This window comes from Nerophis lumbriciformis, linkage group LG14, assembly GCF_033978685.3.
Source record: "Nerophis lumbriciformis linkage group LG14, RoL_Nlum_v2.1, whole genome shotgun sequence".
Taxonomy (NCBI): Eukaryota; Metazoa; Chordata; class Actinopteri; order Syngnathiformes; family Syngnathidae; genus Nerophis; species Nerophis lumbriciformis.
In genome coordinates, this window is record NC_084561.2 from 14,248,824 (window position 1) to 14,388,823 (window position 140,000).

Here is a 140,000-nt window from a genome sequence, read left to right on the forward strand (position 1 = left end):
GAGACGGGTCAGCAGCGTAGAGATGTTCCCAGCCGATGCACAGGCGAGCGGTCCACCCCGGGTCCCGACTCTGGACAGCCAGCACTTCATCCATGGCCACCGGACCTGTGCCCCCCCCCCCTCAAGGAAAAGGGGAGCAGAGGAGAAAAGAAAAGAAACGGCAGATCAACTGGTCTAACAGGGGGGCTATTTAAAGGCTAGAGTATACAAATGAGTTTTAAGATGGGACTTAAATGCTTCTACTGAGGTAGCATCTCTAATTGTTACCGGGAGGGCATTCCATAGTACTGGAGCCCGAATAGAAAACGCTCTATAGCCCGCAGACTTTTTTTGGGCTCTGGGAATCACTAATAAGCCGGAGTTCTTTGAACGCAGATTTCTTGCCGGGACATATGGTACAATGCAATCGACAAGATAGGACGGAGCTAGACCGTGTAGTATTTTATACGTAAGTAGTAAAACCTTAAAGTCACTTCTTAAGTGCACAGGAAGCCAGTGCAGGTGAGCCAGTATAGGCGTAATATGATCAAACTTTCTTGTTCTTGTCAAAAGTCTAGCAGCCGCATTTTGTACCAACTGTAATTTTTTAATGCTAGACATAGGGAGACCCGAAAATAATACGTTACAGTAGTCGAGACGAGACGTAACGAACGCATGAATAATGATCTCAGCGTCGCTAGTGGATAAAATAGAACGAATTTTAGCGATATTACGGAGATGAAAGAAGGCCGTTTTAGTAACACTCTTAATGTGTGATTCAAACGAGAGAGTTGGGTCGAAGATAATACCCAGATTCTTTACTGATTCGCCTTGTGTAATTGTTTGGTTGTCAAATGTTAAGGTGGTATTATTAAATAAATGTCGGTGTTTAGCAGGACCGATAATCAGCATTTCCGTTTTCTTGGCGTTGAGTTGCAAGAAGTTAGCGGACATCCATTGTTTAATTTCATTAAGACACGCCTCCAGCTGACTACAATCCGGCGTGTTGGTCAGCTTTAGGGGCATGTAGAGTTGGGTGTCATCAGCATAGCAATGAAAGCTAACACCGTATTTGCGTATGATGTCGCCTAGCGGCAGCATGTAAATACTAAAGAGTGCAGGGCCAAGAACCGAACCCTGAGGAACTCCGCACGTTACCTTAACATAGTCCGAGGTCACATTATTATGGGAGACGCATTGCATCCTGTCAGTAAGATAAGAGTTAAACCACGACAAAGCTAAGTCTGACATACCAATACGTGTTTTGATACGCTCTAATAAAATATTATGATCGACGGTATCGAAAGCAGCGCTAAGATCAAGAAGCAGCAACATAGATGACGCATCAGAATCCATCGTTAGCAGTAGATCATTAGTCATTTTTGCGAGGGCTGTCTCCGTAGAGTGATTTGCCCTGAAACCGGATTGAAAAGGTTCACAGAGATGATAACATGTAATATTTATTACATTTTGGTAATTTTAAGCATTACCGTAAAGTTGCACTAATTTCACAGAGCGCATAGCAAATCAGACTTAGATTTAGACAAGCTTTATTGATACACAAGGGAAATTATTCCACACAGTAGCTCAGTTACAAAGGATGGAAAGTGTAAGGTTCGAAAGGATAATGCAAGTGTAAAGTAGACTAAAAATGTACCGTAGTACCAACATAAAATATAACATATATGCAATATTTACATATTATATATACAGTATATAATATATACTGATATGTTATATTATTATATTCGTGGGGGGAGGTGTGGCCAGCGCTGCATGCAGGAGCAAAGGTCACCGTCTCTGTCCATGGTGCTGAGGACAGAGCACCATCAGACGGGGGCGTGGCAGTGCTGACGGCGAGACACAGCTGGCAGGTGGTTAGATTTCACAGCTGGTACGTGTTAATCTAATCATCTGTTGTCTTTAACAGTAAGCGGCCGGGAGCAGGAGGGGAGAGAGGATACGGACGTGGCTGAAAAGTCGTGTCCTGCTGGAGAGAGAACTTTGATTAAAACAATTGATTATTAAAACCTTGTTAAAACCTGCACGCTTGGCTCCGGTGAAGTGTCTGTCAGTGGGACCGCTCGGAAGCGACTTCCACCCAAACAAGTTAACTTCACCACACGTAGTGTGTGTGTGTGACAATCATTGGTACTTTAACTTAAAAGAGCAACACTGGATCCTAATATGACATGAAGAGAATATGATGAATTTATTTATATATTTATGGAAAGTCAATTACAAATAAAATTAACTTTTATTACTTAATGATCATGAATTATGTTAGACCAGCAAAGAAGGCCTTGCTGGCCCTGACGGCACACCACTGGACTTTACCAAACGGGTTCCACAAATTGGGCAGAATTTAACCCTCGGAAAATAAAAAAATAAACAATGCTCATGTTGGAGAATTTATACTGAGTGGAGGGACCATAGGGTCAAACCCAATGCCTGTTCGATGAATTGATTGATTAATAAATGGCTGCATCCATAATACAGTATGTATTCAAAATGACAACAATTTCGACACATATGGTGCCATACCTTAAAAATGCCGTACATACTGGGCGAAATATACACACAAAAGTCACGGCACACTAGAGCTAACTGATATCAGATGTGCTTAGAGTGTCGACTAAAGGAGCGAGACACAGTCGGGAGTAAATCAAAGCACTTTATTCATACATATCCAGCGTCCCAAGGACAAACGTTTAACTGCAAGAAGATGCATGGTTGTATTTTTCTTCTTTTGGGTTTTGAAGAAAAGCCTCCCTTTTGTAACTTCTCGCTTAGCTTTATCACCCACAAGCATACACGCACATCACCATCTGTTCTGCTAGTCACTATAAACAGCGCGTATAAAGAATATTCTCTGTACATCTAAAGGCTGTAAAATATATAGGCTGATGCGGTTCCTAAAAACGCTGCAAGTGCAATATAAATCATACGGATCATGATGAGTGTATGTGGGGTAATAAAACACAGCTTTATTGTTAAGTTGCCTTTGGATTGATCCTTAAACATGGACGAGTCTGAAATGATGGAAAAACGTTTAAATGTCGATTATTTAAAGGGGAACATTATCACCAGACCTATGTAAGCGTCAATATATACCTTGATGTTGCAGAAAAAAGACTATATTTTTTTAACCGATTTCCGAACTCTAAATGGGTGAATTTTGGCGAATTAAACGCCTTTCTAATATTCGCTCTCGGAGCGATGACGTCACAACGTGGCGTCACATCGGGAAGTAATCCGCCATTTTCTCAAACACCGAGTCAAATCAGCTCTGTTATTTTCCATTTTTTCGACTGTTTTCCGTACCTTGGAGACATCATGCCTCGTCGGTGTGTTGTCGGAGGGTGTAACAACACGAACAGGGACGGATTCAAGTTGCACCAGCGGCCCAAAGATGTGAAAGTGGCAAGAAATTGGACGTTTGTTCCGCACACTTTACCGACGAAAGCTATGCTACGACAGAGATGACAAGAATGTGTGGATATCCTGCGACACTCAAAGCAGATGCATTTCCAACGATAACGTCAAAGAAATCTGCCGCCAGACCCCCATTGAATCTGCCGGAGTGTGTGAGCAATTCAGGGACAAAGGACCTCGGTAGCACGGCAAGCAATGGCGGCAGTTTGTTCCCGCAGACGAGCGAGCTAAACCCCCTATCGACCCTAGCTTCCCTGGCCTGCTGACATCAACTCCAAAACTGGACAGATCAGCTTTCAGGAAAAGAGCGCGGATGAGGGTATGTCTACAGAATATATTAATTGATGAAAATTGGGCTGTCTGCACTCTCAAAATGCATGTTGTTGCCAAATGTATTTCATATGCTGTAAACCTAGTTCATAGTTGTTAGTTTCCTTTAATGCCAAACAAACACATACCAATCGTTGGTTAGAAGGCGATCGCCGAATTCGTCCTCGCTTTCTCCCGTGTTGCTGGCTGTCGTGTCGTTTTCGTCGGTTTCGCTTGCATACGGTTCAAACCGATATGGCTCAATAGCTTCAGTTTCTTCTTCAATTTCGTTTTCGCTACCTGCCTCCACACTACAACCATCCGTTTCAATACATTCGTAATCTGTTGAATCGCTTAAGCCGCTGAAATCCGAGTCTGAATCCGAGCTAATGTCGCTATAGCTTGCTGTTCTTTCCGCCATGTTTCTTTGTGTTGGCTTCACTATGTGACGTCACAGGAAAATGGACGGGTGTTTATAACGATGGTTAAAATCAGGCACTTTGAAGCTTTTTTAGGGATATTGTGTGATGGGTAAAAATTTTAAAAAAACTTCGAAAAATAAAATAAGCCACTGGGAACTGATTTTTAATGGTTTTAACCATTCTGAAATTGTGATAATGTTCCCCTTTAAGTATTTTGTATAGAGTTATACGGACATTTTTTAAATGGTGGAATGTGACATAGTGAAACAACACAAGAATAAGTGCTTTGTACACTTCAACACAAGTCTAACTGGAACCATGTTAACCACTTGAGAAGAGGACATTAGCAAGCAGACTAATAGGTCGAGTGAGGGAATAACACCATCACAGAGCGATAACCATAGATATAAGTACAAAAAACCCCAAACCAGTGAAGTTGGCACGGTGTGTAAATCGTAAATAAAAACAGAATACCAATGATTTGCAAATCCTTTTCAACCTATATTCAATTGAAAAGACTGCAAAGACAAGATACTTAACGTTCGAGCTGGAAAACTTTTACAATTTTTGCAAATATTAGCTCATTTGGAATTTGATGCCTGCAACATGTTTCAAAAAAGCTGGCAAAAGTGGCAAAAATTACTGAGAATTTGGAACATCCCACAGGTGAAGAGGCTAATTGGGAACAGGTGGGTGCCATGATTGGGTATGAAAACAGCTTCCATGAAATGCTCAGTCATTCACAAACAAGGATGGGGCGAGGGTCACCACTTTGTCAACAAATGCGTGAGCAAATCGTCCAACAGTTTAAGAACAACATTTCTCATCGAGCTATTGCAAGGAATTTAGGGATTTCACCATCTACGGTCCGTATTATCATCAAAAGGTTCAGAGAATCTGGAGAAATCACTGCACGTAAGTTATGATATTACGGACCTTCGATCCCTCAGGCGGTACTGCATTAAAAAGTGACATCAGTGTGGGTTTTCAGGACCACCAAGGAAGGACATTGCTTTGAGCATGGTTGACTTTACTTTATTTTTTCAAATAAAACCTCAGTGTCAAGTCGCGTCACTTTCCAGCTCCTTCCTTTTCCACTGCTCGTTCTCCCGGTCCCTTTTCAGCCGGTCGCGTCTTCTGCCTCTGTGTTTCACTCTCGGTCACTTCCGCTCTGCATGCACTGCTGGCTCTCCAACTCTTTCCCCGTCTCTCTCGGCTGTCGCGCTTTTATACACAGAGAGGGGATTATTTAATTGTGCCCAGCCTGGCGATTCCCGCACCAGGTTCGCGGCGTCGGACCCGGAGCGGCCCGCCTCGCTGCTCACTCACCGTCCACCATCTTGGACCGGGCTCCGGTGTGCCCTGCTTCGCTGTCGGACTGCCGGCCATGCCTCCTCGCTGCCATGTCAGAGTCGGTCCCGGCGGGGCACGCCTCGCTGTCGGTCTGCCGGCCCCGCCTCCCCACAGCCCGTTTTTCTCCTTCTTCTACATGTACAGACGCTTGTGGAAGTCACACATGAATACCTTAAGAGAAAGCGATTGCAGCTATTTGGGATACAACACTTCTCAGACGGCAAGAGAACTTTCCAATGTCCGGCCGGGTCAACTGTGATTCTACTTAGTGAAAAACTTTGTCCATTTGTCAAAGGAGAGATATGAGAATGCGGGCTCCCGTGGATGTGATAAAAAAAGGTAGCGTGTGCTTTGTATTACCTGGCCGACGAGGAAAGACTACGGAAAACAGCGAATGCATTTGGACTGGCAAAGCAGACTGTATCAGTTATTGTCGCAGACTCAACGTCTAGGTCAGTGGTTCTTAACCTGGGTTCGATCGAACCATAGGGGTTCGGTGAGTCGGCCTCAGGGGTTTGACGGAGGTAAAGACACATCCGACTTATCATGTAAATAAAAACTTCTCCCTATCAGCGTATTATGGATGACCCCAAACAATGTTCCCTCTAATTTTCCATCTGATTTGCAGGTTGTTTGATTGATCGATTGAAACTTTTACTAGCAGATTGCAAAGGAAGAGAATACATTATATGAAACAGTACAGTTTACGCAGTACAGTACATATTCCGTACAATTGACCACTAAATGGTAACACCCGAATAAGTTTTTCAACTTGTTTGAGTCGGGGTCCACGTTAATCAATTCATGGTAATGTGTGTAAGGCGTGTAATTTGTTGTGAGTTCATGCACTGTGTTGGTTTTGTTCTTTGAACAAGGTGATGTTCATGCACAGTTCATTTTGTGCACCAGTAAAAAAACATATAACTTTTTCTTGAATTGAAAAAAACATTTTATTTTTCACTAAAGAAGGGTTCGGTGAATGCGCATATGAAACTGGTGGGGTTCGGTACCTCCAACAAGGTTAAGAACCACTGGTCTAGGTCCAGAGTATATGAAGTCACCAAAAACGAATGGACAATGAAGGTGAAGGCAAAAAAGTGAGGAGTGTCCTGACCAGATATCTAGATCCCTAGTTTGATTGATGTAAAATGTTCTTTATCACATTGTTTACGTGTCTAGTAAAGATTTGATTAATTTATGATGTCTCAGGTGTGATTCACTACAATAGGGCCCCACAGCACACTGGATTCCAGTTAATTGAAATACCACAACACTGGATATTGTTCAGAACTTGCACACAAAGCAACACTGGAGGTGACTATGACGTGCGCATTTTCCGCGCATGCGTACTAGGTCGCGTTGCGCCGGCGGACGGAGGGGGTCGGGGGTCTTAAACGGTGGCATTGTTGTGTGTGGACACGGATAAGGTTAGGTGTGATTTACCCTGGATAACCTTATCCGGCTTAGTGTAAACGGGGCCTTAAAGGCCTACTGAAACCCACTACTACCGACCACGCAGTCTGATAGTTTATATATCAATGATGAAATCTTAACATTGCAACACATGCCAATACGGGTTAGTTTACTAAAGTGCAATTTTAAATTTTGCGCAAAATATTCTGCTGAAAACGTCTCGGTATGATGACGCCTGCGCGTGACGTCACGGATTGTAGAGGACATTTTGGGACAGCATGGTGGCCAGCTATTAAGTCGTCTGTTTTCATCGCAAAATTCCACAGTATTTTGGACATCTGTGTTGGTGAATCTTTTGCAATTTGTTCAATGAACAATGGAGACAGCAAAGAAGAAAGCTGTAGGTGGGAAGCGGTGTATTGCGGCCGAACTGCAGCAACACAAACACAGCCGGTGTTTCATTGTTTACATTCCCGGAAGATGACAGTCAAGCTTTACCATTGGCCTGTGGAGAACTGGGTCAACAGAGACTCTTACCAGGAGGACTTTGAGTTGGATACGCAGACACGGTACCGTGAGTACGCATGCAGCTGCGGCTTCCAAACATTTGATCGCTTGCCCGTACGTGCGTGCCGCTATGTGCATGTCACGTACGTAACTTTGGGGACTTTAGGGAAATATATGTGCTGTATGAACTTTGGGGAGGTGAACGGTACTTTGGGCTGTGGGATTGAGTGTGTTGTGCAGGTGTATTGGCGGGTTATATGGACGGGAGGGGGGAGGTGTTTGTTATGCGGGATTAATTTGTGGCATATTAAATATAAGCCTGGTTGTGTTGTGGCTAATAGAGTATATATATGTCTTGTGTTTATTTACTGTTTTAGTCATTCCCAGCTGAATATCAGGTCCCACCCGCCTCTCACAGCATCTTCCCTATCTGAATCGCTCCCACTGCCCTCTAGTCCTTCACTCTCACTTTCCTCATCCACGAATCTTTCATCCTCACTCAAATTAATGGGGAAATCGTCGCTTTCTCGGTCCGAATCGCTCTCACTGCTGGTGGCCATGATTGTAAACAATGTGCAGATGTGAGGAGCTCCACAACCTGTGACGTCACGCTACTCGTCTGCTACTTCCGGTACAGGCGAGGCTTTTTTTATCAGCGACCAAAAGTTGCGAACTTTATCGTCGATGTTCTCTACTAAATCCTTTCAGCAAAAATATGGCAATATCGCGAAATTATCAAGTATGACACATAGAATGGACCTGCTATCCCCGTTTAAATAAGAAAATCGCATTTCAGTATGCCTTTAATGTCCTTTGCCTGCTGGGTTATAGTTTGTAATTTACGGTAATCCCCCTCTTCCTCTCACGCGCGACCCACCCAGGAATGGGGTCATTTAAACAAACCCCTTCCCTACTGAATGAGTCGTTGACTGCCTTGGCAGCTGTTGTTTGCATGCACCTTTGCCTGGATGGGCTGGAAGAGAAATAGCACTACCAGCCAGCAGCTATTTATGGTATGATTCGAGCCCCTAACGGGCCAACCCGTGACAAACGGACAAAGCAACGTGCCTTTACAAGTTACTGTATCATGCTCACACAGGCCTCCAGTGGTATTCCCAGTTAATGCGGCGTTGGCCTCTTTTACCCAGATCCCAGTTCGACCGCACTTTTGATTGAGCACATGTGACGAACCGCAAAGCCTCGTCTTAAACGGCTGAATGGAGCGATGCCGTAATGAGGCGGACGAGTTGAGAGTCGTTCGCCTGAAATGCGATTCCTCTGAACAGGGGTCGGCCGGCGTCGCCTCGTTTCACACGTTAGGAGGAAAAACCAGCATTTACATCCTGAAGGCGCTCTCTGCTAAGTCACGACAGTAAAATGCTGAACACGGAAGAAAGGGGAAAAAAAAGGCAGGACGATTCGACGAGAGGGGAAATTGGTGTCTTTTAAATGCAAAGAGTTGGAAATGGAAGTGTGAGCATTTCCCCTTCCCTCCTATGAAAGTGCACACCAAGTCAATCATTCCCAAGAATAGGTTGGACTGTTTTTTTTTGCTAGAGGAAATGAATGAATGAATGAATGAATTTATTTATTCCGGCAGACATATATAGCAACACTTCATCACTCTTTGTAATTTGACAGACATGCAGCGGCACCGAAAAGGGATACTTATCCATGTCCCGCCCCTAATTTACAATCAACTTACCGTATTTTTCGGAGTATAAGTCGCACTGGAGTATAAGTCGCACCTGCCGAAAATGCATTATAAAGAAGGAAAGAAACATATATAAGTCGCATTTTTTGGGGAAATTTATTTGATAAAAGCCAACACCAAGAATAGACATTTGAAAGGCAATTTAAAATAAATAAAGAATAGTGAACAACAGGCTGAATAAGTGTACGTTATATGAGGCATAAATAACCAACTGAGAACGTGCCTGGTATGTTAACGTAACATATTATGGTAAGAGTCATTCAAATAACTATAACATATAGAACATGCTATACGTTTACCAAACAATCTGTCACTCCTAATTGCTAAATCCCATGAAATCTTATACGTCTAGTCTCTTACGTGAATGAGCTAAATAATATTATTTGATATTTTACGGTAATGTGTTAATAATTTCACACATAAGTCACTCCTGAGTATAAGTCGCACCCCCGACAAAAATACGGTATATGTTGGTTATATAGTCCAAGTTTCAACAGCAGATTTGATGGATACATGACAATTTCAGAACATGTATAACATATGATAATGGATGATAATGACAAGTCAGTATGCATACACCAATATGGATATATAATAGCATTGAGCGACCATGAGATTAATTCTATCTTGCCTGGGTATCTTTTGTCTTTTGAAGCCTTGTCTGGTGTGTAATGTCCCTTATTCCACTGTGAGTTCTTTTGCACCTGTGTCTCACAGTTGAGATAGTCCATTTAAAGTTAAAAGTTAAAGTCCCAATGATTGTCACACACACACTAGGTGTGGTGAAATTTGTCCTCTACATTTGACCCATTATTACTGTTTTTCTGTGTGTAGTGTTTTAGTTTTTCTAGTTCTAGTTTGTCTTGCACTCCTATTTTGGTGGCTTTTTCTCTTTTTTTTGGTATTTTCCTGTAGCAGTTTCATGTCTTCCTTTGAGCGATATTTCCCGCATCTACTTTGTTTTAGCAATCAAGAATATTTCAGTTGTTTTTAATCCTTCTTTGTGAGGACATTATTGATTGTCATGTCATGTTCGGACGGATGTACATTGTGGACGTCGTCTTTGCTCCACAGTAAGTCTTTGCTGTCGTCCAGCATTCTGTTTTTGTTTACTTTGCAGCCAGTTCAGTTTTTGTTTCATCCTGCATAGCCATCCCTAACCTTGAATGCCTTTTCTTAGGGGCACTCACCTTTTGTTTATTTTTGATGTAAGCATTAGACACCTTTTTACCTTCACTCTGCCTCCCGCTGTTTCCAACATCTACAAAGCAATTAGCTACCTGCTGCCACCTACTGATATGGAAGAGTATTACACGGTTACTCTGCCGAGCTCTAGACAGCACCGACACTCAACAACAACACATCATTTGCAGACTATAATTAGTGGTTTGCAAAAAATATTTTTAACCAAAATAGGTGAAATTAGATCATCTCCCACGGCACACCAGACTGTATCTCACGGCACACTAGTGTGCCACGGCGCAGTGGTTGAAAAACACTGGTTTAATGCATCACAACAAAATTAGGCATAATAATGTGTTAATTCCACGACTGTATATATCAGTATCGGTTGATATCGGAATCGGTAATTAAGAGTTGGACAATATCGGAATATCGGATATCGGCAAAAAAGCCATTATCGGACATCTCTAGTCCAAACAACTAGTCATGTTTTTGATAGTTTCCCAACACATTTTTTTACCGCAAGGTTGAACACTCTAAGCCGAGAAGACAGTTTAATTTCTCCACTCACATTGTCCCACAGTTTGAGCCTTGAATGTGGAATTTCAGGACACCCCTGAGTTCATGTAGACCATCCCTGAGTGGAAACAGACTCTGTACCTCTACCTAAATGCAAAGAGAAACGGTTCTGACTTGTCTCCGGCCGACCAAAATGCTCCAACCATTTTTTTCCCTCTCACTCATTTTACGCCTTCTGCATGCTATAGTTAGACGTTTACCACATCAGAGGCCCCATTCAAGCTGCTATCACTCGTACTTGTGAGTGGGGAAGGTGGGGGCAGGACTGCATTAAAGTAACCATTTGAAACAATAAAAAAAGAGGGTGGAGAGGGGCTGGGATGCTACAGCGCTCCTGTGTGGTCTCTCTCTCTCTCCGGTTCCTCCCTCTCTCACATTCTCTCCAAGCCTATGAACAGGCAAGGGCCCTTCTTTTCTTACTACACACCCAGCGGGGATTTAAAAAGGCAGGTTTCTCTCTCTCTCCCTCCGCTTCTAGCCTTTTTTTTTTTTTTTTTTTTTTTTTTTTTTTTTTGGGTGTTCTTTGGCGTTTGCCTCCGAAAAAACAATTCGTGCCAGCTTCTCCGGTCTCCGGGTCAGATCACACCAGGGATGCAGACGCCACAACGGAGGCCCTGCAACCTCCCACTCATCCTTCTGGGAACCATGCTGCTGGCTGCAGATTGGGCTGCTGTGGAGAGCCAAGGTGAGGAGTCAGCGAGACGGTCGCCGGCCCTGTGGTTGAGATATTTGTAGCGCCGCGTGTGTGGATGCAGGTAAACTCGACCTGTGTGTGTGTGTGTTGTGTGTGTGTGAGGACAGACTGTGCCTCGCAACAGGGTGCACAAGCTCAGGTGTGTAGGTGGAGGGGTAGTGTGCAGTCCTGCAGAGAGACTAAAGTACTATGGAGCATATTTTAGCTTACGGACATATCTTGAAGTTATTTTAATGTGGTGATGTCATGCAAACAAAAAAAAATGGTGTCATATTCAGCTACTATGTTCTACAAACCCCGTTTCCATATGAGTTGGGAAATTGTGTTAGATGTAAATATAAACGGAATACAATGATTTGCAAATCATTTTCAACCCATATTCAGTTGAATATGCTAGAAAGACAACATATTTGATGTTCAAACTGATAAACATTTTTTGCAAATAATCATTGACTTTAGAATTTGATGCCAGCAACACGTGACAAAGAAGTCGGGAAAGGTGGCAATAAATACTGATAAAGTTGAGGAATGCTCATCAAACACTTATTTGGAACATCCCATTGGTGAACAGGCAAATTGGGTATAAAAGTAGATTCCATGAAATGCTCAGTCATTCACAAACAAGGATGGGGCGAGGGTCACCACTTTGTCAACAAATGCGTGAGCAAATTGTTGAACAGTTTAAGAAAAACCTTTCTCAAGCAGCTATTGCAAGGAATTTAGGGATTTCACCATCTACGGTCTGTAATATCATCAAAAGGTTCAGAGAATATGGATAAATCACTGCACGTAAGCAGCTAAGCCCGTGACCTTCGATCCCTCAGGCTGTACTGCATCAACAAACGACATCAGTGTGTAAAGGATATCACCACATGGGCTCAGGAACACTTCAGAAACCCACTGTCAGTAACTACAGTTGGTCGCCACATCTGCAAGTGCAAGTTAAAACTCTCCTATGCAAGGCGAAAACCGTTTATCAACAACACCCAGAAACGCCGTCGGCTTCGCTGGGCCTGAGCTCATCTAAGATGGACTGATACAAAGTGGAAAAGTGTTCTGTGGTCTGACGAGTTCACATTTCAAATTGTTTTTGGAAACTGTGGACGTCGTGTCCTCCAGACCAAAGAGGAAAAGAAGCATCCGGATTGTTATAGGCGCAAAGTTGAAAAGCCAGCATCTGTGATGGTATGGAGGTGTATTAGTGCCCAAGACATGGGTAACTTACACATCTGTGAAGGCGCCATTAATGCTGAAAGGTACATACAGGTTTTGGAGCAACATATGTTGCCATCCAAGCAACGTTACCATCAAGCAAGAATGGGAAAGAATTCCACCAGAGAAGCTTAAAAAATGTGTCTCCTCAGTTCCCAATCGTTTACTGAGTGTTGTTAAAAGGAAAGGCCATGTAACACAGTGGTGAACATGCCCTCTCCCAACTACTTTGGCACGTGTTGCAGCCATAAAATTCTAAGTTAATTATTATTTGCAAAAAAAAAAATAAAGTTTATGAGTTTGAACATCAAATATCTTGTCTTTGTAGTGCCTTCAATTGAATATGGGTTGAAAAGGATTTGCAAATCATTGTATTCCGTTTATATTTACATCTAACACAATTTCCCAACTCATATGGAAACGGGGTTTGTACACAAATGCGCTCATCACCCTTGGTTCTTTTCTGCAGTCCAGTACGAGCATGAAAGAGAACCATCCTACTGGGATACGCGGGCAAAGGCGACACTGGATGCTGCGCTGAAACTCCGCCCCCGGGAGCACCGGGCCAAGAACATCATCCTGTTCCTCGGAGATGGTACGGTCAATCTTACTTTGAGGAATCCATTATGTTAAAAGAGCAGATGTGCAGTCTAGAAAATATAAAGCGCGGCGGAGAAAGCCGAGGACAAGGCAGGACGACGTGCACGCGTGGGTAGGGTTGATAAGTTCTCCTTCATGTGGAGTGCAGGGATGAGAGAGCTGTGAGCGTGTCGTCCCTCGTTTGTTGCAACTCCAGTGGGTCGGCGCTAGTAGTTGCCGGTGAGGAATGCATGATAAGACCTGATAAGTCCGAAAGAGAAAGAGATGATACAAGGGTATCTTCTCAAAGACCCTACCTGGTGGTTCTTTGACTGCACTGCAAGCTTGTTCTGGGTCGTCTTCAGTCATATGCAGGATTCTCACAGGATTGAGGCAAGAATATTTGCTATAAATGGTTCCAGGCCTTTTTGCACATTTTCACAAAATAGGATTATTAACACTCTAGACATGAATTAACAACCATATAGTCACCTTTACATTTGTTTTACCCGATATAGCAACCTTGAGTGGATTTGACAGGAGAGTAAAGTACCATATTTTTCGGACTATAGAGCATATATATATATATATATATATATATATATATATATATATATATATGTGTATATAGCGGGGGTGTATATTGTAGCATCCCGGAAGAGTTAGTGCTGCAAGGGGTTCTGGGTATTTGTTCTGTTGTGTTTATGTTGTGTTACGGTGCGGATGTTCTCCCGAAATGTGTTTGTCATTCTTGTTTGGTGTGGGTTCACAGTGTGGCGCATATTTGTAACAGTGTTAAAGTTGTTTATACGACCTGTATATGTGACCTGTATGGCTGTTGACCAAGTATGTCTTGCATTCACTTGTGTGTGTGAAAAGCCATAGATATTATGTGATTGGGCCGGCACGCAAAGGCAGTGCCTTTAAGGTTTATTGGCGCTCTGTACTTCTCCCTACGTCCGTGTACACAGCGGCGTTTTAAAAAGTCATGAATTTTACTTTTTGAAACCGATACCGATCATTTCCGATATTACATTTTTAGGCATTTATCGGCCGATAATATCGGCAGTCCGATATTATCAAACATCTCTAAAGATTATCCACCGTGTTGTTAGCGTTGTTCATCCTTAACCCAGAAAACGGAAGTCCCGCTTTGTGATTATTTCTATGGATCGCCACAACAAGATAATAGAGACAAAGAGTGCAAATACTGCGCTGTAATATGAATAAGACATACATAAGACAACATTAATTAGACTGCAAAACAATACAAAATTGATAAGTCACATGAACTAATATTTTACGTGACAACTTTCTGACATGAAAAAAAAAAAATGTAAAAAAAAAAAAAAGGTTTACTTTTAAAATTAAAAAAATACAAATTTAAAGCTTAATAAACAAGTTTTGTTCTCCTCCAACAACACCATGTGGGGTTCAGTGGCCAACAAAGATAAACACAAGTGATACCTCACTCATCTAATACACAGGCTTTGTACCTCACTGCATACTTACCAACCCTCCCGATTTTACCGGGAGACTCCCGAATTTCAGTGCCCCTCCCGAAAATCTCCCGGGGCAACCATTCTCCCGAATTTCTCCCGATTTCCACTTAAAGGCACTGCCTTTAGCGTCCTCTACAACCTGTCGTCACGTCCGCTTTTCCCCCATACAAACAGCGTGCCGGCCCAGTTACATAATATATGAGGCTTTTACACACACATAAGTGAATGCAAGGCATACTTGATCAACAGCTATACAGGTCACTATACAGGTCACACTGAGGGTGGCCGTATAAACAACTTTAACACTCTTACAAATATGCGCCACACTGTGAACCCACACCAAACAATAATGACAAACACATTTCGGGAGAACATCCGCACCGTAACACAACATAAACACAACAGAACAAATACCCAGAATCCCTTGCAGCACTAACTCTTCCGGGACGCTACAATATACACTCCCCGCTATCACCAAACCCCGCCTCCCCAACCCTGCCTACCTCAACCCCCCCATCTCCCGAATTCGGAGGTCTCAAGGTTGGCAAGTATGCCTCACTGACAGTGTGCTGTCACTTTACAGCCCCGCATTCAATGACTTGGTGTTGGTATCGTGCTGGATTGAGATGACAAAACATTTTACTTGGGAACACTGACCAGAGTTAGAAATTAAAATAACGGATGCGTGACCATCCCAGGATTAAGATGACTTAACTCAAAATACATGGTTTCTAAATATGAATGGGAACTGACGACAAGACATCGTAAACAAGCCCTATTTACGGCAATGTTCTCGGCACACGTTTCACAGACCGCACAGCCGGTGAGGAAAGGGGCGGGGCAGTGACATGATGCTGTGTTTCGCTTTCAAAATTAAAGCATGTCAAATCAAATTATGTATTGTTCTCCTCTACAGTATTATTATATATATATTTTATATTACACCCGGTTCAGACGACTATAAGTCGTTCTGCTTCAGTATGGTTGCTCAGCAATGTGGAGATGTTATTGATGAGGCAGGAGTCGAACATGAAATGCATAAATAGTTTTAACCTGAAAGTACCTGTAAACAAAGGACTCGTCGCCATGACGCTGGAAGAAAGTTAATCCGGCGGAAACGGAAATCGCGCTTATTGAGTATTTGTATCGATTGCCAGTACATATGAATCGAAAATAGGACAATATGAGACATGATTATGACTTAACTTAGGCCGGAAATATGGACAACTTGCTTTAAGAATCTATTTTACATTTAAAATCTCCGATAAAGTGAAGCCGGGCAATTTGGAGCATGAGTTACCCCCCCTAGGTTTTTATGTAATGTTTGGAATTAGTTAAAATGCTTAAAACGTTATTCCGGGAAACGTCCGAAATGGGATAAGGAACAACTGATTAGACTTTGGACCTGATCCAGATCATGTCTACTATGTTACATTACTCTTTTTGCTTGTATCTTATGTCCGCAAGTAAACTCTGTGCTTTACCTAAAAGGGGTTGGAATGTGGGAGTATAGCATACTCCCTTTTTACCTTATCAGTATTAGAACAATGAGGCTGTATTCCTTTCTGGGCAGGGTGGGGGCTGTTTTCGTATTTAATAAGTTGTCACTTCCCGTTTGATTTTCAGACCACTTCGAGATGCTGGTATTAGCGCATTTGTAAGGACTGGTCTCCTTAAGCTTTACTAAAACTTGATAATATTCCTATTCTGTCTTGATGGTCCTTCTTACTCAACATATATGTCATCTGAAAGAACTCGGGATTGACCAGTGACTTTAATCCCCTGAGAGGAAGACTGGTCAGACGCAACAATATATATATATATATATATATATATATATACATATACATATATATAAATAAAACGGGGACCCCTGCTGTAGATAGCTCAAAAAAGATCCAGTCCAGGTCACCGCCTGGATTCAGCAAATCTTTAGGTTTGGGATGTAGGGGCCTGGGGGCAGGGGTGGGGGTTACTGGGGTTATACTGATACCAATAATTTGAGTTCAAATGTCATTATTATTGAAAAATGTTGGGAATTTGCTTCTAGGGATTTAAAAAAAAATTTTACAAACATTTTTTAGAACTTAATGCAGCAACTTTAGAAAAACTACCACGCTGCAGTCGTATAAAGTCTGAAGAAAAGCTAGTTATTTGCTGGATGTACCGACGAGAAACTGTAACAAAAGTATCAATCCCATCAAGCCAGTATCGATCCAATACCAAAACCCACCTTGGTATCGATGCTATTGATATTTACACCCAACCCCTGCCTGGCGGAGGTCTGTACTCTCTGAGTGCTTTTCTAGTTTATTTTGAATTGTTTACAATATCAACCGACAGCTTATAGACAAATAAGAAGGTTAAAGTTACAGTCTACTAAACATTAAAGGCCTACTGAAATGCGATTTTCTTATTTAAACGGGGATAGCAGGTCCATTCTATGTGTCATACTTGATCATTTCGCGATATTGCCATATTTTTGCTGAAAGGAATTAGTAGAGAACATCGACGATAAAGTTCGCAACTTTTGGTTGCTGATAAAAAAGCCTTGCCTGTACCGGAAGTAGCAGACGAGTAGCATGACGTCACAGGTTGTGGAGCTCCTCACATCTGCACATTGTTTACAATCATGGCCACCAGCAGCGAGAGCGATTCGGACCGAGAAAGCGACGATTTCCCCATTAATTTGAGCGAGGATGAAAGATTTGTGGATGAGGAAAGTGAGAGTGAAGGACTAGAGGGCAGTGGGAGCGATTCAGATATGGAAGATGCTGTGAGAGGCGGGTGGGACCTGATATTCAGCTGGGAATGACTAAAACAGTAAATAAACACAAGACATATATATACTCTATTAGCCACAACACAACCAGGCTTATATTTAATATGCCACAAATTAATCCCGCATAACAAACACCTCCCCCCTCCCGTCCATATAACCCGCCAATACAACTCAAACACATGCACAACACACTCAATCCCACAGCCCAAAGTACCGTTCACCTCCCCAAAGTTCATACAGCACATATATTTCCCCAAAGTCCCCAAAATTACGTACGTGACATGCACATAGCGGCACGCACGTACGGGCAAGCGATCAAATGTTTGGAAGCCGCAGCTGCATGCGTACTCACGGTACCGCGTCTGCGCATCCAACTCAAAGTCCTCCTGGTAAGAGTCTCTGTTGTCCCAGTTCTCCACAGTCCAATGGTAAAGCTTGACTGTCATCTTCCGGGAATGTAAACAATGAAACACCGGCTGTGTTATCCGGCACAACACCTGCCGCAATACACCGCTTCCAACCTACAGCTTTCTTCTTTGCTGTCTCCATTATTCATTGAACAAATTGCAAAAGATTCACCAACACAGATGTCCAGAATACTGTGGAATTTTGCGACGAAAACAGACGACTTAATAGCTGGCCACCATGCTGTCCCAAAATGTTCTCTACAATCCGTGACGTCACGCGCAGGCGTCATCATACCGAGACGTTTTCAGCAGGATATTTTGCGCAAAATTTAAAATTGCACTTTAGTAAGCTAACCCGGCCGTATTAGCATGTGTTGAAATGTTAAGATTTCATCATTGATATATAAACTATCAGACTTCGTGGTCGGTAGTAGTGGGTTTCAGTAGGTCTTTAATATGCAGCCAGAGGTCGAAATGCACAATGACAATGTTATGTTTTAAAGTTAAAGTCCCAACCATAGTCACACACACACACACTAGGAGTGGTGAAATTATTCCTCTGCATTTGACCCCTCCCCATGTTCATCCCCTGGGAGGTGAGGGGAGCAGTGAGCAGCAGCGGTGGCCCCGCTCGGGAATAATTTTCGTGATTTAACCCCCAATTCCAACCCTTGATGCTGAGTGCCAAGCAAGGAGGCAATGGGTCCCATTTTTATAGTGTTTTTGGTATGACTCGGCCGGGGTTTGAACTCCCGACCTCCCGATCTCAGGGCGGACACTTTAACCACAAGGCCATCCAATCAGAATCCAGCTAGCTTTTTGCCAGCGCTGTATGAATCCTGCCGGAGGCCTTCTGACCCGACATTAGCGGCGGCTGTGCAGTTTAACAGACGGAGGACATTCAGTTAACGGACAGTTGCGATAGCCGACCAGATCACAAGTTGTTGACAGTAACCTCATGTTGAACGTGACTGTGATTGGTTACTCACTTGTCACTCCCAGGTATTCAATCACAAGTTGTGATTTACGAAAGCAGAAAGTGGCACCGGAGCCATACCCGGCCAGCGGAGAAATCAGCGGTCCTTACTTTTCTAACCAACAAAGTAGCAGAGCAAAACGTTGATGAGGTGGCAGATATAACGGTTTGCCTGCCACTTCCTCTCAAATCAATCAACGACAAGCGGTATTGTGAGTTCAAATATATTTTTTCACATTGACAGTACCACGTCCGATGCGGGTTTATATTTCTTTATCTTTGCAGTCGGTGGTTAAGATGTGACGTGGCAATACAGGGGATGGTTGTCATATCAGGGGCCGTATTTATCAAGCATCTTAGAATTACTCCTATGACAGGGGTCGGCAACCTTTACCAGTCAAAGAGCCATTTTGACCAGTTTCACAAATTAAAGTAAACAATGGGAGCCACAAAAATCTTTTGAAATTTAACATGAAATAACACTGTATACGAAGTTGTTTATTTGCTTTGTGCTATGTATTAACCAAGGGTCTCAAACACGCGGCCCGCACCTTAACATGAAAATGTAATGGTAGTGCGGCCCGCGGGTTTTATATGAAGGACGCTTGACAGCGTCATACTTGCCAAGCCGTAGTCTGTCCTGTTCTCCGGCGTACTACTACTTTCAGGGCAACTATTCTCCCAAACGTGCCGTGATGGTACAGCATTTAGCACTCACTACAACCAATGTGCCGACCCAGCCAAATGATGTATGGGGCTTCTGCTTCAACATGAAAGTGACAGCAAAGCATACTTGGTCAACAACCAAACAGGTTACACTGACGGTGGCTGTATAAAAAAACTTTAACACTCTTACTAATAATGCGCCACACTGTGAACCCACACCAAACAGGAATGACAAACACATTTCGGGAGAACATCTGCACCGTAACACAACATAAACACAACAAAACAAATACCCAGAATCCCATGCAGCCCTAACTCTTCCAGGCTACATTATACACCCACACCCCCTACCAAACCCCGCCCACCTCAACCGACGCACAGAGAGGGGGGGTTGATGTGTGAGGGAGCAGGGTTGGGGTGGGGGCGGGGTTTGGTGGTAGCAGGGGTGTATAATGGAGCCCGGAAGAGTCAGGGCTGCATGGGATTCTGGGTATTTGTTCTGTTGTGTTTATGTTGTGTTAAGGTGCAGATGTTCTCCCGAAATGTGTTTGTCATTCTTGTTTGGTTTTGGTTCAAAGTGTGGCGCATTATTAGTAAGAGTGTTAAAGTTGTTTTATATGGCCACCGTCAGTGTAACCTGTGTGGTTGTTGACCAAGTATGCCTTGCTGTCACTTGTGTGTGCTAGCAGAAAAAGTATACAATAAAAGGCTGGGCTGGCACGCTGATAATGCAGATTGTTGAGGGTACTAAATGCTGTACCGTGACGGCATGCCTTTATTGTCATTGCAAGGGCGAAAATCGGAGAATATTAATTACGGTAGACGAGAGGCACTGAAATCCAGAAGTCTTCCGGAAAAATCAGGGGGCCGGCAAATATGCAGCTGAGCCGCATCAGAGTGATCAAAGAGCCGCATGCGGCTCCGGAGCCGTGGGTTGCCGACCCCTGTCCTAAGAAGTCTGCTAAGAGTTGACTTATGAGTAAAGAAATTATTCGCTGAAAGCTGCACTTAAAAGTTAGTTATCAAGCGTCTTACTCACACTTTCAGCGAAGTGTAGGACTGAATCTTAAGTGTCGCACTCAGAGCTGAATTACGACATCACTATGTGCCGTAAACGGAATTTTAGGTGACGTAATTTCTGTGTCCATAGAAATGATCAATCACGGAAGGGAATCCCTTGTCTAAGAGTAAAGAAATATCTTAGAAATATTTAAGTGGACAATGGGAGTGTATATTTTGACAATAAACTACAAAATAATACAAAACAAACAAACAATATTGGCAATGAATCAAAAATAAATGTTTCCTTTTCTTTCCAATTCATTTTCCCAGTGGCGAGATATCGAAGCGTTGTGGTGACCTTTAGTTCTGCTGTGAAAGCTCTGCTGCGTGATGTTGCTGATGAGATGACGCCCCTTATTTAAATCTGTGACAAAAATAATACCTGCTCTGTCTAAGCCAGCATGCGGCTCTTTAGCGCCGCCCTAGTGGCTCTCTGGAGCTTTTTAAAAAAATGTATGAAAAATGGAAAAAGATGAGGGGAAAAAAATCTATTTTTGTTTTAATATGGTTCTGTAGGAGGACAAACATGACACAAACCTCCCTAATTGTTACAAAGCACACTGTTTATATTAAACATGCATCACTGATTCGAGTATTTGGCAAACGCCGTTTTGTCCTACTAATTTTGGCGGTCCTTGAATTTACCGTAGTTTGTTTACATGTATTACTTTCTTCGACTTTCTAGGACGTGTATTATGCCACTTATTTTTCTGTCTCATTTTGTCCACCAAACTTTTAAGGTTGTGCATGAAAGGTGAGTTTTGTTGATGTTATTGACTTGTGTGGAGTGCCAATCAGACATATTTGGTCACTGCATGACTGCAAGCTAATCGATGCTAACAGGCTATTTAGGCTAGCTCTATGTACATATTGCATCGTTATGCCTCATTTGTAGCTATATTTGAGGTCATTTAGTTTCCTTTAAGTCCTCTTAATTCCATGACACACTATCTGTATGTAATATGGCTTTTAATTTTTTGCGGCTCCAGACAGATTTGTTTTTGTATTTTTGGTCCAATATGGCTCTTTCAACATTTTGGGTTGCCGACCCCTGGTCTAAACGATACCGTTTGATCAGCTGCTCGTCCTCAAACAAAGCCAGGACATCCTTCCGCTCCCTGAATGTTCGCGCAGGTCTCTCTCGCCTCAGTATTATCCCCCGCTGGCAACTCCTAACCACTTAGGACACCTCTGAAGGTCTCTTAAATATCGTGGAGAGTAGGAGTGATTCTTAGACTTAAGAACATTAATAAATCAATCAATCAATCAATGTTTATTTATATAGCCCTAAATCACAAGTGTCTCAAAGGGCTGCACAAGCCACAACGACATCCTCGGTACAAAGCCCACATAAGGGCAAGGAAAAACTCACCCCAGTGGGACGTCAATGTGAATGACTATGAGAAACCTTGGAGAGGACCGCATATGTGGGTAACCCCCCTCTAGGGGAGACCGAATGCAATGGATGTCGAGTGGGTCTGACATAATATTGTGAGAGTCCAGTCCATAGTGGATCCAACATAATAGTAAGAGTCCAGTCCATAGTGGGGCCAGTAGGACACCATCCCGAGCGGAGACGAGTCAGCAGCGCAGAGATGTTCCCAACCGATGCACAGGCGAGCGGTCCACCCCGGGTCCCGACTCTGGACAGCCAGCACTTCATCCACGGCCACCGGACCTGTCCCCCCCCCCCCCCCCCCCCCCTCCACAAGGACAAGGGAGAGGGGAGCAGACGGGAAAAGAAAAGAAACGGCAGATCAACTGGTCTAAAAGGGTGGTCTATTTAAAGGCTAGAGTATACAAATGAGTTTTAAGATGGGACTTAAATGCTTCTACTGAGGTAGCATCTCTAACTGTTACCGGGAGGGCATTCCAGAGTACTGGAACCCGAATAGAAAACGCTCTATAGCCCGCAGACTTTTTTTGGGCTCTGGGAATCACTAATAAGCCGGAGTTCTTTGAACACAGATTTCTTGCCGGGACATATGGTACAATATAGGCTGGAGCTAGACCGTGTAGTATTTTATACGTAAGTAGTAAAACCTTAAAGTCGCATCTTAAGTGCACAGGAAGCCAGTGCAGGTGAGCCAGTATAGGCGTAATATGATCAAACTTTCTTGTTCTTGTCAAAAGTCTAGCAGCCGCTTTTTGTACCAATTGTAATCTTTTAATGCTAGACATAGGGAGACCCGAAAATAATACGTTACAGTAGTCGAGATGAGACGTAACGAACGCATGAATAATGATCTCAGCGTCGCTAGTGGATAAAATAGAACTAATTTTAGCGATATTACGGAGATAAAAGAAGGCCGTTTTAGTAACACTCTTAATGTGTGACTCAAAGGAGAGAGTTGGGTCGAAGATAATACCCAGATTCTTTACTGAGTCGCCTTGTGTAATTGTTTGGTTGTCAAATGTTAAGGTGGTATTATTAAATAAATGTCGGTGTTTAGCAGGACCGATAATCAGCATTTCCGTTTTCTTGGCGTTGAGTTGCAAGAAGTTAGCGGACATCCATTGTTTAATTTCATTAAGACACGCCTCCAGCTGACTACAATCCAGCGTGTTGGTCAGCTTTAGGGGCATGTAGAGTTGGGTGTCATCAGCATAACAGTGAAAGCTAACACCGTATTGGCGTATGATGTCACCTAGCATGTAAATACTAAAGAGTGCAGGGCCAAGAACCGAACCCTGAGGAACTCCGCACGTTACCTTAACATAGTCCGAGGTCACATTGTTATGGGAGACGCACTGCATCCTGTCAGTAAGATAAGAGTTAAACCACGACAAGGCTAAGTCTGACATACCAATACGTGTTTTGATACGCTCTAATAAAATATTATGATCGACGGTATCGAAAGCAGCGCTAAGATCAAGAAGCAGCAACATAGATGACACATCAGAATCCATCGTTAGCAGTAGATCATTAGTCATTTTTGCGAGGGCTGTCTCCGTAGAGTGATTTGCCCTGAAAGAAATAGCTTTTATTCTTAAGTTTGAGGGTAGGACTAAATTTCGCAAATTCTCAGGACTTAAGTGTAAAATGGCACTCTAAGACGCTTGATAAATACGGCCCCAGATCTGCAAGATGTGGACTCTTTCCGCAGAGAAATTAGTCATACCAGTTCGAAAAAAACATTTCCAGCTGAGTTGGAATGGTAAATTCACTCTTGTTTGGTTCTACAGTTTTTTTGTAAGTGGAGATGTATCCTCTACCAGAATCTCTGTTTTGAAATCAAACCTTTTCTGGGTGGTCGTGCGTTGTTTTACCAGTCTGTGCTAGGTCTGTCTTCACTTTCTATGTTCAAGTCTGGAGAAGTTCTATTAAAATGGGTGGGACGTAATAGTGGAACCAAATGTTCGAAGAAATTACCCCAATATGGGAATATAGTAATATAATGGATGTTACTTATTTTAATTGGCCTTGTAAAAAGTGCATTGGACCAAGTTGTTTTAAGCATAAGCTGTCATAGGTAGTGTAAAATTGCACAGCAATGACTTTGACATGTTGATGTACGAGATATTTAAATAGTGGTCATAACACTTGCCAAGTGCTGCTCTGTCTGTGTCTCATTGAAAACCACCGACTCGAACGCGCAGGTCCATTTGCACATTGAGTTGATGTTAATGGCATTGAATTTGTTGACTTGGATCACGGTCAAATCCTCTTTTTACGTCAGTTTGACAGGAATAGTCAGAGTTCTTCAAACAAACATTTTTTTTTCCAAAGAAAGGGGGGGGGGAATCTCTGGTTATATGCTGAAGAGGCCTTTTGGAAATGGTCTAGTGTCAATGAGGTCATCAGAAATGCCAAGAACATCTAAGAGACTAAACTTGAAAATGAACTTGGAAAGTCGTTCTGACTTTTACAAAATCCTCAACATCCATCCAGGGCCTTTTCTGGAAGGGGCCCTGTTTTGGAGTGTCGAAGTGCATGTAGATTAATGAAAAGACGTGTGAAATTTCCCTGCACCGTCGCTGATAACAATACATTGGCAAATTTTGCAGACATTCACAAAGTCATCCGTGAGTGATGGGTTTGTAAACAGAAGCTGTACAGGTGTCAGGAAAATACAGTAGAACCTGTATGTCAGAGTTTGTTGGTGGCGAACCCCAAGATGCAGAGATGGCGGCAGGCTTGGTTCAAGAAAACATGATTTAATTTAACACTATAGCAAAAAAACAAACAAAAGGGTACAAACAAAAGGTGCGCACAAGGCAGAGAACTAACTTGGCTATGAACTAAAATAGCACAAAGGCTAACTGTCGACAAGAAACAAAAACACTTACTGTGACACGAAGGAACTATGACATGAGCAGAGTGAACAAAAGTAGACAGAGCTACAACGACAAGTATTATGACAGGTAGTAGTCACATCAACAATGACAATAATCCAGCACTGACTGGAGGGGAAGGCAGGTTTAAATAGCAGCTGGCTGATTGACACCAGGTGTGGCCAGGTGCCAATCAGCCACAGCTGAGGGGAAGCAGCACTCAGGGAGACAATCAGGAAATGAAGACAAAATAAAAGCGCTGACAGAAAACTAAGACAAACGCAGAGGAAAAACTAAAACACAGTCAAACTGTCAGGGACACGCCTTACCGTAGCCCCCCTTCCTATAACGGATACCAGACGTTCTAGAAAACCCACCCCCCCCCCAAAAAAACAGTCCAAAGTCACGGGAGGGTGGAGGGAGGACAAGGAGGTGGGCCGCCAGGCCAAGTGTCCCCGCAACCAGCGAGGAAGAGTCAGGTGGCGACAACGAGTTGAACGGCGCTGCAATTGGCGAGGCGGTCGCCCATGAAACGACCACATCCGTGGCCGACAAGAGGATGGTGGCGCCGTGTGCTGCTGGCCCACCGGAGAGGAGGATGGTGGCGCCGTCTGCTGCTGGCCCACCGGAGAGGAGGATGGTGGCGCCGTCTGCTGCTGGCCCACCGGAGAGGAGGATAGTGGTGGCGCCCTCTGCTGGCCCACCAGAGAGGATGTGGTGGTGCCCTCTGCTGGCCCACCGGAGAGGATGGTGGTGGCGCCCTCTGCTGGCCCACCGGAGAGGATGGTGGTGCCGTAGGTTGTAGACCGACCGGAGTGCATGGTGGTGCCGTAGGTTGTAGACCCACCGGAGATGATGGTGGTGCCGTAGGTTGTAGACCCACCGGAGTGCATGGTGGTGCCGTAGCTTGTAGACCCACCGGAGATGATGGCGCCGTCGGTTGCAGGCCCACCGGACTGCATGGTGGCGTCTGCCGGCCCACCGGACTGCATGGTGGCGTCTGCCGGCCCAAGAGCGTTGACAGGAAATGACAGAGGAAAAACCAAAACACAGTCAAACCGTCAGGGACAAGCCTGACACTGTATTTACAAACCTTTCATTGCACCAGCTTTTCGATCCCCAGACTGGAGATAAACATGCAAATATGCTTTTCTTAGTGTATGAAAGTTTCAACCATTGTGTTCTTCTATGATCCATTGTCAAAGAATCCGATCGGGACTCAAAATCGGATTGGATTTGATGCCATAAAATCGGATTGGGATCAGAGGCCAAAATGCTGATTGGAACATCTCAAGTTCAAAGTGTACAAACTTTTACTTTTGTCGAGGCTGGAACCTATTATTCATGTTTACATTGTTTACTATGGAGATAATTGCTTCATTATGCAAACATTTCTATTTATGGACCCTGTTCAAGAACCAATTAAGTTTGTAAATCAAGATTCTTCTAGATATACATTTATGTTTTAAGAATATTTTTTTAACAATACATTCTCCCTAAATTCAGTTTAGTACTAAATATTCAAGTTTGAATAAAAACGTAATAAGATTGTTTCACATAAATAAAATAGTGTGAGCATTTTTTGCAATGGGGGGCGCCAAAATACAATTCTGCTTAGGGCCCCAATTTAGCCAGGAGCGGCCCTGCATCCATCCAAACATTTTCTATACAGTCAGTTGTCCTCTATAGCTCATTACTCATGAGTAGGCTGGAGCCTATCCCTGAACTGGTCACCAGTCAATCACATGGCACATATAGACAGCCTTTACCAATTATCATTAGTAAAATAATACAAAACCCCAAACCAGTGAAGTTGGCACGTTGTGTAAATCGTAAATAAAAACAGAATACAATGATTTGCAAATCCTTTTCAACCTATATTCAATTGAACAGACTGCAAAGACAAGATACTTAACATTCGAACTGGAAAAATGTGTTATTTTTTTGCAAATATTAGCTCATTTGGAATTTGATGCCTGCAACATGTTTCAAAAAAGCTGGCACAAGTGGCAAAAAAGACTGAGAAAGTCATCAAACATTTATTTGGAACATCTCACAGGTGAACAGGCTAATTGGGAACAGGTGGGTGCCATGATTGGGTATATAAAAGCAGCTTCCATGAAACACTCAGTCATTCACAAACAAGGATGGGGCGAGGGTCACCACTTTGTGAACAAATGCGTGAGCAAATTGTCGAACACTTTAAGAACAACATTTCCCAACGAACTATTGCAAGGAATTTAGGGATTTCACCATTTACTGTCCGTAATATCATCAAAAGGTTTAGAGAATCTGGAGGAATCACTGCACGTAAGCGATGATATTGTGGACTTTCGATCCCTCAGGCGGTACTGCATCAAAAAGCGACATTAGTGTGTAAAGGATATCACCACATGGACTCAGGAACAGTTCAGAAAACCACTGTCAGTAACTACACTTTGTCGCTACATCTGTAAGTGCAAGTTAAAACTCCACTATGCAAAACAAAAGCCATTTATCAACAACACCCACAAACGCAGCCGGATTCACTGGGCCCAAGCTCAACTAAAAGATGGACTGATGCAAAGTTGAAAAGTGTTCTGTGGTCTGACGAGTCCACATTTCAAATTATTTTAGGAAACTGGACGTCGTGTCCTCCGGAACAAAGAGGCGCAAAGTTAAAAAACCAGCATCTGTGATGGTATGGGGGTGTATTAGTGCCCAAGGCATGGGTAGCTTACACATCTGTGAAGGCACCATTAATGCTTAAAGGTACATACAGGTTTTGGAGCAACATATGTTGCCATCCAAGCAACGTTATCATGGACACCCCTGCTTATTTCAGCAAGACAATGCCAAGCCACATGTTACAACAGCGTGGCTTCATAGTAAAAGAGTGCGGGTACTAGACTGGCCTGCATGTAGTCCAGACCTGTCTCCCATTGAAAATGCCTAAAATACGACAACGGAGACCCCCGGCCTGTTGAACAACTTAAGCTGTACATCAAGCAAGAATGGGAAAGAATTCCACCTGAAAAGCTTCAAAAGTGTGTCTCCTCAGTTCCCAAACGTTTACTGAGTGTTGTTAAAAGGAAAGGCCATGTAACACAGTGGTAAAAATGCCCCTGTGCCAACTTTTTTGCAATGTGTTGCTGCCATTCAATTCTAAGTTAATGATTATTTGCAAAAAAAAATTAAGTTGATCAGTTCAAACAAATATATTGTCTTTGCAGTCCATTCAATTGAATATAAGCTGAAAATGATTTGCAAATCATTGTATTCTGTTTTTATTTACAATTTACACAACGGGCCAACTTCACTGGTTTTGAGTTTTCTTTGTTAAAAATACACCAGATTTGGTTATTCATTCATACGTACCGACCGGCTCATGAGCTTTGTTTCCTTGACCATGTGTGCAAACATCCTCAGACAAAATAGCTCACCTTATTGTGGTGCTTTTTTTTTTTCAAGAGTTTCTTTTCATACAACTGGAGAAGTTAAAAGGAAATTAGACAGTGGCTCAGTAACCTGTCAATCACTGTCATCTGTAGGGATGGGCGTGGCCACCGTGTCAGCAGCTCGGATTCTGGAAGGCCAAATGGAGGGGAACGCGGGGGAGGAGACAGTATTGGCGATGGACACCTTTCCGTATGTGGCACTTTCCAAGGTGAGAACACAATACCAGTGATCATTTAACACACAAAAGAGGAAAAAGCTGAATATTAAAAACAACGTTTTGTCTAATGCAATAATAAAATAGGAAAAAAAAAAAAAAATTCAGACAGTTCTGGAATTGGATCTAATTGTCCTGCAAGTTTATAGTTCCTGTACATGAAAGTACCCTTGAGCTGCGGAGCACTTCTTCCGTGTGTCCATTTTTTCGACATGTTCTCTGTACATGTTGCATCTCGCCTCGTACCTTCCCACAAAGACTTCAGCCCTCAAACAGTCCAACGAGGAGGGATTTAGTAAAAGTCAACAATTAGAGTTAAAACGCTGACATTGTGGCAACACTAAGAGAAAGTCGGTTAAAAAGCGGGATCAAAGTTGTATCCAACATCATCTTTAATTATGATAATCATAGAGAGCGTGAAAGTTTAAAACTATACTCAGGATGGGGTAAAGGTTTACTAGGAAGACCGAGTCCAGGGGTGTCCAAACTTTTTCCCATTGAGGGCCGCACACTGAAAAATGAAAGCCCATTTTTTATATTTTTCATTTTCAAAACCAATACAATATATACATATATGTTTAACCATTTTGGCTCCCCTGTATTTTGGTGAATGTTTAAGGTCCCAAAAGGATCTCAGTCATTAAAGTGTTAAGAACAAGTCAGATTTACTTTCAACGTTAAAAGTTAAAAGACATAACGTTTATTTTCAAATTTTTGGTATTTTTGTGAAAGAAAAACCCTATTTTTATGGCAAAAAAACAAAATATGCATTTTTTTCAACCGAATCGCGACTCTTATTCATCCCGATTGTAAATCGATTCATAATTTAAATTTTGTTTAAATATATATATATATATATATATATATATATATATATATATATATATATATATATATACACACACATATGCAGATATATATACCAACATATATCAATATATATATTTATGCATACACAAACATTTATATAGATATGATATATGTGTATATATATATATATATATATATATATATATATATATATATATATATATATATATATATGTTTATATGTATATGTTTGTATATATGTATGTATGATACATAAATATATATATATATATATATATATATATATATATATATATATATATATATATATATGTCTTAATTAGATTATCCAAAAAATTGTGCTCGATACCGTGGTGGAGCGCAATATATGCATGTGTGGGAAAAAAATCACAAGACTACCTCATCTCTACAGGCCTGTTTCATGAGGGGTTCCCTCAATCATCAGGAGATTTTAATAGAAGCATTCACATACCATGGTTTATATAGGGCACAGAACGGGTAGGTACAGGCAGGCGGAGGGGCGTGGTGATTGGCTCATGTGTTACCTAGGAGGTCACATGCATATATATATATATATATATATATATATATACATCAGGCTAGAATTAAGGTTTTAGAATGGCCTTCCCAAAGTCCTGACTTAAACGTGTGGACAATGCTGAAGAAACAAGTCCATGTCAAAAAACCAACACATTTAGCTGAACTGCACCAAATTTGTCAAGAGGACAGAAGCTTGTGGATGGCTACCAAAAGCGCCTTATTGCAGTGAAACTTGCCAAGGGACATGTAACCAAATATTAACATTGCTGTATGTATACTTTTGACCCAGCAGATATGGTCACATATTCTGTAGACCCATAATAAATTCATAAAAGAACCAAACTTCATGAATGTTTTTTGTGACCAACAAGTATGTGCTCCAATCACCCTATCACAAATAGCTGTAGAAAGTATTGGAAACTCAAGACAGCCATGACATTATGTTCTTTACAAGCGTACGTAAACTTTTGGTCGCGACTGTATATTGTGTGTGTTTACCAAATGTATTTCCCTCTCCAGACTTACAGCGTGGACAAGCAGGTAGCAGACAGCGCGAGCACGGCTACAGCCTACCACTGTGGCGTCAAAGCCAACGCTAAAACGGTGGGGCTGAGCGGCCGCGCGGTGGCCTACGAGTGCAACACTACCTTTGGAAATGAGGTCTACTCCGTACTGCGACGTGCTAAGGCCGAAGGTGAGAGATGCACGTGCTGCGTAATGGAAAGCGGGAAGTTCAACGGGTCCAAGTGTTACAACTCTTATCCGTATAAAAGGATTAATAAAACAATCATCTGATAAGGATTGTACTGGATTATTAAAATCCACAGTTCAATGTTCAGAGGAGGACTAATCTGGTGATAATTAAATAATTAACAAGTCAATGTTTGATGGGAATCAGCATTGAACTTTCTTTGTTACAATGTACGGAGGTATTTGTCAGTGACAGCAGTGGGTAGCCACCGTGTGGCACCCAAGAACCAAACGCGGGTTCAGCATCTTGCTCAGTGAAGCATCCTTGTTAAGTTAAGTTAAAGTTAAAGTACCAATGATAGTCACGCACACACTAGGTGTGGTGAAATGTGTCCTCCGCATTTGACCCATCCCCTTGTTCGCCCCCTGGGAGGTGAGGGGAGCAGTGAGCAGCAGCGGTGGCCGCGCCCGGGAATCATTTTTGGTGATTTAACCCCCAATTCCAACCCTTGATGCTGAGTGCCAAGCAGGGAGGTAATGGGTCCCATTTTTATAGTCTTTGGTATGACTCGGCCGGGGTTTGAACTCACGACCTACCGACCTGAGTCCGCCTGAATTTCGGGAGATTTTCGGGAGATAATTTGTCCCGGGAGGTTTTCGGGAGAGGCGCTGAATTTCGGGAGTCTCCCGGAAAATCCGGGAGGGTTGGCAAGTATGGTTATAAATGCAGTTTTTTTTTGGTTGCAAAAAAACACTTTTCTCTCAATAGATAGATTTGAAAAAAAGTGCCGGTCATGTTATAGCTGCTCTCCTGTCCGTGCATTGAACTTGCATTCGTGGTCCCGTGATTTTTCCGCGTTCAACAGTAGTGAAGTGAATTATATTTTATGTAGCGCTTTTCTCTAGCGACTCAAAGCGCTTTACATAGTAGAATAGAATAGAAAGTACTTTATTGATCCCTGGGGGAAATTCAGCACCACAGCGCTCACAATAGACAAGAATAATAATAAATAATATAATATATATAATAAATTATATATATAATATATAAATAATATAAAAATATTCTACATATACTACATATACGCTACATTTAAGTGCAGTCAAGAAGGAACATATGCATTAGATAGATAGATAGTACCGTATTTTTCGGAGTATAAGTCGCACCTGCCGAAAATGCATAATATAGAAGGAAAAAAACATATATAAGTCGCACTGGAGCCCGGCCAAACTATAAAAAAAACTGCGACTTGTAAAAATACGGTACTTTATTGATTCCTTCAGGAGAGTTCCCTCAGGAAAATTAAAAAATTAATTATAATTAATTATTGAAAATTATACAGTGAAACCCAATATCAAAGTTACATTTAAACCAGCGTGGGTGGCACTGGGAGCAGGTGGGTAAAGTGTCTTGCCCAAGGACACAACGGCAGTGACTAGGATAGCGGAAGTGGGAATCGAACCTGGAACCCTCAAGCTGGCACGGCCACTCTACCAACCGAGCTTTAATGCAAAAATTATAGGGCCGTAATGAAGCAATAATACTTCAGCAGTTCCTGTAATCCTCTTTATTTTACGGTTTTGGACCCAAAACTATGAAAAAAAAAAAAACAAGCACTTTTTTAAATAGCAAATATATATTTTTAAAAAGTGCAACATTCGAACATACTCCATGTAATTGAAGTGTCGACAGGAAAGTGTCTGACATCACCTCTGCAAACATCTCAAATGTGACCACAAAACCACAAATACCCATTACCAGTACTAGTAATTATATGTGGCTAATTCCTTACTCTGTATATTAAAAAAAAAAAAAATCAAAAATATTTCCTTTTTGCTTAAAAATAACGTGTGGGTGGTCCAAGTTGCATCAGCTTTCAGCAAAAGTACCTAATTTGTTCTCCTTGTCCAGGTAAATCCGTGGGTATTGTGACCACCACCCGGGTGCAGCACGCCTCCCCGGCCGCGGCTTACGCCCACTCGGTCAGCCGCAGCTGGTACAGTGATGCCGACCTTCCGAGCAGCGCTCGCCACCAGGGTTGTGTGGACATCGCTACCCAGCTGGTCACCAACGTCGACATTGATGTATGTGACACCAGTTCTTTTTTAAATATATAATCATTATGCTGTCTTAGTCACGCCCCGTAATTTGGAATTCCAACTCTCTAATTGTTACTGACTTACTGTAAATTGTCATACTATTGGGTACGTTTTTACTATCTTATGACTTGGGATTTGGACTGTACGACTTCACAGAAGTCTGCTGTATCAGCTGACGCAAAGCCAGCCCACAACAGCTGGTTACCCAATTTGTTCCCCCCTCAGGGGATCCAATTGGCTCATCTGATGTCTTCTTTGACTAAAGTCATCCAGGGAACCTTATTTATTCTGCCAACTCCCGTTTCTTCATCCGAATGCCAAATTACAAGCCACTTTTAACCTCGGTTTCATGCCCTTGGTTTTCCATGTATGATCGTAAACTCGAAAGGCATGGCGCCATGTTGCCAAAAATCAAACATACCGTTTAGAGTGCCGAAGAAATACGAGGTTACCCTTCTTTTTTTTTTCTCGACTAAGACTGTCTAATCCTGCTTGGCCAAGGTTGTGTTCAAGTACTGTCATACAAACGGCATTCGCATATTTTTACAGAGGTTATGTAATAGAGCCGGAAATGTGAATGAGACATTGTCGCACCTTGATTGTTTATGCAGATTATACAGCAACACATGCAAAATAGCATCGCAGCTTCAAAATACTTATTTCATTTACCGTAGTTTTCGGAGTATAAGTCACACCCGCCAAAAATGCATAATAAAGAAGGAAAAAACATATATAAGTCGCACTGGAGTATAAGTCGCATTTTTTGGGGACATTTATTTGATAAAACCCAACACCAAGAATAGACATTTGAAAGGCAATTTAAAATAAATAAAGAATAGTGAACAACAGGCTGAATAAGTGTACGTTATATGAGGCATAAATAACCAACTGAGAACGTGCCTGGTATGTTAACGTAACATATTATGGTAAGAGTCATTCAAATAACTATAACATATAGAACATGCCATACGTTTACCAAACAATCTGTCACTCCTAATCTGATGAAATCTTATACGTCCGGTCTCTTACGTGAATGAGCTAAATAATATTATTTGATATTTTACGGTAATGTGTTAATAATTCCACACATAAGTCGCTCCTGAGTATAAGTCGCACATTCCGGCCAAACTATGAAAAAAAATGCGACTTATAGTCTGAAAAATACGGTACACAGTTTGATTGATTGATTGGGACTTTTATTAGTAGATTGCACAGCACAGTACATATTCCGTGCAATTGACCACTAAATGGTAACACCCGAATAAGTTTTTCAACTTGTTTAAGTCGGGGTCCACGTTAATCAATTCATGGTATAAATATATACTATCAGCATAATACAGTCATCACACAAGTTAATCATCAGAGTATATACATTGAATTATTTACATTATTTACAATCCGGGGGGTGGGATGTGGAGGGGGTTGGGGCGGGGGAAGTAAGTACTAAACTTGCTAACTCCCTGTTCTATCAACGCCATTGTCTTCATTCCTACTTTTTTGTGTGTATTTTTTTAGTTTGTGTGATTTTTTTTTAAATAACTCGATTGACTCGAACCGGAATTGAATTAGATGAAACACACAAGAAACTAATTGTTGTTGTTTTTTCCAGTGCAAAATAACTAAATGAACTAAAAAATAAATAAAGTGGAACCTCGATTTACGTACTTTCAAGTGGTTCTAGAACAGTGTTCGTAAATAAGGCACCCCTAAACGGACACATACTTTCATTTCTAAGTACAAATCCTTGAATTTAAATTGATGCATGTTCGACCTAAATGCAAATCCTGAAAAATAAATTGTGAAGTGCAAAACAACACATTTAACATCATTAAAACATACAGGTAATTTACATATCCTCCTGATATATAACTATTTACGAGCACAGAAAATACATTTTACATTGTAATCTTATCAGTGGCGGAGCAGGAAGAACCTTGAAAAACATTTGCTGTGAAATGTCATCCACAAACACCGTCATTCATTTTATTCAGTCAATAATTGATATAATATTTACAGTAATTTGCACTTATTCACACACAACGTCCCCCCGCCACACGACCTTGTGTAGACTCACGGAAACACACTGCAAAAAGTCAGTGTTCGAAAACAAGAAACAAAATACAAAAATGAGGGGTATTTTATTTGAACTTAGCAAAATTATCTGCCAATAGAACAAAAACATTTGGCTTATCAAAACTTTCCAAAACAAGTAAAATTAGCTCACCTCAATTAACCCCAAAATACCTTAAAATAAGTATATTCTCTCTAATAACAAGTGCACTTTTCTTGGTAGGCAAAAAAAGAGACCTTTTTGCTCAACATGTTGAAAAATATTCTTAAATTAAGTAAATGCTAGTGCCATTATCTTGACATAATGATATGCGCTCGGCATCATGATTTTTTTTTTCATGCTTGAAGTAAGAAATCACTTTAATAAAGTAGTTTTATACTTGTGAGTGTTGATGACACAGTTTTGCAACAGTTGATATTCTAGTTTCAAGCATGTTTTACTCAATATAGGTCATAACAACTCAGCAACAAGCTGTAATATCTTACTGAGATCATTTAGGACCAAAACCCTTAAAACAAGTAAAACACTCTAACATAAAAGCGAGAAGAATTATCTTATCAGTCAGAAAATAAGCAAATATCACCCTTATTTGAGATATTTAATCTTACTTAGATTTCAGTTTTTGCAGTGCATGGCTGCCAGTTTGCCAGTTTACAGTATATGCACTGCAAAAAGTCAGTGTTCAAAAACAAGAAAAAAAAATACAAAAATGAGGGGTATTTTACTTGAACTAAGCAAAATTATCTGCCAATAGAACAAGAAAATGTGGCTTGTCAAGACTTTCCAAAACAAGTAAAATTAGCTAACCTCAATGAACCCAAAAATACCTTAAAATAAGTATATTCTCACTAATAACAAGTGCACTTTTCTTGGTAGAAAAAAAAGAGACCTTTTTGCTCAATATGTTGAAAAATATTCTTAAATGAAGTAAATGCTATAGCGACATTATCTTGACATAATGATATGCGCTCGGCATTACATTTCTTGAAACCAGCAAACTTATACTAAAAACTAATTTATTGTTCTTAATGGAAAGGCAATAAGGCAACCGCTTGTTACTCTCGGGGTCTCCAAGCCGCTCAGGCAAATCATTTTGTCTAAAAATGCATTTTTCCATCGACAACATGACATCATCGCACCAAGTGCGTGCTCTTTCAGTCAATTAGTGCGCATATATACAGCCCGGCCCCCGGCCAACATTTTTTTAAATTGTAATTTTGAAGAATTTATCTGAATGTGCATGAACTAATCCTGTTCAAAATTGTTTGAAATGTCACATGTTGAATGTTTAAATATTTTACTGTACTGTGCCAACTGTACTACTATATGAGTACGTATTTTCTATTGTTTCATTGAAAATAAAACAGCAAAGTCCATTTGGCTGTCATCCGTTTTAATTATGAGACACAATTTTGTCAAAATCATGATTTTTTTTTTTCATGCTTGAAATAAGAAATTATTACTTTAAAAAAGTAGTTTTATACTTGTGAGTGTTGATGACACAGCTTTGCAACTGTTGATATTCTAGTTTCAAGCATGTTTTACTCAATATAGGTCATCAAATCTCAGCAACAAGCTGTAATATCTTACTGAGATCATTTAGGACCAAAACACTTAAAACAAGTAAAACACTCTAACATAAAATCTGCTTAGTGAGAAGAATTATCTTATCAGGCAGAAAATAAGCAAATATCACCCTTATTTGAGACATTTAATCTTACTTAGATTTCAGTTTTTACAGTATGATGACTCCTGTTGTCTCTTTAAGGTGATCCTGGGAGGAGGAAGGATGTATATGACACCAAAAGGCACTTCGGACCCTGAATACCCAACCTCCAACTCTCGCAAGGGAGACCGCAAAGACCGAAGGAACCTTATAGACGTCTGGTTAAAGGCTAAACCAGTAGGATCATTTACAATCTTTTATTTATGTTTTTATTACACACACATTTCTTTTTTAATGGGTTGTCACATGATACGTCTTTCAGAACAAGAACTCCCACTATGTTTGGCACAGGAAGGAGTTTGATGCGGTAGACGTTAAAACGACTGACCGACTCATGGGTGGGTAAACTTCTGATTTGCACATTCACTACGAATAAGACACAAGCACGTGCAGTGGAAATGCATTGGCACCTACGCACATACGGTATCTATGTACCGGTTGCCATGCTGTTGACAGACAGAACTCTACGTTATCTGAGGTCGACTTTCATCTTTACGGCTATGTGAACTCGTCAACGTTGGATACCATAAATTTAAAGCTGCATGTCATTAACTCCCCTGACAATGTTGATAAGAACCCAAGGGCACGTTTCTTGCTCTAACGCAGGGGTGTCAAACGTTCCGGCCCACGGGATGAGTTTGCGAAGTATAAGAATTAGCCAAAATTTTGGAATGAAAGAAACTGCTGTTCTAAATGTGTCCACTGGATGTCACAATAGCAATTCTTTGTATCTTTGTAGATAATGCTACATACGTAACAAAAAGAATCCACCACATGATGTCGAGGAAAATGAGCAAACTACATAAATAACATCCTGTAATTTGATTTAGGTATTCATTTTTTACTTTGATAGATTGAAAATGAACACCAATGAGTTGACTAATGAACATTATCACATTTATTCAGAAAGCTTAAATAACGACAAATAAAGATAGAATACCATCCATCCATCCATCCATCTTCTTCCGCTTATCCGAGGTCAGGTCGCGGGGGATCCCGAGGCGTTCCCAGGCCAGCCAGGAGACATAGTCTTTCCAACGTGTCCTGGGTCTTCCCTGTGGCCTCCTACCGGTCGGACGTGCCCTAAACACCTCCCTAGAGAGGCGTTCGGGTGGCATCCTGACCAGATGCCCGAACCACCTCATCTGGCTCCTCTCGATGTGGAGCTCCACTTACTTTGAGCTCCACCCGGATGGCAGAGCTTCTCACCCTATCTCTAAGGGAGAGCCCCGCCACCGGGCGGAGGAAACTCATTTCGGCCACCTGTACCCGTGATCTTGTCCTTTCGGTCATAACCCAAAGCTCATGTTCATAGGTGAGGATGGGAATGTAGATCGACCGGTAAATTGAGAGCTTTGCCTTCCGGCTCAGCTCCTTCTTCACCACAACGGATCGATACAGCGTCCGCATTACTGAAGACGGCGCACCGATCCGCCTATCGATCTCACGATCCACTCTTCCCTCACTCGTGAACAAGACTCCGAGGTACTTGAACTCCTCCACTTGGGGCAGGGTCTCCTCCCCAACCCGGAGATAGCACTCCACCCATTTCCGGGCTAGAACCATGGACTCGGACTTGGAGGTGCTGATTCTCATCCCAGTCGCTTCACACTCGGCTGCGAACCGATCCAGTGAGAGCTGAAGATCCTGGCCAGATGAAGCCATCAGGACCACACCATCTGCAAAAAGCAGAGACCTAATCCTGCAGCCACCAAACTTGACTGCGCCTAGAAATTCTGTCCAGTTTCACTGGACGGTGTGGCGAAGTTGGTAGAGTGGCAGTGTTAGCAATCGGAGGGTTGCTGGTTACTGGGGTTCAATCCCCACCTTCTACCATCCTAGTCACGTTCGTTGTGTCCTTGGGCAAGACACTTCACACCTTGCTCCTGATGGCTGCTGGTTAGCGCCTTGCATGGCAGCTCCCGCCATCAGTGTGTGAATGTGTGTGTGAATGGGTGAATGTGGAAATACTGTCAAAGCGCTTTGAGTACCTTGAAGGTAGAAAAGCGCTATACAAGTATAACCCATTTATAATATGTCAGTGTAAAAAAAACAAAAAACAACAACATTCTGATTTGTACCGAATGTGCCTGTTCTATTTTTAAACAAAGAAAACAATCTGGATCGGTCTTTATTTTTACGTTATTCTCCCACTTGGGAGTAGATTTTTCTCCATGTGGCCCCCGATCTAAAATGAGTTTGACACCCCTGCTCTAACGCATACACAGATGCCCTTAACACAATTCATAGACACTTTGATGATATTCTAACGTTTGAAAAGTAAGCGTTTAGTGAGTGTCGGTAACTTCTTGCAAAGTTGTATCACTGTGTTATATCAGCGTTTCTTGTAAATCAAATCCGTACTTGTATTCGCACAATCAGTGCAAAGGAATCTGTTACGTACCTCAAACTATTAACAGATGCAGGTCTTCATTCAGTTTTGATCCTCAGCCAATTCGTGCAACCAACCGACCGACATTCTAACTGCCGTCATACCAAATTCTTTTTTAGAGTGTCACAAGTGAATCGGACCACTCACCATCTCAGTTAGTGAGCAACTGGGCGTTCAAAGCCAATCATTCTGCAATCACCTGTTAACAATTACCGTTCTTTAACTTTCTCCAAATTTCTGTTGCCAACCGCCCCAAATTGTTTTCTGCTGCAACACGATGGTGGTATTTAAGTTTTGGAACGTTTTCCTGTTACTATGGAAATGTAACCATGTTGTTAAAAGAAAAGACCCTCAATGGGCCGATTCATTAGGTACCCAACTTAAGAATGGGGAATTCCTTCAGAAAACAGCAGAATGAAGCAAGATTACTCTTCTTGTCGCTCAGATACACCACACACGGGTTATCCCTTATTAAAAGAAAAATGATACAATTAATTAATTTTTCAAACTGAAACTCACTGACTTTGGCTCATTTTCTGTGAAGAACATATATCAGAATACATATTTAATGACCACACACCATACACCCCCCTACACATTTATATTACATATAAGATGTCCGGGTCCACTGGACCCGGGGCTAATAGAAGTGTGGAAATTGATGTTTTGTGTACCACACACACACACACACACACACACACACACACACACACACACACACACACACACAGCAGGCCTAACAGGAGGAGGACAGAGTGTCGGTACACAGAACATCAGAGGGTCAAATGTGCGAGAAAATGAGAGCAGACAGTGTTGACAAACAATGTTGCAACCTTGTGTGGGAACCGCAGGTGCAGAAACACAAAAGAAGAATCCCTGTGGGATGCAGAAACTGGCAGAGAAATTTTCCGTGCAACGTTCACATTGTTGTTACTCAGCCAGCGTTTGTGGGTCTGATGGACCCGTTGCATTTTGTGGCTTTTAATGTCTCACAATCAAACACTTTTATGTTAAAATACTGAACAGACGTTTATTGGGATAAGGTAAACATCTGTTCAGTATTTTAACATTTTAACAAGTGTTTGATTGTGAGGCATTAAAAGCCACAAAATGCAACGGGTCCATCAGACCCACAAATGCTTGCTGAGTAACAAAAATATGAACATTACACAAGGGTTAATATATGGTCTTGTTCACTCACTTCTCTACTTCATCCCTGGCTAACAAGTTTTTCCGTTCAAGTTTTGGTTTTGGCTTCATCGCCATAGACTTTCATTTTTTAATGAAAGTCTTTGGTGCACGCTCTGACTTTCTAGAGCAGGGGTCACCAACGCGGGGGCCGCGGGCACCATGTCGCCCGTAAGGACCAGATGAGTAGCCCACTGGCCTGTTCTAAAAATAGCTCAAATAGCAGAACTTACCAGTGAGCTGCCTCTATTTTTTATATTTTATTTATTTACTAGCAGGCTGGTCTCGCTTTGCTCGACATTTTTCATTCTAAGAGAGACCAAACTCAAATAGAATTTGAAAATCCAAGAAAATATTTTAAAGACCTGGTCTTCACTCACTGACAAAGAAACAGATAACAGATTTGGTGTCCAGTTCAAAGTGTGACATGATTTATTTAAAAATTTGACAGTTTACTTTTGTTTTTTACATGAGTTTTTATTTGTACAAACATGGTGCAAAGTAATTCATGATTTGTTAAAAAATGTTAGTGGCTAGTTAGTTAAAATAGGATATTGTGATTTCACAAGACTGTCTTAGAAGTGATCATTTGAAATTGTTCAATTTGAAAAATGTGCACTTAAGAGAAAATATAAAAATAAAGTGTTGCATATTGATATTTATCTGTTTCTATATATATTTATTGTGAGAAATCATTAAGATGATCAGTGTTTCCACAAAGATAAATATCATTAATTATTAATAATAACATAGAGTTAATGGTAAATTGGGCAAATTGGCTATTTCTAGCAATTTATTTAAGTGTGTAGCAAACTGGTAGCCCTTCGCATTAATCAGTACCCAAGAAGTAGCTCTTGGTTTCAAAAAGTTTGGTGACCCCTGTTCTAGAGTTTGGTAAAAAACTTAGACATAGGGCTGCACTATTTCAGAATCAGAATCAGAATCAGAAATAGTTCAATAATCTCCGAGGGGAAATTAAGATTTTCAGCTCATACCCATTCAAGAGCAGATAAACATTACAGGGAGACAGAACAGGATCGCTGATGGGTCTGCCAACTTCCGGCACCCCTTACAAAAAAGGTGAGAAACAAGTAAATGCTAGGGGGCATATTCAGTCTAAGCCTGGGCACCTGGAGAGGGGGTCCAGACTGAGGCCTAGGAAAAAAAACCCTCATAGCATTTCCCTCTTACACACATAAATAATTTGTGTAAGAGGGAAACATCAAAGAACACAAAGGACATTAAAGACATTGAAAGAGCAGAGCTGATGCAACCAGCCACTTCTCCACACAGCCACAAAAGTAAAAAAACAAAAACAAAACATATACACTGTGGTGGCCTCTGCGGTGTTCCACGCCATCGTCTACTGGGGTGGGAGCATGACCAGAGACAGGAGCAGACCCAACAAAGCAACCAAGAGAGCCGACTCCACCGTCGGCCGCCCACCAACTCTCGGCCAGTGTCCAGTCCGCATGGACGAGCGAGGATACGTCCAAGGAGACCAAGGTGTCCGATACCTGCTCATTCAGCCAAGACACTGTGAAGCTTGTCCGTCCCGACGCTCAGCGCCAGCTCCGCATCGCCTCCAGTCTCTCCAAACAGACTCTGGTGTGGCAGAGACCCAGCAGCTGGTCTCCATGGCCAAAAGACTCCCGGAAGGTAGATCCAGAAGTTCACAAAAAAGCACAGCAGAAGTCACGAAAGTGCCACCCCCTTGTCACACAGTTCCAAAGAGTCCAGAACCAAAAGGCAAAAAAACCACATGAAAACAAGAGGGAAACATCAGGAACACAAAAGGGTGACACAAGAGCACAGAGCTCCTGCCAACAGCAGCCACTACATCTTGGGAAAAATTTTATTTGAAGAAATAAAAACACCGGAACGTACCCCAAAGCCTTCAGTCGGTCACAGCGTTTTCTAAAAGTGTTGCTTTTGTCTAATAATCTAAAAATCATTTGTTGAACCAACTGGAGTAGGGTGTGACTTTGATAGCATTTTTAAATGTCTTTTTTTGTTTCAGGTCTGTTTGAGCCAAAGGATATGAGATTTGAGGTTTTTCGAAATGTCACCAGAGATCCCTCCATTGTGGAGATGACGGAGAAGGCCATTCAAATCCTCAGCAAGAATCCAAAAGGATATTTTCTGTTTGTGGAAGATGAGTACCAGCACGGTGTATTGCGGTCATGGTGACCTAGAAACATTTAGGACTGATCAAAGTACGGCAAAATGCATAATTGTATGAACAGAAGTACACCCGTACCTAATTTGTTCAAAAAATATCCGACAAAGGCAAAATTGTACAAATACCAAAGCCGCTCTTTGTATAAGAAATACAGTAAAGTAAATCCAATTAAACTGTTGCAGTACTAACACAAAACACATTTTTATCAAGAATAATTACAAAACTCCACGACCCCCAAACTGACACTAGGCTGTTTTTATACTCAAAATAAAAAACCACAGAGACTGAGACAATGTCCAAACGAAAATAGATACTTTAAAAACCTTAGACCATGAATGGATTAATGTGGACCCCGTCTTAAACAAGTTGAAAAACTTATTGGGGTGCTACCATTTAGTGGTCAATTGTACGGAATATGTACTGTACTGTGCAATCTACTAATAAAAGTTTCAATCAATCAATCAAAGACCAGGGGTGTCGAACGTACGGCCCACGGGCTGGTTTTATCCGGCCTGCGGGATGAGTTAGCGAAATTATTGAATGAAAGAAACTGCTGTTCTAAATGTGTCCACTAGATGTCACCATAGCAATTCTTTGTATCTCTGTAGATGATGCTACATGCTTATGTAAAAAAAATAAACCACCGGTCCATAGTGGATCTAACATAACAGTGTGAGAGTCCAGTCCATAGTGGATCTAACATAACAGTGTGAGAGTCTGGTCCATAGTGGATCTAACATAACAGTGTGAGAGTCCGGTCCATAGTGGATCTAACATAACAGTGTGAGAGTCCGGTCCATAGTGGATCTAACATAATAGTGTGAGAGTCCGGTCCATAGTGGATCTAACATAATAGTGTGAGAGTCCAGTCCATAGTGGATCTAACATAATAGTGCTCGAGTCCAGTCCATAGTCGATCTAACATAATAGTGTGAGAGTCCAGTCCATAGTGGATCTAACATAATAGTGTGAGAGTCCAGTCCATAGTAGATCTAACATAATATTGTGAGAGTCCAGTCCATAGTGGATCTAACATAATAGTGTGAGAGTCCAGTCCATAGTGGATCTAACATAATAGTGAGAGTCCAGTCCATAGTGGATCTAACATAATAGTGTGGGTGTCCAGTCCATAGTGGATCTAACATAATAGTGAGAGTCCAGTCCATAGTGAATCTAACATAATAGTGTGGGAGTCCAGTCCATAGTGGATCTAACATAATAGTGTGAGAGTCCAGTCCAGATGTTAGTGCAACAGTCGAGGAAAATGAGCAGATTACATAAATAACATCCTGTAATTTGATTTTGATATTTTGTTTTAACTCTTAATAGATTGAAAATTAACACCAATGAGTTGACTGATGAACATTATCACATCATTTAATCAGAAAGTATAAATAACGACACATAAAGATAGAAGACTATTAACCGCAACATGTAAGTGTAAAAGAACAACAACAACATTATGATTTGTACATTTTCAGAATGTGCTTGTTCTATTTTTAAACAAAGAAAACAATCTGAAGTTGTCTTTATTTTTAAGTTATCGTGCCGTGATTTTACCAGTCCGACCCACTTGGGAGTAGATTTTTCTCCATGTGGCCCCCGATCCAAAAGGTGTTCGACACCCATGCCTTAGACTTCTCCATGTGTTACGGCCTCTTGTCCACACACCAACACATTATTCTGTCCTTAAAAAACGCCCAAATTTGAAAACGCTGCAGGGTGAAAATTTTCACAATCATCCCCCGTCTGATGATGTCACAATTGTGCACCTTCACTTCCACACCGAACAAATACAATCACAAACAACCTTGGCTTTAAACATACTGCTAGGACCTACTGTATGTCTAAGGGTAATTTTAGTGCTACTTTCGCTCTACATTGACATTCTTCTTGCCTTGATCCGCCATTTTTTCTGTAGTGCCGCCCAAAGGAATGACGCCATAACTTCTGATTTTGTCCATTCTAAAGCATGGGCAGGCAAAGTGCAAATAAAAAGAAAGCATTAACGCTCAGATCCCACATCAGGGCAAGAAAAAACTCAACCCAATGGGATACAATGAGAAACCTTGGAGGGGGCCACAACAAATCTTAGGGTACATTTAACATATGTTTCTTATTGCAGTTAAGTCCTTAAATAAAATAGTGAACATACTAGACAACTTGTCTTTCAGTAGAAAGTAAGCAAACAGAGGCTCCTAATTAGTTTGCTGACATATGCAGTAACATATTGTGTCATTTATCATTCTATTATTTTGTCAACATTATTAAGGACAAGTGGTAGAAAATGAATGATTAATTCATCCATCCATCCATCCATCTTCTTCCGCTTATCCGAGGTCGGGTCACGGGGGCAGCAGCCTAAGCAGGGAAGTCCAGACTTCCCTCTCCCCAGCCACTTCATCCAGCTCCTCCCGGGGGATCCCGAGGCGTTCCCAGGCCAGCCGGGAGACATAGTCTTCCCAACGTGTCCTGGGTCTTCTCCGTGGCCTCCTACCGGTCGGACGTGCCCGAAACACCTCCCTAGGGAGGCGTTCGGGTGGCATCCTGACCAGATGCCCGAACCACCTCATCTGGCTCCTCTCGATGTGGAGGAGCAGCGGCTTTACTTTGAGCTCCTCCTGGATGGCAGAGCTTCTCACCCTATCTATAAGGGAATGATTAATCTACTTGTTCATACACTGTTAATATCTGCTTACTTTCTCTTTTAACATGTTCTATCTACACTTCTGTTAAAATGTAATAATCACTTATTCTTCTGTTGTTTGATGCTTTACATTAGTTTTGGATTATACCACAAATTTGGTTATCAATCCGATATCAAGTAGTTACAGGATCATACATTGGTCATGTTCAAAGTCCTCGTGTCCAGGGACATATTTCCTGCGTTTTTAAATATAATATACATTTAAAATATACATTGCCAAATAATATCGATGTAATCATAGTAGTATCGACTAGATACGCTACTGTACTTGGTATCATTACAGTGGATGTCAGGTGTAGATCCACCCTATGGTACTTTTCAGAGGCGGCATCGTACCGAATATGATTAATTAGTATCGCGGTACTGTACTAATACCAGAATACCGTACAACCCTAGTATGTATTGTATTGACTGTCTCCCTTGGTTAGTTAGAACCAAACCTAAAGCTAACATTTCGAGAACATTAGCATGAATGCCGCATTTTAGAACAGTCTCTTTTACTTAAAAATAATCGATCTTTGGACATTTGTCCATGGATTCGGAATCGTCCACGTTCTAATCGTGATGCATCGGAGAATTGATCACATCTACTTATTGGTGTCAAAGAATCAACAGCAGAACCAAAAAAATCAAATAGTATTTTAAAGGGGAACATAATCACAATTTCAGAAGGGTTAAAACCATTAAAAATCAGTTCCCAGTGGCTTATTTTATTTTTCAAATTTTTTTTCAAAATTTTACCCATCACGCAATATCCCTAAAAAAAGCTTCAAAATGCCTGATTTTAACCATCGTTATATACACCCGTCCATTTTCCTGTGACGTCACATAGTGAAGCCAACACAAACAAACATGGCGCATAGAACAGCAAGTTATAGCGACATGAGCTCGGATTCAGACTCGGATTTCAGCGGTTTAAGCGATTCAACAGATTACGCATGTATTGAAACGGATGGTTGTAGTGTGGAGGCAGGTAGCGAAAACTAAATTGAAGAAACTGAAGCTATTGAGCCATATCGGTTTGAACCGTATGCAAGCGAAACCGACGAAAACGACACAACAGCCAGCGACACGGGAGAAAGCGAGGACCAATTCGGCGATCGCCTTCTAACCAACGATTGGTATGTCTTTGTTTGGCATTAAAGGAAACTAACAACTATGAACTAGGTTTACAGCATATGAAATACATTTGGCAACAACATGCACTTTGAGAGTGCAGACAGCCCAATTTTCATCAATTAATATATTCTGTAGACATACCCTCATCCGCACTCTTTTCCTGAAAGCTGATCTGTCCAGTTTTGGAGTTGATGTCAGCAGGCCAGGGAAGCTAGGGTCGATATTCTTCTCTTGATTATCTTCGGTGGCATAAGGGACGGTGTGAGCCAAGACATCCTGGGGGTTTAGCTCGCTCATCTGTGGTAACAAACTGCCGCCATTGCTTGCCGTGCTACCGAGGTCCTTTGTCCCTGAATTGCTCACACACTCCGGCAGATTCAATGGGGGTCTGGCGGCAGATTTCTTTGACTTTATCGTTGGAAATGCATCTGTTTTGAGTGTCGCAGGATATCCACACATTCTTGCCATCTCTGTCGTAGCATAGCTTTCGTCGGTAAAGTGTGCGGAACAAACGTCCAATTTCTTGCCACTTTCGCATCTTTGGGCCACTGGTGCAACTTGAATCCGTCCCTGTTCGTGTTGTTACACCCTCCGACAACACACCGACGAGGCATGATGTCTCCAAGGTACGGAAAACAGTCGAAAAAACGGAAAATAACAGAGCTGATTTGACTCGGTGTTTGAGAAAATGGCGGATTGCTTCCCGATGTGACGTCACAACGTGATGTCATCGCTCCGAGAGCGAATACTAGAAAGGCGTTTAATTCGCCAAAATTCACCCATTTAAAGTTTGGAAATCGGTTAAAAAAATATATGGTCTTTTTTCTGCAACATCAAGGTATATATTGACGCTTACATAGGTCTGGTGATAATGTTCCCCTTTAACATGGCATCTCGTGTTTCCTAGCACGAGGTAGAATTGATCACGGACACCACGACGGCATCGCCAAACTGGCGCTGACGGAGGCTGTGATGTTTGACCGAGCTATTGAGCGTGCCTCGCAGCTCACTCAGGAGTCAGACACACTGACGGTCGTCACGGCCGACCATTCTCACGTCTTCACCTTCGGCGGCAACACCCCCCGAGGAAATCCAATCTTTGGTATGAGTCGCCAAATACGCTTTTTGGATCAGTATTTCATTGTTTGTATGCTCTTCACCGCCATTTTTTTTTTGCTTCCCCAGGTCTAGTGCCAAAAAAAGCAGATGACCAAATGCCTTTCACCAGCATCCTGTATGCCAACGGCCCCGGTTACGTGCATGTAAATGGAACCAGAGGGAACATCACGATGGTGGATTACTGTAAGCACATTCTAATATCTTTCAGATGCGCGATGTGTCTTTGCTTGGGTGACTTGATTGGATTATAGCTCGCTGTGAGTGTCATGTTCGTAGAGTTCACTGGGCTCTGCTCTTTTCCGTGTTTAAGTATTCCATCACGTCAATGCGCAGGATATGTGCTTCACAGAACTATTTGTGTTTCTTTGTGGAACGCTGGACAAGCACTGACCCAGTTCTTCCATCCCTTGGTTCTGCACCGTTTGCGTCAGGCATTGCATGAGCACATACTGTATATATGAGTGAGCAAATAGTCAAACAGTTTAAGAACAACGTTTCTCAAAGTGCAATTGCAAGAAATTTAGGGATTTCAACATCTACGGTCCATAATATCATCAAAAGGTTCAGAGAATCTGGAGAAATCACTCCACGTAAGCGGCATGGCCGGAAACCAACATTGAATGACCGTGACCTTCGATCCCTCAGACGGCACTGTATCAAAAACCGACATCAATCTCTAAAGGATATCACCACATGGGCTCAGGAACACTTCAGAAAACCACTGTCACTAAGTACAGTTGGTCGCTACATCTGTAAGTGCAAGTTAAAGCTCTACTATGCAAAGCGAAATCCATTTATCAACAACATCCAGAAACGCCGCCGGCTTCTCTGGGCCTGAGATCATCTAAGATGGACTCATGCAAAGTGGAAAAGTGTTCTGTGGTCTGACGAGTCCACATTTCAAATTGTTTTTGGAAATATTCGACATCGTGTCATCCGGACCAAAGGGGAAGCGAACCATCCAGACTGTTATCGACGCAAAGTTCAAAAGCCAGCATGTGTGATGGTATGGGGGTGCATTAGTGCCCAAGGCATGGGTAACTTACACATCTGTGAAGGCACCATTAATGCTGAAAGGTACATACAGGTTTTAGAACAACATATGCTGCCATGTAAGCGCCGTCCTTTTCATGGACGCCCCTGCTTATTTCAGCAAGAAAATTCCAAGCCACATTCAGCACGTGTTACAACAGCGTGGCTTCGTAAAAAAAGAGTGCGGGTACTTTCCTGGCCCGCCTGCAGTCCAGACCTGTCTCCCATCGAAAATGTGTGGCGCATTATGAAGCGTAAAATACGACAGCGGAGACCCCGGACTGTTGAACGACTGAAGCTCTACATAAAACAAGAATGGGAAAGAATTCCACTTTCAAAGCTTCAACAATTAGTTTCCTCAGTTCCCAATCGTTTATTGAGTGTTGTTAAAAGAAAAGGTGATGTAACACAGTGGTGAACATGCCCTTTCCCAACTACTTTGGCACGTTAATTATCCATCCATCCATCCATTTTCTACCGCTTATTCCCTTTGGGGTCGCGGGGGCGCTGGAGCCTATCTCAGCTACAATCGGGCGGAAGGCGGGGTACACCCTGGACAAGTCGCCACCTCATCGCAGGGCACGTTAATTATTATTTGCAAAACAAAAAAAAAAGTTTATGAGTTTGAACATCAAATATGTTGTCTTTGTAGCATATTCAACTGAATATGGGTTGAAAATGATTTGCAAATCATTGTATTCTGTTTATATTTACATCTAACACAATTTCCCAACTCATGTAGTTTTATAAGCCCTCAGTTTGGTCTGTGTGAGTGAAACCAGAATAAAAAAAATATCTGCCGACATTAAAAAATAGCACACTCAACCCACTTGGCACTTTGAGTAAACGTGGTTACGAGTGACGGATTCATATATAAAAGTAAGTATTTAACTTCAGAATGTTTATAATCACAAGGATTATTTTTGGTCATGGTTGGGGTTTGTTTTTCCAACTACAATTGTACAGTTTACAACACAGTAAATATGACTTTCGTATACACTTGTAATAATAACATATACAGAATTACAGAGAAATGTTTTGTCAAACCAGAAAATGCAATTTTGGTAGAAACTGTGTGTGAATGCCGAAATTAGATGACAACAGTTAACACGCTAGCCAGATACCAGAGGGATTAATAAAGTTGTTTGAATTGAATTGAATTACTGTAACGTCTTGTAACAAAATATACAGTCGTGGTCAAAAGTTTACATACACTTGTAAATAACATAATGTCATGGCTGTCTTGAGTTTCCAATCATTTCTACAACTCTTATTTTTTTTGTAATAGAGTGATTTGAGCACATACTTGTTGGTCACAAAAAATATTCATGAAGTTTGGTTCTTTTATGAATTTATTATGGGTCTACTGAAAATGTGACCAAATCTGCTGGGTCAAAAGTATACATACAGCAATGTTAATATGTGGTTACATGTAGCATGTATGGTTACATGCGAATCAATAAGCTGAACATTTTAAAAGTAGACTGGGTTAGTGCATGAGTTGCACTGAAATTGATTATGTTTTAATGCAGGGGTGTCCAAAGTGCGGCCCGGGGGCTATTTGCGGCCCGTAGGTCATTTTTTAATAGCCCCACAGCACATTTTAAAAATGCGACTAAAAAAATTGTAAAACATAAAAAGTGGTATAAAGGAGCAAACAGGTGAAATGTAACAAGAAAATGTAGCAATGTTTACTCTAATAACACAAAGCTGCCATGCTTTACAAAATAATAATGATTCAAAATCAATGTCATTATGAATTATTGACCTATTCAAGGTTCCAATTACGTCACATTAAATATTTCACTTTGAGATATTTTGGGGGGAAAATGTTGCATATTTTGTGTTTGCCATATAAAGAACTGAGCTGTTTTTTTTTTGAAGGCCCTAAAACGAACAAACCAAAAACATAAACAACAGTAAAAGTTATAATTGATGGATAGATCTGAAGTTGATCTCGAGAGAATTGTGTTAAAAGTAAACAGTAAAAAAATATATAATTTATTTTTTAACACTTTAATAAGTAGGACCCTTTAATTTTAGTGTGATTTGATTTTAAGTGTCATTGCTCAAAAAATAATAATGAATAAAAATCAATTTTGTTATGAGTTATTGACCTTTTTAAGGCTCCAATTATTATATAATCTCAAATATTCCACTTAAAAAATTTATTGGGTGAACATATTGCATATTTTGTGTTTTTTTCCATTAAAAAAAAGGGTTTACTTTGGCAAAAAGAGCATACAACTTAAATCTTTAAAAACGTTATATTGACAGATAGACCTAATGTTGATCTAGAGATTTAAAACTTGAAAAATAATACTACAAATAATAAGACTGAATAATGACACATTTTTAATTTTTTTTTTGACTAAAACCACTTTGGGGTCCCCGGCATCAAGCCTGAGTGGAGGCCTAAATGTATACTTGCCAAGCCTCCCAATTTTCCCGGGCGACTCCCGAATTTCAGTGCCCCTCCCGAAAATCTCCCGGAGCAACCATACTCCCGAATTTCTCCCGATTTCCACCCGGACAACAATATTGGGGGCGTGCCTTAAAGGCACTGCCTTTAGCGTCCTCTCTCACCTGAAACCTTCACCCCTTAACAGCCGCATGCTGTCCAGGCGTCCGCTTTTCCTCCATATAAACAGCGTGCCGGCCCAGTTACATAAATATGTAGCATTGGACGGGTTTAACAATGGTCTTTACTCGAAGATGTCAAGAAATGCTGACACATTGTATGATCTTTTAACTGGTTTAATGATAACGTTAATTTCAAGCACACACACACACACACACACACACACAAGTGAATGCCATGCATACTTGGTCAACAGCCATACAAGTCTGAGGATGGCCGTATAAACAACTTTAACACTGTTACAAATATGCGCCACACTGTGAACCCACACCAAACAAGAATGAAAAACACATTTCGGGAGAACATCCGCACCGTAACACAACATAAACACAACAGAACAAATACCCAGAAACCCTTGCAGCACTAACTCGCTACAATAACATCTACGGCTTTTGGAGCTCAGTGTACAACTGCACACACAACAAGAAGGAGACGAAGCAGAAAAACGAAGAAGAGACATGGCGACGACGAGTAAGAAGAAGAAATATGCTTGCAAGTTCCAAAATGATTGGAAAAAATAATTTAATTTCATCCAGGACAGCTCGAAGGGGAAGGGGTATGCTGCCTGCACCTCAACCCCGCCCCCGCAACCACGCCCCCATCCCCCATCTCCCGAATTCTGAGGTCTCAAGGTTGGCAAGTATGCCTAAATGTATATTTTTCAAACATATGTAGCATTGGTTTTTAAAATAAAAAATATCAATCAATCAATCAAAGTTTACTTATATAGCCCTAAATCCCGAGTGTCTCAAAGGGCTGCACAAGCCACAACGACATCCTCGGTTCAGATCCCACATCAGGGCACGAAAAAAACTCAACCCAATGGGATGACAATGAGGACCGCAGATGTGGAATGGCCCCCGCTTGCTCTGATTTTTCAGTGTGTGGCCCTCAGTGGGAAAAGTTTGCACACCCCTGTTTTAATGAGTGGGGGAAGTGATTATACGAGGCTCTCAATTATGGTTGAAAAATTAAGCAATTGCAGCAAGGCTGGAAGATTGATGGGGTTTCTGCATCCTCTTTGTGGTTTCCCAAACTGTGCTGTGCTCAGCGACAGTCTCCAACCATCTCATTTTATTTGCAGATGACGAAGAGTACATGCAGCAGGCCGCCGTCCCCCTAGACTCCGAGACACACGGCGGCGAAGACGTCGCCATTTACGCCAGAGGCCCCATGGCTCACCTCTTTCACGGGGTGAAAGAACAGAACTACGTGGCCCACGTCATGGCCTACGCCGCTTGCTTGGAGCCCTACACGGACTGCCCGCCTCCGCCTCGCTCCCACACATCCGCCGGGTGCGTGAGCACACCCTCAAACCTAATGTTTGGACTCCTGTGCCTTCTTTGGCTGTCCAGATGACACCCGACAACCGCACACTCTTTACACATCCACAATAATGCAAGTACATAGCGTGCATGTAGATGACGTATTATGCAATAATCCTTTATAAGGCCAACAAACACACACACACTGTCAAGTGTGTGTATAGAGCCAGACCGACAGATCACAGTAAACATCCTGACATCTCATTTTTGAATTGCAAGCAAACATTCGGACATCGTGCAAATACGCAAACAAGAACAACAAACAGTACGACCCCGTAAACTCTTTTTAAGTGTTGCAAATGTAGAGCTTTATGTGCATATTTTATTTCAAACACTATTTTCATTATACGCTGGCAACAAAACTACCAACTTGCACAGAGTAGTTTGCTGTCTTCCATTTGCCGGTTAGGTTTTTTTTCTCTCCTTTCCTCATCTTTCAGATTTTTTAAGGAGCTGTAATGTTGTTATTTACCGTATATTTCGGAGTATAAGTCGCACCAGAGTATAAGTCGCACCTGCCGAAAATGCACAATAAAGAAGGAAAAAAACAGATATAAGTCGCATTGGAGTATAAGTCGCATTTTTTGGGGAAATGTATTTGATAAAACCCAACACCAAGAATAGACATTTGAAAGGCAATTTAAAATAAATAAAGAATAGTGAACAACAGGCTGAATGTACGTTATATGAGGCATAAATAACCAACTGAGAACGTGCCTGGTATGTTTACGTAACATATTATGGTAAGAGTCATTCAAATAACTATAACATATAGAACATGCTATACGTTTACCAAACAATCTGTCACTCCTAATCGCTAAATCCCATGAAATCTTATACGTCTAGTCCAGGGGTCGGCAACCCGCGGCTCTAGAGCTTTTTCAAACATGTATGAAAAATGGAAAAAGATAAGTGTAAATTTTTTTTTTGTTTGTTTTAATATGTTGTCCGTAGGAGGACAAACATGACACAAACCTCCCTAATTGTTATAAAGCACAGTTTATATTAAACATGCCTCACTGATTCGAGTATTTGGCGAGCGCCGTTTTGTCCTACTAATTTTGGCGGTCCTTGAACTCACGTAGTTTGTTTACATTTATAACTTTCTCCGACTTTCTAGGACGTGTTTTATGCCACTTCTTTTTCGGTCTCATTTTGTCCACCAAACTTTTAACATTGTGCATGAATGCACAAAGGTGAGTTTTGTTGATGTTATTGACTTGTGTGGAGTGCTAATCAGACATATTTGGTCACTGCATGACTGCAAGTTAATCGATGCTAACATGCTATTTAGGCTAGCTATATGTACATATTGCATCATTATGCCTCATTTGTAGCCATATTTGAGGTCATTTAGTTTCCTTTAAGTCATCTTAATTCAATTTATATCTCATGACACACTATCTGTATGTAATATGGCTTTTAATTTTTTGCGGCTCCAGACAGATTTGTTTTTGTATTTTTGGTCCAATATGGCTCTTTCAACATTTTGGGTTGCCGACCCCTGGTCTAGTCTCTTACGTGAATGAGCTAAATAATATTATTTGATATTTTACGCTAATGTGCTAATAATTTCACACATAAGTCGCTCCGGAGTGTAAGTCGCACCCCCGGCCAAACTGAAAAAAACTGCGACTTATAGTCCGAAAAATATGGTACACACCGAGAATAACTTGAAGGCAGCATGGAGGCAGAACTGTTCAGGACTGGTGCACATGTTTGGACTGAATTTTAGTACCGAACTCTGAATTAGGCGCCGCCATGCAGTGCCAAGCTGTAATACCAATGGACCTTAAGAATTTGTAATAATACTGTACATTGCTACAGGTCTTTTAGGAGAATGTATCTGTTTTTTTGAAGTCGGTATCCGGACCTCAGTGGCATTTTTTGTCTGTCCAAGTTACTGTCGCTCTACTTTTCTATTTGAATTGTCTGCGAATGTATTTTATATGCAAGATGTATTTTTGTACACTGTTTTTGTAACATTTATATATCAGGATTGAGAATGTTATTTGTGTCTTCGTGATTTATTTGGGTTCTGTGGTCCAATCTTCATTATCGTTCTCTCGGGCACTCATCGAAGGCAGACACTTTCCCTCCCCTCCCCCTTATCTCTCCTGCTTGCTTCTGTCAAGACTAGGATTTTGGCGTGGTTTGTTTTCCCATGGCACAAATGATTTGGACCGGACATGGCGTGAAGGTAAATACATATTTAATTTTAACACTCAAAAAAGGAATAAACAAAAGGCGCGGACAAGGGCGGAAGTACAAAACTTGGCTATAAAAACAAAAACTCGCACAAAGGCAGAACTATGGACAAAAAAACAAAAGACACTAACTGTGGCATTAATCAACAAGACTTACTTGCGATGACGTGAACAGGGCAGTATGGACTATGAACATGAAACAGAGTGTCAGGAGTGTGTCAAGAGTGATGTCGTCAGGCTGACTGCCTGGCAACTACAGGCTTAAATAGTGATGACATGATTAGTGAAAACAGGTGCGTAACTCAAAATGTGAAAACGTGAGACAGGTGCCTGACATGACGATGTGAACCAGGTGAAACCAATGGTTACTATGGTGACAAAGGGAGTGAAGACAAGAACTAAAAAGTGTCAAAAAACCAAGCAAAACATAACTAAACAAAACATGATCACAGACATGACAGATTCTTTTTTTTTTCTTGTCTAACTTTCTTGGAGACTCTTTTTTTGCGCTGCTCTACAAAATCCAAACAATGGGATTGATCAATCGGCCTCTTAGCGAAATTGATGAGATCGCTGAAGTGTTGGCTGTCCAGAGTCGGGACCCGGGGTCGACCGCTCGCCTGTGCATCGGTTGGGGACATCTCTGCGCTGCTGACCCGTCTCCGCTCGGGATGGTGTCCTGCTGGCCCCACTATGGACTGGACTCTCACTATTATGTTAGATCCACTATGGACTGGACTTTCACAATATTATGTTAGATCCACTATGGACTGGACTCTCACTATTATGTTAGATCCACTATGAACTGGACTTTCACAATATTATGTTAGATCCACTAGGGACTGGACTCTCACTATTATGTTAGATCCACTATGGACTGGACTTTCACAATATTATGCTAGACCCACTCGACGTCCATTGCATCCGGTCTACCCTCAGGGGGGGGGGTCGCCCACATCTGCGGTCCTCTCCAAGGTTTCTCATTGCCATTCTCATTGACATCCCACTGTGTTGAGTTTTTCCTTGCCCTGATGTGGGATCTGAACTGAGGATGTCGTTGTGGCTTGTGCAGCCCTTTGAGACACTTGTGATTTAGGGCTATATAAATAAACATTGATTGATTGATCATCTCGATGAGAAGCTCGAGTTCTGGGGAACGTGCCTGTCCTGACGGAATGGTTGTTGCTGGACACACAACGGACTCTTGGGAGAAGCGGAGATACTGGCAGATGTTCAAGGTACCCCAAAGCTGCCAGAAATGACTGAAGGATGGGCAGAGCTGTGGGCGCTCAGACTTTTATGATTTTGGACTAAATCTCAAACTGAATAACATCTTGGAGACGCCTTCTGCTCTGCGCGTCGAAGTACGATGAATTTGAGGACCACAAATAGACAATTACAGTGAAAAGTTTAAATGTGTTCTTCCTCACTCAAACTCAAACATTCTAATCTGGGTTGTTTTCCCTGGCTGCAAACGAAGTGGCAAAATTGTTCCGTCGAGATTCTTCTAAACGGACAGCGCAGCGAAGACGCTACAACTGTTGACGATAACATTGTGCGAAAGCAACCAAGGTTGCGGAACAAAGCCGCTCTGCAGGCTTGCACACGCACGCAAAGTTCATCCACGGGAAATACAATTCACGCACACGCGTACCAGACCCCCCCACATCCCACGCTGTGGAGGGGGGCGTGGCCTGCGGACCTGCAGCGAAGCGGGGTGTGCCAGGACCGGCTTTGAGATCAGCGACAGGTGCGTAGATGGACCACCTGGGCCTGCTTATCTCGAAGCCGGTCCTGGCACACCCCGCTTCGCTGCAGGTCCGCAGGCCACGCCCCCCTCCACACACGCTTTCGTTGCTTCACCCCGCGTGGTATGGCGGAAAACGGAGCAGCGCCCCTGGTGGCGACAGCTTTGGGCCGCATGCCCGCCCCCTCCGCACTCGTTGCAAGTCTTGAGATGTAAGTCGTAATAAGTATATTAGCTTTCCTGGTCTCAAGACAGCCTTACTATTTGATGCAGGGGTCCCCAAACTTTTTGACTCAAGGGTTAAAAAAAAAGGTCATTTCTGTATCATTAATATTGATTTCACTAACTGCTTCTTTGCTATCACTTTAACCATAATATGTGTGCATATCCTATTTACTGATGTTGTTCTGTTGTTGTTGTTATTGTTGTGTTTTACTGTTGTTATTGTCTCTCTGTCTAATCCCCCTCTTGTCCCCGCAATTTCCCCCTCTAGTCTTCCTTTTTTTACTCTTTCTATCCCCTCCTGCTCTGGCCCAGCTGCAACAAATAATAATATAAATTCATTTAATAAAGTCAAATACAAATAAGGCAACAAGAGAAGTATCCTACACTTCTCTTTTGTAAAGTACATTTGTACAGCCGATATGGGCATCTACATCAACTATATGACTTGCCTAAGTAGCTGGACAGGACAAAAAACAAATAATAATAAAAATAAAAAAATATTTTTTTTTTGCCGGGGACTGTATATATATATATATATATATATATATATATATATATATATATATATGATGTCACGTTATCGATGGGAAAATTAGACAATATGATTTGCCTGAGCGGCTAGGAGACACTGAGAGTAACAAGGGGTACAAAATGGATTGGAAAGGACAGATTTTTAAAAACATGAATTTAATTTTATTTTTTTTTTTTTTTTTAAACTTGGGACTTCCCGCGGGCCGGATCCTGCCCACCGGCGTCCAAAATCCGGCCCGCGGGAATTTGTTAAGCAAAATTTAGCCCTGCTTGAATACACTTGCAATAAAGTAACATATTAACCCTTGTGTAATGTCCATATTGTTGTTACTCAGCCAGCGTTTGTGGGTCTGATGGACCCGTTGCATTTTGTGGCTTTTAATGCCTCACAATCAAACACTTTTATGTTAAAATACTGAACAGATGTTTACCTTATCCCAATAAACATCAGTTCAGTATTTTAACATAAAAGTGTTTGATTGTGAGGCATTAAAAGCCACAAAAGGCAACGGGTCCATCAGACCCACAAACGCTGGCTTTGTAATAACAATATGAACATTGCACGGAAAATTTCTCTGCCAGTTTCTGCATCCCACAGGGATTCTTCTTTTGTGTTTCTGCACCTGCGGTTCCCACACAAGGTTGCAACATTGTTTGTCAACACTGTCTGCTCTCATTTTCTCGCACATTTGACCCGCTGATGTTCTGTGTACCTACACTCTGTCCTCCTCCTGTCTTGGCCTGCTGTGTGTGTGTGTGTGTGTGTGTGTGTGTGTGTGTGTGTGTGTGTGTGTGTGTGTGTGTGTGTGTGTGTGTGTGTGTGTGTGTGTGTGTGTGGTACACAGAACATCAATTTCCACACTTCTATTAGCCCCGGGTCCAGTGGACCCGGACATCTTATATGTAATAGAAATGTGTAGGGGGGGTGTATGGTGTGTGGTCATTAAATATGTATTCTGGTATATGTTCTTCACAGAAAATGAGCCAAAGTCAGTGAGTCTCAGTTTGAAAAATGTATTAATTGTATCATTTTTCTTTTAATAAAAAATGAAAACGGGTCCCACAGACCCGAACACCCACAAGGCCTTAACTGTATAAATGATACAGTTATGGCCGTCCTCACATAATGATCTGCAGTAAATAAGATAGTCGGCAAGACCTAATATTCACCAGAAATTCTAATGAAAGTATGTGATTGTGTTTGCACGTGGATCGCATGAAGTCATACATAAGGGAATCAGTGAATCAGTGCCAGGAAAATGCTTTATTTACCAGTCAGGTACTAAAAGATGCACTCCAGTTCCACGTGTGAATGTTGTTGTGTCCTCTTTGCAACAGACCTGTGCCCTTTGTTCCTTGACTGCGTCTATAAAAAGGCTGAGGTATGTAGTCCCTTGTGCAATATCTCAAAACACGCGTGTCGTCAATACCATGGCCGGGAAACATAAGTTTGCATTTTTTGGATTACTGATTTTCATTGCAATCAAGGGGACCTTGTCTATCTCAGGTAAACTAATTGTTATCAATTCATATACGACGTCAACACACAAAGTCATTATTCTTCATTGTTGTCAATGGAATAAGTCAACTCTATGATACGTATTGTTTATTTCCTCTGTAGAGGAAGAGCTCCATGCCACTTACTGGAACAACAAAGGGAAGCAAGCGCTTCACACTGCCCTCAACATTCAGCCTAATATCCACCAAGCCAAGAACATCATCCTCTTCATAGGGGACGGTAAGTCAGAGGAAGCTGATTAAACCACTTTTTTTTTTAATTTAGTACGGTAATTAGATGCCATTGGAGCGTGAAAGTGAAACTTTTATTGCCGTGGTACAACGGTTCTCAGAGGAAGCGATCAAATTAGTGGGAACTGAATTGTCCAAATGGGAAGGTGTTAATGGCTGATGGTTGTTTGTTGTTCATAATAATAAAATTAACTGGGGCCACACAAGGAAAACATGAGATGGGAATTACCTGGGTCCTTTAACACAGTGGTCCCCAACCACCAGGCCGCGGCCCAGTACCGGTCCGTGGATCAATTGGTACCAGGCCGCGCAAGAAATAAAAAAAATAAATAAATAAATAAAATAAAATTATTTTTTTAATTTTTATTAAATCAACATAAAAAACACAACCCAAAAAAACTCCTTCCCCCATTTACACTCATTCACGCTCATTCACACAAAAGGGTTGTTTTTTTCTGTTATTAATATTCTGGTTCCTACATTATAGATCAATACAGTCTGCAGGGATACAGTCCGTAAGCACGCATTATTGTATTTTTTTATGACAAAAAAAAACCATCCCCCCCGGTCGGCGGGACAAATTTTCAAGCGTTGACCGGTCCGCAGTTACAAAAAGGTTGGGGACCACTGCTTTAACACATTAGTCCCCAACTGACTTGAGCCCAACGACTGGTTAAAAATGTCATATGAATAAAGTTGGTAAATCTATTACTACGGTATTACATCATCACACCAAAATAAACTCACCTTAAAGGGGTCATATTGTTGTGTTTTTTCTACATTTAAAACACTTCCTTGTGGTCTACATCAGTGTTTTTCAACCACTGTGCCGCGGCCGTGAGATACAGTCTGGTGTGCCGTGGGAGATTATCTAATTTCACCTCTTTGAGTTAAACATATTTTTTGCAAACCAGTAATTATAGTCTGCAAATGATGTGTTGTTGTTGAGTGTCGGTGTTGTCTAGAGCTGGGCAGAGTAACCGTGTAATACTCTTCCATATCAGTAGGTGGCAGCCGGTAGCTAATTGCTTTGTAGATGTCAGAAACAGCGGGAGGCAGTGTGAAGGTAAAAAAGGTGTCTAATGATTAAACCAAAAGTAAACAAAAGGTGAGTGCCCCTAAGAAAAGGCATTCAAGCTTAGGGAAGGCTATGCAGAAAGAAACTAAACCTGAAATGGCTACAAAGTAAACAAAAACAGAATGCTGGACGACAGCAAAGACTTACTGTGGAGCAAAGACGGCGTCCACAAAGTACATCCGAACATGACATGACAATCAACAATGTCCCCACAAAGAAGGATAAAAACAACTGAAATATTCTTGATTGCTAAAACAAAGTAGATGCGGGAAATATCGCTCAAAGGAAGACATGAAACTGCTACAGGAAAATACAAAAAAAAAAAGAAAAAGCCACCAAAATAGGAGCGCAAGACAAGAACTAAAACACTACACAGGAAAACAGCAAAAAACTCCGAATAAGTCAGGGTGTGATGTGACAGGTGGTGACAGTACACCTACTTTGAGACAAGAGCTATAGTGATGCATGCTTGGTTATGCTTTAAAGTCATATCCTCCCCAAGTGGAGGAGTTCAAGTACCTCGGAGTCTTGTTCACGAGTGAGGGAAGAGTGGATCGTGAGGTCGACAGGCGGATCGGTGCGGCGTCTTCAGTAATGCGGACGCTGTATCGATCTGTTGTGGTGAAGAAGGAGCTGAGCCGGAAGGCAGAGCTCTCAATTTACCGGTCGATCTACGTTCCCATCCTCACCTTTAGTCATGGGCTTTGGGTTATGATCAAAAGGACAAGATCTCGGGTACAAGCGGCCGAAATGAGTTTCCTCCGCCGGGTGGCGAGGCTCTCCCTTAGAGATAGGGTGAGAAGCTCTGCCATCCGGGAGGAGCTCAAACTAAAGCCGCTGCTCCTCCACATCGAGAGGAGCCAGATGAGGTGGTTCAGGCATCTGGTCAGGATGCCACCGGAACGTCTCCCTAGGGAGGTGTTTCGGGCACGTCCGACCCACACGGGGAAGACCCAGGACACGTTGGGAAGACTATGTCTCCCGGCTGGCCTGGGAACGCCTCGGGATCTCCCGGGAGGAGCTGGACCAAGTGGCTGGGGAGAGGGAAGTCTGGGTTTCCCTGCTTAGGCTGCTGCCCCCGCGACCCGACCTCGGATAAGCGGAAGAAGATGGATAGATGTCATTGAAAGTTACTTAACTAGTTTAGCAGGAACCTTTAACCTTGAGCTCACGCTGGGCCAATGTTGGTCCTGACTGTCTTATTTTTACGTCTCCGTTTTTCTTTTTTTGTCTCATCAGACAAAACTTTTTGTTTCTTTGGTCGTTTTGGAGCCTCAGCCGTAATAGCAGTAATTGCACGTAGGCGTTCTTCTTTTTCTTGTTTTCTGGCGGCACGTAGGCATTCGCATCGACTTCCGTCAAGTCGGCACATTTTTTGTTTTTTGTGTGGCAGAGTTCCTGCTACCCTCCTCAATGTTTCTAAATGCTAGTGAGAGCGATACAGGCCCCCTCAGGCTTTGACCAAGTTGTCATTCAACTAGTTGTAAGCCAATGTATCGTCTCGAAAGTTATGAAAATATTTTATGAAGGTTGAAAAGTTACTTAGACTTAGACTTCCTTTTTATCGTCATTCAAATTTGAACTTTACAGTACAGATAAGAACACAATTTTGTTGCATTAGCTCATAGTAGTGCAGGATAAAAAAATCAATAAGGTGCAGATATAAATAAATAGAATACTGTACAGATAAATATATTGCACTTTTTCATATGCATCCACATTATATTGTCTTTTTATTCCAGCGAGTTAATCCATTTTGGGGGGAATTGAGGGGATTATTATGATGCGTTCAAGAGTCTTACAACCTGAGGGAAGAAGCTGTTACAGAACCTGGAGGTTCTGCTTCGGAGGCTGCGGGAAACCTCTTTCTAGAGTCCAGCAGTGAAAACAGTCCTTGGTGGGGGGTGGGAGGAGTCTTTGCAGATTTTCTGAGCCCTGGTCAGGCAGCGGCTTTTTTACTTGGTGCTGCTTTAAATTCAACTTCTGGCACAATCCAAAAACAGTATCATGCTTTTGTTTTGCAGCTCTTTTTGATACTAAATATTTGTACTATTACTACTAGATGACCCTATTTAGAAACATAGTAGTATAAACAGGCTTACTTCTTTAACCATACTTGCCAACCTTGAGACCTCCGATTTCGGGGGGGGCGTGGTTAAGAGGGGAGGAGTATATTTACAGCTATAATTCACTGAGTCAAGTATTTCATATTATATATATATATATATATATATATATATATATATATATATATATATATATATATATATATATATATATATATATATATATATATATATATATATATATATATATATATACTGTATATATATATATATATATATATATATATATATATATATACGTATATATATATATATATATACATACATACATACATATATATATATATATATATATATATATATATACATATATATATATATATATATATATATATGTATATATACAAGTAATACTTGACTTTCAGTGAATTCTAGCTATAAATATATATTTCTTTTATTATATATATATATATATATATAAAATAAATACTTGAATTTCAGTGTTCATTTATTTACACATATACACACAGAAAACACTCATCTACTCATTGTTGAGTTAAAGGTTGAATTGTCCATCCTTGTTCTATTCTCTGTAACTATTTTTCTAACCATGCTGATGATGCATTGATGTGTGGCACGCACAAAAGTGCTTTCATCAAATGCATTAGATGGCAGTATTGTCCTGTTTAAGAGTGTCACAACATTGCTGTTTACGGCAGACGAACTGCTTTACGGTAGACATGACTGCTGTTGTTGTGTGTTGTTACCGCGCTGGGTCTGGGAGGACGTTAATGAAACTGCCTAACAATAAACCCACATAAGAAACCAAGAACTCGCCCTCTATCATTCTACAGTTATAACGTGATTGGGCAGGTACGCTGTTTATTTTGTGGGAAAGCGGACTCAGGTCGGCATGGACCTGAGTCCGCTTGAATTTCGGGAGATTTTCGGGAGAAAATTTGTCCCGGGAGGTTTTCGGGAGAGGTGCTGAATTTCGGGAGTCTCCCGGAAAATCCGGGAGGGTTGGCAAGTGTGCTTTAACTACTATCTCAGTGAACCAATTTGAACCCAAAGAAAGTTCAACTTTACCACTCTGTTTATTCCATGGGTCAAGGTGAGTATTTTTACACATTTAGGAGCCACAATTCAAACTATATGGACGTACATTAACAAGATGTACATGCTGAAAGCAGTAATTGTTTTATGACTTTTATCAGCACATATCATGGGTAGCACACATCTGAGTGGTTTTAATGAAAACAAAAGTTAAGTCGAAAACTGCAACACCTCCCAAAGATGGATGTCATTTAAAAAATGGGCCTTTGTTTTGTGTGCAAGTAAATATACAATGGAGATTTGAAAGAACCTGGAGTACTTTGTGCTGTAAACTCACATACCGTACATTAGGGGAGCTTTGCAAGGGTCCAAGAGTGGTTTGATTGTTGACGTTATCTAACTTTTGTCTTTTTCTTCCGCTTCCCAGGGATGGGAATAACAACACTAACTGCTGCCCGCATCCTCAAAGGACAACTTGCAGGACATTCAGGAGAAGAGACCAGCCTGGTCATGGACACTTTCCCGCACTGTGCACTGTCAAAGGTCAGACCACTCATATTGACAAAGGGAGTGACGAGTTAATGAGTTACGACTTTAAGAAGAAGAAAAAAACAGTTAACAGAGACATTGAAACACTGCAAAAAAGGATGACATGGTCATTATCAAGGAAAAGGGTTTCTGCAGCCCCTACCTGTATGCTGTGTTCTTATGAAATGTTATCACCAAAGTATTACCAGCTCCTTCCTGCTCTGTCATTAATGAGAATATAAAAGCAAATTTCCCCCATTGCATTAACTGTCCCCATGGCACACATCATTAATGCACAATTCTCCTCTGCCTTGACTCACATATGAACTTGAAGTGCCATCCCATTCCTAACCCATAGGGTTCAATATGATGTCGGTCCACTTTTTGCAGCTATTACAGCTTCAACTCTTCTGGGAAAGCTGTCCACAAGGTTGCAGAGTGTGCTTGTATAGGAACTTTCGACCATTCTTCCAAAAGCGCATCGGTGAGGTCACACACTGATGTTGGTCGAGAAGGCCTGGCTCTCAGTCTCCGTTCTAATTCATCCCAAAGGTGTTGAATTGGGTTCAGGTCAGGACTCTGCGCAGGCCAGTCAAGTTCATCCACACCAGACTCTGTCATCCATGTCTTTATGGACCTTGCTTTGTGCACTGGTGCACAGTCATGTTGGAAGAGAAAGGGGCCCGCTCTCAACTGTTCCCACAAGGTTGGGAGCATGGGATTGTCCAAAATGTTTTGGTGACCTGGAGCATTCAAAGTTCCTTTCACTGGAACTAAGGGGCCAAGCCCAACTCCCGAAAAACAACCTCACATCATAATTCCTCCTCCACCAAATTTCACACTCGGCACAATGCAGTCCGAAATGTAGCGTTCTCCTGGCAACCTCCAAACCCAGACTGGTCCATCAGATTGCCAGATGGAAAAGCGTGACTCATCAGTCCAGAGAAGGCGTCTCCACTGCTCTAGAGTCTAGCGGCGACATGCTTTACACCCCTGCATCCGATGCTTTGCATTGGACTTGGTGATGTATGGCTTAGATGCAGCTGCTCGGCCATGGAAACCCATTCCAAGAAGCTCTCTGCGTACTGTACGTGGGCTAATTGGAAGGTCACATGAAGTTTGGAGCTATGTAGCGACTGACTGTGCAGAAAGTCGGCGACCTCTTCGTACTACGCGCTTTTTGACCCCTCTCTGTCAGTTTATGTGGCCTACCACTTCGTAGCTGAGTTGCTGTTGTTCCCAAACTCTTCCATTTTCATATAATAAAGCCAACAGTTGACTTTGGAATATTTAGGAACGAGGAAATTTCACGACTGGATTTGTTGCACAGGTGGCATCCTATGTCAGTTCCACGCTGGAAATCACTGAGAGCGGCCCATTCTTTCACAAATGTTTGTAGAGACAGTCTCTATGAATAAGTGCTTGATTTTATACACCTGTGGCCGGGCCGAGTGATTAGGACACCTGATTCTGATCATTTGGATTGGTGGCCAAATACTTTTGGCAATATAGTGTATAATGGGGTGTAGTAGCAGAAAGATTTACTGATTTTTCACTATAAAGAAAAATACAAAAAACGTTTTTCTCATGTATTTTTTTGTCCAAAACATGCATTAGTATATCATATTATCATAGTTATAAAAAATAAATTCAAGTTTTAGTCAATTTGTATAAATAACGTAAAAAAGTGCGGGGGTATGGCTTGGGGCCCCAGTTTAGCGATAAAATATGACACAAAATTATAAAACGCTTAATCAACCCTGAAAGCACAAAAAGTCACTAAAGAGAGGAACACAGAATCCATAACCAATCCATATATTAAAGTGGCTCAAAGTTCAAGCAAAAGTTAAAGCAAAACAAAAACGGCATGTGAATCTCATATCTAAAAATTAATTAATGCAATTGAAAGAACATTATTGAAATGTTAGTATTGGTAAATCGATGCAGTATCAATATAAAATGCATCCTTTTTGTCATTCCAAGCATTTAATGTCGCTGTAAATAAAAGTAAAAAAAAAATCAAAGCCATTTGAGCATACATGTGAACATTTGAATTTGAGAATAAGGGGAATTTCCTGGAAAATAGGGAAAATTACACAGTAGTGCCTTGCTTCTGTGCCGTCCTGATGATGATGATGCAATAAAATATCCTGAAGAGCAGGGAAACCTGCAAAACAGGCTTGTAGGGATGAAATAGCCACCGTGTTTTTTACTGACCTAACGTATATTCCGTTCCACCCCGGTATTGAGCACTGTATAATGGATAAACCATAGTATGGATATGTGTATATCCATCCATCCATTTTCTACCGCTTGTCCCTTTTGGGGTCCTATATGAAAAAAAAAACAAAATATATAAAATAAAAGAAAATAAAAATTTATATATTAAAAAAATAAAAATAATATATATATATATATATATATATATATATATATATATATATATATATTTTTTTATTTTTTTTTTATACAATGGTGTTAGTTTTTCATGTAAAAAATATAATACAATATATCTCCTATATGAAAAAAAATAAAAAATAAATACAATTTAAAAAATTAAAAATAAATGAAATATATATATATTTTAATAAAAAAAATGTATTTTAATTAACAAAAAAAAAATATATATATATATATATATATATGTATATATATATATATATATATATATATATATATATATATATATATATATATATATATATGAATATATATATATATATTTTTTTTTTTTTTTTTTTTTTTTTCCATATAGGAGCTGTATTGTATTATATTTTTCACATGAAAGACTAACACCATTATATAAAAAAATGCCAGCAGACATCAAATCAGTTTAATTTGTTTTAATTGTTCCCTTTAGTCATCTAGCAGATGTAGAAATATAAAGTATGATTGCTTAATAGACGCTGTGTCCCAATATTTCATATTTCTGACAATCCAAATATGTTGACGTGCACACCATGTTCGCGTAACATAGGCCAGTTTGCGCGAGCATTCCAAGCGCGCTAAAAGTGCACGCCAAACAGTTCCAGTCCTGATGAATCACGACGAGAGCGCTAAATGATTACAATTGCTTGTCTACTTGTCCCTCCCAGTATTCTGCACGTTCCAATAATCGGCATGTATCATGTACATACAAGAAGACACGCTGAATGTTTTTGGTCATTGATGAGACACGAACCTCCGTGCACGAGCTTAGTAGACATAGTTGTGGACATGCTCTCACCTTGTGATGTTCTTAACATGTCGATGCTATTTGTTTTTGTAGACCTACAATGTGGACCAACAGATGCCAGACAGTGCTGGCACGGCCACGGCATACTTATGTGGCGTGAAGGCCAACTACGGCACCCTGGGGGTCACTGCTTCCACGCCGAGATACAATTGCAGCGCCGTCTACGGGAACGAAGTGACCTCCGTGCTGCATCGGGCCAAGCAAGCAGGTACGCTTAGTGTCTGCCCTGAGATCGGTAGGTCATACCGAGTCATACCAAAGACTATAAAAATGGGACCCATTACCTCCCTGCTTGGCACTCAGCATCAAGGGTTGGAATTGGGGGTTCAATCACCAAAATGATTCCCGAGTGCAGCCACCGCTGCTGCTCACTGCTCCCCTCACCTCCCAGGGGGTGGAACAAGGGGATGGGTCAAATGCAGAGGGTCATTTCACCACACCTAGTGGTACTTTAACTTTAATATCGAACTACTAATTAAAGAAATCTAATTTAGAAAACGAGTTCAGTTCGAGCGTTATAAGTTGGCCGCTGCTTGTTCTTGTTTCAGGAAAATCGGTGGGAATCGTCACGACAACCCGTGTGCAGCACGCCTCTCCAGGTGCGAACTATGCTCACACCGCCAACCGGGGTTGGTACGCCGACTCAGATCTCAGCAGTGAGGCCGTCCAAAATGGCTGTCGGGACATCTCGTATCAACTTGTTCACAACACAGAGATAAATGTAAGCTTTAAAACATCCAGCAGATATGTTGACATTAGAGATGTCTGATAATATCGGACTGACGATATTATCGGCCGATAAATGCTTTAAAATGTAATATCGTAAATTACCTGTATCGTTTTCAAAAAGTAAAATGTATGATTTTTAAAAACGCTGCTGTACGCAGTGGTACACGGACATAGGGAGAAATACAGAGCAGTTGCGTCTCCCAGTCATACTTGCCATCCCTCCCGATTTTCCCGGGAGACTCCCGAATTTCAGTGCCCCTCCCGAAAATCTCCCGGGGCAACCATTCTCCCGAATTTCTCCCGATTTCCACCCAGACAACAATATTGGGGGCGTGCCTTAAAGTCACTGCCTTTATGTGCCGGCCCAATCGCATGATATCTACGGCTTTTCACACACTCAAGTGAATGCAAGGCATACTTGGTCAAGAGCCATACAGGTCACACTGAGGGTGGCCGTATAAACAACTTTAACACTGTTACAAATATGCGCCACACTGTGAACCCACACCAAACAAGCATGACAAACACATTTCGGGAGAACATCCGCACTGTAACACAACATAAACACAACAGAACAAATACCCAGAACCCCTTGCAGCACTAACTCTTCCGGGATGCTACAATATACACCAACCTGCTACCTCCTTAAAAATGTATATTTATATATACATATACATATATATATATATATAATTGGCTTTCAAATTGAAACATGTCAAAATGGCTCCCCGGACTTAGTATTCAGTGTGTTGCCCCCACGGGAAGATGTCTGGACACCGCCGCATCAGATAGAGCATCTCTTGGAACCATAGGATTTGATGAAATGTGTAGAAATTGAGAACAGTAGGGAAGGGATTCATATGGCCCCATTCCTGGGTGGATCTTGCGTCAGAGGAAGAGGGGGAGGTAATCATTTTGCAATGCAGTCTGCTGAAAATGATGGAAAGCGCCATTCTACATAGCAACTGACGCTGTGGTCAAAGTTGGAATTGCCACAAAGTACATTTTATTCAACACTATGCTGCCTTCTGGTGGGTAGAGTGGGTAGAGCACCTCCCAATTCGTCACGTTTCATGTGTCAGGTACACCTCGACGAATGGGGCCATATTAATTCCCTTCCGACTGTAACATAAAATAATAAAAAACTAATATTGTTTTCTTATTAAGGTCATACTTGGTGGTGGTCGAGAGTACATGTTTCCCAGGGACATCCAAGACCCAGAATATTCCAGCGTTAGAGGAGATCGAGACGATGGACAAAACCTTATTGTCGAGTGGCTAAAGAATAAAAGGGTAAATGTTTGTTTTCGCACTAATGTGTATTTGTGTAACGTCATCAGAGTTTTTACAATCCACAAAATCACTGACCAGTGAATTTGTGTTTTTTTTTATGGCTAACAGAATGCTAAATATGTTTGGAACAAAAAAGACTTTGATGCTGTCAATCCGGCAAAGACAGACTTCCTGATGGGTAAGTAGCAGAACACCGTATCGGACACAAAAATAGTAATTTCGCTGAAAATATGTCAATAAAAAATTTAAATGCCAATTAATCCCCGCTGGCTGACACTGCATTTATTTTTGGTATCCTGGCTGAGCCGCTCCATCATTGCCTCCATTGCAGCAAATAAACTACATTTCTTAAACGTAACATTATCACCGGAGGACCAAGCTAAACATGTTCCATACTTCGGCTATTAAAAACTCACCAAGGGGCTGTCGATTTTAAGATTATTTGATATATTTGTACAGTGTGACGGTTTGAAGCAAAGAAATAGCATTTCTGGGGCCGTCACCTCACGGGTCGTTTAAGATAGACATTAATGAATAAATAAATGTTGTTTTTGTTTTATTTTTTGCTGAAGAAAAAGTATTGTGCAGTATTTGTTCCTGACGATACTGAAAATAGCTTTTATATAAGGGTATGTATTTTGTGCATATCGGTATCAAAGTATCGACGCTTTTGACCACTCTACAACCAACATACAGCAATCACAGCAACTTAATAAATGAATAAATGTTAAATCTGAATCTAAATGTTAAATATGATGTATTGATGTATAAATGTAAAATATACATCTAATTGATAAATATAAATATAAATATTAAATGTTAAATCTAAATGTCAAATCAAAATACAAATGTCAAATCTTAAATACAAATGTTAAATCGAAGTCTAATTGTTAAATCTAAATTTGAATATCTTTGAAAATCTAAATGTTAAATTGAAATCCAAATTGTAAATTTAATTGTTCAATCTAAATCTAAATGTTACATTTTAAATATAAATGTTCAATCTAAATATGATGTTAATTATTACCTAATTTTTAAACAAATAGATATTAAAGATACACATACAAATACAAATGTTACATTTAAACGAGAAAAATAAATATAAGTGTAAAATAAAATAATACATGTAAAATATAATGTTGAATCTAAATCAGTATTTTCAATCTAAATCTAAATGTTGAATCTAACCATAAATGTTAAATTATAAATATAGTAAATGTTAAAACAAAATCTAATGTTAAATTTCAAATATACATGTTAAATGTAAACCTTCTCAGTGGCCTAGTGGTTAGAGTGTCTGCCCTCAGCATCAAGGGTTGGAATTCGGAATTAAATCACCAAAAATGATTCCCGGGCGCGGCACCGCTGCTGCTCACTGCTCCCCTCACCTCCCAGGGGGTGAACAAGGGGATGGGTCAAATGCAGAGGACAAATTTCACCACACTTAGTGTGTGTGTGACAATCATTGGTACTTTAACTTTAACTTAACTTAAACATTGACTCTAAATCTAAATGTTAAATCTAAATGTCAAATGTTAAATATAAATGTACAATTAAAATGTCTCACTAAGTGCAAAGCTAAATATTTTTTTAAAATATGCAAATATCCCACTGTTCCTACACCTGTCGCGCAGGTACCTCGAAAAGTGTGACTGAATTTTTACAATCGGTATATACCGTATTTTTCGGAGTATAAGTCGCTCCGGAGTATAAGTCGCACCGGCCGAAAATGCATAATAAAGAAGGAAAAAAACATATAAGTCGCATTTTTGGGGGAAATTTATTTGATAAAAGCCAACACCAATAATAGACATTTGAAAGGCAATTTAAAATAAATAAAGAATAGTGAACAACAGGCTGAATAAGTGTACGTTATATGAGGCATAAATAACCAACTGAGAACGTGCCTGGTATGTTAACGTAACATATTATGGTAAGAATCATTCAAATAACTATAACATATAGAACATGCTATACGTTTACCAAACAATCTAAACTCCTAATCGCTAAATCCCATGAAATCTTATACGTCTAGTCTCTTACGTGAATGAGCTAAATAATATTATTTGATATTTTACGGTAATGTGTTAATAATTTCACACATAAGTCGCGCCTGAGTATAAGTCGCACCCCCGGTTAAACTATGAAAAAAAACTGCGACTAGTCCGAAAAATACGGTACAACAAATCAGATATTCTGCACTTATAAGGAAAATCCGGCTCAGTTTTGATCGCAAGTGTCAGAGAGGTACTATTTTTAAAAATGTAACGGGACTGCCTCTTTTATTGAACTCATAATTGTCATCGGCGCAATTTGTCAGGGGATTCGATACAAGTTATCAGTAGACTTCCCATGCTCGCATTGTAAGCCGGCCATATTCCCTCACACTTATGGTATATTCTCACTGCTGGTAGGTCTTTTTGAGCCCAAGGACTGTCGCTACGAGATGGAGCGTAATCCAGCAACAGACCCATCCCTCACTGAGATGACAGAGAAGGCAATTAAGATTCTCAGCAAAAACCCTAAAGGATATTTCCTTTTTGTGGAAGATAAGTATAATTGTTTTTTCAAAGACATCATATACAACCGTGGAATATAGATTATAATACAGATGTAATACACGAGACGTGGCGATAACGCACGTGCGACCCTGAGAGTCATTTGTCTTTGTCTTGCATTTCAAGGGGGAGAATAGACCACGGCCACCATGCCGGCAGGGCCAAAAGGTCGCTTACCGAGGCCGTCGAGTTTGACCGAGCCATCGGGCGAGCGGCCGAACTCACAAATGAGCTGGACACCCTGTCGATAGCCACCGCAGACCACTCGCACGTCTTTACCTTCGGAGGAGGTTCAGCCAGAGGAAACCCTGTTTTAGGTGAAATGTTTACACAAGCTGATGAGAGCTGACCTGAGGGAAACATAAACACTTACTGGTATCACTTCGTCATGTGATCCGCAGGGGTTTCTCGGAGCATTGCTGAGGACAACAAGCGCTTTACCAACGCCGGGTACGCCAATGGGCCAGGATACCAGTTTGTCAATGGAAGTCGCCCAGATGTAAATGAGACACTTTCTAGTAAGTGGGACAACGTAATAAAGCAGCTCCATCTTGTGGTGGAAGATGTGACGCACTGAATATCCAGTGGTAGTTATTAATACACTTTTTTAGTTTAGTTTAGTCTTTATTTGAAGGGACAATGCACAGAAACATTAAGCTCAAAGACAGATACACTGCAAAAAGTCAGTGTTCAAAAACAAGAAAAAACATACAAAAATTAGGAGTATTTTATTTGAACTAAGCAAAATTATCTGCCAATAGAACAAGAAAATTTGGCTTGTCAAGACTTTCCAAAACAAGTAAAATTAGCTATCCTCAATGAACCCAAAAATACCTTAAAATAAGTATATTCTCACTAATAACAAGTGCACTTTTCTTGGTAGAAAAACAAGAGAACTTTTTGCTCAATATGTTGAAAAATATTCTTAAATTAAGTAAATGCTAGTGCCATTATCTTGACATAATGATATGCGCTCGGCATCATGGATTTTTCATGAAATTATTACTTTAAAAAAGTAGTTTTGTGAGTGTTGATGACACAGCTTTGCAACAGTTGATATTCTAGTTTCAAGCATATTTTACTCAATATAGGTCATAACATCTCAGCAACAAGCTGTAATATCTTACTGAGATCATTTAGGACCAAAACCCTTAAAACAAGTAAAACACTAACATAAAATCTGCTTAGTGAGAATAATTATCTTATCAGACAGAAAATAAGCAAATATCTCCCTTATTTGAGATATATAATCTTACTTACATTTCAGTTTTTGCAGTGTATGGTCTGTACCAGATTATAGCTAAATATCTCATTTCCATCTGCAGTCCCTGGCTACCTAAATTAAAGGGATACAAAAATCATGCAGTAAAATTATAACAATAAAATCAAACTATAGCATGTAATCAAATTAAGAAAAGTCATAAAATGCCCTTTCATTGACACATACTTAATATACAATACAACCACACCTCCTTTACGTCATCACACATAGACAATACATGCTCTTGTTCACATCTGTCATCATTTGTAAAAACAACCATGATTTTAACAGACACACTTTGATTTTTGAGGGATTGAAACTTTTATTAGTAGATTGCACAGTACAGTACATATTCCGTTCAATTGACCACTAAATGGTAACACCCGAATAAGTTTTTCAACTTGTTTAAGTCGTGATCCACGTTAATCAATTCATGGTACAAATATATACTATCAGCATAATACAGTCATCACACAAGTTAATCATCAGAGTATATACATTGAATTATTTACATTATTTACAATCCGGGGGGTGGAATGTGGACTTCAGTCATCAACAATTATATCATCTGAGAAATGGACATTGAAACAGTGTAGGTCTGACTTGGTAGGATATGTACAGCAAGCAGTGAACATAGTGAGCTCAGAAAGCATAAGAACAAGTATATACATTTGATTATTTACAATCTGGGGAGGTGGGATGTGGTGGGGGGAGGGTGTTAGTCTAGGGTTGTAGTTGACTGGAGGTGTTCTTTTAGTGCGGTTTTGAAGGAGGATAGAGATGCACTTTCTTTTACACCTGTTGGGAGTGCATTCCATATTGATGTGGCACAGAAGGAGAATGAGTTAAGACCTTTGTTAGATCGGAATCTGGGTTTAACGTGGTTTGTGGAGCTCCCCCTGGTGTTGTGGTTATGGCGGTCATTTACGTTCTGGAAGTAGTTTGACATGTACTTCGGTATCAGGGAGGTGTAGCGAATTTTATAGACTAGGCTCAGTGCAAGTTGTTTTACTCTGTCCTCCACCCTGAGCCAGCCCACTTTGGAGAAGTGGGTAGGAGTGAGGTGTGATCTGGGGTGGAGGTCTAGAAGTAACCTGACTAGTTTGTTCTGGGATGTTTGGAGTCTAGATTTGAGGGTTTTGCGATGCATGCGTAATCGAAAAAGGGTTGAATGAGAGTTCCCGCTAGAATTTTCATGGTGCTTTTGTTGATCAGAGAGGAGATTCTGTAGAGAAATCTTGTTCGTTGGTTGACCTTTTTGATTACCGTACCTTGGTTGTCATTTTACAACAGGAAAGATTAGCCTCTAGAATGGAACCTAGGTAGGTGACCTCATCTTTCCTGGTGATATCAATGTCACCCACTTTCATAGTGAAGTCACAGACTTTCTTAAGGTTGATTTGGGACCCAAATAGGATGGATTCCGTTTTACCTAAGTGTATGGATAGCTTATTGATAGCTTATTGTCAGCGAGCCTGGTGCAAATTTCACAGAGTTCGGCACTGAGGATTCACAGTTTACAACAAAATGCTCTCATGGATAAATATAATACACATTAAGTTGACGTGTCAATCATAGTGCCCACCTCAGTGACCACATGAGCAGCTTTGAATGCTCCAAAGCCACTTTTTAACTTCAATTGTGATTGAAGAGTAATCTGTTAGACTTTTTTAAGTTTGTTGTGAGGCCGTTCCATTCCTTTATGGCTTTATATGAAAAGGCTGATTGTGCAAAATATGTTTTACATCTGGGTACGCTACACTGCCCCCTGGTGGAGGCTTGTGTGTTTCTAGTTGTCACAGCAGATGTAAACTGGACAAAGTGCTTAAGTGGCACTGGTGCAGTGTTTAACCTCTTCAAAATAGGGGGACATGCAAAATCTAGTGAGATTCAACACAACTATAGCATGGAAACATTTAATATTTAGCTCACTTTTCTCACATTTAGCTTATCTGTATTTTCTTCACATTTGAGTTGGAAATATGATTCTAAATGTTGAATCTAAATGGCAACTATACATGTATAATTGTTGTATGTAAAATGCCTAATGTCAAATCTAAAGGTTAATTCTAAATGTTGAATTTGAATGTTAAGTCTAAATCTAAATGTTAATCAAAAATATAAACGTTAGATGTAAATGTCAAATGTTAAATCTAAAGTTTGAATCTATATCTAAAGGTTTATTCTAAATCCTAATATTAAATATGGATGTTAAATCTAAATAGAAATGTTAAATGTTAAATAATAAATGTTGAACCTGAATCTAAATGTTAAATTTTAATGTTATATCAACATATACATGTTAAATATACATGTATTTGTTAAATATAAATCTAAATATCAAATGTTAGATATAAATGTCAAATCTAAATCTAAATGTAAAATACAAATACAAATGTCAAATTTTAAATATAAATGTTAAATCTAAATCCAAATGTAAAATGTAAATTTATATATTAAATGTAAAATCTAAATGTTAAATTTAAACCCAAATTGTAAATCTGATTGTTAAATATAAATCTAAATGTTCAATCTAAATTTAAATGTTAAATCTTAAATATAAATGTTCAATCGAATTCTGATGTTAAATATTACTTAAAAATTTTAATAATAGATATTAGTTATACATTTTGAATATAAATGTTGAATTCAAACATTAAAAGTAAATATAAATGTAAAATATAATAATGAACGTAAGATATTAAATGTTAGATATAAATGTTAAATCTAAATGTAAAATGTAAATACAAATGTCAAATCTTAAATATAAATGTATAAATCAAAGTCTGATTGTTAAATCTAAATTTAAATATTAAATGTAAAATCTAAATGTTCAATTTAAATCCAAATTGTAAATCTAATTGTTAAATATAAATCTAAATGTTAAATTTTAAATATAAATGTTCACTCTAAATATGATGTTAATTATTACTTAATTAAAAATGTATGTTAATTATTACCTGTTTTTTAAACAAATAGATGTTAAATATACACATTGAATATACATGTTCAATTTAAACGATAAAAATGAATATAAATGTAAAATAAAATAATACATGTAAAATGTAAATGTTGAATCTAAATCAATATTTTAAATATAAATATAAATGTTGAATCTAAACATAAATATTAAATTATAAATATAGTAAATGTTAAATCTAGATCTAATGTTAAATGTTAAAATATACATATTAAATATAAACGTTGAATCTAAATCTAAATGTCAAATTTTAGATACAAATATAAATTTAAAATGTCTCACTAAGTGTAAAAGCTAAATATTTTTTTAGATATGCAAATATCCCACTGTTCCTACACCTGTCTGTGCACAATAACACACCCACATCTGGGACTATCTCAAAAAGTGTGAGTGAATTTTTACAATCGGTATATACAACAAATCAGATATTCTGCATTTATAAGGAAAATCCGGCTCAGTTTTGATTGACAGTGTAACAGTTGTCTTTGTGGGACTGCCTCTTTTGTTGAACATAAGTAGAACAAAATCATATATTTGTATACAATAACAGCAATATCTCATCAGTCCTCTATATGCATTTAATGTAGACTATTAAGACTAACAAACAAAATAAACTACTACAATTCTATTTCCCTTTCTTTTGCAGCGGGTGATGAATATCGTCAACAGGCAACGGTCCCTCTTGATTCAGAGACCCATGGCAGTGAAGATGTAGCCATCTTTGCCAAAGGACCAATGTCACACCTTTTCCATGGCGTCCAGGAGCAGAGCTACATCGCCCACGTGATGGCTTACGCAGCTTGTTTGGAGCCTTACGAGGACTGCAAACTCACCCTTCCCAATCACGCCGGGTCAATCTTCCCCAGTTTGATGTTCCTTCTCATCGGCCTTCTTCTTTGCATGGTCTCCTCCTCATAAATGTGCCTTATTTGACTTGTCATATATGTATATTATCATGTATAATATACACAAATATACATATATGTATATTTGTGTCTTGGGGTTTAAAACCTGCAACAACTGCCATTACAAGTACTTTGTATTTATTAAGATGCATCCCAGTGGCGTTTTCTCTGGCAACTCCGGCTTATTCCAATACCCAAGGCTGCCCCTGGCTAAATTTGGGCAACGAGCAGAATTACCCTTAGATTTACCCTTTTATTTATGTGAAATTACTGTATGTTTATACTTGGTTAATCAAACTTTAATTTATCAATTTGATGCATGTTTTGTACTTAACATATTCATGGTAAATACATTGTCCATATGAGTAGTTGTTTGTATGTACAGTATCGGTGCCTTGTGGTTGACTGTTGATCAGTCCAGGGTCTACCCTGCAAATCCCAAAATCAGCTGGGATAGGCTCCAGCTCATCCTTGACCCTAATGAGGACAAGCTGTACACTCTAGAACAGTGCTTCTCAAACTTTTTTCACCAAGTACCTTCTCTAAAACTACTTGGCTCTCCAAGCACCACCATAATGACCAACATTAAGAAACAGTAGCGTAGCAGGCTTAAATATTCATTACAAACAAGGCAGCAGTGTTATTTAACAAATATATTTCATATTTTGGCCCCTGTAGCATTACACACAGTTTGAACGGTAACACTGTACTTCAATAAAGGAAAATAAAACACTGTACTTAAATAATGAATTAAATCTTTGCCGTATCACTTGACGAAGCCCGAGTACCACTAGTGGTACAAGTACCACAGTTTGAGGATCCCAACCCGAGAAGATGGATCAATATGGCCTTGTGTTAAGTGCACTGAAATGTAATTATGTCAATGCGGCATTAAGGCTTCTCTTTAAAACACACCATTCTTTCCTTTTTTTTATTCAGAACTATTATAGCAATTTTTTTTTACATATTTCAAATACATTTTGAAAATATGATGTAAGTCTCTCCCATTTGAATTTCTTCATATTGTAAAGAACATTTGTTGCGAATATACTTGAATTGTAGGTGCTATTAATCATAATTATGAGATCAAAGTTCTTTCCACAGGATACATAAAAATAATGTGTATGTATATACATATATATATATATATATATATATATATATACATATATATATATACAGTATATATATACGATATAGTGAGAAAAATAATAAATAAAAATAAAATAAGAGTACATATAAATTGAGTTAGGTTAAAATGTTGTGTAATCAGAGTATAGATGTAAATGTGCTGAGGTGAAAATTGCAGTTTTATATGCTAACATGTATATTGTAATTTACAGTAAAACAAGTACCGTATTTTTCGGACTATAAGTCGCAGTTTTGTTCATAGTTTGGCCGGGCTCCAGTGCGACTTATATATGTTTTTTTCCTTCTTTATTATGCATTTTCGGCAGGTGCGACTTATACTCCGGTGCGACTTATACTTAGAAAAATACGGTACACCGATTATATATATATATATGTATATATATATATATATATATATATATATATATATATATATATATATCCATCCATCCATTTTCTACCGCTTATTCCCTTTTGGGGTCGCGGGGGGCGCTGGAGCCTATCTCAGCTACAATCGGGCGGAAGGCGGGGTACACCCTGGACAAGTCGCCACCTCATCGCAGGGCCAACACAGATAGACGGACAACATTCACACTCACATCCACACACTAGGGCCAATTTAGTGTTGCCAATCAACTTATCCCCAGGTGCATGTCTTTGGAGGTGGGAGGAAGCCGGAGTACCCGGAGGGAACCCACGCAGTCACGGGGAGAACATGCAAACTCCACACAGAAAGATCCCGAGCCCGGGATTGAACCCAAGACTACTCAGGACCTTCGTATTGTGAGGCAGATGCACTAACCCCTCTGCCACCGTGCTGCCCCTATATATATATATATATATATATATATATATATATATATATATATATATATATATATATATATATATATATATATATATATATATATATATATATATATATATATATATATATATATATATCGACAACATTCTTCTTGGGACCATTTTTCAACCTGAGGTAGTTCCAAAAAAGAAGCTTCAGGAAGGCCGAACTTACAGAAAAGCAGTGTATATATATATATATATATATATATATATATATATATATATATATATATATATATATATATATATATATATATATATATATATATGTATATATATATATATGTATATATATATATATATATATATATATATATATATATATATATATATATATATATATATATATATACATATATATATATATATATATATATGTTCTCACTTCAATTTATTCTTATTTTGTTAAGTTTTTTTTTATTCAAAACTATTATGGCAATTTATTTTTGACGTATTTCAAATACATTTTGAAAATAGGATGTAAGTCTCTCCCATTTGAATTTCTTCATATTATAAGGAACATTTGTTGCAAATAGACATGAATTGTAGGTGCTATTAATTATAATTATGGGATCAAAGTTCTTTCCACAGGATACATACAAATAATGTGTGTTTATATACGTGTGTGTGTATATATATATATATAAATATATATATATATATATATATATATATATATATATATATATACTATATCGCATGTATCTATGTATATGTATATATATGTGTATATATATATATATATATATATATATATATGTGTATATATATATATATATATATATATATATATATATATATATATATATATACACACATGCGATATAGTGAGAAAAATATTAAAACAAAAATAAAATAGGAATACAAATACATTTAGTTAGTTAAATGTTGTGTAATCAGAGTGTAGATGTGCGTGGGGTGAAAATTGCAGTTTAACATGTATATTGTAATTTACTGTAAAACAAGTACACCGAATATATATATATATATATATATATATATATATATATATATATATATATATATATATACATAAATATATATTTTATTTGTATTTTTATATATATATATATATATATATATATAATTTGTATTTATATATATGTACATATATATGTATATATATATATTTGTTTATATATATATATATATATATATATATATATATATATATATATATATATATATATATATATATGTATACATATGTATATATATTTATATATATGTTATTCTTATTTTGTTATGTTTCTCTCTATAACGTCCGTCAGACCATTGTTGCGTTAAATGATTGACGTCTCATGTGATCCTCGCGCTCAAAGATTTGTCCAATGAGAGACGTGCGTAGGCGGGACATCCGCTTACGGCGTCCAAACAGGAGTGTTTTGTATCCGTTGGAGGGAAATTTAATCAAAATAGACACAACGCGCATTTCTTCCATGATATTGTTTACTAAGGTGTACGCGGAACGTGTTTTTATTTTTTTGTAAATGAGACAAATGACGATTTTTTTGGGGGGATGGATGGATGGATGGATGGACTTTCGACAACCGTGCCGTGACGACACTATGGTAGTAGCTGTTAGCTTAGCTTGCTAGCTGCTATGGCTAATGCTGCTGGTTAGCATATGCCACTCGTGTTGTTTGTGCCAAAACGTTATAAATGGAGAATATTGTAGATGTTTTGTAAACACATTATGTCGTCATGGACCGTACGAACAAGAGGCTGGATAGTCAACTGTGTGCAGCTGTAAAGACAGGAGAACCCAGGTATAGTATTTTATTCCGTCCTGACATGTCCCGGATGTAAATGCATTGTCTGCAATATTCAATCTCACACACGTTTTGCAAGACTGTGCGTTTACATATTTTACTTTTAACACGTTTTCTTCCACTTCGTCACATTGCACTTGACTTTGCGTTAATACATGCGTTGGCGGTTGCAACGACGTAGCAAAACATTGACAAGATTTCGCTGCGTCCAAGTCAAAACAATGTGGAGCATTTTTAGGTAAGCCGGAATATAACCAACATTATCAGGCCTTCTTTCTTTATTAGTTTTCGCTTAGTTTTCATTCCAACACCTTATTTTATTTCATTTCTAATTGTTAGTCGACTTGTACCGAGGATGTCGTTGTGGCTTGTGCAGCCCTTTGAGACACTTGTGATTTAGGGCTATATAAATAAACATTGATTGGTTGATTTGTATAGTATTAATAAGCAGTATGTTAATTGACTTTAATTTGGCCCTCCACATCATTTTATGTGGTACGCCATATTATTGTATTGTGGCCTGCCACATCATTTTATTGTAGACTGCTACTTCATTTTAAAGTAATCTGTCCCATCATTTTAAAGTGGCACGCCACATAATTCTAATGTGTCCCCCCACGTCATTTAATGTGACCTGTGAAGTGTAGTCAGTGTTTCCCACACATTCATTTATTTGTGGCGGCCCGCCACGAAAGAATTACGTCCGCCACAAATGGATTTTTTGGCTTTTCACTCACTCGACCGCTCATAAAAGCAATGAGACTGTCTGTGAATGTTGCTTGTAGTTACAACTCCGGTGCAGTAGGTGGCGGTAGCCTACTATGCATTGTAATTCCGCCAATAGCACTTAATTCACCTGGTGGGCCAGAAGAAGAAGAAGAAGAAGAAGAAGAGGGACGGACGGACGGACGGGATCAAAATACGAGGGTAATATAGGTTATCTGCATCGTCATATATTTAACGTTAATTCGCGATTTCACCGAGCATTTCACTGACGGTGAGCAGCCTGACGCTGCTTCATTAACACCGCCGCTGTTTGACTCGGGGGCCGGGCAGACGCAAGTAATAACAGTCACCTGTTTCCATACCGACGAGCTAACGTGTCCAGGTTATAACCCTGTTGTCAATAAACACACATGGACTGAAGCTAAATTGTCCACTGTCCACTGCAGCATGTGAATGCAATGAAAATAATAAAATCTGAGCCAACCAGCTGTTAAAATGTTGTCCAGGTTAATGTTTTGGCCATTAAAGGCCCTTCATTTCAAGATTTCAACTGTGATCGGGCTTTAAACAGGTGGCTGACCTGTTCAGATGAGTGTAACTGCTACTGGTCAAATAATGTGAAATAGCATTTAATTTTACATGTATGCAATGCCATTTAAATGTAATTATAGATAATAATAATTACTGTGTAGTGTTGTAAATAGTCAACGGGAAGGATTTTAGTAAGATATAAGCCATGAGCACTACACAGCCAGAAAAAAACCTAGGCAGGACAAGTAAAAATATTGGGGCAAGTAGATTTGAGAAGTCGGGCAAGTAGAAAAAAACCTTAACGTTGAACCCTGCATGTGTTGAGCTGCTGCCGCTTAAGGTTAGACGGCACTGTACATAGAGCGGTTCTGCTCGTTAGTAATAAATTCGAATGTTGGATGTTCACTCCTTCACACAGATGAGTATAGAAAAATATTTTCAACGGCCGAAAAGGGCTCGACTTGGAGAGGAGGTAGGCCTACCGTCCGGACCACAGGTGCGACCTGTTCAGCAGCAGCAGGAGGAGGAGGAGGTTGACTGACTGTGGCAGGACACCTCTGCCTCTGTTTCACTTCATGTTGCTGGTAAATAATATGGTTGTAGTAGTAGGCTAAAGTTAAATTATTTAGTATTCACTAATTAAAGGGGCAGAGCTTTAAGAGACATTTTAGCTTTTATATTTTATAAGATATATTTTTTGTAAGAACCACAATTAATAAATATATTTCAGTGAATCACTAATTGTTCAAATCTGTATATAAATATGTACATAAAATGTTGTAATTATATTCCAACTCCGCGTTCTTCTTGGTCATCGCCGCTGCCGCCGCCACCCCCGACCACACCACCACAAATAGATGCCTGTCCTGTGGGAAACACTGGTAGTGTAAGACAGTGTTAAAAATAAAACCATCAAAAGCAATCTGCTTTTGTATAAAATTAAGTTAGGTTAAATGCAATTATTATTATTAATTATTATTATTATTACTTATCTTACGGTATATCAAAAATAATATTGAGCAAAATTGAATTGAAATATTGTCGGTGTGGCCCTCCAGCAGTGCTCGGGTTGCTTATGCGGCCCCCGGTAAAAATTAATTGCCCACCCCTGACTTAAGCTGTACATCAAGCAAGAATGGGAAATAATTCCACCTGAGAAGCTTAAAAAATGTGTCTCCTCAGTTCCCAAACGTTTACTGAGTGTTGTTAAAAGGAAAAGCCATGTAACACAGTGGTGAACATGCCCTTTCCCAACTACTTTGGCACGTGTTGCAGCTATGAAATTCTAAGTTAATTATTATTTGCCAAAAAAATAAATAAAGTTTATGAGTTTGAACATCAAATATCTTATCTTTGTAGTGTATTCAATTGAATATGGGTTGAAAAGGATTTGCAAATCATTGTATTCCGTTTATATTTACATCTAACACAATTTCCCAACTCATATGGAAACGGGGTTTGTACATATACACACAGGGTCGATTGCCAGGGTTAATGCAGTCAACATATATAAAATAAAAAACAAATAAGATAAGGCTCAGAATTGGTTACATTATCACAATTTCAGAAGGGTTAAAACCATTAAAAATCAGTTCCCAGTGGCTTATTTTATTTTTCGAAGTTTTTTTCAAAATTTTACCCATCACGCAATATCCCTAAAAAAGCTTCAAAGTGCCTGATTTTAACCATCGTTATATACACCCGTCCATTTTCCTGTGACGTCACACAGTGATGCCAATACAAACAAACATGGCGGAAAGAACAGCAAGGTATAGCGACATTAGCTCGGATTCAGACTCGGATTTCAGCGGCTTAAGCGATTCAACAGATTACGCATGTATTGAAACGGATGGTTGTAGTGTGGAGGCAGGTAGCGAAAACGAAATTGAAGAAGAAACTGAAGCTATTGAGCCATATCGGTTTGAACCGGATGCAAGTGAAACCGACGAAAACGACACGACAGCCAGCGACACGGGAGAAAGCGAGGACGAATTCGGCGATCGCCTTCTAACCAACGATTGGTATGTGTTTGTTTGGCATTAAAGGAAACTAACAACTATGAACTAGGTTTACAGCATATGAAATACATTTGGCAACAACATGCACTTTGAGAGTGCAGACAGCCCATTTCAGGCGCGCTAAGAACATATATTTTTTCACGATTTCAGCACTCAGGTTAACCATACCTAAATAGACACAAAATACTGCATTACACAAGACTACCCGAATGTACTCGAATGATTGAAAAAAATAAATGTTTTTAAGCTAAATTATTGGTAAACACAGCTTATGTATAATAATTTACGTAAAACCGCGAGTAATGAATAAAGTTTTCATCAATTAATTATTTCTGTAGACATACCCTCATCCGCTCTCTTTTCCTGAAAGCTGATCTGTCCAGTTTTGGAGTTGATGTCAGCATCTGCTTTGAGTGTCGCAGGATATCCACACATTCTTGCCATCTCTGTCGTAGCATAGCTTTCGTCGGTAAAGTGTGCGGAACAAACGACTGACCATTTCGTCGGCTTTCCCCACAGCCTCGTATTTTGAACAAATTTCGTCCAATTTCTTGACACTTTCGCATCTTTGGGCCACTGGTGCAACTGGAATCCGTTCCTGTTCGTGTTGTTACACCCTCCGACAACACACCGACAAAAGTGAGAAAATGGCGGATTGCTTCCCGATGTGACGTCACGTTGTGACGTCATCGCTCCGAGAGCGAATAATAGAAAGGCGTTTAATTCGCCAAAATTCACCCATTTAGAGTTCGGAAATCGGTTAAAAAAATATACTGTGTTTTTCTGCAACATCAAGGTATATATTGACGCTTACATAGGTCTGGTGATAATGTTCCCCTTTAACAAAACCTTTCTACATATAAAGTGCAACATTTCCACATATAAAGTGCAACATTAAACTGATTCAAGTTGCTGCTCAGATTAAATAAAATGACAAAACTTTTCTTCTACATACAAAAAGTGCAACATTAAACAGTTTCAAGTCAACTCAGCCTCAGATTAACTCTCCCCCCCCCCCCAGCCTTTAACCCTGGTGACTTTCACTCAATTTTTATGTTTTTTGCCAGAAAAATCAGTTCATCCACATTGTCTGCAGAAAGAGTACATCCGCTTGCAGTTAAAATGTCTCCAGCTGTGGAAAATACCTTTTCGCTGGGCACGGGGGTAGCAGGTATGGCGAGGTAGTGCCTGGCTAACTTGGCAGTAAGAGGATATATGGGCTCATTGTTCTTCCACCATAGAAGTGGGTCAAAATGTAGTTTTTAATGCAATATGGTCTTAAATCTGCTGCTATAAAAACACCAACGGCATTTGTTATTGCTTTAGCCCTGCCTGACTCGCCGAGGAGAAGCTGCGTGAATGCGGTGGGAGCTGTGTTTGTTCGTCTTTCTCTTCGTTGAAGCGATGTTATCCATTGTTGTATCGCACCGCGAAGCCCAAATGTTCTCAAACGGGAGATCTGACTTTTGCATGTTGTAGTAGCCCGGTCATTGCTAGCATGCCGTGTGTTGTGCATTGTTTACACAACATGTGTATGTGGAAACTCGTTCGGTACAACTCTGTACCGAACCGAACCCCCCGTATTGAAACGGTTCAATACAAATACATGTTCCGTTACACCCTTAGGTACGCCATATTATTGTATTGTGGCCGGCCACATCATTTTATTGTAGACTGCTACTTCATTTTAAAGTAATCTGTCCCATCATTTTAAAGTGGCACGCCACATAATTCTAGTGTCCCCCCCCCCCACGTCATTCAATGTAACCTGCCACATCATTTTACGTGGTATGCCATATTATTGTATTGTGACCACTACTTCATTTTAAAGTGACCAGTCCCACAATTTTATAGTAGTACGCCACGTCATTTTAAGTGGTCTGCCGCATCATTGCAGTGTTTCCCACACATTCATTTATTTGTGGCGGCCCGCCACGAAAGAATTACGTCCGCCACAAATGGATTTTTCGGCTTTTGACTCGCTCGACCGCTCATAAAAGCAATGGGACTCTGTCTGTGAATGTACCTTGTAGTTACAACTCCAGTGCAGTAGGTGGCGGTAGCCTACTATGCATTGTAACTCCGCCAATAGCACTTAATTCACCTGGTGGGCCAGAAGACGAAGACGGACGGACGGGATCAAAATACGAGGGTAATATAGGTTATAGGTAGATAGGTTATAGCTGCATCGCTCGCGGCTCGTCATATATTTAACGTTAATCCGCGATTTCACCGAGCGTTTCACTGACGGTGAGCAGCCTGACGCTGCTTCATTAACACCGCCGCTGTTCGACTCGGGGTCCGGGGCAGACGCACGTAATAACAATCACCTGTTTTCATACCGACGAGCTAACGTGTCCAGGTTATAACCCTGTTGTCAATAAACACACGTGGAGACGGTGCTTCAGATACTACATTAATACTCAAGCTAAAATGTCCACTGTCCACTGCAGCATGTGAATGCAATGAAAAGAATAAAATCTGAGCCAACCAGCTGTTAAAATGTTGTCCAGGTTAATGTTTTGGCCATTAAAGGCCCTTCATTTCAAGATTTCAACTGTGATCGGGCTTTAAACAGGTGGCTGACCTGTTCAGATGGGTGTAACTGCTACTGGTCAAATAATGTGAAATAGCATTTAATTTTACATGTATGCAATGCCATTTAAATGTAATTATAGATAATAATAATAATAATACATACTGTGTAGTGTTGTAAATAGTCAACGGGAAGGATTTTAGTAAGATATAAGCCATGAGCACTACACAGCCAGAAAAAAACCTAGGCAGGACAAGTAAAAATATTGGGGCAAGTAGATTTGAGAAGTCGGGCAAGTCGAAAAATTAGGGCAGAGGGAACAGGTGAGACTCAGCAAACACTGAAAAATAAAGCAGGGTCAGATCAGAATTGCATTTTTCTCATGAAAAGGGTCCTAATTTATATTCTTATGTGCCTTATAGAGAGGACCACGACAAAACATAGAGCGACTAGCTCCAGTGCGACCTGTTCAGCAGGAGGAGGAGGAGGAGGTTGACTGACTGTGGCAGGACACCTCTGCCTCTGTTTCACTTTATGTTGCTGGTAAATAATATGGTTGTAGTAGTAGGCTAAAGTTAAATTATTTAGTATGCACTAATTAAAGGGGCAGAGTTTTAAGAGACATTTTAGCTTTTATATTTTATAAGATATATTTTTTGTAAGAACCACAATTAATAAATATATTTCAGTGAATAACTAATTGTTCAAATCTGTATATAAATATGTACATAAAGTGTTGTAATTATATTCCAACTCCGCGTTCTTCTTGGTCATCGCCGCTGCCGCCGCCACCCCCCGCCCCCCGACCACACCACCACAAATAGATGCCTGCCCTGTGGGAAACACTGCATTGTATTGTGTTCCGCCACATAGTTTTATTGTTGACCGCTACCTAATTTTAAAGTGGCCCGTCCCATAATTTTAAGTGGCAGACCACACAATTCTAATGTGGCCCGCCACGTCATTTTACATGGTATGCCACATCATTTTAAGTAGTCCACCACATAATTTTATTATGGCCTGCTACAACATTTTATTGTAGACTGCTAATTCATTTTAAAATGACCTGTCCCATTATTTTAACATGGCAAACCAAATACTGTAATTCTAATGTAGCCTACAAAAAAGGCTGGAAATAAAAAAAACACTTTCTGACTAATTGTATTTGTTCTTTAAATTTTGACAGGAAATTGTTGCATATGTTCAACACTTTAATATTATTTCATCACGCAACAAGATGTTCCAAGCATTGTTTGATTATCAAAAATAAATATTTAAATATCTGCTTGTCAACTTGGCTTACAATTTCAAAGCGACTTATTCATCAATCTGTTAGTAAAACATATGATAATCAAAAACAGTTGCTTTTGTAAATGGAGTAACAAGGCTATTATAAGTTTACATTCATTTATAAACATTTTTCCATGTGGCCCTCTGAGGGCAGCCATTATTGCGATGTGGCCCTCAACAACAACTAGTTTGACACCGCTGCATTAGAACATGGTTAAAGCAATAGTAATAAAGTTACATACAATTGTGACGTACTATATTTTTTGGTGAAATCTGAAAGATTATAATGTATTTATAAACATGCTCAGAGTGAAACACACAACGTTCAATATTTATATTAGAGCTGTCAAATGATACATTTTAAATCAGATTAGTAACATTTGAAATTTGGATTATCATGATCACCAATTGTAGCTGAGATAGGCTCCAGCGCCCCCCGCGACCCCGAAGGGAATAGGCGGTAGAAAATGGATGGATGGATGGATGGATGATTACTCACCGGTGATTATTTGCTTGCATAGTTATACTTTGCTTAAGAAAAGAGCCAAATGCAATTTTATTGTCAGAAGTCATCCAGGAACGTTTTTAAACATATTACCGTACTTGAATGCATGTCAGTTATTTATACACAATTTAGTAACGGTTTTATCTAAAGTTCTTTTAGGCTGTATTTTGGAATAAAATTAGCCAGCATTAGTCGCAGTTTCCTCACTCATTTTTGTTCTGACGTATGCATTTATCTGATCACTGACCGATTAGTGGTTAAGGTATAAGAGCTTGTACGGTCAAAGTATATTGCATGATTATTCTAAGTGTGCTCGTGACTAATGTGATATTTTTTGTGACGATTCACATGAGTTAGCTCATTAATTTTGACTGCCCTAATTTATATAAACGTTTATTACACATCAAAAATAAAATCCCACAAGCACTATGGAAACACATGCAAAAGGGAAATGCTGCAAATGAAATCGACTGTAATAACATGAATGATGCAGGACCAAAGACAATTGCAATGGTTTTGGAAAAATGTTGCAAATTCCAAAACCACACACAACCCCCGAAAACAACTGCTTGTGAGAACTGGCATGCTCATGGAACAAAACGTAAGCTTGCCAAACTTGAGCACTTGGTCACATTCTAATAAGTACCAATGATTGTCACACACACTAGGTGTGGTGAAATTTGTCCTCTGCATTTGACCCATCCCCTTGTTCACCCCCTGGAAGGTGAGGGGAGCAGTGGGCAGCAGCGGTGGCAACGCCCGGGAATCATTTATGGTGATTTAACCCCCAATTCCAACCCTTGATGCTGAGTGCCAAGCTGGGAGGTAATGGGTCCCATTTTTATAGTCTTTGGTATGACTTGGCCGGGGTTTGAACTCACTACCTACCGATCTCAGGGCGGACACTCTAACCACTAGGCCAGTGTTTTTCCAACCTTTTTTGAGCCAAGGCGCATTTTTTGCGTTGGAAAAAATCCGGAGACACACCACCAGCAGAAATCATTAAAAAACTAAACTCAGTTGACAGTAAAAAGTTGTTACGATTGTTGGATATGACTTTAAATCATAACCAATCATGCATCAATATAGCTCTTGTTTCAAAGTAAGTGTACTGTCACCACCTGTCACATCACGCCGTGACTTATTTTGAGTTTTTTGCTGTTTTGTTGTACATTGTGGACGCCGTCTTTGCTCCACAGTAAGTCTTTGCTGTCGTCCGGCATTCTGTTTTTGTTTACTTTGTAGCCACCTCAGTTTTAGTTTCGTTCTGCATAGCCTTCCCTAAGCTTCAATGCCTTTTCTTAGGGGCACTCACCTTTTGTTTACTTTTGGTTTAAGCATTAGACACCTTTTTACCTGCACGCTGCCTCCCGCTGTTTTCGACATCTACAAAGCAATTAGCTACCGGCTGCCACCTACTGATATGGAAGAGTATTACACTGTTACTCTGCCGAGCTCTAGACAGCACCGACACTCAACAACAACACATCATTTGCAGACTATAATTACTGGTTTGCAAAAAAAATGTAACCGAAATAGGTGAAATTAGATAATCTCCCACGGCACTCCAGACTGTATCTCACGGCACATCAGTGTGCCGCGTCACAGTGGTTGAAATACACTGCACTAGGCCACTGAGTAGGTTTTTTTTTGTGTGTAGCTAATGGTGACGTTAGCAATGTATGTGGATGTAACAATTACTTCTAACAATAATAAACCCACGGAAACACTTTTTACGGTTAGTATTACAGTTTCAAATAAAATCTGTGTTGGCTCTGCGATGAGGTGGCGACTTGTCCAGGGTGTACCCCGCCTTCCGCCCGATTGTAGCTGAGATAGGCTCCAGCGCCCCCCGCGACCCCGAAGGGAATAAGCAGTAGAAAAATGGATGGATGGATGGATAACATTTTTCGTAAAATTGATAACCACTATTCGATAAACGATGGACGAGTGATACTGTTCATTTCCCGGGGGAAGAAAGCTTGTGATCACGATACCCGTAATAATAAATAATAAGACATTTTTCATATTGTACAATATTTAGACACTGATTGATACAGGTAGGTCAATGTATACCAATGTCAGATTCAAATTTGCTTTTGTGTCTTCACCGAATCAATTAAAGCATTACGTTTGATGACAGATGTGTGACAGAGTTGTAACAAATATCTCGTCGTTCACAGATCTGTGCAGCTACTTCTGTCCCAGGGTGCAATCCCTGACGCTGTGGGAACTAATGGGGTAGCTGCAATACACTTGGCCGTGGGCAAAGAGACTGAAAAGAACTTGCGATGCTTGAAACTGCTACTGCAACATGGAGCTGACCCAAATGTTAGGTAAGTGACACACACACACACAAACAATGTTGTGATATGGTTTCTGTCATATTAGAGCATACACAACATATGTCTGCCATTAGATGATATTCTGTAGTTAATTATTCGGGATGTGCAGATCCATCAGCCATCGATTTGCATCGTATATGCGATCGTCATTGCAGAGTAATGAATTTTAATGCCAACCACAAACACAAATCATCTCTGGCTGACACTGCATTTATTTAAAAGCCGGCTCCCCTGAACTAATAATCACCTCCGTTTTGGCAAGTAAACTGCATTTCTAAGTATCTTCAAGTATCATTATCAAGTAAAGCTAAACATGTTACACACCAAGAGCAAGCCAGGAGGAGTAGGCATGATAATAGCGACGCTAACAGCTAAGCTACCTTGAAACAACACCAATAAATAATTGCTTGATTAAGTTTAAGAAGTGTAGATGGAAGTGTGTTAAAGCAGAAAGTAAGCAGCTATTAACAGGAAATTAAAAACGAGAATAAACAAATAATCTAGAGAAAAAACAACATAACAATTGTTGGTGTGTCAGCACTGTCGCAGTCAGTAGTAGTAAGAGAAGGGCGGGTCAACCTATAACTCGGTCGTGGTCAATACCAAGGGTAGTATCAGTGTATGACTGATACTAGCGTGATTACATCGACGTTATTTTCTCAAAATAATCTTATTAGGCGCTATTAATCAAATGCAGTACCTGGATTAGGGATGTCCCGATCCAGGTTTTTGCACTTCCGATCCGATACCGATATTGTTTTTGCACTTCCGATACTGGCCTATTCGAGCATGTATTAAAGTTTAAAGTTATTTAGCCTACTTAGTTGTCAGAATCATGTTGAAAAGGGTTTTAGTACTCTTGATAACAACTAGCCAGCTGAATTAGGGGAGTTTGAATAATACACAATGGTTGGTAACAAGAAACTGACCTGTTTATTCAAGGATAAACACAAAATAGACAAAATTATACATGACAAACAGAAATGATATGGCCTTTTTTTAATATTGCGATATTTTAAGGCCATATCGCGATACACAATATATATCTCGATATTTTGCCTTAGCCTTGAATGAACACTTGATGCATATAATCACAGTATGATGATTCTATGTGTCTACATTAAAACATTCTTCTTCATACTGCATTAATGTATGCTACTTTTAAACTTTCATGCAGAGAAGGAAATCACAACTAAAAAAATCACTATTTTTTCATACGGTGTTGATCTGGAAATGTTTGCCTCGGCATTTTGATGGTGTGGGGGTGTGGCACCGAACGGAGATAAGCGTCTCGACAAACGTTACAATATTTGAACAATGATGACGAAAACTGTTTTCTCTGTCGTGTCCGTGTGTCGAAAATTGTTATGCGCTTATTTTTTTTGGGGATTTTGTGCGTGGCATAGATTTGCTGTGCGCAGAGGACGCTTGAGCAGTGCGCAATTGCACAGGCGCGCACCTTAGCGGGTGCGCTAGCATCACAGCTAACGTTAGCCATGCTGCTACCTCTATGCTCGGGGAGGACGTATACGTATGTGACGTATGACGTGACAGTATGTGACGTGTGTAATAAGGTGCGCTTGCTGTCTGTGAAAGGGAGACACAGGAAAGAGTGAGAAGAGCCTGTCGTGTAATGCCAGCAGCTAAAAGCAACTGCGTGATAATCCACAGACCTGTGGATGTGTTGAAGGTGTGCTGGATAATGCGGAACGGAAATTAGGGAGCAGCAGAAAAGTGGAATGTATTATTTAAATCGGTGCGTTGGAAAACACGGACCGTACTTTTTTTTTTAAACTGGATCTGGATGGGCATTTTCCAATGCCTTGCCGATAAGCATTTTTTGGCAAATATCGGCGGCCGATCCGATCCAAATATCGGATCGGGACATCCCTAACCTGGATGTAACAGGACTTTGAAGGCAAAAGCCAAATGATTTAAATAAGTAGTAGATAATAGTTTTTGCTTTTTTCGCCGTAGTTATTGTGTACTATTTATTGATTAGGGATATGAACCTCATAGGATGTAACGGTTTTGTAGATACTGCGGTATAACGGTTTCAAAATCTTCTCAATAATGCCGGGATGTGTGACGGTATCAAATGAAAACTTAGTGTGTAGGTACTTCCATCCATCCGTTTTCTAGTGATTGTCCCTTTCGGGGTCGGGGGGGTGCTGTAGCCTATCTCAGCTGCATTCGTGGAAGTCGCCACCTCGTCGCACAACTTTCAGAAAGTTAAAGTTGAGAGACACGGTGGATGTTCTTGCACAGTTCTTTGCACTTAAAAATACTTGTTTGTTGTAATACATATGATTAGAACAGTCTTTTTTTGGACATATAGTACAATAATATTGTACTGTGGCATTAATACCCTGATAATATTGTACCGTGAGTTTTTGATATCTTTACATCTTTAGAATCTCACGATTCAATTTGATTCCGATTGGGTGATGATTAAATTTAGAATTAATTCTCAGTTTAATACAGTTTTCAATTCAAACTGTTTCTCGCAATATATTATTTAGTATAAAAATTATATTAAAACATTTACAAAATTGCAGTGAGTAAGCGCAGAGATGGCCTGAAAACTTGTTTAAAAAAAATAGATTCTTACAATTGTTTGATCAAAACAAAGTAAACTAATGTTATATTACAGAATACAGAACTACTGTATTTTAAATGTTGTGATATTGTAAAATGTCACAAATAAATAGGAACATTTACAGCTAATACATATGATCGGTATTGGTATCAGCTGATCTCTCTCATGGATGATTGGTATTGTAATTGGCAGCATAAAACCCGATCGGAACAGCACTGTTGATTATAGTTCCTGCCGTTATTGTACCACCATCTTTAATTGCTGGATATAATACTTTTATTATTTTGTCAATGTCTGAACAGCCCACACTAAAGTGTCCAGTGTCATTTGGAAATGTGTTAAATCACAGCTTTTAAGAAAATGGAAGAAAAGTGATTTAAGTAGTTTTTTCTGTTTTCTTCATAGATCATCAGATGGCCTAACTCCCATTCACATCGCTGCGCTTTGGGGATGTTATCAAAACCTGAAGCTGCTCTTAACAAATGGTGGGAACCCCAACATAAAAGACAACGTAAGCAGCTTTGCCTATAAATTGACCAGCACACAGAATGTACACAGAATTCAGCCAAAACACTTCTTCATTCATGCAGGAAGGAAATACACCAGTGGTGCTTGCAGAGCTAGAGGACAATAGAAAATGTGCTCAGCTTCTACAGGATTACCTGCCCAGTTCTGCGAGCACAGAAGAGGAGGACTTGCCTCACTTCAAGTATTGTAAGTTTTGGAAAGTGATAGCTGGAAAATACCATTACCGTTCAAATGTTGTCCACAACTACATTACAATCCATAGAGAGCTTGCATAGTGTTTTTTGTACAGACTAATAATATAACAATGTGAAAATGTCATATTACCGTTATTGTGACCAACATTATTATGGTTATCATTATTATAGCGGTATTGTTAAATGTTAAGTGCTTAAAAAGTACTTATACACACACTGAAATATTTATAATTTTTTAAAATAACTAAAAAAAACTACCCACTGTTAGAAAACCCATTGTTTTGCATGTTTTGTGTTTGTAATACTTCACTGATAAGAGTGAAGTATAAGCATTGTGGTGTCGTCTTGAATACACCGTAAAAACACCTGAGTCATATTCCTCCGAGTTTATCAGTCTCTCTGACTTAAAAGAGCACAGCTTGTAGTTTCAATGTACACAATTTAATAGCTTAGTTACTCAGACAGAAATGTGTTTATACAAGTTTAGATTGGGGTGTGTTGTTTATTAATGGGGAAGTACGTTAACGTCTCTTGTATTCATGTTAGCCTATAAGCTAGCAAGTCCATCCGTTAGTTTATCAAATTGCGGCTATCTATCGTGGTTTTCCCCAAAATTTTAATTTAAAACGGTAAAACTAACCATCGAGAGTTCGACTGCGGTTACAATTATTACCTTTCATCGTTACATCCCTAGAACAGACAATAGGTGAAACTGCATCTTTGCAAGGTACATGGCTTTAGCATATAGCTGTATACTATTTGTCATACTATCATTTATTTGTTATACAGTAGCCAATTTCAACTGTAATCAGCATACAGGTTCCAGATCTTGGTAAATATAAGATTAACGAGTTAGACAACACACCATAAACAATTGCACCTTCAAGTGCATGGAATACAGTACGCAAGTATGAGCATGTATGAACATTTGATCAGATAAGTTATAAGCAAATCTCCCCAGAGCCATACTGTGTTAGTCATTGTCATCCTCTTATCTCCTTGTAGCCTTATATTCCGACAACACAGACACGTCTGGCTATCCTGAGTCCGACTACAGCTTCGGTTCCTACTCCTCGATGATAAGTGACCTTGGTGAAGCTCCTTTAAGCAGCACAAGGCGGTCATCATTTTTCAAACTTTCCAACTTAAATGGGAGGCCAAATTGCAAAGGAATACTGCATAACAGACCCTCTGATGTGTACACAGAAAACAAACCTTGTCCACATTGGAACACTTCCTTACAATGGTCATCTGAAGGTGCCTCTTTATTATCAAGTACTCACATGTCCGCAGTAGGAGCCACTGCACCAGACCCTAAAGATAACGATGTGTTTGCTACTGATGATGTGTTCCCTCCTGAGGAAAATATACCCACCGCTATAACTGATGGACCCAGTTCTCCCACTCAGCGCTATGCTCTCCCTGCATTTCTATCCAGGCGAGCGAGTCGAAAGAGCGTTAGCTTCTGTAATGTCGATGAGTATTTTCCGGTTTTTAGTCCTGAATCTCCAAAACAGACAGTAGCTGTCAATGATACCCAGGCTGAAGGCTATCTATCCTTTGACCTGTCAGATAACTCTGACTTCCTCTATTCAGAGCATTTTGCTACTGTTTTGCACAAGCTGGGCGTGGATGTCACCTCGCCAGATCATGTCTATGTTTTCTGCAGGGAGAGTAGTGAAAGCACAGACGAGGCTTTGGAGAAAACAGTCATCGGTCCCTGTACTTTGGATGACAATAATTGTGAAAAGGTTTTAGAGGATACAAAGGCACCTCAGGAGAACATACCAGAAAAGCCAACACATTGCAGTGGGGCCGGCAGTAGCAGTGGTAGTAATTACAGTAGTTGTGAAAGTGACCATTACACCAGCGCACTGGATGATTCCGTTCACCCCAAACTATTGTCTGTATCGGAGAAAACTGCTGCAGAAGTTCCAGAAGCTCAAAGTGAATGTCCAGTTGATGTTTGTAAGATTGTTACATCAGGCTTGGATGGTCAGCTTCATCCTGGAGTACTTACTTTAAGTAAAGACGATCAGCCATTGAAAAACAGTAAATGTGATTCCGTTGAAGCCGACGAACTTCCTTTTATTTCAAGTCCATTTGTAACAGGCAGGACACGATCAAGGCAGAGTCGCTGCTCACTAAGAACAAGCAGCAACTCAGAAGACCTCTGTACGTCTTCCCTGTTTGATGAAACTTTACCTAGACCGTTGCGAACACAACGCTTGACTCCCAGATCTCAGAATAGTAACAACTCCTATAATTCACCCCGGGTTCCATGCTACACTCCAAACAACTTGGACAGACAAGGGTCTGTGTCTGGAGACTACCCTAACACTCAGTTCAGTACCTTCAACACTTGTGTGAGCTCGAGCCAAGCTGATACTCTCATCCTCACAAACAGAGACAGTGACACAGTTGATCGATCACAGACTTTCTGTGACACTGTTATCTTGGAAGAAGATGACTCCTCAATGGATTCCTATGAAAGAAACCTAGCAGAGGTTATTCAGGCCATTCATCAGCAAAAGCTAGGACGTTGTGAAAGCAGGGATTTTTTGACTGATGACGTGACAAATTCAGATGACACAACAAAGAAAGCAAATGGAGCCTGTGATGAAGGTTGCCAACAAAAGGAAAATGTTTGGATCACAGAGGATGCTAATTCTCTCCCAGATTCTGTTTCATCTTCATCAAGTTCAAGCTATTTTTCCCCAAGGAGGTCCAGGCAAGACTCCGACCTCCCGTGCACTTCAGGCACCGGATGCACTCCCAGGTACAGCATGAGCCGGCTATCAACTAACCGCCGGTCGGAGCACCTAGCCAACCTATCCTACACCCCTGGAGGGCGCCCACATATTGACGATGTTGACAAACCAGTGGAATACCTCTACACTGATTCAGAACAGGGCCACAAACTGATCGAGACCCACATTCCGCCTACAGCTAACACCTCACTCAGTTCCAGCATGAGCACCACAAGCAGTGAGGAGACTATCCTCTATGACTGGCGCTCCATGCAGTCCAACAACAGGGAGGGTAAGGAGAACCAGGAACCACAGAAGCAACCCCAAAACAAGAAAATCAGTGAGGCTGTGTGCAGAGAGTTTCAGGAAACCGAAGGGATGACAGACAAGGAGCTGAGGCGTAGGCTCATTGAGTTTGGAAAGAGTCCGGGCCCCATTACTAGTCGAACCAGGCCAGTCTATATTCGAAGGCTGTGCTGCCTGCTGCAAGACTCACATTACAAACCATCAGAGCACCAAGATCAAGTGGAACAACCCCAAACAGGTATCAATATTTAAAGTGAATTGTAAAATTATCTAAGTTATTGTTGTGTCCATCACTTCCATTAAATACTATTGTATTTTTTTTGTTTCTGCCATTAGCACATTTCGGTTATAGCCCAGAACTAAATTTGGCACTGAAGACTTTCAAGATGCCCGTCTGCCAGGACGACGAGCAGGCTTTGTGCCAACAGTTTGACCAACCTAATCCGAACAGAAAGTGGAGAGAAGGCTTTATCAAGTCCAGCTTCAACTACCTGCTGCTCGACCCAAGGTGCCATCCTTCGCCTTCCAAGAAGAACAAATACAGTAGAGACTTGCTGCACTATTAAAGGGGAACATTATCACAATTTCAGAAGGGTTAAAACCATTAAAAATCAGTTCCCAGTGGCTTATTTTATTTTTCGAAGTTTTTTTCAAAATTTTACCCATCACGCAATATCCCTCAAAAAAGCTTCAAAGTGCCTGATTTTAACCATCGTTATATACACCCGTCCATTTTCCTGTGACGTCACATAGTGATGCCAATACAAACAAACATGGCGGATAGAACAGCAAGGTATAGCAACATTAGCTCGGATTCAGACTCGGATTTCAGCGGCTTAAGCGATTCAACAGATTACGCATGTATTGAAACGGATGGTTGTAGTGTGGAGGCAGGTAGTGAAAACGAAATTGAAGAAGAAACTGAAGCTATTGAGCCATATCGGTATGAACCGTATGCAAGCGAAACCGACGAAAACGACACGACAGCCAGCGACACGGGAGAAAGCCAGGACGAATTCGGCGATCGCCTTCTAACCAACGATTGGTATGTGTTTGTTTGGCATTAAAGGAAACAAACAACTATGAACTAGGTTTACAGCATATGAAATACATTTGGCAACAACATGCACTTCGAGAGTGCAGACAGCCCAGTTTTCATCAATTAATATATTCTGTAGACATACCCTCATCCGCACTCTTTTCCTGGGGGTCTGGCGGCAGATTTCTTTGACTTTATCGTTGGAAATGCATCTGCTTTGAGTGTCGCAGGATATCCACACATTCTCGCCATCTCTGTCGTAGCATAAAAGTTAAAGTTAAAAGTTAAAGTTCCAATGATTGTCACACACACACTAGGTGTGGCGAAATTATTCTCTGCATTTGACCCATCAACCTTGATCACCCCCTGGGAGGTGAGGGGAGCAGTGGGCAGCAGCGGTGGCTGCGCCCGGGAATCATTTTTGGTGATTTAACCCCCAATTCCAACCCTTGATGCTGAGTGCCAAGCAGGGAGGTAATGGGTCCCATTTTTATAGTCTTTGGTATGACTCGGCCGGGATTTGAACTCCCAACCTACCGATCTCAGGACGGACACTCTAACCACTAGGCCACTGAGTAGGTAGCTTTCGTCGGTAAAGTGTGCGGAGCAAACGTCCAATTTCTTGCCACTTTTGCATCTTTGGGCCACTGGTGCAACTTGAATCCGTCCCTGTTCGTGTTGTTACACCCACCGACAACACACCGACGAGGCATGATGTCTCCAAGGTACGGAAAACATTCGAAAAAACGGAAAATAACAGCTGATTTGACTCGGTGTTTGAGAAAATGGCGGATTGCTTCCCGAGAGCGAATAATAGAAAGGCGTTTAATTCGCCAAAATTCACCCATTTAGAGTTCGGAAATCGGTTAAAAAAATATATGGTATTTTTTCTGCAACATCAAGGTATATATTGACGCTTACATAGGTCTGGTGATAATGTTCCCCTTTAACTTGCACTCTTATGACACTTAATTAGGTACACCTGCACATTATGATCAGATTCATTGCAAAAATAACAAGAAGTACATGGTTGTATATTGTCAAAACTGATGACTATTGCAGCTCCCCAGTGCTGCTTCCATGCCCGATTAAAGGGTTTCGTCAGAATGGGCATCCGGTGGGAAAAGAACTAGGCCCTGGGTGTGCCAACTTGGCCCACCGATTTGTTTTGTTAGGCTCGCCAAAAGAGTGGCTTCACAGATATAATACATACTCATACTGACCTCTTTCACGCTCACACAATCAATGATTGAAAGGCCAACTAGTTGCAATCTATTGAACGTGATGGTCTCCGTTATCCTTTATACTGTATGGAGCTAAACTCCTCAATTATGGTGGCACTGTACACTTAAAATCACTGTTCCCACGGCCTGTTGGCACATTTTCACTTTGACCCTTGAAGGCAAAAGGTCTGGGCAGCCCTGAACTAAGTTGAACAAATCTTGTTAGTGACTCCATGTGGCGCCCTCTGATTGGTGAACCCGAATACAACCACCATTATTTTGTAGAAAGATGAGTTTTTGCATAGTACCTGTTTTAGATCTCATTCAGTTGTGCAAGTATACCCAATAAAGTGTCCAGCGAGTGTAGCTCAACAAACATTTACATTCTGGTTTGCATCGTTAAAAGCTGCTACTCCTGGAATACTTTGGTCATTTTCTCTAAATATGTATTTTCTGTGCATCCTTTTGTCTTAGAGTGACAAAAAACCTTCCATTTCGGAGTCAAACTATGACTCCACAGGAGTGCTTCCAGGCATTTGTCCATGCTATCTTTTACGTGGGCAAAGGAAAACGGTCCCGCCCCTACAGCCATCTTTATGAGGCTTTGGAATACTACAAAGGAGATAAGACTTCGAAGGTAACAAGTTGGTGTGCATACATCATAAAATGTGTTTTGAAGTCATTGATTAGACACATGCTCGATTTAGGAAGTGTCAAATAATTTCGTTTATGTTATTATAATACAATAAATAAATAAATAACCCTCTCTGTCATATTTGTTACAGAAACTGTGCCCCAAAGTTCAGCAAATCCTTCAAGTATGGAACGCCGATCAGGGAGTCATCTCTCTGCATTGCTTCCAGAACGTCATTCCGGTGGAGGCTTACACAAGAGAGGCCTGCATGGTAGAGGCCATCGGTGAGTGAAAGGAAAACACAACTGATCCTGTTCTGATTTTATTGAGTGACATCATCATCATTTGATGAAACATTTTTGTTTCATCGTTTCATGATTAGGCCTGGGCCGATAAGTCAAATAATTAAGTTATAAATGAAAATAAACTTGATAAGTTTGCCGGCGTCGATAAATAATCATGTCCGTCCGTGTGTTTGTTTTCTGCGTCTCTCACTTTCAAACCAGGTGCAATAGGTTTTACTCTGTGCATTGCTCTCTACATGAGCGTGATCATCCAATAGCAGAATTAAAGGGGAACATTATCACCAGACCTATGTAAGCGTCAATATATACCTTGATGTTGCAGAAAAAAGACCATATATTTTTTTTACCGATTTCCGAACTCTAAATGGGTGAATTTTGGCGAATTAAACACCTTTCTATTATTCGCTCTCGGAGCGATGACGTCACATCGGGAAGCAATCCGCCATTTTCTCAAACACATTACAAACACCGAGTCAAATCAGCTCTGTTATTTTCCGTTTTTTCGACTGTTTTCCGTACCTTGGAGACATCATGCCTCGTCGGTGTGTTGTCGGAGGGTGTAACAACACGAACAGGGACGGATTCAAGTTGCACCAGTGGCCCAAAGATGCGAAAGTGGCAAGAAATTGGACGTTTGTTCCGCACACTTTACCGACGAAAGCTATGCTACGACAGAGATGGCAAGAATGTGTGGATATCCTGCGACACTCAAAGCAGATGCATTTCCAATGATAAAGTCAAAGAAATCTGCCGCCAGACCCCCAGGAAAAGAGAGCGGATGAGGGTATGTCTACAGAATATATTAATTGATGAAAACTGGGCTGTCTGCACTCTCAAAGTGCATGTTGTTGCCAAATGTATTTCATATGCTGTAAACCTAGTTCATAGTTGTTAGTTTCCTTTAATGCCAAACAAACACATACCAATCGTTGGTTAGAAGGCGATCGCCGAATTCGTCCTCGCTTTCTCCCGTGTCGCTGGCTGTCGTGTCGTTTTCGTCGGTTTCGCTTGCATACGGTTCAAACCGATATGGCTCAATAGCTTCAGTTTCTTCTTCAATTTCGTTTTCGCTACCTGCCTCCACACTACAACCATCCGTTTCAATACATGCGTAATCTGTTGAATTGCTTAAGCCGCTGAAATCCGAGTTTGAATCCGAGCTAATGTCGCTATACCTTGCTGTTCTTTCCGCCATGTTTGTTTGTATCGGCATCACTATGTGACGTCACAGGAAAATGGACGGGTGTATATAACGACGGTTAAAATCAGGCACTTTGAAGCTTTTTTTAGGGATATTGCGTGACAGGTAAAATTTTGAAAAAAAACTTCGAAAAATAAAATAAGCCACTGGGAACTGATTTTTAATGGTTTTAACCCTTCTGAAATTGTGATAATGTTCCCCTTTAAACTAAGGGAGTGAATCCTCTTATCTGTCTTCCACAATCTTTGTCTCTGTGAGTGCAGACGGGACTGCTAGCTTCCAACAGCAACAGAGCCTTTCAAGTCACGACTCGCTAGTGAAAAACAGACAAAGTAACAACAATTGGGAGGAAATAAGATGATGGCAAAGCCAAACGTCCCATATTTCGGCCTTAAACCGAATTAGCCTATTAACACAGACGAACAAGTAAGTATGCCAACTTTGTAATAAAGAAACAAAAATCGCCCGACACTGTTTTTACAAATGGTGAAGATGGATGATGTTTAATATTTATTAAAGTGCAATTTTTGCTAACAGAAATTGAGTCCTTTTTATTTTGTATTGTTTGTTTCTGAATTATACAAATAAAACGTATTGACCTTCCAATTACAGTAATAAAAAAACAAAACAAAACAATTGCAATTAAAATGGGAATGATAAATAAAAATACACTGTTCATTTGTATATTTATATTATTATTATATATTATTTTTACATTAGTGCTTAAATTGGTCTCAAAATAATGCTGACAATAATATTGCTTATTTGCAATATTTTGTGGAACAATATATTGTCCAGCAAAATCTGATATCGGCTCAGGTCTTATTTTGATATCACTGTAACTTGCAGAGGTTGCTGTTATGTAATATCCTGAACAGAAGTTGATTTTGAAGCAATTACATTACCAAGTTGTTTTACACTTTTTTACTTGCGTGAAGCGAGTTTCATATTTTTTTAACTTTAATTTGATGCATATTTTGTACTAAAATGTCTTTGTGGAGGTTGCCCTCTAGTGGGTTCTTCGAATCACCACACACTTGCACGAGAGCCCGGCATTCAGGGTTCAACAATGTCCTTTATTGTGAGCGCACACACGACAGTCTCTGCTCCGTGACTTTTCTGTCGTTTTGGCGTGTCGTCTTTCTGGCCTTCTCTCTCTCGTAATGTCCAGTGTCTGTGTCCGCTCACCAGCACCAACTCCAACTCCAACAAAGTGTCTGGGTCCGGCTGCTGCTAATAAGGGCGACAGGTGGTTAGATTGCCCAGCTGGGGCTGGTTATCTACTCACCTGCCACTGGCTTCGAGGTCGGTCCTTACACACCCCGCTCCACAGTCTTATTTGGAAATAAATTATAGTAACTCAGTATAGTCAGTTTGTTTACCAGCTCAGCACTAACACTGTGTGCCATCGGGTACAATGAAGTTGCGGGGGAATTTATTGTCATCATTTTTATATTATTCAAGGATGGAGCAGAAGGGGGCTAGGAAAACCCCATCAAGCAGTTTGTTACCAAGACCAGCCTGTTAACGACCTTCTCTCCATTCATGACAGGGTTGAAGATGCTCACCAATCAGAAGCGGGGAGACTTCTACGGCGTGGTATCAAACTGGCAGTTGAAGAGAAAGCGTGAGTTGGGCGTCCACCTGCTCTACAGAGCCATGCAGATATTTCTGGCTGAAGGTGAGAGACAGCTCCGACCAGCAGACATCCGACAATAAAAAAAGAAAAAATTACCTGAAGCTGAAATGTAATTAGAATTTGACACAGACTTTGATCCTGATGATCACATGGACATGTGGACACTCATTTTTAAAATTTTCTAAAATGATGTATGAATAATGTATTTACTCATGAGTGGAAAATCACTTCAAGATATCCTCCAGTGGGATAGTTTTATTCCTTAATACTGCCTTTTTATATTGTAATGTATTTGTAGCCTTTTCAGGCAGGTCAGTCAAGTGCCCTGCTTAATTAGTGTAATTCTAGTACGTATGCAGTTCTCCGCTTTGTAAATCTCAATCATGCAAGCAGACATCAATTCTGTAACCTTGGTTCCACTCCCACAATTAGCACTAGTATTAGCAATCGCTTGATAGGAGTTTTTACTAATTATGTATCATGCATAACATTCTCAAACAATTCAAGAGCAGATGTCATCAGCTAATATTCACGCAACATTAATTCATTACATAGAACACACATTGCTAAGGATTAAAAGCCTGGAAATGGTTATGTTTTGATCAAAGTACTATATAATTATTAGTGATGGTTCAATTGATACTGTGGTTTTTGTCTCTATCAACGATCTGAATGGAAGTTAAAAAAAATCCAAAGTGTGGGATAATTTTGATCTTATAGCGCCAAAAAAGGTAGATCTTCTTCTTTTCCTGTTTACCTTTTGGCTCATTGACAAGAGTTGTGCCTTTCGTATTCCTTTCTGCGCAGCTATTCGTTTTGAAAAAACAAAGACAATATTTGCTAACTGTTAAACTGATTTGCAGGTCAGGTTTGAGCATTATGAAACACTAACATAGTATCAGTGCAGTGTCAATACAGCTGATACTGAGGCATTGTTTACCCATCACTAGTAATTATTGACTGACCACAATATTGACATTAGACAGTATTCAAACAAATGTAAGGCATGTTTCATAATTTAGGTATTCTTCAAACGTGAATCCCTTACAATTTGTATACTGAAACGTAGAGCTTTGTTTATAAGAGGCTAGCTGCTATGTAGCATTAGATTTAATGATTGTTTTTTAAAAATGGCAAAATGTTTACATGGTTTGACTTTGTGTTTTCTGTTATATTTTTTTCTTTAAAAAAAATCAGGTAAGCGCCCACTAAAATAAACATGATCGGGTTTGTATAACTGGATGTGTAACACTGTATAATTATGATATGAACTTATTTGTAGATAATAGTATGGTGTGGTATAGGTTATTTGTTTCAGACATGCTTATTGATAAGTTACATTAAGGAAAATCACATTACATTTGCACTATTAAACATGTCTGAGAAGGAGTAGGAACAAGCAGAGCTTATTTAATCCTACCCCTTCTCTATGTATGTTATCGATAGTTCATCTACACCATCATTTTTACATAATGTTTCAAGTAATGTAAATGTTTATATGGTGTAATCAAAAAGAGGAATGAACCCTCACTGCTACATCCTTTTTTTAGAATTAGTCAAAAGTCTTTCTTTGTCAATGTTTATGAATTGTACTTTCTTGTTTTTGTTGTTTAACCTGCTATCCTTTAATTTGTATAAAGAAGAAAAAAACAAGGCGGACTTCAATGAGTCATTTACTTGCATGTGCTGTGTATTGTGTCCCCCTTGTGGCCAAACGAAGTTACTTCGTTTTGCTTTTATCTAGTCCAGTATCATAATTTTCAGGATTTATATCAAATGAAATGATTCACATTGATCCCAATAAAACTTTTGCCTAGATTAGCAGGTTGGCTTCTCACCTGCATTAAGTATTAACCCTGCGAAACCAAATGCACACATGATCCTAAATCACATTTTAATAGTGTTATTTAGATCTAGTTTCACTGTAATAATGATTTTTCCTCTCACAGTCTGTCCCTGCATCACATGTTTTATTTTTTAACTCTAGAGATGACTTTACTTGATAAACTGTACACAAATGATCTGGAATAAAATGTTTTTAATCAAGCCTTTGCGGTAGACCTAGTAAAACATGTCAATGGTGTGTAAAATTGAAAACAATAATCAGTTTTCTTTTGAAGTGAAACTCTTTATGCAGACATACAAAGATCACACTAAATAAATAAAACAATGGTTTTAAATCCTCAAAGGTTATGTTAAAACGTTTCATCATTTCTAATTTGTTGACTGTTTACATGCCAACTTAATAATTGTATTGACATTTTATGCTAAAAGTATTATTTCAATTAGTCGTAACTAACATAATTTTCCTCTTTAATATTTTTGTGATGTTGTGCGGATTATTAATACATGTAATAGAACATTGCAAACATTTAAATCATTAATGTATAATTTCATTTCCCCAAAATGTTTATGTATTTCATTCAAGTCATTGCTTCATTGTCTTTAAAAAAAAAAAAGCAGTTGAGACATCAAATGTTGAGAAAATTTAATAAATACAAACAGCATTGCAACAAACGATACATATGAAGAGAAACTGTTCATGTCCAGCATACAGTATATTTCTTTGATCAACATTTGTTTTAACAATCTTGTGGGATCAAAACTAAATGAATGCATATTTTATAGTACAATATATTTACATGCTTTCTTTCTTGAGGTAATAACTTGCAACTACATCTTATACTGTAAGTAAATGCAATTTTCTTTCAAAGGTCCAACTATCTCCCTATCTTCTTCATATATATATATACTTTTTGAATCCCCCACCCCATCATAACCCTCCAGCGTAGCCACCGTGATCGAGATGCAATCTGAACTTCCTGTCAGTTCGTGCGGGCTGCGTTTGCCCGTTATTGGTGGAAAGCCCGGTGGCGCAGACATAAACAATGGCATCATCAGCATATCGTGACGTTATTCCTTGTGATGGTCGGCTGAAATCTGGGACACAGTTGCATTCATCGTTCAGTGAGCTCTTCTATACAGTTAAACCCACCGACAGCAATGAATGTTGATTGTGACCTTTCTGGTTGTTTTTCCCTCTTGGGAAAAATAAAGAAGTCTGCATCTTGCTTTAGTTTAGGGGGTCATCCAGGAGGGTTAGGGTTATTTACATGTTCTCTCTCTTCTTCTTCTTTTTTTTGTTGTTTTTTTGAGTAAATGCCTGCTACAGGGTACAATCAACGGTCGATGGTTTTTGCAATGCAGACAAACTCACCGACAGCGTTGAATGTTCACTGGGGCGAGCACAGGTCTGATGGTGACCATAGACGGACTCAATTCAACACAAGTTTGCATTAAGTAAGCTAATTTGACAAATTATTTGCATGCACCCACTCACTACTGAACCTGCAAATGAAGAGTGGACAGGGATTAATCATACAGAGGAACTGTGAAGTTGATGTAAACATAAAAAAATATGTTCTTAGAGTCTCTGCCACCTGTCTTTTCCACTAACAACGCCTTTGTGTCGAATGCATTTAACTCGGATGACACATCCTCATTATGATAGTGTTCGGAAGAGGGCTTTATTTCCCTTAAAAGTAGCAGTCGAGAGCGAGAGAAGTCATCTTGAAACTGCTGAGTCATAGCGGTTATGTGGTCTCCTTGAAGGCCCTCTTGCAAGGCGGAGGACAGAACAGTAAACTAAATTAATAATCAGTTTCATTATGATGTAAACCTAACCAAGCTCTGCTCCCTCCTACTCCTTTAGTTGTAACGAGACCGTGGAATTAAGTGATGTACCATATTGTAACCGTATGCGTGTTCGGAATGAACTACTATCGTAACCGTAGTGTTGCCTTTCAACAAGTAAAACTGCCCTTTCAGGAAATTATTTGCTATACACTGAGGTGGGGTTGTCATTGTGCTATTTAGAAACCACATAACTGTACTTTTGTGGCAGTGAGTCAAGATGGAGTCAGCAGTTAATGGTAGACAACTGCTTTTAAAGAACACAGAAGAGAGACTTAAGTTGATTGGGTCATGTGAGACAAACATTTTTTTTCAGGCTACAGCTGTCCTATCTAGTCTTTGAGCTTGAACTGATGAAGGAAACATCTTCTAAGACAAACCGAACGATAGATTCGATGCAGGCCCCATTTCGGTCTTTAGTATTACTTGTGTAACATGTTAGGACTGTTGGCAATAGTCCCTCGCCACATTTCACACAACCAACAAAAATGCACTACAATTAAGATATCACAAAATAATGCATTGTTAATATTTCACACTTTATGTGAGGATGTGTATTTACTGTAAAAAATGACATGAACAATAAAGACTGCATTGACAATTACAAATCAGTTCAAACCAACATGTTCAATAGTCATGTTTTTATATACCCTACTGCAATTCAAAACTGCTTCTGAATTAATTGAAAAAGTACCGTATTTTTCGGATTATAAATCGCAGTTTTTTCATAGTTTTCGGTTTATACTCTGGAGCGATTTATGTGTGAAATTATTAACACATTACCGTAAAATATCAAATAATAATTATTTATCTCATTCACGTAAGAGACTAGGCCAGGGGTCGGCAACCCGCGGCTCTTTAGCGCCGCCCTAGTGGCTCTCTTGAGCTTTTTCAAACATGTATGAAAAATGGAAAAAGATGAGTGTAACATTTTTTTTGTTTGTTTTAATATGGTGTCCGTAGGAGGACAAACATGACGCAAACCTCCCTAATTGTTATAAAGCACAGTTTAAATTAAACATGCCTCACTGATTCGAGTATTTGGCGAGCGCCGTTTTGTCCTACTAATTTTGGCGGTCCTTGAACTCACCATAGTTTGTTTACATATATAACTTTCTCAGACTTTCTAGGACGTGTTTTATGCCACTTCTTTTTCTGTCTCATTTTGTCCACCAAACTTTTAACGTTGTGCATGAATGCACAAAGGTGAGTTTTGTTGATGTTATTGACTTGTGTGGAGTGCTAATCAGACATATTTGGTCACTGCATGACTGCAAGCTAATCGATGCTAACATGCTATTTAGGCTAGCTATATGTACATATTGCATCATTATGCCTCATTTGTAGCTATATTTGAGGTCATTTAGTTTCCTTTAAGTCATCTTAATTCAATTTATATCTCATGACACACTATCGATGTAATATGGCTTTTTGCGGCTCCAAACAGATTTGTTTTTGTATTTTTGGTCCAATATGGCTCTTTCAACATTTTGGGTTGCCGACCCCTGGACTAGACGTATATCAGCAATCGTCACACACACACACACGTCAAACTAAAAAAAATTGGCGGGGGCGGGTCATGGCAGAAGTGCATTTTGAAAAAAAAAGATCCGTAGCCATGAAAATTGATCATTTCAACATTGGCGGTAACTTATAAAAACTGAGATGGGCTGAACAAAAATGGCACCGAAAAGGAAATCGTATACTGCAGGTTACAAGCTGGAAGTAGTGAAATATGTAACAGAAAACGGCAATCGGGCAGCAGAAAAAAAGTTTGGAGTAAGCGAGAAACTTGTAAGGGACTGGCGAAAAATTTCCCCCAAAAATGCGACTTAGACTTATATGTTTTTTTCCTTCTTTATTATGCATTTTCGGCCGGTGCGATTTATACTCCGGAGCGATTTTTATAATCCGAAAAATACGGTAAACAGAACCCAATAACTGTGCCAAATATGAGAGGAAAAACATTTATTTTTGAAACATATCAGCTACTGGAAAAAATTAGTCTACAATATAAACTTAAACAGTACGGTCTATTTAGAAATATGACCGTAAATCTATCAGAATGGCGGCGTTCGAAGTGATGCTGAATCAGCAATTATCTATATGGGCTTTTGAATGGACGTGGCTACGATGGTGCTAAACCAGTGGTTCTTAACCTGGGTTCGATCGAACCCCAGGGGTTCGGTGAGTCGGCCTCAGGGGTTCGGCAGAGCTTCCGCCGCGGAGGTCAAGACACGCCCGATTCATCGTGTAAATAAAAACTTCTCCCCATCGGCGTATTATGGATACCCCCCAAACAATGTTCCCTCTAATTTTCCATATGTGTGAGCAAACGCAAAAACTCCTTGAGCATTCGGTGGAGCACATGTGGTCACACCTGCAGCAAAGCCTGACTAAATAACAAGTTAAAGCATACTTGCCAACCTTGAGACCTCCGATTTCGGGAGGTGGGGGGTGGGGGCGTGGTTGGAGTCGGGGCGTGGTTAAGAGGGGAGGAGTATATTGACAGCTAGAATTTACCATTCTACATCCTGAAAATATGCAAACAAAACTGTGTTTAGATAATTTTATTTTATTTATTTTATTTTAGATAATTTTATTTATAATTTATTTATAATTGATACTTCAAACTTGCATAAATAAATCTTAAGGAATTTAACATAACTTGGCTTCTGAGAGCTTCAAAATGTAATGAATAAAATGCTAAAGTTGTTGATAAACAAGCAATTATTTTAATAATTAAATATGGTCATTTTAAATGAATTATTATGATCATTTAAAATGAATTATTTCAAATATGTTTATTTTAATGTATAATTCTATGGCTGGATGTAATAAGGAGTCAGAAAAAATACAAATAAAAATACAATTAATTTTGATGTTTTTAGCAAAATATAGTAAAAATGTATTTATTTTTTTATTTTTTTAAATTAATAGATATTTTTATTTTTAGGTAAGATAAACATAATAATACAATTTATCTCTAGTCTGGATGATTTAGTTCTTGTCACTCTGTTGTTCTCCCGTGAAAAAAGGCTGTCCTCACTCAGGTCCGCATGGAGCTGGAGGGGGCGTGGCCTCCAGCACCGGCTGAAAAAAGGGAGATTTTCGGGAGAATATTTGTCCCGGGAGATTTTCGGGAAAGGCGCTGAATTTCGGGAGTCTCCCGGAAAATCCGGGAGGGTTGGCATGTATGAGTTAAAGGTTTTATTATTGAAATCAAATGACAACAGTCATTTCCATGAGATTATTTTCTAATATAAGTGTTTTGGCCCACTACAATGACTATAACATATTGTTTTACATGAGCTGTGTACTTGTATTATATATCTGGGTGGGGGTGTCCTACTTTGGACATAATGTGTACCCCTTTCAGATATCGCATTTGGTTCCACTAAAACATTTACATGTTGCACAATGAGATGTAAACATGAGATTATGTGTACATTCCTGTATCTTTCTGTTTGTAAAATATATATATTAGTATTTCTTTAATATAATAACATAATTTTATGATTACGGTTCGGGTTCGGTGAATGCGCATATGAAACTGGTGGGGTTCGGTACCTCCAACAAGGTTAAGAACCACTGTGCTAAACCAAACTAAAAATTCTACAAAGCACTCGCCGCTGAACACAAGTTTAGTAGAGTGGCGTGACCAGTCGCTATAACCATATGCCTTGCCGCGTATAGTGTCTATGCCAGGGTCCGGCCTTTGGAAATACCATGGCCCGGATTAATGACAAAGTTTTCATACCGCAGTTGTTGATTTCCTATTTTCTGTCTGGGGTGCACAAACACCCGCCCGCCCAATTGAATGATAAACGCTTTGCTGGCCACTGCCTTTGCTGCGAGCGACATTGCAAACTTTGGCCTCTGCGCGCTCTCACGCAACGCGATTTGAATGACAGTGTTGGAATTGACAGAAGTGGCTGAGAAGGATGTTGCATTATAAGGACTTCTCTGGCCGCGGGACGGGAGTGACAGGAAGAAAGATCTGGGCCATGCAGAGAGAGAGAGAGAGAGAGGGAAGGGCCCTGAGCTGACAATGTGGCCCTAATGTGAATGACAAGGTCTGCACACACATCAGCCCTCAAACCAGCCTGGGCGTGCGGGAGATGGATGACGGCGGATGAAGGCGAAGTCAGAGCGAGGGCGAGAAAGGAATAGGAAGAGACAGTGGGGGGAGGGGCTCAGGGGCGTCCAGCCTTCAAACGCGGTTGGCCTTAATGGCGCGGACAGCTCTGACATTTAACCACTGAGTCATCTTGTGATTAGCGAGGCGCCGGTTACCGAGGCAAAGTTCTAAAAAGGCTTTTTCAACAATATTTAAGGCATAAACGCAGAGATAAGGAAAGTGTTCATCAAAGAACGCTCTCACAAGAATGGTGCGATTGTCGGGAAGGTTACATAAATCGTCACACTCCTTATTAAAGTGCTCCTGATAACGTTCGGCTACAATTTTTAACCATAAATTAGATATAGTCAGTGCCTCAAGAATTGTTTTGATTTGTTATTTATTTTTTTGGTCATTGTTGAAGCCTAAAATGCCTGAATTTGTTGCATCTTTTTTTTTAGAAAGTTGCAATGTTTTGAGGATTATTTTTTTTCAAGAACATAAAATTAACTTGAGTTTATGAATTTGTTGTCAATGTTTCAAATGTTCCTTTTAACCTACGCCTCAAAAAGCATAGGATTTCAACAAAAAAAGGAGAACAACCACTGTATTGATGTTTTACTCGTTTTATACCGTACGGACTCAAAAGTCGGCACTAGATGGCAGCAAAAGCACATACTAAGAGCTCGTTGTCAAACTACTTCACTGTTTTAATTAGTTAAAACTAATCATCAGTCCCTTTTCGGATTTGGTGGGCTTTTTTTGTGATTCAGGTCTAAAATGCCTGACGTCGCAGCAGCTTTTTCAGAAAGTTGCGGCAATAATTTGGGTGTTTCGAGGCTTATTTTTTCAGTAACATTGAATTAATTAAATTAAAATAAATTAGATGTAGTCAGAATCAATTAAATTAAAATAAATTAGTTACAGTCAGTGCCTCAAGAATTGTTTTGATTTGTTATTTATTTTTTTGGTCATTGTTGAAGCCTAAAATGCCTGAATTTGTTGCATCTTTTTTTTTTTTTAGAAAGTTGCAATGTTTTGAGGATTAATTTTTTCAATAACATAAAATTAACTTGAGTTTATGAATTTGTTGTCAATGTTTCAAATATTCCTTTTTAACCTTCGCCTCAAAAAACAGGATTTCAACAAAAAATGGAGAACAAATACTGTAATGATGTTTTACTCGTTTTATACCGTACAGACTCAAAAGTAGACACTAGATGGCAGCAAAAGCACATACTAAGAGCTCGTTGTTAAGATACTTTACTGTTTTAATTAGTTAAAACTAATTATCAGTCCCTTTTAGGATTTGGTGGACTTTTTTGTGTGATTCAGGCCTAAAATGCTTGACTTCGCAGCAGCTTTTTCAGAAAGTTGCGGCAATAATTTGGGGTGTTTCGAGGCTTATTTTTTCAGTAACATTGAATCAACTTGAGATTTTATGAATTTGTGATCAGTGTTTTAAGTGTTCCTCGCGACGTTAACCTCAAAAAGCACAAGATTTCAAACAAAATAGGAAAACTTGACATGCACATTCTTTGAGGGGATGATATATTACATGACCCAGAATACAGCACATGAAAGGTGCTTTGTGGCGTTCTCACAGTTGCAAACCGGCAGAGCAAGTCTTCGTAATCGATATCCCACGTCCTCGTCATTTAAGGATAATAAATTCAAACACGGGACGATTAAATTACTCGAAAATAACAAAGGAAGCGCCTGTAGTCAATAACCAAGTTGCATGTGAATCTGCTGCTCAGGTTTAATGTCACTAAATAACCTTTTATTTCCTGGCTCGAGTTGAACTTTTAAGCACGCCACAAGATTTATTTGTATTAGTTTAAGAATTTTTACGACTTTTTTTTTTATTTTTGTTTTATTGCTCGTGAATCATTAAGTAGGAAAAAGGTAAAGAAAGAAAAAGACTGGTCGACTGATGGTATATAGGTAATATGGGTACACTCTAGTGTCTTATAAAACGTACATGTACTATTACTTATTATTCAATTTAAATTAATATATATTATTAATTAAAATACTATCGATATTTATTTAATGAATGCAATATTACTATAGTGTTTCTTCAGACACGTTCAGATTAAAATTATTTAATCTGCAAATGTTAATTTTAAAATAATTCTATATTAAAGGTATTTTATTTGACTTATTTATATTTTATTGTTATAACATCGGTAAGTTTGAAAAAGATATGTGTCCAGGCTGGATTTTTTATATAGTCTTTTATTATTATTTTTCTAACAGAGGAAATGTGGGGTTGCCCCTCTTTGTTACAAACCAACGTGCCATAACAATACATTTTATATTTTACTTATTTAATTTAAATGTAATAATATGTAATACTACAGATATGTAAACATGTATTTAAATTATTAGGAATTAACTGAAATATGATAAATATTTATTTAACGTTTTACCTTTATTTTATGGTAACATATTATGATATTGTTGCTTCGTATACACTCTCAGATTGGCTCACTTTATTTTCCCCATGCCTGTTAATATTTACTCTGCACAATTGTCCATGACTCTTATGAGGCACATGCAGAAAGGTAGAAAATGAATGTGTTCTATAATGCAAATTCGATAAAGTGTCATTGTAGTCGTAATGTTTTTCTTAAAAGCTGTAAACAATATTTTTAAATAATAATAATTTCATATTAATAGCATTTTTCTGCTATTATAGTGCTGATAAATTACTAAATATGAAATAGGTATGTGTCCAGGCAGGTCAACTAATATTAATTTAGGGTTGTCATAGCAATGACACTACTTGTTACAAGCCAATATTATTAAAAAAAAAAAAAAAAATATTTATTACTTATTTTTAACAAATTAATAATATATTACAAATATTTATACATGTATGTTAGAACATTGTAAATTATTTTACATTTAATATATTACATTTATTTTATTTCAGTGTTGGTGAAAATAAAGTGTTATTTATTCAACTTAGTGCCACTGTGGTTGTTTTTCCTAAAAGCTGCACAACAAGGAATTTGAGATGTTTTCTAAGGAAGTGTCAGTTGTACAATTAACCCGTTTGCACGTTGATGTCGTCGACTAAAGTCTAAAGCCGTGCAGGTCTCACAAGTGGGAGGACATTCCTGGCCAGGGTGCTGCATGCTGACTGCCTGCAGGTACAGACTGGCCTCCTCTGTCTGTCTGCTGATATCAGCCCGTGACGTGATCTGTTTAGTTGCCTGACTTAATGCTCACCTGCTCACACCCCTCTGGCTGTGTGTGTGCGTGTGTGTCTATGTGTGTGTTAACTTCCTCTGTCTTGTCACAGCTGGAATGTCATCTCTCTTCATCTGCTGCCCTGCAATTACAGACAGACATAGAGACAGGAAAGGATGCACAGTGGACACATCCCTGTCTGAATAGTGAGTACGCTCATTATTCTACCTTTAAGAAAAACATGTAGATTTTTGACACCTTAAGCAAGGTCATCATTTGACAATACGGTTATCATTGTGGTTGCGGTTTTTCAGAGGTGTAAACGGCAACATTTGAGCGTTTCTAGGCCGTGTGAACTAGCGGTAGTTAATGATGCCTTGAGAGAATAACTGACAGTGAGGGAGAAGGGTTAATAGTCACTAGGCTGCGTGCAGAGGATGGTGGGAAAAACGTCCGCTGTTGCTTTCTCTATCACACGCACTCCCACCTAAAATGCTGCAAGATACCCCTCAGGGGCACATGGAAATAGACGCTCGTTGTCGTTATCGTCACCAGGCCAACACGCCCTACAGTCTTCCACGCGATCAGTGTCATTTACATTTGGCAGCATCGCTAAGACGCATCCAGTAGCAGACCGCAGAGCGAGAGTCCCTTTCCCATCTCAAGTGCTTTAATAGCCGGAAATCACACTCTCTCGCTGAGCATCAGGAATGGGAATTACGAGCTTCCTACTTAGCCCCACCTCCCCTCCCTGGCTGACCTGTACAGCCCCCGCTGTCTCAGGAAAGCACAGAGCATCCTGAAAGACCTATTCCACCCCGGGCACTGCCACCTAGAACTGCTGCAGATGCTACAGGGTGCTAAAAGCGGGCACAAATAGACTAAAAAACAGTTTTTACCCAAGAGCCATAGTAGCATTAAACAGGCCCTGAGTGAGCACAATGTGTCCGTCATGTCCTCATGTGTCATGTCTTTTATTTTTCGGACTATAATGCGCAATAATGTTGGATTGTGCAATATATCCTAAATGGCCTCTTGATAAGTGCAATAATACTGGACTGTGAAACAGAATAATGTGCAATAACCTGTCACCTTACACCTCTGTCACTTTATATATTTAATTAATTAATTAATTTATATATATATATATATGTATATGTGTGTGTATATATATATATATGTATATGTATATATATATATATATATATGTATATGTATGTGTGTATATATATATGAATATATGTATATATATATATACATATAGATATATATGTAGATATATATGATATATATCTATACATCATATATTTAAATGAGATATATATATGTATATATGTATGTATATATATATATATGTATGTATATATATATATATGTATATTTTTTAATATATTTTTTATCTTTTTTACTATTTATAAAGTTACAGTTAATGTACCAATGATTGTCAAACACACACACTAGGTGTGACGAAATTATTCTCTGCATTTTGACCCATCACCCTTGATCACCCCCTGGGAGGTGAGGGGAGCAGTGGGCAGCAGCGGTCGCCGCGCCCGGGAATTATTTTTGGTGATTTAACCCCCAATTCCAACCCATGATGCTGAGTGCTAAGCAGGGACGTAATGGATCCCATTTTTTTTATAGTCTTTGGTATGACTCGGCCAGGCTTTGAACTCACAACCTACCGATCTCAGGGCGGACACTCTAACCACTAGGCCACTGCGTAGGTATATATATATATATATATATATATCACTTATTATTATATTACTATACTATTGTGTATGCACTTTAGGGGATCTGCTCCAATTTTGTTGTTCTTTGAACCTGTTCACTGTACTAATGACAATACAACTCTATTCTATTCAAAAGCCAACTGCTGGAATCTGAGTGGTGACGCTACAGTTAATTCTTAGCTTAAAACGAGTAGCTTTAATGCATGCTTTCACTTGATTGTGAACTGTTAAATACAGTGCATGCCGAAAGTATTCACAGCGCTTCACTCGCTCCACATTTTGTTATGTTACAGTCTAGTGTTGTCCCGATACCAATATGTTGGTACCGGTACCAACAATATTTCGATACTTTTCGGTACTTTTCTAAATAACAGGAGAGCAGCTATAACATGACTGGCACTCTTTTTTTTTTAAATCTATGGAGAGAAAAGTGTTTTTTTGCAACCAAATAAAAACTGCATTAATACCCCCTCCTAGAACAAAATGATGGATTTGCAACCAAAAAAAATATGTTCAAACAAAAAATAGATTTGAAATACAGAAAAAAAAAAAAAAAAATTAAAATAAAAAAAAGTTTGGTTACAATTATTTTTCTGGTTGCAGAAAATGTATTTCGATACTTTTTGGTACTTTTCGGTACTTTTCTAAATAAAGGGGACCACAATTACACTCATTCACACAAACGGGTTGTTTCTTTCTGTTATTAATATTCTGGTTCCTACATTATATATCAATATATATCAATACAGTCTGCAGGGATACAGTCCGTAAGCACACATGATTGTGCGTGCTGCTGGTCCACTAATAGTACTAACCTTTAACAGTTAATTTTACTCATTTTCATTAATTACTAGTTTCTATGTAACTGTTTTTATATTGTTTTACTTTCTTTTTTATTCAAGAACATTTTAATTTATTTATCTTATTAATTTTTTTTTAAAGTACCTTATCTTCACCTGGTTGTCCAAATTAGACATAATAATGTGTTAATTCCACGACTGTATATATCGGTTGATATCGGTATCGGTTGATATCAGTATCGGTAATTAAAGAGTTGGACAATATCGGAATATCAAAAAGCCATTATCGGACATCCCTAATTTTAATGACTGAGACCCTTCCGAGTCCCCGGGACCAAACTTGAGGGGACCCCTAAAAGGTTAAAAAAAAAATCTATATATAGTATTAGTTTTGAAAACGAAAAATATTACTAGTTTCTATGTAACTGTTTTTATATTGTTTTACTTTCTTTTTTTATTCAAGAAAATGTTTTTAATTTATTTATCTTATTTTATTTTATAATTTTTTTTTTTAAGTACCTTATCTTTACCATACCAGGTTGTCCAAATTAGGCATAATAATGTGTTAATTCCACGACTGTATACAGTATATCGGTTGATATCTGTATCGGTTGATATCGGTATCATTAATTATAGAGTTGGACAATATCGGATATCGGCAAAAAGCCATTATCGGACATCCCTCGCTGTAACATAACAAAATGGGGGAAAAGTGAAGCACTGTGAATACCATGAATTGATTAACGTGGACCTCGACTTAAACAAGTTGAAAAACTTATTCGGGTGTTACCATTTAGTGGTCAATTGTACGGAATATGTACTGTACTGTGCAATCTACTAATAAAGTTTAAATCAATCAATCAATCAATACTTTCCGGATGCACCGTATGTCCTGAAAGGCTGCGTCTTATAGTTTCAGGGCATATATCAGGGGAATTCGAGCTGTTCTGAACTCATCTTATGGCAAAGTAGGGGGGGGGGGGTCGGCAGACATAATTTGGGGTCATGTGTTTTTTTGGAGGGCGCATGCAGGATGCTGAGGTTTGGGAGGGGCGCCCGTCGGGTCAGGGGCGGTGTGGGCGGGGTCGGTTAAGGGGGGGGGTTTGTGGGACATGCGGTGCAGCTGTTCAACCGGAGGAGATTGGTTTGGACGGCTGAAAATAGAAGAGTTGAAGCATGCACGCACTTAAGGTTGAAGCCTGTGCAGGCGTACTTGCAGAACGAGGCTCAAGAGACACATTTCGTAGTACAATCCTTCGCCGTATCGCGCTTAGAAGTTTGCAGCTCTGCAGATGATTTTGTAAGCATATTCTACATGTTTGGCCCAAATCAGGCATTGTGTAAGCTTAAAAGTGGCTAAATGACCTAAAGATATCAATACTACAGTAGTATTGGCCACAAGAAGAGACCAAAGCCATTAGAGTGCGCTGTTTAGTATTGTGGCCACTGATTGGCTCAGCCTCAGGAAGCCTTATATCAGATTAAACAGTACAAACGTGACTAAAGGGGTGTTATTTCATGTCTAGAAGGATTTCATGACATTAACAATGTATTTGGAAGGCCGTAAACATGTTTTTTATGCTCTAACTATGAACATATTCAATAATATAGTATATAATACTATACGTTTGGTCAGGAAAAATCACAAGAGGCTATATCATCCCTTTCGCAGGTTTCCCTGCTCGTCAGGGCATTTTATAAAAAGGGAAACCTGCGAAACAGGCTTGTAGGGATGATATAGCCTCTTGTTTTTTCCTGACCTAACGTATATTCCGCTGTATATGAGCACTGTATAACGGATAAACCACAGAAACCACGACTATAGTATATAATACTATATATATATATATATATATATATATATATATATATATATATATATATTTTTTTTTTTTTTTTTACTATTATTTTTTTATTAAAGTTGCACTAAACAGGATTGCACACAATTCCATCGTAGTCTACAATCACAGGAAAGATTCTGAACTCAAGATTTGAGTCCAATTCTTGGTGTATTCTCATTTCAAACCGTTTCTCGCAACATATTTGGTATATAAATTGGAATGAAACCGTTTCAAAACAGGTTACGGGATACAAAAGCGTATCTATCTGCTGACTTTTAAGAGTTTTAACATGTATTAAAAAAATCGATTCTTACAAAATTGTGATTTGATTTAGAATCGTGGTAAATAAGAATCGCGAATCGCATGTGACTCGATTTTTATTTATTTTCCCAATCAACAGCGATAAAGAAGGGATTGTTTTAAATAAAAGGTGGCTGATTTAACATCAACTCTGATAAAGGAGGTTTCTACTAAATCTGTGAAATCGCTGAATCATACATATTTCTCTAAAAAAATATATAAATCACCAGTTTCATTCCATTTGAATAATAACACCGGATAATCGGCGTGTTTTCTCGCATTCACAACCCTTTTACCCTCTGTAATGTTAAAGGCAAGGGTTTGGTGTGTGTGTGTGTGTGTGTGTGTGTGTGTTCTGGCAATGCTTACTTAATGGGGACATCGCTCCGTTTACACAGTCACCTTTAGGGGACCTCTGACGGTATGGGGACAAAAAAACAGGTCTCCTTTTTAAATGATAGTCAGATCCATTCTATACCCTTCTATATATGGTAGTTGGAGTTGCAGACAACTTCATTACTGCTAAATAGCAGTTTTCAGTAATGTCACAGAAGATGCAGGATTTGCTTTAACATTTAAGTGGTGAAACTTCCTATAAGAGGACAGCTGTAGTGCTGTATTCTGAGGATCATGTCATATTTAATTTGATTTTTTTTTTTTCTTAAATGGTCCTCAGTAGTCACGTACAAATTTGTGTGAATTATGCAAAATGATTTAAATTTGGTCCCCGTGAACCATATTAACACTTTTTTCCCCAGGGTCCCCAGTAAGAATGATCAGCACATTACTTCATCAATGCAGAGATTTAAAGACGTGTATGAGCTAACTGGGCAGTTGCCATTATACCAAATTTTTTTTATGCCTCCACAACCTGTAGAAAGGGTGGTCCCCACAAGTGATGATCAAAAACTTGGTCCTGATTCCAAATGATAACCAGTATGTGTGTGTGTGTGTGTGTGTGTGGCGGCAAATGCAGGGATGCCTAGGAGGGGCGAGGGGTGGGAGTATCCTGGCGGTAGACCACAGACAGAGTCAAGATATCGTTGTGTGTGTGCGCCTCCATCATGTCTGGACCTGGACAGAAAACAAACAAAACAAGAAAGAAGGATAATTGTAGGTGTAATGCACGCTATTTAAATGTCACTGAATACACACACACACACACACACACACACACAGAGTGATGAAGCAGATCTGAAACATACACACGGTGTTTCCTTTTGATACCAGCCACGTTTGTAGTCGTAATGAGGGTTTAGAATTATTTGATAGTATGTAAGACAACTCAACTCGGACCTTCATCTCCCCAATATAAATCACACTGTTTTTATACGTACAACGAGACCTCTCAGCACCTAATAATAAACACTCTGGGTGGTCTTGAGAAACAAAGTTAAAGAGCCTACATTTGTGTAAGATTTGACTTCTTTTCATCTGTTAAAGATGAAAAACCTGTGCTCTGTGTGTGGGCCACAAATCTGAGAAGTCATATTGCGTAGCTTTGCGGTGCTGCATTTTATTGTAACCTTCTGAGAGCCAGCGTCCACTAAAGTGGACATCAGTAGTTTCTTTTTCTTTTGCCAGAGTTACAAAAAGGGATGTGTCGATCGATCGGACGATTTTCGTGAAAAAGTATCTGATCGCCATTGCCGATTAATGTCGACCCCCTCTGACTGACGCTGTTTATTTTTAGTCCCCCGACAAGTGGCTAGCAGCTAATTATGTGTTTCCATACACAGTGTGGAGCCGCTCCCCTAAGTTAATAATAATCACCACCATTACGGCAAATAAACTACATTTCTTAGTATCCGAAGTTTCATTATCAAGTATCACTGGAGGACGAGGCTAAACATGTTACACACCGAGCCAAGAGCAGGCATGCTAGCAGCTAAGCTAATCGCTAAGTTAGCTTTAAACCAGTGTTTCGTAGACAGAAGGCCAACAAAAAATATGTTTCTCAGCTGTGGTCCGTATGGGCCGCAGCAGTACTCGGTTGTAATACACATTTCCACCACTTGTGGCAGTAATTACAATCTCAAACAAACGGACGAAGCCTGGAGCTGAAGTCATGGAAAAGTTTAAGCGCAAAAATTTCAGTGTTCATTTATTCACACATATACACAAACATAACACTCATCTACTCATTGTTGAGTTAAGGGTTGAATTGTCCATCCTTGTTCTATTCTCTGTCACTATTTTTCTAACCATGCTGAACACCCTCTCTGATGATGCATTCCGCTTCGTCTCCTTGTTGTGTGCACAGTTGTGCACTGCACTCTCTAAAAGCCGTAGATGTTATTGTCACATATGCATGTACAGTAGATGGCAGTATTGTCCTGTTTAAGAGTGTCACAACATTGCTGTTTACGGCGGACGAACTGCTTTACGGTAGACGAAAACGTGACTGCTGTTGTTGTGTGTTGTTACCGCGCTGGGAGGACGTTAATGAAACTGCCTAACAATAAACCCACATAAGAAACCAAGAACTCGCCCTCGATCATTCTACAGTTATAACGTGATTGGGCAGGCACGCTGTTTATATTGTGGGAAAGCGGACGTGAAAACAGGCTGTCGACACGTCACTCAGGTCCGCCTGAATTTCGGGAGATTTTCAGGAGAAAATTTGTCCCGGGAGGTTTTCGGGAGAGGCGCTGAATTTCGGGAGTCTCCCGGAAAATCCGGGAGGGTTGGCAAGTATGCAGCAGACTGTACTTTGCGGGGTCATATGAATCCCTTCTCTACAGTAGAACTGATGCGTCACAGATATGCTTTAATATGGTTAGAGGAAGAAAAAAAAACACAATTTGAAGAGATTATACGTGAAAACCAGTGAGTTGAGTGACCCATCCGGTTTGAAAGGGGGGCCTTTTCAGAAAGCTCCGACTTGTCTCCTATTGTGTGTCAGCGCCCGGGCTCCCTTTGTGGCCGCTAAGCCTATTCAAACTGCAGTGGAATATAATATTTAAAAATGTATTTTAAGCCACTTTGAACACAATACTTAAGAGAAGTTCCCCAGAGAGCTTTTTTTTTCTCCCCACCCCATCCTTTTGGCGTAACCTTGGCAAACATTCGACAAAGAGGTTACGGTTTCATGTGGTGAAAGCAAGTTCTTCCTTCTAAAGATATCCGAGTACATATGCTGTGTTTGTGCGTGTCTCGACCGGGCCCTTTTTGGGGTTTGCGTACACAACCGAGCCCTGATCTGAAAGTACAAATTTGCATGCAGATGCAAAGGCCAATTTCAAGGATCTTTTTTTTTATGCTTTCATCAACCCCTTCTTTTCTTTCTAAGTCTTTTGTTATTGAAAAGGGGCGGACGCGGCGCTGCGGTGCACACACTAACGCTGCCGTTGGTAATAAATTAACTTGATCATTCCAATAAATTATGGACACAATCCGCAAACACAGAATCGCTCTTTAAACGTGTGAAAGGTGGCTCGCTACAAAAGAGACTTGCCAGTTGAAATATATTTCTCCAGAATTCCTCGGAGCAGGATAGTAGACAGAGAACAATGATTGACCTTGGTCGGATGAAAAATTGCCTCAATTGTTCCGACTTGGCTTTGATGTTTAAAATAAAAGCGAGCGGGGCAGCCACAGGAGAAATGGACTATTTTCTGCTGCCTAAAACTTCTCAAAAACGGAGTAAGAGAGAGGTTTTCGTGTTTAATGTTGTAGCTGTTTTTCTTAGTAAAACGGGTGTGCCAATCCAAGATTTATGCTGTCGATTCCAATCATCCATCCATCCATACATCCGTTTTCTACCGCTTGTCCCTTTCGGGGTCGCGGGGGGGTGCTGGAGCCGATCTCAGATCATCCGTGAGTGATATCAGCTGATACCAATCACAAGTATTAACTGTAAATGTATGTTAATAAAGTCAAAGGTAGGAATGATGAAAAAAATAAATTTACATCCGAATCGCGATTCTAAATCGATTCGTAATTTCTAAAATTCGAGTAAATAAATGCAGATTACGGTAATAAGAGTCCATAGAGAGAATAATGTTTTGTGTCAGCTGTGTCGCAGCCAGTACACGACACATGTGGCAATAGTGATTAGGTTGAAATCATAATATATACAGTATATATAAATATTTTCTCAAAATCATTTTTTGGGTGTTTTTGGTAATGTTTATACATTCTGGGAATAAGTCTCTGGACACAGGAGGACTATGAGGGCAAAAACCTAAAGGACTTAAATGAGTAGTAGATAGTAATAGGTAGTAGTTTTGCATTGTCTACCCCAAAAGGGACAAGCGGTAGAAAATGGATGGATGGATGGATGGATGGATAGTTATTGTGTACTGTTGACTTTGTTTTGATCAAACAATTGTATATAACAAAAGAGAATAAGGAACTCGTTTGAATATGTCTATAATACTGTGTATTATATAAAGATATATATATATATATATATATATATATATATATATATATATATATATATATATATATATATTTATACACACACATTTGTATGTGTGCATGTGTGTGTTTATGTGTGTGTGTGTGTGTGTGTGTGTGTGTGTGTGTGTGCATAATATATATATATATATATAATATATATATATATATTTATACACACATACATATGTGTGTGTATATATATGTATATGTGTGTGTATATATGTATGTATGTATGTATGTATGTATGTATATATATATATATATATATATATATATATATATATATGTATATATATATATGTATATGTATGTATATGTATATGTGTATATATATATATATATATATATATACGGTATATATATATATATATATATATATATATATACATACAAACACGTGTGTGTGTATGTATGTATGTATGTATGTATGTATGTATGTATGTATGTACATACACACACATACATATATGTATGGATGTATATATGTATGTATATATATATATATATATATACACACACACATACATATATACATATATATGTGTATATTTAATTGAGAATTAAGTTGAAAAAAATCTCCGCAATTACTCACTGTGCACATACGTCATACGGACAAGATGAGGTTTTTTTTTTAACCTGTTTGAAAAAAGTTTTATTATACATTTAATACCAAATAATACATTGCTTAAATCTTTTTGAACCAAGAATCGATTCTGATTCGAATCACCCGACAATCCATTCAAATCGGAACCGTGAGTTGCTGTAAGATATACATCCATAGTCAATAGTACACAATAACTAAACAAAAGCAAAAAGTACTATCTACAACTCACTAAACAATTCGGTGTTTTGGCATCAAAGTCCTCCTGTGTCCGGGTAATTATTCCCTGAGTTTGTAAATAATAACAAGAATGGCAAAAAACAGATTTTTTGGACAATAAAAATATTGATTTAATTACCCTTGTATTGATCACATACTGATACTACCCTTGGTATCAACACTACCAATATATGGATCGCTCTGTCCCCCTCTTAAGTTTACACCTGGCAGCTACACAGAAGCAGAGCACATTGCAATTATTACTTCTTGTTGTAACATGCTTCCATATCCACTTCTTATTCTTCGTGCTGTTTCAAGCTACCTTAGTGACTAGCAGGTCTTCTTGTCTGCCCATGCCTGTTCTTACTTCATGTCTCACATGTTTAGCCTCAGCCTCCAGTGATAATAATACTAGTAAGAAATATAGTTTATTTCCCAGCAATGGAGGATTATGAACTTAGGGTAGCGGATCCACACTGTGTATGGACATATACAGCCTTTTGTCAGCCGGGGGACTAAAAATAAATAGTGTCAACAAGTAGGGGATTACCTTTTGCCATCATCATTAATCAGTATTGGCCAATCATGTAATTTTTCCACAAAAACCGAGCGATACTGATCAATAGCCAATCAGTAATAATAATTTATATAAAAATGTTTACTCCTCCCAACAAGTCGGGAACAATGTTCTTTATACAGCATCATATAGAACAGTGGGCAGAGGGGTTCCCGGGGCTGAGTGTTCTGGCGGCCCCCAATACCGCAATGTAAACACAGTTAAAAAAAATAAAAAATGATAATTTTACTCAAAAAAAACAGCAACAATGCAAAACTATCATCCATTTGAACTTTTTTTTTTTTCACAATTTCATGGTTACATCTACTTCGCGACGGGCTCATGCACATATGTTCTTCAAAAACTGCGCTGGCGGTCCGGGAGACTGCCTGTGCTTTTAGCTCAGTAATCAGGACGCTTGCCTCTCACACCGGCAATTGTAGGAATAAACAACAACGCCGCTGAGAGAGAGAAAGAGAGTACACACTCGCTACAGGAAGCAGGGCTGTCTGTGATTGACAGCTACACTGCAAAAAGTCAGTGTTCAAAAACAAGAAAAAATAAATAAAAATGAATGAAAAAATAAATAAAAAACTTATATAAGCACAACTAAGCTATTAAATTGTACACATCGAACCAACTCGCTGGGCTCTCTTTGGCTAGAGTGGTAAATATGAAAATCCATACACGGCGTGTCTACAAAAGGAAGTGACCTCACACACTGCAAAAAGTCAGTGTTCAAAAACAAGAAAAAAAAAAAAAAAAATGAGGGGTATTTTATTTGAACTAAGCAAAATGATCTGCCAATAGAACAAGAAAATTCGGCTTGTCAAGACTTTCCAAAACAAGTCAAATAAGCTAACCTCAATGAACCCAAAAATACCTCAAAATAAGTATATTCTCACTAATAACAAGTGCACTTTTCTTGGTAGGAAAAAAATAGACATTTTTACTCAATATGTTGAAAAATATTCTTAAATTAAGTAAATGCCAGTGCCATTATCTTGACATAATGATATGCGCTCGACATGATTTTTTTTTCCATGCTTTAAGTAAGAAATTATTACTTTTTTCAGTTTTTGCAGTTTTTTGAGTTTTTTTTTTTCATGCTTGAAGTAAGAAATTATTACTTTAAAAAAGTAGTTTTATACTTGTGAGTGTTAACGACACAGCTTTGCATCAGTTGATATTCTAGTTTCAAGCATGTTTTACTCAATATAGGTCATCAAATCTCAGCTACAAGCTCCAATATCTTACTGAGATCATTTAGGACCAACACCCTTAAAACAAGTAAAACACTCTAACATAAAATCTGCTTAGTGAGAAGAATTATCTTATCAGACAGAATATAAGCAAATATCACCCTTATTTGAAGTATTTATTCTTACTTAGATTTCAGTTTTTGCAGTGTACGAACACCAATCAGTGCATTCCGCCGTCAAAATCGGGGGCCCCTGATTAGGTCGGGGCCCCAGTGCATTAAGACGACCATGACAGTGGGATATACACTACATTTTTACTTTTAGTATGCATTTCAAATCCAAATTGCCTTCTGTTTTACTGCCTTGCCAGAACTTACAACTTACAATTTCTTAACTTACATTTTCTTCCAATCCATTTCGGGCCCCTTTTTAACCGAATGTTATCGTATACGTTGCTGCTGTGGCTGCCAGCTCAATGAGCCGTGTTTGCAAGGCAGCAGACGTCTGATAGCGCGCACGTGCTAAGGAAAAAAAATGCGGATGATCAGGAATGACTGCTTCTAACTTCCGCCCCCTGCTGTGGGCTTCATTGGCCGTGCTCCTATATGCCAAACAGTTTATAAAAAAAATCTTGTTTGAATCACATTTTTTCCCCCTCAAAATAACAGTGTTCTACTCTTATGATTATTATACATTACAAACACAGCATCCTTTGGCGGTCGCTTAATTTGCCGGTGTGCTGCTTTGTCAGCTCGACAAATTCACGATTGATCCCGTCAGTCATTTTTCTTGTCTCCGACAGCGGGGTCAGAGAGGCAATAACGCGGTTTGAAATCATCAATAAACTTTTTAATCACAGTGCTGACGAACGATCCAGGGCGGGAATGAGCTGAGGAAAACAAACATTATGAGAGTTATGAGTCCGGCTCCCGCCGGGCCGTTGAGGGCTATGATGCGTTCTTTTAAAAACAAAATATGTGTTTTGTAAATATCCATCCATCCATCCATCCATCCATTTTCTACCGCTTATTCCCTTTGGGGTCGCGGGGGGCGCTGGAGCCTATCTCAGCTACAATCGGGCGGAAGGCGGGGTACACCCTGGACAAGTCGCCACCTCATTCTAAATAAAATTGTGCAAATTTAAACTTTTTTTTATTTATTTTTTTAATGTTTTAAAGCATCAAAGTTGCATTGAAATCACACTGCAAAAAGTCAGTGTTCAAAAACAAGGAAAAAAAAATACAAAAATTAGGGGTATTTTATTTGAACTAAGCAAAATTATCTGCCAATAGAAAAAGAAAATTTGGCTTGTCAAGACTTTCCAAAACAAGTAAAATTAGCTAACCTCAATTAACCCAAAAATACCTTAAAATAAGTATATTCTCACTAATAACAACTGTACTACTATATGAGCACATATTTTCTATTGTTTCATTGAAAATAAAACAGCAAAGTCCATTTGGCTGTCATCTGTTTTAATATGAGAAACAATTGTGTCAAAGTCATGATTTTTTTTTTCATGCTTGAAATAAGAAATGATTACTTTAAAAAAGTAGTTTTATACTTGTGAGTGTTGATGACACAGCTTTGCAACAGTTGATATTTCTAGTTTCAAGCATGTTTTACTCAATATAGGTCATCAAATCTCAGCAACAAGCTGTAATATCTTACTGAGATCATTTAAGACCAAAATACTTAAAACAAATAAAATAATCTAACATAAAATCTGCTTAGTGAGAAGAATTATCTAAACAGACAGAAAATAAGCAAATATCACAATTATTTGAGATATTTAATCTTATTTAGATTTCAGTTTTTGCAGTGCAGTTGTTTGATTCTAAAAACCCTACACTGCAAAAACTGGAATCTAAGTAAGATTAAATATCTCAAATAATGGTGATATTTGCTTATTTTCTGTCTGATAAGATAATTCTTCTCACTAAGCAGATTTTATGTTAGTGTTTTACTTGTTTTAAGGGTTTTGGTCCTAAATAATCTCAGTAAGATATTACATCTTGTTGCTGAGATTTGATGACCTATATTGAGTAAAACATGCTTGAAACTAGAATATCAACTGTTGCAAAGCTGTGTCATCAATACTCACAAATATAAAACTACTTTTTTAAAGTAATAATTTCTTACTTCAAGCATGAAAAAAAAAATCATGATGCCGAGCGCATATCATTATGTCAAGATAATGGCACTAGCATTTACTTAATTTAAGAATATTTTTAAACATATTGAGCAAAAAGGTCTCTTTTTTTTTTCTACCAAGAAAAGTGCACTTGTTATTAGTGAGAATATACCGTATTTTTCGGAGTATAAGTCGCACCGACCGAAAATGCATAATAAAGAAGGAAAAAAACATATAAGTCGCACTGGAGTATAAGTCGCATTTTTGGGGGAAATTTATTTGAAAAAACCCAACACCAAGAATAGACATTTGAAAGGCAATTTAAACTAAATAAAGAATAGTGAACAACAGGCTGAATAAGTGTACGTTATATGAGGCATAAATAACCAACTGAGAACGTGCCTGGTATGTTAACATAACATATTATGGTTAGAGTCATTCAAATAACTATAACATATAGAACATGCTATACGTTTACCAAACAATCTCTCACTCCTAATCAATAAATCCCATGAAATCCTATACGTCTCTTACGTGAATGAGCTAAATAATATTATTTGATATTTTACGGTAATGTGTTAATAATTTCACACATAAGTCGCGCCTGAGTATAAGTCGCACCCCCGGCCAAACTATGAAAAAAACTGCGACTTATAGTCCGAAAAATACGGTACTTATTTTAAGGTATTTTGGGGTTCATTGAGGTTAGCTAATTTTACTTGTTTTGGAAAGTCTTGACAAGACAAATTTTCTTGTTCTATTGGCAGATAATTTTGCTTAGCTCAAATAAAATACCCCTAATTTTTGTATTTTTTTTGTTTGTTTTTGAACACTGACTTTTTGCAATGTAAGGATCTCAGAGCAGGAACTCGTCTATGTGCTTTAAAAAAAAGTCCCCGTTTTATGTTTGATTGTGCTGACTATGGTCACTTTTTTTACGGTCGTGTCTGCGTTTTTACCATAACGGTGGCCGTGCGTCATAACCCTCCTCCAAACATGTCGAGCTAGACCACCCAGAACAAACTAACTCGCCATACTTACAGAAACTTCACTCGTCTTAATTATATCCATCCTCTGGGTGTGTCTCTCTCTCTCTGCTCAAAACAGACATCTGAGCCACCACCGAGGCCGTTTGGAGCGAACACTTTTGGTTAACATGCTGTCCAAATATAGCTCATACTGAGAGGACGGTTTTGCTGAGGTTACAAATGTGAGCTAACTGAATATTGTCACTTGTTGGAGCGATGCAAGCATTTAACGACAAAGAGACACTGGAAAATCCGCAGAAAGATCAATGTTCAAGTTAATTAGCACCTTGTGAAAACCCGAATGCTGCATTGCTGAAAAATAGCAATTACTGACACCTTAGACTTCAGTGCCATGAAATGCCACTGAGAACTGAACTCAGCACAAGTCTAAAGTCCACAACTACATGAAACTCTATTCATTTTCATGCTCGATTACGTCATTTAATGCACACCTGTCCTTCATGGAAATTGATATGCAGATAATTGCTATATCACTTGCAAGAACATAGCTGAGAAAAATGACGGAAATGTACAAAGCAGCCAAAAGTTGTTTTTTTGTCAGGAATGCTCCCACTTAAATTGTTTTGTCAAGCACAAAACAAATAGTTCCTCGTTGCTAGGGTTGGGTATTGGCGAGGACTTAACGATATGTATCACAATACTTTTGTCGTGGTACAATACAGCAGGGGTGTCCAGGCTTTTTTTGCTGAGGGCCACACAATGAAAATCAAAGCATGCGGGGGCCATTTTGATATTTTTCGTTTTCAAAACTAATACTATATATAGATTTTTTTTTTTTTAACCTTTAGGGGTCCCCTCAAGTTTGGTCCCGGGGACCTGGAAGGGTCTCAGTCATTAAAATTAGGGATGTCCGATAATGGCTTTTTGATATTCCGATATTGTCCAACTCTTTAATTACCGATACCGATATCAACCGATATATACAGTCGTGGAATTAACACATTATTATGCCTAATTTGGACAACCAGGTATGGTGAAGATAAGGTACTTTTAAATTTTTTTTATAAAATAAGATAAATAAATTAAAATTTTCTTGATTAAACAAGAAAGTAAAACAATATAAAAACAGTTACATAGAAACTAGTAATTAATGAAAATGAGTAAAATTAACTGTTAAAGGTTAGTACTATTAGTGGATCAGCAGCACGCACAATCATGTGTGCTTACGGACTGTATCCCTTGCAGACTGTATTGATATATATTGATATATAATGTAGGAACCAGAATATTAATAATAGAAATAAACAACCCTTTTGTGTGAATGAGTGTAAATGGGGGAGGGAGATTTTTTTGGGTTGGTGCACTAATTGTAAGTGTATCTTGTGTTTTTTATGTTGATATAATAAAAAAAAAAACGATACCGATAATAAAAAAAAACGATACCGATAATTTCCGATATTACATTTTAACGCATTTATCGGCCGATATTATCGCACATCTCTAATTAAAATGTTGAATATAAGTCATATATATATATATATATATACACTTATTTTTTTATTTTTTTTATCGCTTAAGGACAATCTTCAGGATCAACTTCAGGTCTGTTGGTAAACATTTTTTTATTTTATTTATTTAAAAAAAAAAAATCTTTTAAGCCCTTTTTGTCAAAACCCATTTTTTTATGGCAGAAAGAGAAAATATGCAATATTTTCAATTTTTTTTTTATTTTTTTAAGTGGAATGTTTAATGTGAAGTAATTTGAGCCTTAAATAGGTCAATAACACCATGGATTATAATTCATTAATACTTTTTGAGTACTGACAGTTTAAAAAAAAAATCCCACTGACATTATTGGAGATCCAAAAGGGTCTCACTCATAAAAGTGATTAATTAATTAATTTTATTTTAATTAATTTTTTGCCTTTAACGCTTAAAATTATTATTATTTTATTTTTTTTTAATTTTTTTTTTAACGCTTCAGGACAATCTTCAGGGTCAACTTCAGGTCTGTTGGTAAACATTTTTTTATTTTATTTATTTAAAAAAAAAAAAAATCTTTTAAGCCCTTTTTGTCAAAACCCATTTTTTTATGGCAGAAAGAAAAAATATGCAATATTTTCCACATTTTTTTTTTTTTTTTAAGTGGAATGTTTAATGTGAAGTAATTTGAGCCTTAAATAGGTTAATAGCACCATTGATTATACTTCATTAATAATTTTTGAGTACTGACAGTTTAAAAAAAAAAATCCCACTGACATTATTGGAGATCCAAAAGGGTCTCACTCATAAAAGTGTTAAAAAGTAATTAATTTATTTTTTTGTATTTATTTTTTGCCTTTAACGCTTATATCAACTTCAGATCCATCCGTCGATTATACATTTTTATAAATGTTTTTTTTTTGGTTTGTTTTATACCCTTTTTGTCAAAGAAAACTTAGTTTTTTTACAATGCAAAGACACAATATTTACCCCAAAAATATGTCAAAGTGGATTGGAGCCTTAATGTTGTTCAAAACATAGATTTATTTATTTTTTGTTTGTTTTGAGCAATAACAGCTTTAAATCGGTATTAAATCGTTAGAAAAAGCATTGCAAATTATATTGCCATATCAATTTTGTTTTTTCCAACCCTACTCATGACAGTGCATTTTTAGTTTTTTTCGAACACTTTGACCGTGTATGTTGATGTTATGTTTATCTTTATTGTCCTATGCATGAAAGCTGTTCAAACAGAGCCCCCATGCTGCTGCACAATGCCGCACGGCAATACAAATCCACACACCGGAGGCGGCACTTTGCCACCATTGATGAATTCTTTGTAAACATCAAGGCGGCGCGATGGCTGGCTCACATTTACGATGATGCTGCACAAGCTCGGTGTAAACGAGGCAATAAAGTCACGAAGACGTGGAGCGAGGGCTCTCTCGGAGCTTTGATCCTCTGCCCACTCGTCCCCTGTGTAGCTGTTGTTTGCGGGCAAATTGTTTTTGGGTGAAAAGCAGTTGGAGTCCTCAAAATGAGGCCGCCCGGAAGACACTGTAGAGCAACACAAGCTCACAGCAGACGACCTATAATGGGAAAGGCAACAAATAATAAATGACCGTTATCCTCATCCACTCCTTTCCTCATAATGTTTCCAATGTGCTATCCTCCACAGATCAATGGGTTAATCGTGCTCCTGTCGTATTATGGCCGGAATGCTATCGAAAGCTATTTGCACCACGCAGGAGGCTAATGACCCTGAGCTGATGCTCGCTGTTCGGCCACGAGCGCCGATCAAGCGAAGGTAAGCAAACTCATATATTCTCCAGGGGCCGTGTTAATGAGAGGGGATGAGAATACGAGCTATGGTTCATCATCTACTTAGGAACTAGACAGGAGTGGCACCATGCATATTTAACACACACACACACAACAAAAGCTAATGAGGAACCGCATTCTTTTTTTTAAGCACCTTATTTTACTCCTTCCTCGCTAATTAATGTGCAGCAACTTGCAGGACTATCACCATCAACCACTTTTAACCACATGGATTTATTCGACCTTGCAAGCATTTAGGTAATTGTTGCATTCAAATAAATTGCATACCACAAGACAAGTACCCTAATGATTGTGTACAGGTACTTTTTAAGCTTTTATTTTGAAAAAAAACATATACAATAAGCACTTTTTCATTGAGGGCCACATCGCTCAGCGGGCCACTTGTAACAGTAAGTATTAGAGATGTCCGATAATGGCTTTTTTGCTGATGTCCGATATTGTCCAACTCTTAACTACCGATTCCGATATCAACCGATACCGATGTACACAGTCCTGGAATTAACACATTATTATGCCTAATTTTGTTGTGATGCATTAAACAATGTAACAAGGTTTTCCAAAATAAATCAACTCAAATTATGGAAAACAAATGCCAACATGGCATGTATTCTTTTTTATCATGACCTGTTGAATGTTTACCGTATTAACCTGCCTTAAGACAACGAATGAAAATGAGCTATTGTGCTAACTGCGGCATATTTACATTGTTTGCTCTATGTTGATGAATATGCATTGTCCTAATTCAAATAAATAAATACATACATAAAATAGGTTTGTGTATGACATTCTGACATTAAAATTGCATGCGTCAAAATACAGGGGGTATATTTTTTATTGTTAATTTAAATGATGCAAACAAGTAATTTACAGTGATTATTAATCATTAGAGATGTCCGATAATGGCTTTTTTGCCAATGTCCGATATTCCGATATTAATTACCGACTCCGATATCAACCGATACCGATATATACAGTCGTGGAATTAACACATTATTATGCCTAATTTTGTTGTGATGCCCCGCTGGATGCATTAAACAATGTAACAAGGTTTTCCAAAATAAATCAACTCAAGTTATGGAAAAAAAATGCCAACATGGCACTGCCATATTTATTATTGAAGTCACAAAGTGCATTATTTTTTTTAACATGCCTCAAAACAGCAGCTTGGAATTTGGGACATGCTCTCCCTGAGAGAGCATGAGGAGGTTGAGGTGGGCGGGGTTATGGAGGGGACGGGGTTTTTAGGGGGTAGCGGGGGGTGTATATTGTAGCATCCCGGAAGTGTCAGTGCTGCAAGGGCTTCTGGGTATTTGTTCTGTTGTGTTTATGTTGTGTTACGGTGCGGATGTTCTCCCGAAATGTGTTTGTCATTCTTGTTTGGTGTGGGTTCACAGTGTGGCGCATATTTGTAACAGTGTTAAAGTTGTTTACACGGCCACCCTCAGTGTGACCTGTATGGCTGTTAACCAAGTATGCGTTTGCATTCACTTGTGTGTGTGAAAAGCCGTAGATATTATGTGATTGGACCGGCATGCAAAGGCAGTGCCTTTAAGGTTTATTGGCGCTCTGTACTTCTCCCTACGTTCGTGTACCACTCCGTACAGCGACGTTTTAAAGAGTCATACATTTTACTTTTTGAAACCGATAACGATAATTTCCGATATTACATTTTAAAGCATTTATCGGTTGATAATATCGACAGCCCGATATTATCTTACATCTCTAGTAAGTATTTATGAATATTAACGTAAAATCGACTGTTTTATATATTTTTTTACGTACAAATACTTGCTTTGAAATCATTAATCAGGGTGACAAGCACACCTTTAAATATGTATTTTAACAAACATTAAAACATATACATATGTTAACATAATGTTGGTTCCAATATCAGATTATATTAAAGTTAAAATGCATGCAATTTGGGCTGCAACGACTAAATCGATAAGAAAAAAAAGTTTGATTTATAGTGTGTCGCTTCAATCCATCATTTAATGACTCTAACTAATTAAAATTGATGAAATCCAGACATGGATGCCTGGAACTTTAAATACGTGGACATAGTTTCCGCATGACCGCTCCAATAGAGCGCACATGAGAGCGACGGTGGCCGGGAGCTGTGATCGATGTGGCGGCGAAACAGCTGATATTTTCATTTTAATGTTTACAATTTGAATGTTGATGATGTGCATTTATTAAAAAAAAAAAACCAATAAAGGTCATGGCAAGCACAAAAATAGTTGTTTATTTCAAGTATTTTCCCTCAAATATACATTGAGGCTATAAAGTGTGTTTTATCAGATGACTGGTTTAATGGAGCAAACTAATAAATAGATTACTTGATGCCACCACCAGGTGTGAATGAATGATGGGTTCTACATGGAAAGCGACTTTGGGTACTTAGAAAAGCGCTATATAAATCCCAGGTATTATTATTATTATTATTGATTACTAAAATAATCGATAGCTGGAACCTTCAATGCATTTTTTACTGTAAAAATTTTAAAAAACGAATACATTCTGTGATGTGCGGTTAGATACTTTCCTTTCTGATCATGGAAATGTATAAGAAACAAAAAAACAATGAAAGTGTCAACTGTATATGGCTTGTATATGCATTTTCATGAAAGGAATAAAAATAAATGATGATGATACTGAAATATCGATACCGGGGGTGTATATTGTAGCGTCCCGGAAGAGTAAGTGCTGCAAGGGTTTCTGGGTATTTGTTCTGTTGTGTTTATGTTGTGTTACGGTGCGGATGTTCTACCGAAATGTGTTTGTCATTCTTGTTTGGCGTGGGTTCGCAGTGTGGCGCATATTTGTAACAGTGTTAAAGTTGTTTATACGGCCACCCTCAGTGTGACCTGTATGGCTGTTGACCAAGTATGCATGCATTCACTAATGTGTGTGGAAAAGCCGCTTATATTATGTGACTGGGCCGGCACGCTGTTTGTATGGAGGAAAAGCGGACGTGACGACAGGTTGTAGAGGACGCTAAAGGCAGTACCTATTATCAAACATCCCTATTAATCATGGTTCAAAAGTGTGGTTAGTCTAATGGAAAAAAATAATCATTTGACAGCAAGAAAAAAACAAAAACGTGCCCCTTTAGACTGCTGCACTGCACTAAAATAGCATCACAAATCCATACGTGTGCACACGCTGACATCATGCAGCTGCGCGTACAGACTGATGTGATTGACACAGGAGGTCACGGCCTCTGCCTCCTCTATTTAAATCAAGTCTCGCTACCTGTCACTACTTTGGCACGCATACAAATATTAAAGAAAGAAAAGAAAATAGCTATAGGAATAGGGACCCGAGTGCACTATACGTATGTGGATAAGCATGTTTGTGTGTGTTGGTAATCCCTCCACCGGCAGACTAATGATAGGTCTTATCGACACCCAGCAGTCAATGCGAGCCTTTGTCTTCTCTCGGGAGGCTTGACGGAAAGCTTAAGGGGGCCCCTTTGCCTTTAACTCCTTTTCACTCTTTCAGCCACTGATAAAACTGAGCACCAAAATGGCAACTGTTTAATGCTTCGTAAGCACAATAAAATGCAGTCCCTTTGACGTCAAAGTGTATTTTGGAGCTCGATGGATAGTTCTTGGACTGAATTGAAGTCAGGGATGGGATGCCACCACGTACTGCTGAGAGCCAGCGTCCACTGCAGAGGACGTTTGTTTTGTTCCTGAAAAAAACGAGTGTCCACTGGAGAGGACACTGGTTCTCAGCAAGTTCCACGCTGCAAAAACTAAAGTAAGATTAAATATCTCAAATAAGGGTGGTATTTGCTTATTTTCTGTCTGATAAGATAATTCTTCTCACTAATCAGATTTTATGTGTTTTACTTATTTTAAGGGTTTTGGTCCGAAATGATCTCAGTAAGATATTACAGCTTGTAGCTGAGATTTTATGACTTTTATTGAGTAAAACATGCTTGAAACTAGAATATCAACTGATGCAAATCTGTGTCATCAACACTCACAAGTATAAAACTACTGTTTTAAAGTAATAATTTCTTATTTCAAGCATGAAAAAAAAAAATCATGACTTTGACACATTTGTCTCATAAATAAAACTTACTCATATAGTAGTACAGTTGGCACAGTACAGTAAACTGACAGTTAATATTTAAACATTTAACATCTGACATTTCTAACTATTTTGAACAGAAATAGTTCATGCACATTCAGATTAATTCTTCAAAATTACAATAAAAAAATGTTTGGCCGGGGGCCGGGCTGTATATATGCGCACTAATTGACTGAAAGAGCACTGATGATGTCATGTTATCCATGGAAAAATGCATTTTTAGACCACATAATTTGCCTGAGCAGCTAGGAGACCCCGAGAGTAACAAGATGTTGCCTTGTTGCCTTTCCATTAAGAGCAATAAATTAGTTTTTAGTATAAGTTTGCTGGTTTCAAGAAATGTAATGCCGAGCGCATATCATTATGCCAAGATAATGGCACTAGCATTTACTCAGTTTAAGAATATTTTTCAACATATTGAGCAAAAAGGTCTCTTTTTTTTTATTTTCTACCAACAAAAGTGCACTTGTTATTGGTGAGAATATACTTATTTTAAGGTATTTTTGGGTTAATTGAGGTTAGCTAATTTTACTTGTTTTGGAAAGTCTTGACAAGCCAAATTTTCTTGTTCTATTGGCAGATAGTTTTGCTTAGTTCAAATAAAATACCCCTAAATTTATTTATTTTTTCTTGTTTTTGAACACTGACTTTTTGCAGTGCAGGACTTTTCCCAAAGTATTTATCTCCAATGAAGTCTCAGTTTGAAGCCATACTTACTTAAACGAGCGGCTAATGAAATGAAAATGTTTGTTTTTCCTCTGAGGGCAACTACGTTTATTTTTATTTTTTGACGGTTTTAGGGGTTAATCATTAGGCTCTTCGGGGAAGCAGTTGTTTCCTGCTGAGTCTCGACCTCCGCCACGTGTATTACTGGTTTTTTGCTTCGCTCACACAAAAAAAACAGTACTAGAAAAACATGATTGTAGCTTCAATGCGGTACACTGTATATTTTCTTTTTACATCTCTTGTGCCTTTTTGACCCTGGAAAGAATAGTTACTGCATATATATATATATATATATATATATATATATATATATATATATATATATATATGTATGTATGTATATACATGTATGTATGTAGGTATATACATGTATGTATGTAGGTATATACATGTATGTATGTAGGTATACACATGTATGTATGTAGGTATACACATGTATGTATGTATGTATATACATGTATGTATGTATGTATATACATGTATGTATGTATGTATGTATATATATGTATGTATGTATATATATGTATGTATGTATGTATATGTATGTATGTATGTATGTATATGTATGTATGTATATATATGTATGTATGTATGTATATACATGTATGTATGTAGGTATATACATGTATGTATGTAGGTATACACATGTATGTATGTAGGTATACACATGTATGTATGTATGTATATACATGTATGTATGTATGTATATACATGTATGTATGTATGTATGTATATATATGTATGTATGTATATATATGTATGTATGTATGTATATGTATGTATGTATGTATGTATATGTATGTATGTATATATATGTATGTATGTATGTATATATATGTATGTATGTATGTATATACATGTATGTATGTATGTATATACATGTATGTATGTATGCATGCATGTATGTATGTATGTATGTATATACATGTATGTATGTATTTATATATATGTATCTGTGCATGTATATACATGTATATATATATGTATGTATGTATATATGTACAGTATGTATGTATGTATGTATGTATTTATATATATGTATCTGTGCATGTATATACATGTATATATATGTATGTATGTATGTATATATGTACAGTATGTATGTATATACATGTATGTATGTATATACATGTATGTATGTATGTATGTATATATATGTATGTATGTATATATATGTATGTATGTATGTATATATATGTATGTATGTATGTATATACATGTATATACATGTATGTATGTATGCATGTATATACATGTATGTATGTATGTATGTATGTATATACATGTATGTATGTATTTATATATATGTATCTGTGCATGTATATACATGTATATATATATGTATGTATGTATATATGTACAGTATGTATGTATGTATGTATTTATATATATGTATCTGTGCATGCATATATATATGTATGTATGTATATGTACAGTATGTATGTATATATGCATGCATATATATGTATGTATGTATATATGTATGTATATATGTATGTATATATACATATGTGTATGTATGTATATATACATATGTGTATGTATGTATGTATGTATACGTATGTATGTATGTATGTATGTATATATGTATATACATGTATGTTTGTATGTATATGTATGTATGTATATATATGTACAGTATGTATGTATATATATGTATGTATGTATATATATGCATATATATGTATATATGTATGTATGTATGTATGTATATATATATGTATGTATATATATGCATATATGTATGCATATATATGTGTATATGTATGCATATGTATGTATGCATATATATGTATACATACAGTATATATGTATGCATTTGTATGTATGCATATATATGTTTATTTATATATATATATATATATATATATATATATATATATATATATATATATATATATGCATATATATGTCTATATATATATATATTTATGCATATTTATGCCTTTCATATTTTTGTAAATGTGTGTTATTTACTGTTTTTAATAGATATTTTCTTCTTGTGCTCACTTTGAAGGGTTTGGAACATTCCGAGTCCACTGTGTCATTCTGAAATGGCAGCAACTTCAAACGTTTTATTTGAATCTTCAATCAATAGGATGACGTCGAGGCTTTTTATGCTGCCAAAGACGCATAGAAAAGTCTCATCTCTGCTTCGCGCCGATGCAATATAACACCGCGGTCAACAGTCGCCCATCAGCGTCATTCTTTATTGCGGATTATAAACGGAGTCATTGTGTCTGCCCCTCGCCGTTGTAAACCACCGCCCCATCTTTTTGCTCCTTCTTTTTTCGGTCGCGAGCGTGAAAGTGACAATGACTCGCTCTGTCCCGCAGTGAATCAATCTGACTTGACTGACTCGCTCGCCTGTCACTTCCTGTATGCGCCTTTTTGAAATATGACACCCCTTGACATAGCGTGGCGTGGAGCTCTCCCTCACCTCGTGCACGCCAACGGCCGCCAAAGGGGGTGGGGGGGGGGCCAGACGGTGTTCCTTTTTCGGTGAGCTTTGTAGAGAGGCTTGGCCGCTCCTTAAAGAGCAAAGACAGAAACACTCAGAGAGGAAATGAGTGGGGGGGTGGGTGGCCGTTTGAACATCCTCTACCTTTTTCCTCTCTTTCTTCCCTTCGCTGGCTTGCACATAATTTGAGCATCTCGTAAAACAACAATAGGCCGGTGTGTACCAAATGTGACCGCATCAGTCTCTGTCTCTTCAAACACCACCCATCCATCAAGTCACATGAAAGAAAGAACTGGCTCCGAAACGAGTCCCTTAACCAGTTTAGACGTGAGGATGTTTAGAAAAAAGAAGTAATAATTTCAAAAAAAAAAAAGGTTATTCCTGTCCCTGGACCTCTCAGACCCCTCATTTCCTGTTTTTTTTTTTTTTTAATGGCTGTCTTTGGTGACCATGGGTTTTGGCGGTGGGAGTGGAGCCATGCTAACACAGCTCTCTGCTGTCCTGGCGACAGGAACATTTAGGAGGACAGAAAGATGGCACACTTGTGTGTGGGCAAGCAAAGTGAGGACACCATGAAACTGTGACTGCTACAGAAAGAAATAACAGAAGGGAGGTGAAAAATAACAGCATAAAAAGCACTGCTTTGCTACAAAATTATTATTATATTGATTATTATAGCAGTGTTTTTCATGCACTGTTTATGTGCCGTGGGAGATGATCTAATTTCACATATTTGGATTAAAAATATTTTTTGCAACCCAGTAATTATAGTCTGCAAATGATGTGTTGTTGTTGAGTGTCGGTGCTGTCTAGAGCTCGGCAGAGTAACCGTGTAATACTCTTCCATATCAGTAGGTGGCAGCCGGTAGCTAATGGCTTTGTAGATGTCGGAAACAGTGGGAGGCAGTGTACAGGTAAAAAGGTGTCTAATGCTTAAACCAAAAATAAACACAAGGT

The 140,000-nt window shown here is 39.1% G+C and overlaps 4 protein-coding genes and 1 long non-coding RNA gene across 5 annotated transcripts in view; 3 read left to right on the forward strand and 2 right to left on the reverse strand.

Moving 5' to 3' along the window:
- The first annotated feature begins 11,473 nt into the window (after positions 1-11,473).
- On the forward strand, positions 11,474-53,472 carry alpi.1 (alkaline phosphatase, intestinal, tandem duplicate 1). The gene is made up of 11 exons (XM_061976403.2): positions 11,474-11,578; positions 13,269-13,394; positions 28,579-28,694; positions 30,591-30,765; positions 32,674-32,846; positions 36,701-36,835; positions 36,921-36,996; positions 42,259-42,393; positions 47,157-47,348; positions 47,432-47,548; positions 52,123-53,472. Exons 1-11 carry the CDS (start codon positions 11,485-11,487, stop codon positions 52,395-52,397), a joined length of 1,614 nt encoding a protein of 537 aa, XP_061832387.1. The 5' UTR covers positions 11,474-11,484; the 3' UTR covers positions 52,398-53,472.
- Positions 13,533-39,132, reverse strand: LOC140679404 (uncharacterized). The gene is made up of 4 exons (XM_072914730.1): positions 39,063-39,132; positions 25,625-26,048; positions 13,696-13,802; positions 13,533-13,639 (listed from the first exon to the last, which is right to left on the reverse strand). Exons 2-4 carry the CDS (start codon positions 26,038-26,040, stop codon positions 13,533-13,535), a joined length of 630 nt encoding a protein of 209 aa, XP_072770831.1. The 5' UTR covers positions 26,041-26,048; positions 39,063-39,132.
- A 5,012-nt stretch (positions 53,473-58,484) lies between the features above and the next one.
- Positions 58,485-76,876, forward strand: LOC133616796 (intestinal-type alkaline phosphatase 1-like). The gene is made up of 11 exons (XM_061976402.1): positions 58,485-58,580; positions 58,695-58,811; positions 63,450-63,565; positions 66,819-66,993; positions 67,334-67,506; positions 68,682-68,807; positions 68,916-68,985; positions 71,222-71,356; positions 71,491-71,682; positions 71,767-71,883; positions 76,253-76,876. The coding sequence occupies exons 1-11, from the start codon at positions 58,505-58,507 to the stop codon at positions 76,522-76,524; spliced, it is 1,569 nt and encodes a 522-aa protein (XP_061832386.1). The 5' UTR covers positions 58,485-58,504; the 3' UTR covers positions 76,525-76,876.
- Positions 76,877-79,819: 2,943 nt separating this feature from the next.
- Positions 79,820-104,285, forward strand: LOC133616573 (uncharacterized). Its single transcript, XM_061976005.2, has 9 exons — positions 79,820-80,260; positions 90,053-90,205; positions 93,219-93,324; positions 93,404-93,527; positions 94,541-96,829; positions 96,928-97,099; positions 99,328-99,490; positions 99,639-99,771; positions 102,546-104,285. Exons 1-9 carry the CDS (start codon positions 80,196-80,198, stop codon positions 102,710-102,712), a joined length of 3,372 nt encoding a protein of 1,123 aa, XP_061831989.1. The 5' UTR covers positions 79,820-80,195; the 3' UTR covers positions 102,713-104,285.
- Positions 104,286-115,027: 10,742 nt separating this feature from the next.
- The window catches only part of LOC133616574 (uncharacterized), a 76,805-nt gene continuing 51,832 nt past the window's right edge, over positions 115,028-140,000 (reverse strand). Inside the window, exon 3 of the long non-coding RNA XR_009816878.2 lies at positions 115,028-119,397. This is a non-coding gene — a long non-coding RNA (uncharacterized lncRNA). The remainder of the gene's footprint in view (positions 119,398-140,000) is intronic.

Bases quoted from the DNA above. Each gene is read 5' to 3' on its own strand.
- alpi.1 (XM_061976403.2), top strand. From the start codon at position 11,485: ATGCAGACGCCACAACGGAGGCCCTGCAACCTCCCACTCATCCTTCTG. The intron at 28,695-30,590 runs GTGAGAACACAA...TTCCCTCTCCAG, and splicing joins CGTATGTGGCACTTTCCAAG to ACTTACAGCGTGGACAAGCA. The intron at 36,997-42,258 runs GTGGGTAAACTT...TTTTTGTTTCAG, and splicing joins AACGACTGACCGACTCATGG to GTCTGTTTGAGCCAAAGGAT.
- LOC140679404 (XM_072914730.1), bottom strand. From the start codon at position 26,040: ATGCAGTCCGGTGGGCCGGCAGACGCCACCATGCAGTCCGGTGGGCCT. The intron at 13,803-25,624 runs GCACACGGCGCC...ATGTGCAAAAAG, and splicing joins TCCTCTCCGGTGGGCCAGCA to GCCTGGAACCATTTATAGCA. The intron at 13,640-13,695 runs GTAGGGTCTTTG...CGGACTTATCAG, and splicing joins TGCAGTCAAAGAACCACCAG to GTCTTATCATGCATTCCTCA.
- LOC133616796 (XM_061976402.1), top strand. From the start codon at position 58,505: ATGGCCGGGAAACATAAGTTTGCATTTTTTGGATTACTGATTTTCATT. The intron at 58,812-63,449 runs GTAAGTCAGAGG...TCCGCTTCCCAG, and splicing joins CATCCTCTTCATAGGGGACG to GGATGGGAATAACAACACTA. The intron at 71,884-76,252 runs GTAAGTGGGACA...TTTCTTTTGCAG, and splicing joins TGTAAATGAGACACTTTCTA to CGGGTGATGAATATCGTCAA.
- LOC133616573 (XM_061976005.2), top strand. From the start codon at position 80,196: ATGGACCGTACGAACAAGAGGCTGGATAGTCAACTGTGTGCAGCTGTA. The intron at 93,528-94,540 runs GTAAGTTTTGGA...ATCTCCTTGTAG, and splicing joins CTTGCCTCACTTCAAGTATT to CCTTATATTCCGACAACACA. The intron at 97,100-99,327 runs GTGCCATCCTTC...CTTTTGTCTTAG, and splicing joins TACCTGCTGCTCGACCCAAG to AGTGACAAAAAACCTTCCAT.